Consider the following 144,179-nt stretch of genomic DNA (forward strand, 5'->3'; position numbering starts at 1 on the left):
TGTAATGCTTAGCTAGGGAACGTTTCCTGTAGTGTGTCCCATAACATTTTTTAATGTTCCCTTTCATGCTTCTTTAGTTCCCTTTACAACTTCATTTGAAAGGATATAAGCATCATAGTAGCAATTCCGCTGCTCTCTTGCTCTGTAAAGCCTGATGAATTTCTAGTACTTCTTGCGCCTCCTTGAACTTCAGCTATAAAATGTACTTGGTAGTATTGGCTCTGTATTCAGCTGCAGCCACATACCTCCTGCCCTCTTCCAACAGGGCCTGTGTGCTCTCTCAGTTCCAGTAGGCCTTTTCCCTCAATGCCAGGTTTGTGGGGCACCTGTCCTTTCTTGAGTGTAAAACCCCACTGTTTAGTAAGAGTCCATGCTTTGGTAGCTAAATAATTATTGAATCATGCTTCAGTATAACTGTATCCTGCCTTGGTTCTTTATATGTAAAATGTAAAAAAGAATAGTTCCTATGTCAGAGGATTATGGTAGAAGTGGCAGGATGCATGTAACATACAGAAAGGTGTGAAGAACATTTTAAAGACTTTTATAAATACTGGCTTTTCTTATTAGATACTAGTGCTACTTGTAGGATGACAGACTCTGAAATGAGGTAATGGATTGTAACTGCTCCTAATAAAATGCCCAGTACATTTTAATTACTGAGTAAATGGCTGTCATTTTTACTACTACCAATGATTAAGATTTTTTTTATAGCAGCAGAAGGAATACTAGTAGATATATTCAGTTTGAAAGACCCTAGTTTAGGTTTTGATTTTCTTAGAAAAATAAAGACAACCTTCAAGCTTCAATAATTTATATACTCAATCTACCTACCTTTTTTCCTTCCTTTTTTTTTTCCCCTTTCCCTCCCTCCCTCTCCTTTTTTATAGTATTAGGAATTAAACCCAGGGCCTTACACACTAAGCAAGCACTGATCTATAGCTCCAGCCTCTCCTTGGAGGCATGGTCTGTCTCACTGAGTTACTCAGGCTGACCTTGAAGTTGCAGTCCTCCTACCTTAGTCTCCAAAATAGCTGTGATTATACGCAAGTGCCACTACATCTGGCTGTATAATCTTTCTAAGCTTCAGTTTTCTCATTAAAGTGGAGGTGTTATGATGATCAAATAATAAACAAAATAGGTACTCAGTTACTTTTAGTTCCTCCTATCCCCTCAAGGTTTTTGAGTTGTGAATCCAGTGTTTGCTAGAGAAAAGAATTTTATGAATATAGGCATCTAAAGAAGATTCGAATGGCTCTTAAAAATGAAAATTCATTAGTAACTGTTTTGTAGCACTGGCTGTTTCTTGATTGATTTGTACAGTATGGAGAGGAAGCATTAGGAGATAACAAAGAAGGCTGGGGATACAGCTCAGTTGAGAGAGTACTTGCTTTGCATGCACAAGGCCCTGGGTTTAATCCCCAGCACCACAAAAAAGAAAAAAAAAAAGAACGAAGATACACAAAGCTTTTCCTATCTGTTTGTTTCCTCAGGGAACTCTTGCAGCAGATAAAAATGAGATCTTGTTTTCTGAATTCAAGATCAACTACAATAATGAGCCGCTGATGTACAGGAAAGGGACTGTGTTGATATGGCAGAAGGTAATGCTGTTATGTTCAAGGAAAGTGGCAGTTAGGGAGAAAGAGCCCATGGCCATCCCAGGCTTTGCCCCCCTGCTGCCTGTATACTGATATGACTCCAGTTGCTAAGGTGAACTAGATCCTTCCCAAAAGAACAAGCTGTAGATTATGTATTTGGATGCTCATTTTGTCATCAGTTGTGGTTTGAAATCTCCCTTAATAGAGGTAAGTAGAAGCATGGGATTTTAAAATTTAGTGTACTTACTTAACTGTGTCATAAGCACTTCTCATATCAAACAAAAGAGTACAGTAAAGGTACAAGGATTGTTGTATTCCTTGAACATGTAAAAAATGCTTTTCCCACACTGGATAATACCATTAAATTGTCCATGCTATGACAAATAAATAAACTATAAAATGAAGCACTAAGTTGTATATGAGGATTTTTTCACTTCCAGAAATTTTGATTCTTAATATTCTAAAATGAGTATGCACATTTACTTAAATACTTGATTCTAGCAATATTTTCTCTTATCAGCTCTTGAGCATAATTATTTCTCTAAACTCATTTCCTGCCTTGCTATGTAGTTTTTCCAAAATGAATGTTTTCAAGTATTATTGGGTAGTTAAGAACTAGTCATTCTACTGGCAACATCATCTCTTTTATTAGTATTTTCAAAACACATTTGTTCTTTGGCACAGACTTGGTTACTTTTTAATGCAGGTAAGAGAGGAGAAATTCACCTTTAATTTTATAATCATTGCTATTAAGGAACATGAAATCTCTTTTTTGTTCCTCATCATTTTTCAAAGTATGGTAATATAACCTTTTTTGAGTATTTCTGATTGGTAAAGTGGTTCACATAAAGTATGCAACTATAAGAATAGCAAGTACAAACGTGAACTTCCCCCACATTTTCCCTTTTCTTCCAAACCCTCTTTTGTGTTAACATTGTCACTACTTTGACTTTTACCTGTAGGTGGATGAAGTCACGACAAAAGAAGTTAAGCTGCCAGCAGAAATGGAAGGGAAAAAGATGGCTGTAACCCGGACCAGAACGAAGCCAATACTCTTACACTGTGATATCATTGGGGATGCTTTCTGGAAGGAACATCCAGAGATCCTTTATGAAGACAGCTGACACTCTGCTCTTCAATTCTGCTGTGTTTAACCATGCAAGGCTCCCAGGTCTTCTTGCCTTAGGTGGCCCTAGCATTCCTGCCACCCAGAACTGTACCAGGAGTGACATGACTTGAGTTGGGAGGGAGCAGGGAAGGAAGGAATTGATGGGGGTGGTATATCTTGTTCTCTTAAGCAGAACACCTCTTTTGCAATGTTAGAACATGATTTCTGTGGGGTTTTTTTCCAAAATCGTGGTACTATTTTTATAAAGTAAGAACTATTTAATGCCTTGTGAGATGAGTCATTTTTAGATTGTGGCTTAAGCCTTATAAAAACCTGTCAGCTCTTTTCACCTATGATAGAAAAGAAGCCCAAACTTTACTCTCACCCACGTATTCTTAACTAGAGAACCCAGTGACTTTGAATATCTCACTTCTGTACCCATGTACTTGGATAATCTTGATAGACCTGAAGATAAATATGAGCTAAAACCTGCCTGGTGCCTCTGAATTCCAGATATTCCAGGGAAAACTCAGGGCTTTGTGCAAGTCTCCAAATCAGCAGTTTTGGCTGAATAAATGAGTAGTGGTATTAGATACCCTTGTGTACACCCTCCAAGGACTGATTTTATGGAGTTGCCAGCATGATGATGATCATCATCTTGCCGGAAGCATATGCTAAAGCCACTTACCTTTTTCTAAGTACATGTGAGATATGAAAAAAGAAAATATGTGAGAATGAGTAAAAATGGAAACCATTTTTTACTCCATGTCCTCTAGATAATTCCGTTTTAAAAGCTGTCTTCCAGTTCGGCTGTCTGAAAAAGATTGAAAAGTGGTCTCTACGTAATCAGAAAATGACATTTGAATTCAAGAGCAGAGGGGTCAACATAGCCCTTGGGGCAGCTGTCACATGAGTCCTACTAACTCCACCTCCTAATGGGCCAGTGGAGCTAGGAGAGCTGCAGAGGTGATGGTATGCTGGGAGCTGTTGAAGTGTGAAGGGGGCGGGAAGTCATGGTGGTGGGTGGTGAGTAGCTTACATTCCTCTTGTCCTTACTTTGTATATTAGAGGAAGAAGATTATTTGGCTCAATTAAGATTTAATTAAGAGACAGCCCATGTCCCAGTTGCTGGTCTTGCATTGCAGAATTTACAGCCAAGAAGAAAATGTATTTTTGAAAGTGTGACGGATGGCCTCATCCTTCAGTAATTGACACCCCATCTGTCGATGCCATTTTTTTCCTTCCTGCCCCCCCCCCCCCCCCACTCCACAGGAAAAGAACAAGTATCTCATGTTTGGTAATTGCTAAAATGTCTGAAAAAAAAAAATAAAGACATCAACTTCCTTGGCCTTTTTGTTTCTTACACAAATACAGTAAATGAATCTAACATTTGTTTGTATCTTTGGGTAAGCCAAAGGATGCAAATACCTTTGTCACAGCAGATACTCATGGACTTCTAGATGTAAAAAGAAAGTTTTTAAAATGCCTACTTGAGCCATGCATAGGTGTAATCCCAGCAACTTGAGGGGCTAAGATAGGAGGATCTCAAAATTTTGAGACCAACCTCAGCAAGAAGGAAATGTATTTTTGATTTTTCAAGACCCTGTCTCCCAATAGAAAGGGCTAGGAATGTTGTTTAGAGGTAAAACGATTTTAATCCATAGTACCAAAAAAAAAAAAAAAAGCCTGTTTGAGGATTCCCTTCATAAAACTAGGGGTTTAGCAACCTGATTTTTAACTCCAAAGTCTGCCCTCTGATGTATACGGTTGCTGTTATGTAGGCATTTGGGCAAACAAGGTCCTCAGTATATTAATATGCTACATGAGGGCATAAGAATGTAGCTCTTGGGGCTGGGGATGTGGCTCAAGTGGTAGCACGCTCACCTGGCATGCGTGCGACCCGGGTTCGATCCTCAGCCCCACATACCAACAAAGATGTTGTGTCCGCCGAGAACTAAAAAATAAATATTAAAATTCTCTCTCTCTCTCCCTCTCTCTCTCTCTCTCTCTCTCTCACTAACTTAGTGAGATCTGTCTTGAAATTTAAAAAAAAAAATTTTAAGAATGTAGCTCTTAATTAGCAAACAATGGTAATTTGGTAGCATTTTATGTTAAACATGGATAAGTAGGCATTAAATAATGTACAAATTTTCAAGACAAAAAACACCAGGGAAAATTTGTACTTTCTGAAGGTCTTATGAGACACCATGAAACCTGTCAATTTCTTCAGAATGTGTGGGACAAGTATTCATTAGTTGGACTGCCAGCAATCCCACAGCTTTTTTGAGTTTTTGTTCAGGCTGGAGGTTTTATTTATTTTGGTAATGGGCATTGAACTCAACGGTGATTTACCATTTAGCTATATCCCCGCTCTTTTTTTTTTTTTTTTAATTTGAGACAAGGGTCTCACTAAATTGCCCAGGCTTGCCTCAAACCTTCCATCCTCCTGCCTCACCTTCCACAGTGGCTTGGATTACAGGCATGCACTGCCACACCCACTTCAGGTTACAGAGTTTAAAGTAATAAACTGGGCTTAATACCAGTGCCTTAAGGAAACCAGTAATGCCATTACCTAGAAACTACTGCTTGATGGTCATTCTATCTATCTTTGTTGTGATATGTATTCCTATATATATATATATATATATACACACACACACACACACACTTAAGTTTTAATTTTTATCTTGCTATGGTGCTTTTCTCTATAGCATTCTCTTAGGTTTCCTTTCCAAATTTTAAACTGTACACAACAACAACCAATGTAGAGTTATTAATACTAATTGACAGCAGTCTGGAAGATTCATTCTGGTTAGGGAAGGAATTTGTGTAGGTGACTGGAAACATTTTGGCCCTGCTGCATGAGGTAGACTAGTGTAGTGAGGTAGTGTAGACTGTCATTCTAATATCAAAAATCAAAGTCTGCTGCACTGAGGCTACAAAATAACAAGTTCATTTCTGAAAATTCTTGTTCCAGTTACTAAGAGATGCTAGAATAAGCAGTAAACGGGCAGATGGGGAGAGCACAGCTATAATCCCAGTGGCTGGGGAGGCTAAGGCAGAAAGATCTCAAGATTGAGCCTGGGCAATTTAGTAAGACTGTCTCAAACAAAAGACTGGAAATGTAACTCAGTGGTAAGCTCCTCTAGGTTCAATCCCTAGTATCAAAGAAAGTGATTTTCTTTAATACTTAGTTCTGTCCAGTCTTGATGCAATTTTTTTTATCGTAGGAAAAAGGAATGTGGAGTGGGATGCACCACTCTTCACAGTTCCATTGTACACTACTGTCGGCTTGCACATGCATTTATTGTGTACTCTATATGTAGTATCTTAATCCTCAGGAAATGCCTGAGGATGTTAAAATGCCAATCTTAGGTGGCGCCCCCGGGGGATATGGAGTAATAACAAACACCCTAAGTGATAATGATATTGGGGAAGCACCGCATTACAGCAGATTAAGCATGGGTTGACAGCGTTAACCTGTCAGAAGTGCGTGGAGAAGTGCGAGACCCCACCGCAGGCGGCAGCCTATTGCCACACCCCCTGGCAGGGGCCCAGCGCGGACTGATGCTGCCCCCCGGCGGCCGCGCCGGCGCAATGCGACCCCGCGCCGCGGCTGCGCAGTGCCGCCCTCTGGCGGCCCCGCTCCTTCCTCCCATCGGCCTCGGCTTGCGGGCCTTTCAAACATGGAGGAGCGGGAGCGGGGGGCGAGGCCGGCTCTCGCCGCGAGCCCCGCGGGCCCGCCTAGCCCGCGGCTGGATGTCAGCTCTGACAGCTTCGACCCGATGCTGGCCCTGTACGCACCCCGCCTGCCCCCAATTCCCTACCCCAACGCCCCCTGCTTCAACAACCTGGCCGAGTACGAGAGCTTCCTCAAGACCGGGGTCAGGGGCGGTGGGCGCGGGCGGGCGCGGGGCGCGGCCGCGAGCTCGGGGGGCCCCGCCGCCGCCGGACCCCCGGGCAGGACCCGCCGCCGCCAGGACGCCCCCGCCCCGGACCCCGAGCGCATCCAGCGCCTCCGCCGTCTAATGGTGGCCAAGGAGGAAGAGGACGGGACCACCGGGGCACGCCGGCGGGGTCCGGGTCGCAGCAGGAAGGCGCCGCGCAACGTGCTCACGCGAATGCCCCGTGAGTCGGGCAGGCCGGGCGGGGGCGGGGCTGCGCGCCTTGGGGGAGGGTCTTGGGAGGGTTCGCCGAGGGCGCCGGCCTCGGGGAGGGGCTGCTCCAGAGAAGTGGATAACTGGGGGTGTGGGGCGGGTCGCCTGGAGTCTTGGAGGGTCTTCAGGAGCAGTAGGAGGGGAGTGGTAAAGCTGCGCTGGTAATTAGGAGCCACCGGGAGGGTCTGCAGAGGTAATACGGGTCCCTAGAAGTGTCAACGGGAGTGAGGAACCACAGAAAGGGTCTACACAAGTGATGGGGTACCGAAAGAGATGGTGGGGCCTGGAAATAGTTGATTTTAGGGGAAATCGTAAGCTCTGCAGAGGTGATGAGAGATTTGGGGGACCATAAGGGAGAAGTTGGGGGAAGAGCACACAGCCAATATTAAGGAAAGGAGAGTGTCTATCTGGGCATTGGGGTTTGGGGATCAGCTGAAGTGAGGAGAGGTATGTTTGGATAGCACAGGGATATAATATAATAACTCCTACACAGGAAGTGACAGCTCATTCGGGATGCAAAAAGTAGGAGAAGGACTGCAGGGTCTTGATACACATATGTTCACATTACTAGATCACAAGTGCTGGAATGCAGCAGGCACAAAATGCCACTAAAATTCAAGCTGCTTTACAGCCACTCTGCCTGGCTGGGTGCAGGACTGTGTCTGGCTCCTGTGACCATATGCGCAGGTTATTTTAAGTTCTGAAGGTGTAAATGGCAGGGGGGAATTTCTTGGAGCTTCCTAAGAGATCCTTAGAGTGCAGCTGTAAACAACAGAGGTACTAATGTGTGAGTTAGCTGTTGTATAAGTAGAATAAAAACAGTCCAGGGATGTATCTTTTGTCATCTGGCAAGCAGTTCTGACATCTGCCCTGTGAACACAATGACCTACTTAGCCATTCAAAGCATCTGTATCCTGATAATTAAATTGTTACATTATTAAATATCTTACTTTTGAATGGAGGGGTATGCTATGCAAGAGATTATTTTGCCTCATTCCTAGAAATTGGTTTATTAAGAAACAAGCATCCTGAAAAGCTGTGTGCTGTTGTGGGTGCCTTTGTTGGATGGTTTACTGAGCCAGAACAAAGCATCCCTGCCCAAGCTAGGATTTACCCTAGCTTGCTTACCCAGCAGTAACACAAATGGTAGTGTGCTTGTTCCTAAAATGAGAGCAGTTTGAAGAACCTTATTTTGTCTGTATATGTTGTTCCTATTAGGTTGTTGAAATGAACACCAAGTCCCAGATTGTAACATTTATTTCCATTTTATCAGTTATTGCTTTGCTGCAGAGATTGTAAAGGGAAAGAAATATTTCTATAAGTGATTTTAGCTTTACTATGGTGTTCTTTACTATATTGGTATGTGAAGACCAGATTTATCCTTTTCCCATGGTTAAATATTCACTTGGGATCAAGATCTCAGACAATGTGCCCTACTCATTGAAAATTTTTACATAGCCCTGTAAACATTTGAGTGAGCCATAGATGGGTTAACATCCCAAAGAGTTGATGATCTTCAGAAAGCAAGGAAATGACAGATGCATGGGTAAGGATTAGGTTTATTGACAAAAAAGTTCCTATAAGAGGTAAGCTTTAGGTCTTGAAGAAATGGCATGGTGGAGAAGTTTTATGGGCTTTTTTTGTTGTTGTTGTTGTTTATTTGTTTGATCAGGCTATTTAGTGTAATTTACCTGTAGCAAAATTCAGTCTTTTTAAGTAGATTTTAACAGGTGTCAAAACCTCCTAGGTTTGCACACTGACTCCTCCAATATCTATTTTACTTTAGGTAAGTTACTGAAACTCTTAGGCCTCATTTCCTGATCTGTAGAATAAAAACAGTAATATATAGTTACCATTGTCAAGATTAGATTGGTTGACGCATTTACAATAGTAATGTTTCCTAGTTCACAGGGAAGTTTTCAATAAATGTTAAATGTCAGTATTATTGTTGCAGTTGTTACTTTTAAATTGTCATAATTAAAAGCCTCAAGTCAGAACACGTATAATTTTCTTATATTGAGAGTTGGCTTCCTGTTTTTAGATAAGTGTCCTCAAGCAAATTTCTTAAATGTTTCTGAGCCTTGCTCTTATTCATAAATTGGGGTGAAATAAGAGTACCTATGAGTTAGGATGCTTATGATGATTAAATAACATAGGTAAAATTAAACTTGCCAGAGGGCTTGGCTCATATATAAGGCCTAGTCATGGATAATAATGATGGTGGCAGCAATAAAGATGATGTTGTTGTGGATGTGAATTAGAAGATCAGGAAACTTGTAGTAAACCAATCATCTGATAAGGCTCTGGACTGACCTGTGCTGTAGAATGAGAAAGGACAGGTCTTAATTTTTGAGAATCTGTCATCTGAATTTAGTAATGGCCACAAGTGGAGAAGGAAACATCAACTAAAACTGACCTAAATTTGTAATGATGTAAACCAAGAGTAGTGGCAACAAGGAAGAGGATTTGGAAGAATAACCTTCTTCAAGGATAAGGCTTTTTTTTTTTTTTTTTTGGTATTAAGTTTTAGAAACCTTTCTCATATCTGGCTGAAGTCTGTCACAGAGATGGCTCTAAAGAGAGTGTGCATTCTGATTTGAAATGGGGAGATCATTTTTTCTTATACAGTCTGCTCTCATAGGTGGTGCTAGTGTTGCATTTTTGATCACACAGGAGAGGAATGAATGCTCCCTGGAATTACTCCTTCTTAAATCTTGAAAGAAAAAATTATCAAGAGAGAATTACCAATGTAAGAGCTGAAATACCAAGTTTGCCATTTACGTAATTAGATCAGTTTCTAAGAAATTGAATTGTAGAGAATTATTCCTGAAATAATCTAGAAGTTATTCTAACTTCTAGCTTTACTATGGTGTCAGGAAACTTTAACCCTTAAGGAAAAGGTACTAAAGGTCATACACTAGTTGTAGTGACCTGATTGTTGTTTACAATGCCTGACTTAGCATAGCTGTAACGCACATGTAGATATGTGTAGATATATGTGAGAGCCCATACAAACCCTTATCAGAGTCTCAAAGGACTTCAAAACATTGTTAGAAGAGAGGTAGATGATGAAAGTTAGACCAAGGATTTCCTGTTCCTTTCCATCATTTCTGCCATTTTGCCTATGTTTATGCCAATTTTCATACTGAACTAAACTCCTACTTCTCATCTGTTAAGTAATTTTCTTCCAAGAGTGTTTTCTTTCATTAATCATGGCCGTCATTTATATGCCAACTCGTGAATGAAGGGAAAAGTAGTCAAGAGGAACTAAATTAGTGGCAGTGTAGGACTGCACTCTTATATGCCACTGGAAGCAAAAGAAGTATATTTTTTTTATTTGTTTTCGTATCAAGAACAAATACTATCCAAAGAATTTTGCCTTGCAAATTTAGGAGATCCCGTATATGAATGTGTGTGTTCAGGGAGATAGGTTATATAAACTAGAGCCAGCATATTGTGAGAGATAAATTAACATGAAAAAATTTTTTAATCCATCCTTTTTTCCATGCTCTGAAAAAATAATCCCTCAAAATAAAAACTGAAATTTGGCCAGGCATGATGGGGCATGCCTATAATCCCAGTTACTCCAGAAGCTGAGGCAGGAGATAGTAAATTCATGGCAAGCATGGCAACTTAGAATTTGTCTCAAAATAAAACTTGAAAAAAGGGCTGGAGAAGAAGCTCAGTGGTAGAGTGTTTTCCTGGCATATGTGAAGCCTTGATTTCTATCCCCAGTACCTCAAAAATATAAACAAATGAATAAAAGATGAAATTTGGACTGGGGATATAGCTCAGCAGTGGAACACTTGCCTAGCTGTGCAAGGAACTGGGTGCATCCCCAGTAACCCACAAAGTAAAAAGCTGAAATTTACAGTCCCATTCTTGTTCCTTTGAATTGTCATATTGTTCTTTTCACCTGATGCTTATTAGCAGTCTCATAGGAGCCCTTTATCTACCAAGTACCAGAATACAACCAGACCTTTCCTCTTAGTATAAATAGGCTATACATTGAAACACCAGTGACTCCAGAGCTCATGCATGGAGTAGCTCAGGTTGGTAGGACCATTTTCTTTGAGAGGATGGCATATGTTTGAAGGCATATGTGTTACACAGATCATTTCCTTCAGATCTATGAACAAGGTTTTCAGTTCTTGGGAAATCTCAAACTGTATGTGTGGCATCATAAGATTTATGCTGAATTCTCTAAAAGCACAGAATTGAGGTAGCTGCTGAACTGTACATTTAATGTGGTATTTCATTTTTTGCCTGCAAAAGTTCTTAAATGATGACATAACTTAGAATTAGTGACATCACAGAACGAAGATACATAGGTAGTGGAACATTTAGATGACATCCATACATGTGGTTTATTTGCATTCTGTTGGAATAGGGTCTCATTTCAGTGTGTTGGCTGTACTAGCCATGTTGCTCATTAAACTTTCCAGTTCCAAAAGTGAGGTTGTCACTGTGCATGTTGCCTTGTACTGCTGGACGTGGCCAAGTGATCTTGGCTGTTAATTCTGGAATTAACAAAGGTAGATGTTCTTACTGTACTGACTCTTTTTTCTTGTTTCAGTGCACGAAGGTAGCCCTCTGGGTGAATTGCATCGTTGTATCAGGGAGGGGGTGAAGGTGAATGTTCATATCCGCACTTTCAAGGGACTCCGGGGTGTCTGCACAGGCTTCCTCGTTGCATTTGACAAGTTCTGGAATATGGTAATTAACCTTTTCTTAAGGGGGCTGGAGAACCTACTAAAGAATGAAGTCTTTAAAATGTCTAAAAGATCTGAGAAACCTTATTAAGCAAAATCAAAAAATAACTTCTCAGAAGAATTAAAATCTCTATATACTCTTGGACAAAAGCAACAAGTTATTTTTATTGCTTCCTTTTCCTTAAGACAGTGGGTGCTCAACCAGGGACCTATGTTTTGTTCTTCCCTTCCTTCCAGATACTCGGTAATGTCTGGGGATTTTTTTTTTTCCTGTTACATCTGTAGGAGTGTGCTACTGGCATCTAATGGTCATGGATGCTACTAAACATCCTGCAATACAGAAATCACCCCATTTGCAACAGCCACGTGGTCCAAAATATCATTACTGTCAAGGTTGAGAAACTCAGCCTGAAGGAATAATTATTGTACCTATTTAGTGATTTTAAATTGATTTCTATCAACATTTTTAATTCATTTAAAAATATTTATTGATTTCTCACTTTGGCTGAGCAGAAGTGGTAGTAGATACAGAAGTTTCAGAAATGAATTTCACTCCTCAGTGTTAGGGAAGATGGCTAAGGCTAGGGTGAAGCAGACATTAATAAACTCTGCATGGTGTTTCCTCTGAAGGTGTGTCCCCAGCATTATAGAGCTTACTGTCTCACCGGACATTTGTAGGAGATAAGGGATATGTTACAGTAATATGAGGCAGTCAACCAAGAACCACCAGGGTTTTCCATTGTTTCTTTTCCATTTCCAACTTTCTTTTTCCCTGTGCTTTATCCGAATCTGTGCATGCCCTTGGATAATAACAGTAGTTACTAACATTTATTGAGTACTTGCTGCGTTTCAGATATTGTTCTAAGGCCTTTATTTATTATTTTAATGAATGAATTGTAGGCTTTATTACGGTTCCATTTCACAAATGAAGAATTTGAGTCTAGAGAAATTGCAAGGCTGCTTTCAGGTCACACATTAGTAAATGGAAGTACCAGACTCTATTCTGGGTCTTTCTGACTCCTAAAACAATGCTTTCAACTATTATGGAATTTGAATCCTAGCTTCCACCTAGCTTCACCATGTGGTGGCTGTAGGACTCTGATCCTCTGCTTTCTCTTTTCTAAAATATAGGAGAAAATACTTTATTATAATGTTACCTTTGAGGGGAAAGGACTTAAAAATAAACTTTTTTATGGTAGTAATAATAATTTATAATTTTAATATTACAAATGTAGTTATTAGATTATAGTCATAGGGTGATGTACATTTTTCAGAGTTTCTGTCATATACTCTCACTTGATCCTGACAGTTATCCTTTGAGGTTGATCTCAGTGATGAGATCTCACCAGTAAGGCTGTATATAACCCTGGGTGATCTGTTAATTGCTGTCATGTGACACAGAAACTGAGGCGGGTAAAGAAGCAATAGTATTCCTCAAAGTGTAAAGCTATCCTGCATCAGAATCACCTGGGGTTTCTAGTTTAAATAAAAGGTTCTTGGGCTATTTCCCATACATACTGAATCAGAAACATTAAGAGAATAGATTTGAATTTGTTTTTGTATTTTAATAGGCTTCTGCATACACACACACACACACACACACACACACACACACACACTGAAATTTAAGAACCTCTACCATGTAGTTGTAAAGGCCCTTACCATCCATAGGATAAATTCATCTTCTTACATGGTGATAACAGTGTAGAAATCCTAAGCAGAGGGTGTTAGTAATTACTGTGTTCTTCTGTCCAAGAAGAGCAGAGTCATGTGTTAATTTAGTTCTGTTACAAGTAGATATTATTATAAACTTTCCACTGAAAGCAAAAAAAGTAATATTTTTAATTCTGCCTCTCCCCCTGCCCCTTGAACTGTTCCTTTAGGCACTTACTGATGTGGATGAGACCTACCGAAAACCTGTTCTAGGCAAAGCGTATGAACGGGATTCTTCGTTGACTCTCACTAGGGTAGGCAGTTTCCTCTAACTTCCTGGGTACCCAGCCTGCTTAGGAATTAAGATCACAGAGCACAGTGATCAAAAGCTCTATGGCCTGTACCAGGGTCTTCTTTAGTCTCTCATCATGCTTTCAGCTGATCTCAAATGCATATGTGCTTCTAACCTGCATATTTGAGAAAAACAAGTTGTTTTTTATAAGGCTTAAAAGTCTTCCAGCTGTATACCACAGAAATAAACAGGTTCCTTTTCTCTTGACATACTTAATGATTTATCCAAATTATGGCTGAAAACAGAAAAGTCCTTACTAACTTTTAAAAAATTGCAATGCATGGAGTCTACAGAGCATAATTAAAGAACCTGGCCTTTTTCTGAGTGTTAAAAGAGGGATAGTGAAGGCTAAAGAGAAAGCTAATGTTTGTCATTGCATTCCTTATAGCTATTCGATCGGCTGAAACTTCAAGATTCCTCCAAGAAGGAAGCAGATTCTAAGTCTGCAGTTGAAGATTCCACTCTGTCCAGATACTCCCAGACATCCACTTGGAAGGTGGCTTCAGTGTGGGGAAGAGAAGACACTGACCGGGGCTCACGCAAGCGTTCCCGATCTGTCCCTTCTTCCCTGCAAGCATCTGCAAGAGAGGAGTCCAGATCAGAGCTGTCAGGGAGGACTACACGGACAGAAGGGTCTAGTATGGGAGGTACCTTTTCCAGGGCTACCACCCTTTCCAGGGGCCAATCCCGTAAAAAAAAACGAAAGCCCAAGGTGGATTATCAGCAGGTATTCACCCGACACATAAATCAGATTTTCATTCGAGGTGAGAATGTCCTGCTGGTTCATCTTGCACAGTAACCAGCTCAGCCCCACTTGAGCTTTGGTTTTTAGAAATAAAGTGCATGAATTGCTACTCTGCTGTATCCTAGTATCCCAAGGAAACCCTGAATTGGAATGCTTCCCTCTGGTCCTGCACCTGCAGAGGACAGAGCAGGCTCGACCCTCTGGAAGAGGAGCTCAAGGGGAAGATAGGCCTTTAGGAGAGTGGGCACTTGAGTTACTGTCAAGATAGAAGCTATGCTTAGGTACAAGGCTTCTGATGGGTGTCATGGTCTACTTCATATTCTCAAACCAAATATAAGATCTTCCATTTGACTCAGCATCACAATATAAGCAGAATTCACTCTTCAGAGATTATAGAAAAAAATGTCTCAAAAATTCTCATTTTTAAAAGCTTGTATCCTGACAAGTCATGAATTTGAACCTAAGAGTAGCAATGTAATTGCGCCAGAGGCCTGCACCCACATTTTGTAACTGACCTATGAATTTTGCTCTACACAATTTTCTCTTGATCAAGAAGTGAAATTTATTATCTTTGACTATCTATAAGGCTAGAAAAGTTGCCAACTAACATAGAGGTGAAATTTAGATAGGTTAGGTTACTGTGCTCAAAGCAGGCAGCAGTAAATGCTGTTTTGGTCTCTTCCTTGTTACAGAAAGAATGCAGAACCTCATCAGTCTTCCCCTAACCCAGAGGTAGCCTCTGCAAACAGCATACCAGATGGGACTGTCACATGCTTGTGTGGTGGCTTCTTGTTCTTCTGACTTCTGTGGCATGGTGCTAGTGCATGTACCCTGTGGTATTACCCCGCTGTACATAGTGTGAACTGTCCTGTGAGCTTTGTGGCAGGAGACTGTGACCTTCATATCTGGCTTCAAAGAGTTCTACATGAACTCAGTAACACACACACACACATCAAAGGGGCTGAGAGTCCCCTTTCCAGGCGGGACTGGCCTTGTATAGAAAATCTTTCAGAATGATGTAACCATGAATTAAGGGTGGTAGTTTTATCCCCACGTGTCAGGCCAAAGAGGGTCTTATAAAGTACAGTGGGTAGTGTCTAAAGAGACACCTTACTCACAACTTGGCTTGGGTAACAGGAAGCCACAAGATCTGTGGACGTTCCTACTTGAATCATTATGTGCTTTTTCAATCAACAGTGCAGAATAGGCTGCATCTTGACACAGACTGTTAGGCAATATTGACTTTTTGTTAGTTTATACTTGTTTTAGATAACTTATGTTCAAAGTGAGAATAAGAAATAACCAACCAATTAAAATGTATGAAAAGGAGAATTTTCCCTGCTGTGTTTGTCATGTCACTTGGATAGCCTTCTGAGAAGCAGGGTGAATGAAGTTTAGGGAAGTAGAACACCTGGTTCTTCTGCGAGCTGGACCACCGGCTTACCACACAATGAAAGGTGAGCAGATTTAACCCCTCTGTGCCTCAGTTTCTCCCATCAGACACCTACCTCACAGGGACATCATGACAAAGAATTTTAGGAAGGCCTTTTACAGCCTCTAAACACGTTTAAGTGCCATGAATAACTTTTACGATCTCTATTTCATAGCTCTGTAGAACTCTATATGTCTTATGAGCAAGGCAGGTGCTACATGAACAAGGAATCTTCCTAAGTGACATATTATGGTCTTGTAATTATCTTTGGAAGGCAGAGAAACTTCAGGAACTGTTTTCCATATTCCCTTCCTTCCTCTGGAAGGACAATGAAAGTTCTCAGAAGAATATCATCAGTAAGAGAAAAGTGACCCTTTTTGCTGCTCCCCCCACATCCCAGCCCCCACCTTTTTCTGATAATTATCAAAAAATATTCCCTTGAACTTTGCAAGGTGTTTATATGATAAAACCAAAGGGAAAATGAGCATCTAAAGATGACACATCCCCAAAGGGGAGTTTGTGGAAGTTTTTTTGTTTTATGTTTACTTGTTTTTATTTTTTCAGTGCATATTAAAGTATACTCTAGAGCCAGATCAGATGCACTAAAGTTTAAAGAGATTCCAAGTCACAAACTTAAGTCAATAATTATCTTAGGAATCAGCCAGTTTAAATTCTCTTCTAAATAATGTGTCCAAAACTCTTATTATCCAAATTAATGGTTGTGCTATTTATCATCAGGCCTGCATCTCCTATGTGGCTGTATTCATCTGCCTGCCTGCTTGTCCCTCATCTAGAAACCATAGTACTATTTTCCCCATAATGTATATATTTGGAATCAAAAGGAATATAATCAGTTCCCATTCATTCTAATGCCTAGTTAAATCTAACCAGATTTGTTTAAACATGCCAATTTTCATGTTTATGTATAACTTTTATATAGCCACATAAGGATTGATTTACTATTTTCTCCCACATAACAGTTCTAAGAAGATTAGTTTTAAACTGTAAGATATAACCAGATATGCCATATGAGCCCATTTATTTGTTTAGACAGTGATTCTGGTGTTTCATACAAAGAATGATAATTATTTTTAGAGAAGTCAGTTTTTTTTTAATTATTGCTTTCTCTTTCTCATTGGAGAAATTTTTCAAAAGTAAAGAAAAAATAGGTCCTAACACTGTATTGCTGCTCAAATGATGTTATCATCTAAGGCCAGTATAATAAGTTGCTCTGGAGTATGGGGAGTAGCTCAGTGATAGTATATGTGCTTAGCATGTGTAAGGCCCTGGGTTCTATCGACAGCACCATAAATAAATAAACAAATATGTTTTTTAAAAAGTTGCTATGGAAATAACTGAAGTCTTCCTCAGGAGAAGGAAAGGGCAAAGTAATGGTAGGGTACAGGCACCCTCCTCCCCCAACTCACCTGGGATAGGCCCTACATAGCTGAAATGCAGAACTGGTCTCTGGTATTCTCCAGGGATTCTGGCTTGGGAAGCTCATTAAGAACAGTATATATTTTTGAATATCCAACTTTGATTCTTCACAGTAATCTCTAGGCACACAAATATGTTTCCAAGACAATTCACAGGACATACCTGTGCAATGGGAAAGGCTTCTTAGAATTATTCAGCTTTATTAGGTAGTAATGAGTGATTAAGAAACTCAAGATATGGTTTCACACTTAGAACAATTTTAGGTGCTGTTCTTTGTACACATAAGTGACTCTGTTGCTTCACCCTTAGTAAAACTTGCACTTGGTTGCTTTTTTTTTTTTTTTTTTTCATATTGGGGAACATTTCTGTGTCTTCCAGGGACCATCTTGTGCAGAGGCAGACAGCTTTGGATCAGTTGGCGTCTTACTCTATGTGCATGGCACAGGTCAAGTCAGAAAGCCTGGGGGATATTGACATTAAGGTCTAGGCGCATAGAAACAAACCTGTGCTACCAGTTATTGGTGGATCAGGAGCAGCTTCTGTCCTAGGGTGTAAAGGTGAAGCAGTACCTGCAGAGATGTCAGGTCATGTATGACCTGCCCTCAGTCCCTACAAGCCTCACCTCTGTGTACCTTTCTATCCCTTGAGGGGAAAAAAGAACTAGAAACCTAACTTGATACAGAATGGACATTTGTATTTCTATTTGCACTACTACTTTAGCAGCTCACATGGGTGAAGTCATGAAATAGAATTGATTCTATAAATTGTTTAAATTTCCTCTAAATTTTGCCTTTAGGAAAAAAATTAAAATTCCTTTAAGACAGCTAGCTGTCATTGGTGCTGCCCCAGAACTTTCTTTTATGTGTTTTTTTCTGAATGAAATGATTGCTGTGGGAAGGTCAGGGTTCATATAAAAGAAGAGTATCATGGTACAAATATAATAGTTTTGCAGCTGTTTCAATTTTTCTTTTCCTGTACCAGATACATAGTACAGCCAGCCTCATTTCAGTAACTTATGTTCACCAATCTGTGTTTCTCTTCTCCCAGAAGGCCTTTCTTAATGGTTGTAAAGCAGAAGCATCTTATCTGAGCCCATGTTGCAAAGGTGGGCAGTCTGTCATTACTTTCTGGCAAGTTGAGCTGATGGATTTAAGATAAGCCTTTGGGGTTCCTGTCACCATTTTCTGGCCTCTGAAGAAGGGTTGGGCCTCCTTTACTCTTAGTGTTTTGAGTATTTTTCAAATGTTTATAAGTTCTCTTGCACTCTTCTAATAAAAATGAAAGCTCTCTGTCAAGAAGTGGCTGTGGATGGCTCAGAGATCTAGGAAAAGAAACATAAGTACACCTGAGACTTTCAGTTGGTTTTTTATTTATTTAGAATAAAAAGTAGTTTGATAAGCTACCAGAGTTACTGCTTCTTTAAAAACACTCTCTGAAAAGATAGGAACTGTCCCTTAGGAAAGCTATAAAAGCTATTCCCAATACATTGCAATTGCTTTTGATTTTTAGTCCTTTGGAGCAAATATCTGATGTTATGTCTGATGTTATGTTTTTAGAGCTGTGAAGAAAATGTCTGAAAAAATTTAGGAGTATTATTTAAACTCTGATTATCTGGCTGTATTAGGTGGAGTTAGGTTTTGGGGCAGCTACTCACTTCTTTTCCTGTTGTCCTGACAGTAAAGCAGATAGTAAACCATGTCTTTAAAAGTGATTTTCTTATTTCATCTGACATCTGAAGACATCAGCCTTCTATTGGGCAACCCTGGGGATTCCCCTGTACACCATAACTTATTAATGCTTTTTAGACAAGGCTGAAGCAGGATGACTCTATGTGTTTGTAGTTTCAGTATTCATATACCAGCTGCTGAATGAAAAACCATAAGTGTAGTCTCATCTTTATATTGCTCCTAATTGTTAATTGAAACCCTTCCTGTTTGGGAAGGATTGCTGCTAATAACATCAGTTTGCAATGTTAAGCTTTAGGTATGTGTCATATGGGAGTCTGGAAACTGTAATAAATATGATTGATTTAATGTACTGGCTGCTTTGTCTCTGCTGATTTTGAGGGGCAGTGGGAGGAGTCAGGGAAGTCCATTCCCAAGAGCAGATGCGTATCTGGAAGAGTAAAGCATCTGGAGCCTTCTGCGGTCTCATTATTGTGACTTTGTGCCTTTTCTGTACTATAGCACACACATCTAGATCACCACTCTCAAGGTAGTTTTTTTCCTCCCTCCAAGTTTATTTGAAGTTCATGCTTAGAAAAGAAACTTGGCCCATGTTATGAAATTTCTCTTCCAAGCCCCATGCAAGGGTAACTTCCCTTAGAATATATTGTGCTCATTGGCATTAATCTATTCTCTTCATGATCTGCTGAGACCACCACCAATTTTGCTCCTGAGTATTTTAGCACATTCGCCGAACAGATCCTCTGTTTTACAGAAATATGTAAACTTTCCCCAGCTTTCCTCTGTGCACATACAGGAAGCTAAGCTGCCCAGAGATTTGCCACATTGATTACTTGATCTCTTCTGTGTGCTTCCAGAACTAAATCACCTGGTAAGGTGAGCAAGTAAAAACAACATTGATTGTTAGACAAGAAACCCACCTGAGAGGACAGGCTTGGGCTCAGGTGATCCCCTGACCTTTCCAACCACCACAGTGGAGGAGGGGGAGGCAAGACCCACAGGTTCTAGGTCTGGTCCTTGCTTATTTGTTTTGTATCTTCAAGACTTCTGATAAAAGGACAATGTTCTCATGGATCAAAATAAGGCACAATAGACAGCTGACTTGAAGTTTCAGGTATTCAGTGAGGCTTAAATATTGGCAAGGGAGTGGAGGCCCATGGAATAAGACACATTTCTCTCTCCTGTACTTCCTGGATAGAAGTGGCAAGAAACAAAAACTTTCTTGCCAATCATTTCTCCTTGGATATAATGAGGCATTTTCCAGTCTGCTTAGTAGCCACTAGGTGGCAGTGGGTTAAAGAAAACTGCTTAAATGGAGGTCCTGGAAGGAGCAGCATCTCCGACTGCAGTTTATAGTTAGATGCTCATCAGTAAGCATTGAAATAATCAAGGTCAAAAAACAAAGGAGTGTTCAACCAAGCAACAACGTGGATGCTTCTTACCAATGTTGAATTTACTACTCTGAAGCCTGACTGATGGCATTCTGGTCGTGAATGTGCTTGAAGTACAGGAGTGAAAGAAAGGTGTCCCAGTGCCCTGTTTAGGGAATCTGCCTCTCTTCTCACATCAGAGGGCTTCTCCTTTCCTTGAAAATACTGTCATCCCTACCTGTCCTCTTCCCATCTATTGTCATGGGATTGCCCCCAGAAAAGCTGTCTTGAAGCCCTTGTTTCTCAGCAAATGTGTCCCTTTGAAACAGGCCAGTTCCACCTAGTATTGATGGTTAAAGACCCATTCGTGAATAAGGTCATAGCTCTCTTATATTCAATGACCAGAATGGGGCCTCCACACCAAGGCTATAAGTAGATGTGTTCTTATTATAAACTTGTGATAAACAAGAAAGCATGCCAAGGCCTTCAAAAGACCTCCCCTCCTCACCTCAAGCATAATTTTTCCAGCAGCCTATGGTGAAGAGGAATATAGTATGATCTTCAAAGGAATAATTGAAAATAAGATTATAATTGTGTTAGATTTTCACCACTCTAACAAAATACTCCAATCAACACAGCAAAAGTTTACTTTGTTGCACAGTTTTGGAGGTTCCAGTACTTTAGGCCTGTGGCAGGGCAGCAAATCATGGCAACAGCACATGACAGAGCAAAACCACTCATCCCATGCCTAGGAAGCGAACGAGTAGGGGGAAGGGGGTGGCTTTTCACTAGGACCTATTTGAGGGCATACCCCAGTGACCTAACGACCTCCTGCTAGACCCCACCTCTTCTAGGTTCCACTGCCTCCCAGTAGCACCACCCTAGGGAATAGGCCTTTAACATACAGCCTTTGGGAGACATTCAACACCCAAACTATGGTAGTGATGAGCTGTATCTTTGCCTTTTTGGTCCTTGGTAGCTTGTACCACCTTTCACTCAAACACACTTTGTGAAGGGACAGAAGACAGATCATGCTTTAAGAAATATTGGCACTTTGGGTATGTGAGCCCCATGCTGAGTACATTACCTGCATTTCTCTGTTCACATGCAACTGTCATAAAGATCTCGTCTCCGTTATGTGTGAAGGAACTAAGACTATGCAAGGTTTAGTAACTTGACAACATCTCTCTGCTAATAAATGGTGAATTTGGAAATCTGTCTAGATCTCTCTCTTTATTGTTAGCCACTTTTAAAATAGTAACGTTTTCAGGCATTATTAACCAGGAAACTTGGAGGGTAAGCCAAGTCATTCCTTTAGACAAATCAAAAATCAGAAGGCTGCATTAAACTATGACTTGGTGGTTTGCCTTAGGTATCTAGTCCCTTTAGACTTACACTGCTCTTCAGTGGGGAGTGGACACACACAGATCCATGGCTTATAGAGAAGATCAGGGAGGTGGGCACTCCTGGGGGCAACAGGCCAGCTGCAGCTTTGGGAAGTTGCCAAGTGAGTACCAAGGGTGGTGTATTTTTCTCAATAGTTTGAACCTGGAAGGAGGATCTATCCAATAGTCTTATTAAAAAGAAGAGAGAGTGTAAGTGGCCTTTCCCAGCTCTTCAGTTCACAATGAGAAAGCCTACCATCCTCTTCTTTCCAACACTTGGAAAGAATGCTTTCTCTTGGCCTTGACTATAAATTTATCTAAGGAAAGTCTTCTCAGGCCCTAACTTTGGAGGTCCTAAAGGTACAGGAAAATCAGATTCTTTTAAGGACTGTAGTGTTTCTCCTGAGACATAAAAGGGGACACTAACAGAAAGTTTTGGCAGCTGTCCATCTTGTAAAATTGCCCTTCAATTTGAGGATGTGTTTACTTCCAGAATGTGGCAGTTCTGGGAGAATCGCTGACTCTTCCACTAATTACTTCTGAGTTTCCTGATCTCTACAACAGGGATAATACCACCTGCCATACTGAGTTGGGCCCATACATCAAACACTTCATGCCATTTATGTTTAATGAACTTGCTGTGTGATGTTTAGCTGCTTTCTTAACTTCCCTGTGCTTCTATTCTGTGTCCTGAGACCAGATCCAGCAAGAAAATGGACAGAGCAGGTGGTGTTTTCCGCCTTTGTTCCAGCACGCAGGTGTTTGAAAAATGGCTCCCAGGTTTCCCAAGTTCTCTGTGCTTCCTCAATTAGTTCTGGGTTAAAGCTTCAGAATATCAACTTGGCTGCTGGGAGAGCTGTATGCTCCCCCAGGAACGACATTAGGTTCCATGGGACATTCATTAGTTGGGGTCACAAGAGGGTCACAGGGCACTGGAATGGTAATTTCCTACAAGGGACCCCAGCGACCCAGAGTGAGCAAGCTCAGCTGGTTTGAGCATGTGGCTAATGAGAGAAGGGTCAGGCTTTCACTCCTGTGTGGGCCAATTAGTGTCACGTGGGCAGCACACTCCTGAGGCGTCAGGCTGCAGCCTTACCCATGTGTGGCACTGGCCACCAAGATGGCTACATCACTCTAGCTATTGTCACTATCGAAATTCAACCCCAGGCTGACATCATCTTTCGTATGGTTACATGGCCCATTGTTTCCAAAATTTGGGTTCTTCACAAAGCATCTCCACGATGTTTGCCGCTTCATAAGCAGACCACTGCATTTTTATTTATTCAATATTTTTCTATAAATTGACTCACTTTTTAACTTATACTTTAAAGGAAGCTGCACATCATTATCAGCAATGGACAAGTGGGAAATTGCCCTATGTTGAAAGTCTATGTTAATATATATAATTATGGACATTTAAATGTTTGTCTTCATGCCATCTGCAAACAGCTCCTATACCATAGTGATTGATGTACTGTGTGTCAATTAACATTGCATGTATAGAATCTGCATTTCTTATATAATATACACACTGTGGAGTAATAATAGTATATTGGCAAAAAATGATATTATAAAACATTTGTTTTAGTGGATAAAGGATCAGTGACTGGGGACCTTCACTCTGGAAACAATGAAATTATTATTCTCGTAGGAATTTCAAAACCAAGAGTCCTAAATTGTGTAGTTCTAAAATTTAGACTCTGGTATGGACTCGGGCATAGCTACTCAGGAGGCTGAGGCAGAAGGATGGCAAGTTTGAGGCCAGCCTGGAAGCTAAGTGAGACCCTATCTGAAAATAAAATTTCAAAAAGGGCTGGAAAATGTGTCTCCGTGTTAGAGCATTTGCCCGGCATGCATAAGGCCCTGGGTTCTATCCCAAGTACAAAGAAGAAAAGGAAGGGAAGGGAGAAGGAAGAGAAAGCAGACCTAAATGGAACAAACCCAAGGTTGGACTGACATTTACCTTTTGCACAGGAGTCACAGCGTTTGTTCACACTCTGCTAGTTCCGTCACCGGTGATGTGCCTCTTACACATTCCTATCACATGTTGTATGATGAAGCCCAGACGTGCAAAAAGGACACACTGGCTGTGCGACATTTTGTTCCCAATTTTAGTTGCAGCCTGTTTATGTTAAATTCCCCAGCTGGCCAGTTCCTCATGGAGAACAAGCTATAACCATAGTGGTGTTGGTAATAAAAACGTATTTCCTAACGAACTGAGCATCTCACATCCAATCCAGCTTTGAAAATATGCAGTGGAGGACAAATGCACATGAAAACACACACACACACACACACACACACACACATGCATAAACACATATGGGGCTCCTCAAGGCTGAGGGAGCCCAGTCAGTTCCATTATTTCATGTCCCTAAATACATTTTTCAAATGAAAAAATGTCAAAAAGGAGTTACTTGTACAAGTTTTGGTATAGTTGAAGTGCCCCAGTGGAATGACAGACAGCTGTCAGTCCTCTGTTGTCTGGGACTGTGTGTGCAGCCTCATTTGGAAACCAGCCACAAGTCTGTATGTGAGGTCCTCCCATCCTCAGCCCCCCCACCCCAGGCCCAGAAATGAGTCCCACACAGAGCTCAGACTTGCATATGGTTCTTGGCTCAAATATTCCATAAGGGCAGAATGAACACTTGGCAATGCAGAAACTCATGCCATCTGCAAAACACAACACCTTTTAGCTGGTGGAGGGACCAGAGGCTGAATAGATATACCCATCTTCCCGTGTCTACCTGAGCTTGTGGGTTTCTGCTGCAGCCATTCTTGTTATTTCAGAATTATTTGGTTATAGGCTTCTCATTGTCTTTGGAAAACCTTTCATTGGCAGCAAGAGAGCCGGGTGATTTTATAAGTGCCAGAAGACTTACCTCATCTAGGAAATCCAAATATTAAACAGTAGGATAGTTACTGCCTTCCTTCCGGCACTTGTGAACCGAATGAGTACTTTAACCAGAAGATTTTCTTCTAATGATTGTACATGCGTGCGTGATCATGCACACACACACACACTTACAAACACACACACACACACACACACACACGAGGAAAGAACAGGCAACCCACTCCAATAACATTAACTTCTACAAAGTTTTCATTGCACAAGACTTGCTAGAGCAGGAAGACTGTAATTAGGGAATGTCATGTAGCTTTGTTCTAAGACTGATGTGTACTTGTGATCTTAATCTCTGAGGGCAGAAAGTGATTAGTGAGTTTGATATTCCATGTGAGGAATCTGGGGTCTGGTACTGTGACCTTTTCTCTACATTGCCAGGTCCAATTATGTGTCAGCTGAGTTCTCTCACTCACTCCTCCACTGTCCCCAGGGCCAATCCAAGCACATCTGTTGCTCCTTGCAAAGTATTTTGGCAGAAAAGCTGCCTTCCTCTGTGCTGGGAGTTGCCTGTCCTTACTGGCTTAGTACTGTTTTTAGTTAGAACAATTTTTTAGTTTTATTTAGGTAGGGAATGAGGTGGAGACACACTCATACAAATCTGCATGCTGTAGCAGAGACCAAAGTGAACTCCTGACACCAAACCAAGAATAAAGCAGAGGTTCCAGATTAAAAAAAAAAAAAAAAAAGAAACCACTGGAAGAAACTGGTGCAAATCTCACATGTCAGATGAAGAGTCTGAAGGATTCTGAAGGCTCCCTTTCAGCTCTAACTTCCACTTCAGTTCTCAGATACAGCCCTTGGCCATCAGACCTCACATCTAGCCTCTTACAGAGTGTGTATTCAACATCCAAGATTTGCTCTTCATTTTAAAACCTAGTAGATCTAAGATGAATCTCAACTTACAGAGCTCTGTTTTGGTTTTTCTTTTGAGATATAGTCTCACAATATTGCTCAACCTGGTCTCAAACTCATGGGGTCAAGTGATCTTCCTGCTTCAGCCTTCCCAGGAGCTGGGACCACAGGTGTGTACCATCACACCCAGTCAGAGAGATTTACCAGTAAGTCACATCATTAGGGATGTTCCTGCCACAGGATTGCCAAGGTGAGCCCTGGCAGCCTGACATGTAGAGATGATGCCTCAGCTCTTAGACAAGTGGGAACTTCTGGGTCAGTCACTTCTAGCCACAAGCATCACAGCCTCATTGGCTGAGGTTTGAGCCTCCTTGAGGGTGGGTGAAGGAGAAAGATACAAAAGTGTGGCCTAGGGACCTGTGAACAGAACCCACAGAGCCCGATGACATCCATGTTGTTCTGCTCCACCTCAGTGGGCTGACTGCAGCTGCCAAGAAATTGCTTCACATCTCAGAAGCTGGTGGTAGCTAAGCCACCAGCCATCATAAGCAAGGACAGAAGGTCACTCCTGAAGGAGTTCATGTTTCAGGTCCCCAAGAAGCTGGGGCCAGTGAAAAATGAAAACATTCAGTAATTGCTAACAATTCTTTTTTTCTTTTTTGTAGTACTAAAGATGGAACCCAGGAGCACCCTCTCACTGAACAACACCCCCAGTCTTTTTTTTTTTTTTTTCGAGACAGAGTCTTGCTAACTCACTGAGACTGGCCTAAAACATCCTGCCTCAGCCTCTCGTGTAGCTTATAATACAGGTGTGTACCACCACTCCCAGCAAAAATTATTGATAATTTCAAGATGGCAGCAACAGAGCACTGCACTGTGTGGGGCCCTGTGCAAACGTGCAGTTGCATATTCATGGAGCCCACCCTGCAGGAAGCACAGCACAGGGGAGGGTCGAGCCAGGTGGAGGTTAGACAGTACTGGGTGTTTGTGTGTGGGGGGGTTGTTCATGGCAGGCACAGTGTTGATCTGTCCTCACTGTATATTGGGTTCTCTGCTGTTTGTGACTGTTGTGCCCTTTCCATGGTGTTCAAACCAGCTGTGCTTAGTAACTAACTATGCATGAGTGATCTGCACATTACAGCACTGTCATCACTTTGAAATACTTTGAGGAAGTTCCACTTTGAAAATGTCACAGTTGCAAGCAATTTCAACATTGCAATTGCCAGGGCAAGAAAAGGAAAAACTATTGGTCTCTTTCAATAGGATTCAAATGTCGTAAAATTTCTAATGGCTTCAAAAATATTTAATTTTTCAAAATCATTTACTTGTGGGAATAAAGTGTCTTGTTAGTGATGGCTCTCAAGAACTTGAAGATTATTCAAGAGGCTTGATGGAGCTGAGTATGATGGCACACACCCGTAATCTCAGGGACACCGGAGGCTGAGGCAGGAGGACAGCAAGTGTGAGGCCAGCCTCAGCATCTTAGTGAAACCCTATCTTAAAATAAAAAATAAAAATATCTGGGGTGTCAATCTCCTGTATTAGAAAAAAAAAGACTTTATGGAACTACAAAGTCTGATCAGGAATTGCTACTTCAAGCATAAAGTGATATTAAAAAGTTGTGTCCATAAAAGAAATGCAAATTTCTCATTAAAAATTAAAGAGATAATTTTGGAGGAATTCTATACAAATTCAGCATAAATTCAGTACTTAATGTCTTTTCTACATTTTAAACTTTATTTTCTTATATAATAAGAGTAATGAAAGATTTTGCCAAGTCCCATAGATACTTCAAATTCCCTCCAATTTATCCCTGTGTGTAATGTAAATAGTATCATTTTCTATGTGTGCTATGAAACAAACAAACAAAAAATGTTGGGGGCAATACTTTAGCCAGCAGCTGTGCCCAAGAGTCAGGGCTATGAAGATTCTCACTTATTTCTGCCCATCGGGCATGGGAGAGGCTCTCAGGGGTTGACCTGGGAAATCAAGCCATGACTAAAGCAAAATTCAATCACGGTGACAATGAATAGTACCTCATAGAGCCACTGAGGTGATTCTATGGCACACTGCATGAAAAGCATTCAGAACAATGCCTGGCACAGAAGAAATACTCAGGGCATAGTAGTTGCTATTCCCCAGCACCTTGGATAACTAGAAAGTTGACAAAATCTGTTGATTTTCTGTCACACAGTGCCTCAGCTCTGCTCTTGTCCTTACTTATTATTCCTCCTGTTCCTTGCCACCTTAATTTAGCATTTTATCACTGCTCCCTAGACAATTATATTAGCCTTTTAATTTGTCTCTCAGCCTCTAGTGTCTTTATTTTTTTTACCTATGTGGTTCAATTAAGATGCTTTAGGCTTCAGGTAACTGAGTTTCAAGCACTGTATGAAACTGATTTCATATATTCAGTCATCCAAAGTTTTCATGCTTGGCTCAGAAACCAATATCAGTGCTTAAGTTTAGGGGGCGCGCGCGCGCGTGTGTTTGTGTGTGTGTGTGTGTGTGTGTGTGATTTGTTTGCTTCCCCTCATGGTCTCAATATGGCTGCTATAGCTCTAGTTATCCTCTCTAATCACAATGACATTCAAAGGCATGGAGAAGAGGGTATTATCCTTGCTATCTCTTTTTATCAGTGAGGATGATTCTTCCAGAAAGCTTCCTAGACTTCCTCAGAACACATCTCTCTTAAACCAATCACAGGCAAAGGGGAATGGGATTGTAATAGTTGATTTACAGGCTTCATCTTTTATCCCTACGCCTTGGCCTACATGCCCTGAGCTTAGTACCAGCCCTGAACCCCAACAGAATTTGGGATTCTCACAGCCAGGAAGGCATGCTGTCTTGTCTGAGTAAGCAACCAACACTTTCAGCAGATTCACCATGTTTCCTGCTTAAACAGGACTTCACAGCCCAGCAGCTGAAGTCCCAGCCCCTTCACCCAGAGGGTACTTACTCAGTCCCTATTCAAGAGGACAAGATCACATTTGCCAGCAAAATTCTCTTAGAGCATCTTATACTTTTCCTTCATCACATCTTGTCACCTTTTTGTAATTATACATGAATCTGGTTTCTGTGTAACTTCCATTCATACTGCAGCTGTTTCTCTCACCATTGTACCCAATACCTAGCCCAGTACTTGGACTCAGTAGTTTTCATAAATATTTGTTGAATGGAAAAAAAAAATATATATATATATTATATATATATATATACCTGTCAAAGGCAGCAAGCAGAGATTTCCACAGTTAGATATTTAATTTGGCAAAAGCAAGTTTTTATGTAGCTATCAAAAGAGGTTGAAAGAATTTGGAACCTCAACATCACCCACATTTTGTTAAAGGACTAATTGCCAAGCCCCGTGTGCATGTGGGACCATTAGTAATTCTGTAGCTATGCAAATTAAAACAGTGATGTATGATTTATAGCTTTAATAACATTCTGAAGGCTCTTAAATTTTAATCACTTGCAACATCCTTTTTAATATTCAATTACCTTATTAACTAATTAGGTCACTTGCTGAAAAAGCACATAAGGCTGGTGCTATTTTAATATCAGCTGAGCCTCACAAAATACCTTTGAAATGGTGCAAATGGTTTATTTATTTTAAACAGATCATTAAGATGCTATAATTAATAAACCAATTATGAAAAAAAAGCCCGATAGTGATAGATGCACAAGTACAATAGCAGTGTCCGACGGATTAGTCATTTTTATATACGTACATCAAGGGGTAAGACTTAAATGAAACCCCCCTGTAAAAAGGGCTTTCCTAAATAATTAATTTGTGCAATGACTGATAACCCTATCATGGCAAACCTAACTTGAGGCCTATTCATTACGCAGACCTGGAATGTGTACTTTCGTTTCATCTAATGACAGACTGGATGGAAAACCCACGGCAAGCCAGACTTGGTGTTCCTTGATTACTTACAAGGGCCTTAATTTGCAGACAGAGCCGGGCACTTCGGTACTTATCAGTGCGTTGGAGTGGGCCAGGCCTCCCAGAGGAGAATCAGAAAGAGGCGCGTGTGGGGTCAGCCGCAGCTCTGCTTATTGATTTCTCAGCGCTGTGTGAAGGTCTTCAAAGCAAACAATGTGAACAAAGAAAGCTGAGCCCCGTCCTGCAGGGATTTTTCACCCAGTATTCTCAAAGGAGCTCATGCATGGCAGCGCTAACACACGCAGATGCTCAAGTGTGGCTCTGGGTTGGGCAGGGCAGCTTTCAGGCTTGGAGTATATTTTTATTTCTAGGATCAGGGTGAGGTAAGAGCAACCAAATCCTTTTGCTGGTCTGGGAAAGAGCACTGTCAACTTCTAGTGGCCAGGTCATTTTTGTGGCTAACAGAAATCTAAAAATAAAACCCTAATGGCCACTTCTATAGACTGTTTACTATCTTTTTAGCAGACACTGTCCATGGCCTGTACTACCTCTTTGAATATCCTCACCAGTCTCAGAATCCACTGAATAATTCTCTCTAGAGTTCCTTCCCATCTAAATTCTGTGGTTCTATCTCCTCCCACGCCCCTCCGCCCTTTGTATTGTATATTTGAGGACATTCATACTGTCAACGCTGATTTACCAAGCGCTAGGACCAGGCCCTGTTCTAGACGTTGGAGACACTGGGGTAAAAAGGACCTCCAAGTTCCTTGCTCTCATGGGGAGACAGACAATCCACAAGGCTGAAAAATATAAATGAGACGTTTAGACAATGCAAATGCCATTTTTAAAATGCAGCAGCCAGGTGAGGTGGTGCACACCTGTAAACCCAGCAACAGGTTGAGGCAGGAGGGTCACAAGTTCAAGGCCAGCCGGGGCCTTTTAGGGAGAACCTTTCTCAAAATAAAATATAAAAAGGGCTGGGGATGTAGCTCTGTAGTAGAGCACCCGTGGTCAATCCTCTGGATGGCAATTTTATAATCTAATAATAATAGAATAAGAAGTGAGTGGAGGTGACTGGGGAAGGTGGCTGAGAGAGACACGGGGAGGCTGGGTGGGCTGCGAGTGGAGGTGGCATTGTTATGTTGCCTCTGCTGTCGTTTTGCCAGTGTGAGCACTTGTTTGCAATCAGACTACAAACTTCTATGAATTTTGTTGTTACACGCTATGTCCTGGGAGGTAAAAAACTTGCAGATGAAGCTGTTTTTCATCCCTTTCTTCTTTCCTGCCGCTGTCATGCTCTGGAAATGGTTACAGCTATGTTTTATGTATTTCCAATCTGTTTTAGCACCTTCATGATGTGTTGATGGAACTTTAAAATATTCATAAATTTCCACACTGTCCCATGGATGCTAAGTTCTTTGGAAAGCACAGCCTGATGTGGGTGCTGCTTTAAAACATAGGGGGAAATGTCATGCTGCCTGAGTCCCCAAGAGAAACACCAGAAAGGAACCCCATAATCTCCTAACTGTGATGAAATAGCCTTCCAGAACACTCCCTCCCTGGGCCCTTTTTCTGGACTTTTTTTTTTTTGGTAGTTGTATATGGACACAATGCCTTTATTTTATTTGTTTATCTTTAATGTGATGCTGAGGTTCGAACCCAGTGCCTCATGCATGCTAGACAAGTGCTCTGCCGCTGAGCTACAGCACCAGCCTGGGACTTTTTAATACGCCCTGGATCCAGCAGACAATTTCCAGCACTAGCTGAATTATCTCTCAGAGATGTAAGAAAATTCCTTTCAAATGAGACAAGATATTTGCAAACTCGATGCTCATGAATAACTATATTGGTGAAGGAAATTCCACCAGATTCAAATGTTGTTTCCCTCTCCACCAACCCCAAATGGGTCCTAATTATGAATCTAAGTAAAAAGTATGTACTAGCCATGCTCCAGTATTAAGTCTGAGAAGAGCGGTGAGCTTGGCAGTGACATTGAACAAGCAAAAATTCTATATATTTTTCATGTCCTCAAAGGAGATAAGAAGGCCCTTTCAAAGTCATCACAAACATCTCCATTCTCATTATCACGGCTAACTCTAAGTACCACTGTTCAAAATAGACTATTCTTATCCAGTTTTTGTTTTATTTGATCACTGGCATTGGAATAGCTTTACAATCTGTAAAGTGTCATCATGGACACTGATGTCTGTCACACTGAGTATTAAATAGGTCCCGTCTAAGAGAACAAAGTACTGTAAACCACTTTTATAGAAAAAATTCATTCTAAGTTATAAATGATGACTGAGACAATCTGGGGATACTTCTTTTATGGTTGGGATCTTCTTTTCTCTTTAAATTTGGAACTGAATCAAGATGGTTGAGTTTTGAGATCTTCAAAGGATATGTTTTTTGTTGTTTTTATTTTTGTTAAAAAAAAAGCCTGTGAGCCTTCAGATAAGGGGGTATTATGGTTCTGCAGTGTTCCCCAAAAGCTCATGTGATGGGAAATACAACAATATTCATGAGTGAAACGATTGGCTCATGAGGGCTTTGACCTCATCAGTGGATTAATCCATTTGATGGATTAATAATTTGAATGGACTACTGGGAAGTGGCAACTGTAGGCAAGTAGAGCCTACTGGAGGAGGCAGGTCACTGGGTGTGTGACCTGGAGGACTATATGTGTCCCTGACACCTTCCAGTCTTTCTTTGTCTGTTCCCCTACAAGCTTCCCTCCACCAGGCCCTTCTGCCATGATGTTCTGCCTCACCTCAGGCCTAGAGCAATGGAGTCAGCAATTCAGGGACTGAGAACTTTGAAACCATGAACCAAAATAAACTTTTCCTCCTCTATGTTGTTCCTGTCAGGTATTTTGGTCACACCTGAAAAGCTGACTATCACAGCAGATGACCCCCTAGACACACATTGTATACCAGTTCTTTGGGGTCTTTTGTCCTTCCTCAGGCACAGAGGTGAGAGGGCAAGTGTGCCAGAGCAAACAGCCCCCGCCCCACACACCAATAGTGTCTGTCCTGAGTCTAGCAACTCCTTCCTCACATCCTGTAGTAAACTTGTCTCTTTGGTAGGATTATCTATAAACAAGTTTTTAGTGTATCACTACCTAATATGAAAACAGATTCTTATATTATTGTCAGGCTATATATTAATCAATATTAATCATGAGTCATGGGGCTGGGGATGTGGCTCAAGCGGTATCGTGCTTGCCTGGCATGCGTGTGGCCGGGGTTCGATCCTCAGCACCACATACCAACAAAGATGTTGTGTCCGCCGAGAACTAAAAAATAAATATTAAAAAAAAATTTAAAAAAATCATGAGTCATAAGTTTTCCTATGTTTTGTATAAAATAAATACAAATGAATATTCCATGCTTGGTGTGGCCTTGTGGGTTATCTGGCATTCTCCCCAGGGCGTGCATGAACCTCTCTGGAAGGTCACTGCCCCGAATCATGAAGTTAGGTGAAGAAACATGGACTCCTACAGACATGCGTTCCTGTGGAGGCAGTCCGTGTGCTTCTGGGAGCAACTTGAGAGCACTGGGGACATTTCTTTCTTAAGAATCTGGATGGAAAATGCAGTAAACAAAAAGTTTGGCCTTTCACCAAAGTTTGCACCAGAACTTCTGAGTGGAACACTGGTCTGAGATTACCAAGGGACATGCAGTCCCTTCATACTCCAGGGTTTCCCAAAGGTCTGCCCTTTTCTTTGTGACCATCACAATTTTGCCATGTCAGAGTATCATGCTATTGTTAGTTTAGAAATAATTTTCTCTAAATGTACTCATAGTTATGCAAATGAATACATTTTAAAAGGGTCTTTTCTATCACTATGGTAAATGAAGTGCCAGCTAATTTGCCATAAATAGAAAGCAATCAAATAGTTAAGGGAGTGATTATACATTTAAAAATATTTATTTATGTATTACCAAAGCTCATGCGACAATACCAAAACCAGCAACAGCAAAACCAAAATACTGTTGGGAAATATTGCCTTCAGCTATTGAAAAGCCAAACCCTGTATTTGCCAGATCTTTCTTGGATGGGTTTTACTGGCTGTCGCCGCCTGTAATCAAACAACAGGTTACATCCTTAGCTCCATCACATGTTTTACTTTTCCATTTGGAGGCTGTAAAATCAACAGCTCAGCACTCTGCCAGGGTTTTCAGCTCCAGCCTCACTCTGCCACTGACTGATATTCTGTGTGATAGGGGACCTCAGTTCCCTCACCCATGCACTGATCTGGTCAATTCAAAATCCATGTTATTCTCAGCCCTTCAAACACCTACAGGTCTCATTTCCAATACCATAGATTTGTTTTGTTTTCAGAAAAATTATCTCATTGGGTTTTAGTGGCACTAAATATTCAAGAATTTAATTTTCTATCTCAAGAAATACTTAGTCTAAGTTTGTTTTCCTAGGTCTATCGACCATGTTATAGAGCTTCAGTTTCTCTTCCTGGACATGGGCTAACATGTTTATTATTTAGTCTAGTGTAGCTGAAACTTGGTGGACAGAAGAGAGGTGTTTTGTGAGCGTGTTTATTTTTAAAGGATAAGCATATGCTGTATGGCAGAAGAACAATGTGTGTAATCCCAGAAAGGTGTGAAGTACCCTTCACATAGCAGATATGTACTGAGTACTGTGGCGGTCAAGTACAGACACAGAGTCCACAGGGCCTGAGTACTCCATGATGGCAGGGTCTTGGAGAAAAGATGGGTACACAAACCACACTGCGAAGCAACTCATGGCCATTTCACCACACCTAGAAAGGTCGCACCTTCAGCAGGTGTGCAATAGCGTGAGCTTTGGAGTTGGGCAGATCTGGTATGACTATTGAGGTTGCCAGGGCCTTGGGCTGCCATTTTCTTTAGTACCACTGAGCCCCAATTTGTTCCAGATCTGTCAATGAGACCTATGTGGTGGGTTCATGTATTACTTCAGTAGCAGTTGAATTAGTCAAGGGTCTTCTGCAAACCCTTTTGCTGTGCACAATTGTCCTGGGGGAGATAATGGAAGACCGAAATCTGCTATTTCCTATCTGGATGATTTCCTTTGCTTCTCATAATGGGACTTTTGAGTGTGTCCCCATGTTTACAGACTCAGTGCCATAAAATGACACTCCATTTAGACTCACTTCTTTATATATTGTACATAATTATGTAAGTTTGCATGCATATATGGCTGCCTAGGGCTAGGGACACAAAACCACAGGGATTTTTCAAGGTCAATTTTATCTGCCATATTCTTGCTTCCATAATCAAATCCCCACAGAAGTCGTAATTTGTCTGAAATACCAGCCCACAGGTTATTGTGACAGGTCAATAGGATAACACATGTAAGCTTCTTGGCATGGGCCTGGCACACAGTTGACAACAGAGGTTAACGTAGTCACAGTTGTGATGTTGCTCTAATTGTTTCCCATCCAGACCAGGAGCTATCCGACAGTGCCTGCTGTATAGTTATTATTAACCTAATTGTTCAAGGGAGGGGAAAGAGAGGGCAATTATTCAGTTTTAACAGAGAAGAATGGGTCATTGAGTGCCAAGACCTGAGTCCAGGTGAAGGCTTCTTGGAAGTTGGTGCCAGGATTAGCATGGAACAGCGTGTATGTGTGTATGTGTGTGTGTATGGGGGGGGGGGCGGAATTCAGGCACCAAATGTGCCAAGAGGGAGAAGTGATTTCCTTGGTTGGTGCATGTGAGAGGAGCAGAGAATAAGTCTGGAAAGGCAACCTATGGTGAGATGGTGAGATGACCTTGAGTGTCCAAGCTTGATCCCAGGGGGGGAAAGGGATCACGGATAGTTTTTGAGCTAAGAAGGTGAACAAGACCTTGGGAGTGACGGAGAGGCTAGAAACATGGAAACCAGCAAGGGGGCCCGTGTACCGTGTCTGCGAGAAGTCACTGGGAGCTCAAAGAACGGTGGCGCCAAAAGGCAGGCAGGGACTTTAGCTATTTAACAATATAACATACAACTTTGACAGAGAGCAACACCAAGGTCTCAGATTTTACTCCCAACTGAAACCACTAAATCTATCATCTGCCTCAAAAAGTTGTGGGATGTGGTGAGGACAAGGGAAAAAAATTAATTAAACACTAAAAGGGAGTTGTCTGTGAATACGTTACAAGGGGTGGACAAGGTGACCAAAATTTTGTAGGCAGTCTTTTGTCTTAAAAAAGAACATTTAGCTCACTTGTTCTTCCTTCCTTTCTCCACCTACCTACCTACTTACCTTTATTCCTTCCTTCTTTCTTCCCTCCCTCCCTCCCTCCTTTTTGGTAGCAGGTTGACCCCCGGGGTGCTCTGCCACTGTACTACATCCCCAGCTTTCTTTGAGACAAGGTCTCTCCAAGTTGCTGAGGCTGACCTTGAACTCAAGATCCTCCTGCCTCAGCTTCCTGAGTGTCAGGGATCACAGGGGTGTGTTTCTGCACCCAGCATGGTTTTTAATCACAACTGTATTGAAAATGACAGGAGCTTGAGAATGGCACTGGAATTCCTTCATACAAATGTCTTCCACCTGCTCAGGGCTAGAGAATATTATTGCATACCCAAATACAGGATTTCCTGTTAGATTGTTGTATAGAATATTGTTATGTTTATGTGAATGATACAAACTGTCCTTCTCTACAAAACCCCTTCCCTTTGTCACTGAGCCAAGCCATCATTTTAGGTCTTTTGGAGCTTGCCTTTCATCTGTAACATGACACATAAGGTGGTCATCATGGTGGGGAAACGAATCTTACATCTGCATGGGGAAGGTAATGATTCTGGAGAGGTTCAAGGTGATTTTGTTTAAACAAAAGAGTCACCCACACACCTGGGAGCTCAATGCTTTCACATTTGTATTTGACAACATGGTTTCTTTCAATGGCCACTGTAATTCTCAGATTCTCAGGTTGTGATAGAATCCGTACTGGCTTTTGTGGTGAATGAGTGCGTCTTAACCTCCACTTCCTGCTTTTCTTTGCCGTGCTGGGGTCCAAACCCAGGGAGGGCCCTGTGCATGCTAGGCAAAGTGCTCTATTGCTGAGCCACATCCTACCCTCCCCATTATTGTTATTTATTCTCCTGGTATGAATTTTCAAGCCATGAAATGAGAAAGAAAGAATAAAGGCTAAGGTTTTACTGGACTTGCCCCTGGTAAAGGCTAAGGAGAAAATGGAATCTGATCAAGGGCTCTATGTCAAAATAAGGAGAACAGAAACCCCAAATGAGCCAAATGAGAGTTCTTCAAAGAATGAACATATCAGTTACTTGGAAGGGTGAGGCAGAAGGATCACTTAAGCACAAGAGTTCGAGATCCTATGTAAAAAACCAAAACTTAAATTAAATGCAGAATTATCATATAGTTCAGCTGCACTTTTTTTTTTTTTTCCTTTTTCTGGTACTGGATTACTACCAAACTACATCACCAGACCTTTTTATTTTTTATTTTGAGACAGGATCTATCTAAATTGCTCAGAGTCTAAATTGCTGAGATTGGCCTTGAACTTGGCTTCCTCCTGCCTCAGTCTCCCAAGTCACTGGGAGGTACATAGGTATGCACCATTGCACCAGTCCCAGAAATCCCACTCCTGGGTGTATACTTAAAAGAACTGAAAGCAGGGACTTGAACAGGTATCTTTATACCCTTGTTCATGGCAGCCAAAAGCTGGAAACCACTCAAGGGTCCATCAATGAATGAGTGGATGAATAAAATGTGATATATACATACAATGGAACAGCATGCAGTATTAAAAAGAAATGAAATCATATGAGGTGCATTGGCACAGGCCTGTAATCCCAGCAGCTTGGGAGGCTGAGGCAGGAGGATTTAAGTTCAAAACCAGACTCAGCAACTTAGTGAGATCCTATCTCAAAGTAAAAAATAAAAAAACAGCTGGAGATGTGGCTCTGTGGTTAAGTGCCCCTGGGTTCAATCCCTGGTACCAAAAGGAAAGGAAAAAAAAAAAAAAAGAGAGAGAGAGTAAGACCTAATCCTTTTAAAAAAGAAAGAAAAGAAAAAGTACATTTTAAAAAAGAGTGACATCCTGACGTATGAGATAACATGGATGACACTTGAGGATGTCATACTAAGTGACACAAGCCAGGCACAAAAGGACAAATACTTCATGATTCCACTTATATTAGGTTCTTAGAGCACTTCCACAGAGACAGAAAGCTGAATGAGGTCACCAGTCACTGAGAGGAATGCAGAGGGGCACTTGGGGAGTTAGTGGTTGATGGGTTCAGAGTCTGGGAAGATGAAAGGCTGTGGAGATGGATGGCAGAGAAGCCGCACAACCATGCGAATGTGGGAATGCCGCTCAACTGCACATTTAGAAATGGCCCAGATGGTGAGTTTTATGTTATTTTTATAATATTTATACATATTCCTTACATTCTATTCATAAAATACAACATGTGTATTTTATCATAATTTTAAAAAGATAAGTCAAATGAAATATAGAAGGTAGTTGAAAGAACCCCCAAGACTTAAATTTCTAGTCTTCCTACTTAGCCTGAATATTCTCCCAAAATATATCTGAGAATTTCGATGAGAAGAGTCAGGGGAACCTTTGACTGTGAAAGCGCAGTCTCTTCTAAGTCTCATCTCCCTTCACATAAGATATAAGCACAAACAAGGCGTTTCTGAGTGGGTCCCTCAACTCAGCTCACCCAAGGAACCAGGGCAGCAGGCCATAATTACACCATTGTTGGATGAAATCCACTTACTGTAGATTCCCCGAGTGCCACCTGCATGGGGAGGGAGGGGCTCTCTTAGAAGGACCCAGCAAGTGACATTGCCAAATTACCTGCAAAGGCTGAGGATATAGCTCGGTTGGTAGAGTGCTTTCCTAGCATGCACAAGACCCTGGGTTCAATCCCCAGCACCACCACCCAAAAAAAAAAAAAAAGTTCACTCTCACTTGCAAAGCACAGAAGTTTCATTGTAAAAATGTGGTATTTCACTGGGAGTCCATGTTTCTCTAATCTGACCCTGACATTTCCTTACTCATTTGGAGATAGGTCCTTTGTGTTACAGAGTCAGAGAACACATGGCCTGTGGAAGGGAGTGGAAGACGTTTTTGAAACAACCACTTCGTAAGCCTGGAATCAGGCACTCAAGAAAAACAAAAAGGTGATGCATAGGAACAAGGCCGCCATTTTGGGAAGTGTCAGTGCAAACCATGGAGCTACAAAGATGTGAGTAGCTAACGGTTGACTGTTAACCTCTCAGACTCAATTCAATGTGACAGTGACACTTCACAGCACATTGCATCCAATCTCATTTGAGGCTGACAAAGATTGCTTCTGCTTTACATCTATTGGTTTATTAATGGTCTACAGCCTCTTAAGCAGATGCATATTCATTAGGTAGCCAGCTGTTAGGAGGTTCCCAGATGTCGAATGTAACTCTGTCTTGGAACATATTTTTTTTTTCCTTTTCATGAAACAAAGTAATTGAGGCCTTATTAAAGAACCAGTTAATTACTAAAGCGGTACCTTATGGCACCCTTTTTATCATTCAAATCTGAGAACTCTTGAGACATCTAAAAAATTTGGTGAAGAGACAATATTCAAGAGCCAACCTTGATAATAGAGAGAAAGAGATATACTGTTTGTGTGGAGATACACAGAGTCACACTTCACACGGGAGGAATTAAAGGTATATGAAAAGTTCTTAACTGACAAGTTTTTCAGCTACAATGTCCTTTCATGGTTTATCATAGGAATTAGGTTGAAAGGACAACAATGATAGTCAATTCAAATTAAAATACCTTAGTATTTCTTTTATCTAGTTTTACTACTTTCCTATAAAAGAGGGGATGAAAAATGGCTCTTTGTGTAACTTACGCCTCTAAACTTATATTAATCTTTCATTCAAGATAGCATTTCTGGGCTGAGAATGTAGTTCAGTGATACAGCACCTGCTTACTAGCATGTGCTAATGTCCTGGGTTTGACCCTCAGCGTCAACAAACAAACAAAAACAAGGTGAAAGTATCCTCTGCACCCCCCCCCCCCAAATTAAAACAACTACTGGCAATAAAAGTAGTATTTTCAAATTGCTATGTGTTTCTTTTTTATAGGGGGGAGATACTGGAAATTGAACTCAGGGGCACTCAATCACTGAGACACATTTTCCAGCCCCATTTTGTATTTTATTTAGAGACAGGGTCTCACTGAATTGTTTAGCACCTTGCTTTTATTGAGGCTGGCTTTGAATTTGAGATCTTCCTGCCTCAGCCTCCCCAGTTGCTGGGATTACAGATGTGTAACCCCGTGCCCAGTGCAAATTGCTGTGTATTTCTAAATGCCCTTTAAAGCCCTATAGATGTCAATTCGAATACTTCCTTAAGAACTCCTGAACTCTAGAAATTCCATTTCTAGTTTTATTTGGAAGCTGGGCATCTCAATTCTTTTTCTCAAGTGCAAGAATCATAGGAGCAAATGAAAAATTGCCAAGAGCACCCAATCTTTAGAAAACATTATGTGCACTTTTTGAAATGGGTTCCCTAATCCAGCAATCAGCTCCAGCTTGCTTTCTCTAGACACATCTTTTGGTCCTTGGAGTGCCTTTGTGTTACACTAATCTGAATCTGCTGGATTCTTCTGCTCTGAGATTTGGCTAATAATGTCTCATGCTAAGTTATATCACCACTTCTACAAAACAAACAAAAGGTCTACGCTTCAGAAGAGATCAGTTTTTATTTGCTCTGTGGCTGATCTCCTGCTGTTGACCTTTAGAAAATGCAAATAGATTACATAAACATTTCAGCTCTTAAAAAACATGTTAGTTCACAACCCTTCATTAGCTATCTGCTGGGTATGGAGCATTACATGGAGTTTGGGGACAAAATCGTTGATTTCAGGGATATGCAAGAAAAAATTGAATCTGTATGCTGTTTACAGTCTCTAAATTCAAAGGTCTGGTATTAATAGTGGGTAGTGAGGGATTCTGGAATGAAATTGAATTTGAGTTCCAAGGACCTGTCCTAGGAGGTGAGTTCCCAAACTACCTTGATCTCTTTCAACCTCAGTTTCTTCACCTGTAACAAGGAGATAATAAGTGTCTTTCTTTCTTCTTTTGTAGTTGTCAATGGACCTTTATTTTATTTACTTATACGCGGTGCTAAGAATCAAAGCCAGTGCCTCACACATGCTAGGCAAGCGCTCTGCCGCTGAGCCACAACCCCAGCCGTTACTTTTTAAATTTAGGACTATCGTGCAAATCAGGAAAGAAAGGAGCGTGAATTCACTCTGTAAACTGTAATAGACAGTGCAAACTGTCATTACTGGAAATACTCAACCTACTTATATAAATGGCCCCTTGGACACAAATCAGCCACACTTTCCACATGTAAGCTATGAATGCATTTGGGTTTGACAGCAAACAGCTAAGTAGCCACTGCATTTCTTAAAGTAAGCTGAGTCCCATGACAACCACAGCAAGAAAGGCCCATATGGCATGTGGCCTTCGGAAAGTTCTGTTTTGGGTGGCACCCATCCTAAGGAATTTGAGGTGAAGTGATGACTTAGCACCTTACACACCTGTGGTCAGAGGCCCCTGCCTGTGGCTCCCACTCTACTCACTCCTGCACGTGGAGCTCCACGCACACCTACTAACTGGCAGTCCACCATCCACTTGGCATCTTCCCGGGCGTAGTTCTCACAGCAGGACAAGTCTTACTCTGGCTTAGCACAGATGCCTTCTCTTTCTTTTTTGGATCCCTTCTCAAAGACGCCTTCCCAGTCACCCTTACCCCCCGCCTCCTGTTCTAACAGAACCTTGACTCTGGGCTTTATTTATTTATTTATATTTTTAGAATTTTAATATTTATTTTTTAGTTATCGGCGGACACATCTTTGTTTGTATGTGGTGCTGAGGATCGAACCCGGGCCGCACGCATGCCAGGCGAGCGTGCTAGCGCTTGAGCCATATCCCCAGCCCTCTGGGCTTTATTAACACTGATCACCAGCTCACACTTCCCCGTGCTCCTCTATGGGTCTCCTTCCCAGTCAGCACATGACTGGAGCGAGCGAGTGCAGGCAGTGGACACATCACCACAAACAACACGGAAAGGAAACGTGGGTAATATTTTGATGGCTATTACAATAGTGCAATCTCATTTCCTGATTGGGAAGATCTGGGCTTTCTACATCATGAAATTATGACGATTCTTTTGGTATCGTTTTAATTTGTGAACATCAGAACCTAGTCCACTATGTATATTTTAGTTGCACTTAAAAAATAGTCAAGATGGGGAGGAGTAGCACACACCTGTAAATTCCAGTGGCTGGGGAGGCTGAGGAAGGTGGATTGTGAGTTCAAAGCCAGCCTCATCAACAGTGAGTTGCTAAGCAATTCAGTGACACCCTGTCTCTAAATAAAATATGAAACAGGGCTGGAGATGTGGCTCAGTGGTTAAGTGCCTCGAGTTCAATCCCCAGTACCCCCCACCAGTCCCTGAAAAAGTCAAATTATCAAGATACAAAAGATCACTTCATTCATTCACAATACTTATTTCTGCAGCCACATATCAGTTTCCAATCAAACTTCTGAGATGAGGATTTCTGCCTGAAATTCTCTTCCTTCCATGGTAAAACCCTGCCAAATGTGCTGACTGACCCTTTACCCTGATTCAGTCACTGAAAATCAACAGCCTCCATTTTGAGGACCCTACATGGTCACCTTTTCAGGTTCTTTTGGCTTCTGACTCTCTAGTTCTCTATCACAAGTAGATAACTTCTTCATGTCAGAACAGGGTGTGTGATGTACTCAAAGCGCCCAGAAATCACTTTGTGAACTGGATGGAAGCCTTGCCAGAATATTCCTGTCATGGTGAGGGGATTAAATTTACCTACAAAATAATAAGGAAACTTGTGAACATGGATTTCTCTAGGGGCATTCTGCTGTGAGGTATTGTCTGAGAACACCACATATAAAAGGTTGCCAGGCCCCCCTGTGAACAAGTCAGAGGTCTTCAGGCTGACCCCTGTTACTCTCCTCAAGAATATAAGAAGAGATTCAAAAAGTGTACAACTAATCAAAAATTCAACATCTAGCCTTTCAGTCTATGCTTCTCCAAAAAAATAATTATAAAGACGAGTAGATATGCACTGTGCATCAGAATAAATAATCTCAAAACTGAGCAAGTACTATGGTGTCACAACTGTTTAGTATTCAGTATCCAGTGAATATCCAGTGTCACAATTTCATGTGACAGATATTTTATTGATGGTCAGTGAAAAGCAAAACTTTGCCCTTTAAGCAAACACATTTATTATAAATCAAGCAAATGAGTAATTGTATATTAAGAAATAATCTTGTAATTCTCTAGTAGGACTTTGCAGAGGAATACAGTTGGAGTACCACTGAAGTGCCAAGACATTTAAGGAGCTACAAGGTTCCCCCCACTTCCCAACCATCCCAACCATCGATCCCTAAGATTGGACACTTTTCATACATGATACTTCCACCAAACCAACCTATTACAGTAGGTTGCAGAAACAGATGAGGGCCCAGCTGTATTCCATTAAGCCAGGTACTGAAGAGATCTGCAAAAATGTCAGGCAGTGCTGCTCTTCTCACAAATTAAAAAAAAAAAAAAAAAAAGTTTTGTAGTTGTAGATGGACAGAATGCCCTTGTTTATTTTTATGTGATGCTGAGGATGGAACCCAGTGGTACCTCATGCATGCTATGCAAGCGCTCCCCCACTGAGCTACATCCACAGCCCTCTTACAAATTTTTATTTTGGAAAATATAGTTTATAAAATTGCAGCTTATATTAACATGTAATGAGTTTGTTATAAAACAATTGATATTTTTAAAGTGTCTCATATACAGTAAACAATGATAAATATAACCCATATAAACAAGTTTTTTGAGGTACTTAGTTTTAAAGGGGTGTAAAGGGGAGTCATGAGACCAAATGACTCCAAGTAACAACCCTAGGAATTCCTGTCTCATTATAAAATTGAAAAAAAGTGTGCTTGGGAGTATTTAATGAACACAAACCCAAGATGTACAGTTAAGAAAAATCAAACGTAGAAGTAGGGTTTCAGAAGTTATTTAAAATAAATGAAACCCACTTTTGCCCCAGACTTCAAATCCTTCCCATACCCCTGGGAAGCTAGGCCCAGAAACTGACCACAGGCTGCCTCCTTACCTATTAGAGCAACCAGTGAGAATAGGAGCTATCATCAAGGAACAGTGGGCCAGCAAGCCTGCCATTATTAAAGAATTAAGGTCCTAATGAATTAAAAGTAAACACAAACTCATCTTTCATAATTTTTGTCTTTATATGTGACTGTTTGTATATTAAAAACACTCCACAAAACTGAGAATTCAATCAATAGATTTCTACAGCTTGTAAAAGCTGAGAACATTCTAACTATAGAGTTGTGTGGCCAATCTTAGACAAAGAGCTCATTTTAATAGTTCTCTCCCTCACATCTGCACTAATAAGTAAAAGGGAGTCAAAAACAATTCATTAACAATTTCCTTGACAGTTAAAAAATGTGGAGTTAAATTCCTGCAGACAGCAAAATTCTGGATTAGAAATCAACTGACTAGAACAGCCTCTCAGGCCTTCTGAACTATACTTTTAGGAACAAAAAAGGAATATGAGCTGCATTTGCTGTGCATTGCTGTGTGACATTCTTGTGAAGTGTTATGCACAGTGATTGGCACAAATAAAGTTGTTGACATGAATTCAAAAACATAGGTGGCAGAGAAACATTTATGGATCAAGTGCTGGTGGTTCTCCCTCATTATTTTATTGAATTACTCAACACTTCAAGTCTTACAGTCCATTCTAGGGAAAAAAACCCAAACAAACAAACAAAAAACTATCAGGGTCCAGGGAGATCAGGTAAATTATCAAGCTCACATAGAAAGAAAGTGGTTGAAACTTGTTTGCTTCCAAGTACATGTTCTTTCCACAACATACCCAATCACCCAGGAGTGACCACAAAGCCAATTTCAGAAAATAATTTGACATAGGGTATGCTCTGCGCACAGTAGATTTTACTTTATTTCCTAATATCTTAGCTAGAAAACTATCCCATGATGATTGATATTAACAAGGCAACTTAAAATTCTGAAAGAAGGTTACTTTCCTGCTAATAAAACTTTTACAAATATTTAAACAAGTATTAACTCTTCTCTCCAAATTCAAGTAACTATGAGCCTCAGCTTCTTAGTGACTACCTCCAAATCAACAGTGCTATGAATAATTTAGGCAATTTATGTTAAACAAAAAAGGAAGCATTAAGCCAAAGTACCATGTAAGGACTCTATGCATATTTTCTGGTTCTTGGAAGTTGTCAGAGAAAAACAAATCTCCAGAGGGGAATAAAAATTAATCTGGAGTGGCTGTGTGGACTCACCATATGTACACTGCAAAAACATAACTGTACTCTCACACAATTCAGCAGAGTAGAAAGTCGACAGGAACAGAAAAGGTCCGGCTGAAAAAGAAAGGGATGTAAGGTGGGCAGAAGGGAGACCAACGGGTAATTAAAGAAAGGAATTAAGGGCAGAGTATTTTCCTCCCAACTCCAATTGACTGCTGAGTCTTCATGTGTTAGGAAGCATCACTTAGTAACTCCCCTTCAGAGACAAACTATTAAATTGGACAGACCCTCAATGGGGCAACTCTTATGCATTTCTCTTTTTGAGTGAGCTCTGAAATAAATACTGGTAAAACAGCAAGCTTTTTAAGTTGGGGCTCAATAAAAAAGGAGAGGCATACTCCCCTTGTGTCCTCAGAAATACAACATAGGAAGGCAGGATATGGGAAATGCTTCAGAGATAAATTCATTAAGAAAAAACATTACAAACACAAATGATCAGATAAAAAAATATTTACTTCCCCTAAGAACCATATATACATTAGAGAAGGTGAAGACTTATTGCAGTTTAAAGAAAAAAAATTATTTAAGATTACCAGCTTTAAATGTAAGTGAAGATATTCTACATGCTGCCACCAGAGGTTGGCTTGATTGCTCTGAAGTAACAACACTTGAAAGCTCCTATTCTTTGAAACTAATTTAAACACATTGAATTGTTGAAAGATTAAAAACCGCAGTCAGCTAATTACACTCTCTCTCATCTCTTATTCAGCAAATGAATCACTTTTCATTACCACTTAGCTGAAGTACATGAATTTCTGCCTAATTAGAAATGTTGTAGATGGAACATTAGCAAGAATGGAACAGGTCAGGATATCTTTGCGCTTCATTTTTAATTCCTAACAGTAGAGTCTGATAGGAAAGAATAGAGAAGTCATTAAATAATTCTAAATTATTTATAAAAATTACTTTGCCCAAATTATAATTATTTTTTCCTCAAATGGTCTCAAATGTCTAACAGAATAAAAGAAGCAGCAGTTCAACATTGATTTTAATGAACATTTTAATGTTATGTATAACAGAACATTATGAATACAATGGAAACAAAGTTTTATCAATTTAATAAAAAAATTTTCAACATAAAGTGGGGAGGTAATAATCTGATGCCTATATTATAGTATTTATTTTAAAAAATATTCCCAGCTTGAGGTTGAAACATTTAATTTTGCATTCCAAACTCTAGAATCATGATTTTCATGTGAGCTTAATGCAGAATTACAGCAGGAAAACAAAAACATTTTAATTAATTTCCTTTATTTGTCATTAAATCAATAAAATCTTTGACTGCTACAGGTCTCCTTTAATAATATATATTTCAACTCCTCTCTATTGGAACCGTATTGCTAATGGCATATTATATACACTCAAAACCAAAACAAAACAAATACTGTATAAAATCTAAAAGCAAACATTGTTGAGTTCTAACATTTATATTTAACTTAAGGTTTTAATGGATTTTTACCTTTTCAATCTTTTGAAAAGACACAAAAAAGATAAAAAATAAATATTTTTCTCTTTGACTGTTTCTGACTTAAATGATGGCTACAGGGATAAACACGGAAGAAAGCCTTGCCAAGTTAATCACTGCAAATTGTAAATGATGACTGCTGAAAACAAACAAAAAATACTGAAGGTTTTTTATTTTTTCTCTTAAAAGGAAACCATAGAGCAGTCCTGAAAAAAATATTTTTCCTAGTTCTGCACAGGATAATTATAGCAGAAGACATGAGAAAAGTTCCATAGCTATCACCAATTGCTTAAAGAGATTTTGTTACAATAAAAATTTGGATAGTATAATAGCAGTGTTGCTGGAACATTAGCAAAAGTATATACATTCCAGTTACCTTTGATTTAGCCATAATCACATATGTATGCCTTTTTTTGGACAAAAATATATATTTTTATAAAAAAATGATCATCCAACTTTAATGATTTCATATATGGACTCAAGAGTGGTAGTAAAAGGAACAGACCCAATTATGACAAGGCGATTCAGGGACAGAAAAATCAAGTTCCTCAGGAAAAGAAAAGTATAAAATTAGAGATTCAGCCCTACTCCAGTCTCTCCACAAATTATGTTACTGGGCTTTTCAATTTATAAAGGCTTTCAATGGTCTCATCACCCCATTCGTGGTCTATCCTCACTGGGAAAAATGACTGCCTCAACTGAAGTGCTTTCTGCTTGGCTTTCTGAAATACTAGATATTTCACTTTTATAAAACAGCCTTTTTGGTTCTTTATGTAGGTTTACTTCAATTAATTCATAAAAGAAAGGGGAATTTATTAGCATTTTCCATCCCAACATCACCTATCTGCACAGCTAAAAATTCTTCATTCAATCTGCTTCTTTACAATTTCTTATTTGCTAAAGTTGGCGAAGTTTGCAAAGGCATCTTGCTTAGGTTGCACAGTTCCAGAAGTCATGGCTATGTTGGGCATGCCCATTCCCATAGTGCCTGTTAAGCCCATCCCAGCAGTTGACATCCCTATGTTCATGTTCATGCCCATCATGCTCTGGTTCATCATTGGAGTATTTCCAAGAGGGGCCATTCCCATGGTGCCAGTCATCACGTTGGGCATACTCATAGGCATGGGCCCCCCCATTAAAGGGTTAGTTTGTGGCCGGACAGGAAGCATGTTTGATGGAGAACTGAGATTCACAGCTCCAAAACTTTGAGTCATCACATTAAGAGGCTGTTGCATATCTACCAGAAGAAAAAAGAAGAACTTTACCAAACGAATTCTTAGATTCACAGAAAAATACAATGCTTGAGGCAGTCCTGGCAGCAGGGAAAAAGATTACCAGTACACAGAGAAGTGGAATGTGTTGATGGGACTTAACTTACTCTGCTGCTGAATCATTGTATTGAGCGATGGCTGCTGGGGTTTGGAAGGCTGCATACCAGGTAGTAAGTTGTCCAGGCTGATGTTTACACTGGGGTCAGACCAAGTAGAAGGCAGGGTTTTGCTGACTGACTTCTGGACCATATCTGTATTCTGATTATAGAGAGGATTAGGCTTCTGCAGCACTGTGCTAACATTTTGCAAAGGCTGAAAAATAAAAAAGATGCTCTAAAAATTAAGCATCTGTTCTATAAAGATTATCAGATGGCAATTTAATCACAATAATGAATTTCTAAAACCAAAAGAACCACAAATGTTTTATGTTATTGTCTTCAGTACTCTGAATCATTAGCTTTCTAAACAGGTCCTTCTAATGTCTCAATTAGCTCTGGGTTCAAAAAACCCAACAATATATCTACACTAACAATTATTCTCCCATAACCCAAAGTCTAGAAGCCACCAACAATATATCTACACTAACAATTATTCTCCCATAACCCAAAGTCTAGAAGCCACCATCCCTGGCAAATGCTCAGAGCAACTACCAACTCCAGGTTAGCTTTGAGGAAATACACAAGTGGAAATTTATTCTTAGAAAACATAATTCAGGTTATGATTTCTCAAGTTATAAAAGATAAAACCATTTTAACAGCAAATTATATTTCACATATCCTGGCTGCCATTTCCCTGCTCTGTGAATACTTCTACTAACTGAAGTGCACAACTAGTGGAATTTGATGTACACATGGACCAATTTAGGAGCAAGGAGAAATTCAGGAGAAAGAAGCAGAGATGCCAGGTAGTTACAAAGGATAATTATGAACAGAACAGAAAAAAAAGGAAAGGTCTAGGAACAGGAAGAATAATTTAAAAATGGACCAACATAAAGACATATAACATAGTTACTATTACCACTGCAAATAAAGCAGACTGGCTTTATGCTTAAAACACGTGTTAAGGCTGATTTCTGATATACGCAGCAGTTACCCTTCTGCTTCTTTCTTCTTTTCTTTCATCCTAACACCCAAAAGAGGAAATTCTCACGTATTACAATGAGTAATTAGTATTATAAACAGATATTCTCAATACCTTGAGTCAAAAATAGTAAGTTCCTGGTACAACTGAGAAACTTATTTTACAACCCTGCATTTGTATAAATTCTAAGTTGATAATAAGTAATTTAGATTTAACTATATAAAGTGAATTAAGCTCCCCTTTTAATAATAAAAACCAAAGGAGGAGCCTTATAACATTTATATAATGGAGAGCAGGCTCAGAATAGGGAAAAACTTTCACCATTCGAGAACATGACTTTCTACCTTAGCAACGATTGTTTAAAACAATGATACTTCAAGAACATAACCAGAAATTTAACAAGAGAATGTTTGTCATGGGTGAAGCAACATAACGTATTTTTCTTAAAAACAAATTTTAAACACAACTAAATACCAATTTTTACAATTCAATTAATATTCTGAATTTTCTTCCTCTGGGGAAGACACCATGTTTGGTTTTACAGGGACTATAAGATGAGTGAGAAGGTCTTGCTTTCTCCAACCTGAATGACTATACTAGGCAATAGAGTATAAAGTAAATGCAATGTGTAAAGCCCCCGCCCCCCCCCACAAACACCCCCCCCACACACACACACGTCCATCATATGCTGCTTAATGAGGTAATGATGTTTGGTCAACAATGGACCACATAAAATTATATCATCGGAACCACCTCAGCTTTTGTGAGTGTACTATGATGTTCACACAATGACTAAAATGGCTAATGGCAATTTTCTCAGACTGTACCTATTGTTAAGCAACATGGAAACACACACACACACACACACATGGCTTATCTTTTCTCACACTATCCTATGATTAAAGTATCTCCCAGATTAGAAATCATAATTTCTCAATGAAGCGGACAACTTACCTGTGACCTCGACATGGGCAAACCAAGTCCTACAGCATTAGTGCTCATCAAAGAGAAATTCATACTCTGGGAAGATGTCATGGTTGCTTGGGATGAGCCCATAAGATCAAACAGATCTGAAGAATTTGAGGCAGCTGGAGGTGGGCCTAAAGCTGGTTGTGAGCCACTGACAAGTTCCACTGCTGGCTGAGAGGTACTGCCGAAGAGTTCGCCACTGGAAGGAACAGGCCCTGATGGGGCTTGGTTGAAGGCACTCCAGTCACCAAAGTCTCCATTCCCACTTGTTGCAGTTACTAAGACAAAAAGAACCACAAGGGTAAGAAACTTTCTGAAATGCACAGAACAAACTTATACAACATCTATGAACTGAAACTAATTAGAACTGATCGGAGTCCATCCTGATTAACTTCTGCAGGTACTGTCTCCATCTGGACGTTATTCTTTCTCATGAATATTACACGAGTGTTAACAAGGTGGCAAAGAAAAAAATTAAACTTCACATATAAAGTAAAACCCATCTCCTGCAGGTCTGAAGGTGACACACAGAAATTATCATAAAAACTTCCTTTCAACCAAGTTTGTGTATTAAATCTATTTCCAGCTGAACAGATAAGAACCAGTCTGGGACTTGAAAAAGCAAGAGAAAATTGTAAACTGGTTAAACTTTTTGCTGACAGCTACAAAATGTTCAAGTGAGGAGACACTCTGTAAAATCAGAGAACTCAACTTACTTCACTTACTGTTTGGAAAGGTTCAAGGAGAAATCTTTCATTTGTCATGTTTTAAACCTCAAATTCATAAGATTAAATTTCTTTAAAAAGTATGGAGGGAAGGCTGGGCCGTAGCTCAGTGGTAGAGCACCCACCTTGCACGTGTGAGGCACTGGGTTCGATCCTCAGCACCACATAAAAATAAAAAGATATTGTGTCCAACTACAACTAAAAAAAAATTCAGGAAAAAACAACAGTATGGAGGGAAAAAACTTAAAGGCTAGTGTTAAGAAATTCTCATTTGACTATGCTTCCATTAATACCACAAGGGCCATAGTCATGATATAGCTGCTAGTACATTTCTTGGCTTCAGTTGAAAATGTCCAATGTATTTAAATATAAAGGGCGAAAGGGAAACTCATGCTAACATTAAAACAGAAACAAAATGCTACCACTATATTTCAAAGTATAATTATGAATCTGAAGTTGAATACAATAAAAAATTGACAGGTTAACTGCTAAGACTGTAGTGGTTGAAAGCACAGATTTTATACCTTACTAGCTATGTGACCCCTAGCAAATTACTTATATATCTGTGCTTTCCCTTTTAAACCTACATTGTAAAGATTAAATAATTTAACATACACTAAGTGACACCTAAGATTGTTGTTGTGACTCTGAATTTACTGTCCAAGTCCCGGTGAGAGCCAAGGCACTTCACTCTCTCTTCTTTGGGCATGCCATATGAAAGTGTAAGTCATGCTTCTGTTAAGTCTGCATTTGTAATATTAACTATCTGGAATACAATTATTATAAAGGCAGGTGATACTTTTTAAAAAATTGTTTTAAACTAGGCTATCCTGAATCTAAGTAAATGAATTTTTCTAAGAAAAGAAAAAAATGGATAAATATTAGTAATGAAGTTGAAAAAGCAGAAGAAAAGAATAAGCTACATAAAAACTGTCATCTTAAAGTGAATGGTATGTATTCCAAGTTAATTAACACCATCTCCTTACAGTCTACGTTCATTTACAACTTGGAGATACATTTTGTCTAGCTTATAAGGTAACCAACCACTGCAATACTATGTCTCATTATGCTAAATATCAAAAGAGAACAATAACACAAAGTCTTTAAAAATTATATTCTTCTATTACCATATTAAAATGTAAGCACCCTCAAAAGAGAAAACAATCACTTAAAAACCCCAAGCTCTATCAACAATTTAATACAAGAACTGGGCTAATATTCATTAGTTCAGGGTTCTACTAAAGCTTGTCTTTGATCTTTACAAAACCGAAGACATTTAGAGTTTTACAATTAGTTCTATATATATTAAACAATTTGAGCTCATTTAAGTTAAGCTGCTGGATAAATGTAAACTTTATGCTGATTTTCTATTTGCTTGATCTATAATAAAGCAGCATATGAATAAAAACTGGGGCAAAATATGTTGCCCCATCTGAAAACTCAGTATTTGAGATGATTAATCATGAGAGGAAGTGATTTCTAGTGGGGCATACACTGTTCAGAAATGATTAATCATTGTTGCAACAGTTTCAGCCTCCTGCACAATGGTGATCAGGTTATATTAATCAAATGCATACAGATGAAGAGATGCATCACTTAGGCAACATTAGCATATTCAAATTATTTGCATAGTAGGCAAATTTATATACATAAAAACTTTGAGAATTACACAGGGAGTCTGTAAAATTAGGGCAATGTTTATCTTCTGCTTTGATTTGCCTAAAGTAAGGTATCAAACCTTAGAAGGCTCAATCACACTTCCAAAATAAAGCAGTTAATTACTCAATAATTCTGGTTCCTGGGCAGTACTTGGAATTTATAAAAGTAGGCTATGAAAATAACCCCAAACCACATTAAAAGCTATGCATTTTTCTTCCTACCTCCTTAGGAACCTAAATCAGACATTACTAAATATAAATTTTAACACAGCTTAACAGCAAGACTAATTTACCTGTAATACATAGTAAAACTAACTCAGTTACATTTTTCCTTCCTGTCTCACCTCATGTTTAAAATTTTCATAGGTAAATTATTAAATATTTTCTTGTAGACTGTCCAGTTTTATAAAACAACCCCTTCACAACCTACAGGAAAAAAGACAGTTAATAATGAGCTGAGTCTCTATTCTACATATTTCTATAGACATTACTTTATCCTTTAAAGAACTGTGACAAGTAACATTATTCCTAGTTATATTATTATTAATTTTTTGCAGTAGTGGGGATGGAACATAGGGGTACTCTACTACTGAGTTACACCCCCAGCCCTTTTTCCGATTTTTTATTTTGAGACAGGGTCTCACTAAGCTGCCTGAGCTGTCCTCAAACTTGTGACCTTCTTGCCTCCGCCTGCTGTGCTGCTGGCTAACAGTTTCAGAAAGTTGCCTGACTAGCCCATTTCAGAAAGTTGGTACATTTCATACCTGAAAAATTATATAAACTAAATGTATATCATATTATTTATGTTAAAAACAGATTATTTATACTTATTTGCCCCCCACCCCCCAACTAAAAAAGTTACATATGCATATGGGCATTTTTTTATTTTTATACCTTAGTATCCAGCCAAATGAACTCTTTTGGAACACTAAAGACAATGACCTAATAAAATACCCTGTGAATTAGTTATTTGGGAATTATGAATTTTAAATATGATAAGGATAAAAACAACAAAAAAAGTTGACTGTAGGGAAGAGAGCTTTGTATTGACAACCTTTTTACCCACCCGGACGTCTGGCCAATCAAACCATCTCGTACCTTGGGAGGGAAAACTGCCTGATGCAGCAGCTGAGCCAAAATCAGCAAATCCCCCGAATAAATCAGCTGATCCTCCTAGAGGTTAAGAGTAAGGAAAAAGTTAAACTGGCAGAATCAGAGAACACTGTGTGCAATTCCCGAAAGCTTCCTCAGCACCACACAACAATAATACGATGGTAAAGGCCCCAGGCCCCAGGCCCCAGGCCCCAGGCCAGAAGCTACTGGCTGCCCTAGGCTTTCCTCACACCAGGTTTCCTCTAAACTAGCACTCTCAGGCCTCAGGCCAGTTCCTGGTAAGACAGCACACATTACCTTGTGGTTAAGGTATCCCTCACCCACATTTCACAAGCATTATGAGGACCAGTGGTTTATGCACTCAACTATGCTCTCTGTTAAAATCTTCCCTGGGATGCTTAAAACTGAGTAAGATTATTATTAGGGAATAAGATATCCACACATGGAAGTGAAATGCACAACACCTGAATGGACTTGGAGAGTTTTTAAAAGGTGATCTGAACAGAGAATTGAGACACTGGGGAAATTAACATAAAGTCTGTATATCAAACAGCACTGTTGTTTTAATGCTATAGGTATAATCATATTATTATTATAAAGAAGAATGTCCTTGCAAGGTGAAATAAAGTGAAGTATTTTAGGGGCAAAATGTTACGGTGTTTGCAACTTTCTTTCAAATGGTACAGAACAAGTAGCATTTAATAAACAAAAGAATCAGTAAGAAAACAGTGAAATTTTCCATATGTTCAAAAAGTTTTTACATTAAAAGGGGAAAAGCTCTAAGTTGATTTGTTTAAAAAAATTAACTTAAACAGATACAGGGAGAAAAACCAATGTAATAATCTTAGTAGACTATTTTTCCCCATTGTTTACTCCATAAAAGAGTAAATACTTTTTTTTGGGGGGGGGGTACTAGATTGAATCCAAGGGAACTCAACCAGTGAGCCACATCCCCACCCTGTTCTCTTTTTATTTTGAGACAGAGTCTTGCTGAGTTGCTTAGGGCCCAAGTGTAAATACTTGTATTTTTTAATGTATGGAAAAAATAACCGTTTTTTGCTACTACTTCTAAATTGGTTTTTTTTTTGTTTGTTTGTTTATTCTTAATTTTGGGAGTGCTGGGGATTGAGCCCAGGGTTTTGTACATGTGAGGCAAGCACTCTACCAACTGAGCTATATCCCCAGCCCCTTAAATTAGTATTTTTAGAGTGACAAGATCCCAATCATGTCTGCAAATCAATCTATCTGTACATATCACATTGTTATCCAAGTTTTATTTATAAACACTACATGGATAAAAGTATTTACTTTTATCTACAATTAGAGCAGTATTTCAAGTTTTAATATTTCATTTTCTCCAATTCAATTATCAAGAAAATAGTCAAAAATCTAAAGCCCTAAGTAGCTGTCCTTACTTTTGTCTGTCCTTAAAGATTTCACCTCCTATAGAGTCACAACCTTAGAAGTCTAGTGCAGCAGTTCAATTATGGTGCTTTTAGTGTTATGTGAACATTATATAGGTTACATCACAGCTGCTTAGCCTGCAGTGCTTAGAAACTAGCCAGGTGGGACTGGAACATCTGGGCTGCACTCAAACACCACAAGGGACAGCTTTCAACATCTGGTGCCATTTCTGAATTGTCTTATCGCTGCAAGACATTCTGCCCCATCTGCTACACTCAACTGGGTTAATTAAACTAGAACCATCTCCCTTTCTTAATAAATGGCCAGCAGTAATAAAAGGAACAAATCAGTTTCTGATAGATGTATATGTATTTCTTTTTAGTGCACATTTACTGTAGTCAACCATCAGCAGGCATAACTAATTCCTCATTCCTCATCCACATTACAAGTGCACTTGCTCACGTATACATTCTCACTCACCAGTGAACCACAGGTTCCACACTCCAACTAACACTAGAGCTCATGCCTACAGTTTAAAGAATCTAAAAGATAGTATCAGAGGGATTTAGTTTTCTCTTCCTTAAAGGTACATACATCATGATAAAATGTGATGAGTACAAAAGACCAGTGAGCTAGACGTTAAAAACCAATAAACAAGCACGATATTAATAAGAACTAACAAGGAAATGAATGTTGCAAACAGTTGCTGCTTAATATTCATGTTTGTTTTCTGTAATGTTCCTTCATGTTAAAAACACTGATCAAAGTACACTGTTGGGTAACAAGATGGTAGTTAATCAATTACTGTAACATTAAGGGACTTGAAAATTGGAGATTATTTTAATTTGCTTCATCCAGAAAGACAGTGAAAAAATATTAGTAATTTATTCTATCAAACAAGTAGGGGTTTTCAAATCTTAACTAGTGTAAGCTATAAAGAAAATTCATGTTGCAGATAAAAGTACTGAATATCACTGATCACAACTTAAAAACTGGGTAAGATTTATTTATTTTACTTTCTGGATTTAATAGTTCAGATAAATATCTATCTACATTTTGTTTATTCTGCTGCTCCACCCTCTTCCAACTACATGGAAATAATTTTTTTATTCATAACTTATTTACAGTAAATATAATTCCCCCTCACCCATACTACAGGGAATTTGATTTCAACATTATTAATTTAAGAATATTGGGAGTAAATAATGAAAACATGCACATAGCTATTTTACAAATAGAAGCCACTTTTCTTTGACAGAGATTTGACTTTTATTTCTCCAATCTTTTCAAATACCATGTTATGCTTCAATTAGTACTTTATATAAGGTGATCTTTGAAAATTGTCTCAAAAATTACAGCTCTATTTAGGAAAAGTTTCTCTCCTAGGAGAAACATGATACTCATACTAGTGTTTTAAATTCAACAGAAAACTTTTATGTCCAAGCATTTTCCCCAATAACATCTATGTAAGGAAATGTACATCAAAGATTCTACCAAAACTGCTGCATGTGGAAGACTGCTAATTTTCACAGGAGCCATCCTTCAAGATTCCCACATGAGAGCTGTCATTATAAATGAACCATTTCCATCTGCCTTTTCAGGGCAGCAAGGAGGTTATTTACAATCACCAGCTGGGAACATGTATTTTCCAAAGCAATACTGTGAAGAAGAAAAATATGGCTAGACAGAGCATCAACTAGAAATGGAAATTTTCTCTAACAAAGAATTTAATCTGGATTACATTAAAAAAAACCTTTTGCATGAAGAATTCTTATACAAAAGTAAAATAAACGATGAAATGCAAAAAAATCACATAAATGATAAATTATACATAATCCACAAAAACTTTTAAAAAAAATCACTAAGGATAAATACCTCCAACAGAAAAAAGGAACAAAGGACATGAATAGGCAAGTCACAATTAGTATATAAATATACAAAAAGTGTTTAAATTCAGTTATCAAATAAATCTTACCAAAATGGAAAATTTTAAGAAGTGCTAGAATGTCACTTTGTTCATAACAGCGAAAAATTTGGAAACGAAACCTAATGTCCAGAAAATAAGGAATTGAACATATGATTTAAGATATAAAGCAATGAAAAGTTCTATAAAAGAATGCATCATCATAAGGAAATGGTCATGAGAGCTTGGGTCAGAAACACTTTACAAAAAATAAAAACAAACATTATCCAGAAGGCTGTAAAGACCTGTCACACAATAAATGCTTACAAGAGGTTTTGACTAAAATACAGAAATTGTATTTTAAAAAGAAAGCTCACTAAAGTAAATAGTTTATGAATCTAAATTAGAATGAAGCTCTTGTGTTCTACATTTTTAAAGTGGGCATGCATTACCTTGAATAATCACTGAAAAAGAATGTAACAAAAAATTATTTTTTAAAATTAAACTTGGCTTTAAACTACACATATGCCCCCCACCCAAATTCTAATATAATTTGGGGTACTGAGGATGTAACAACATGATTCAAAGTCACGTAATAGTGATTATGGAGCCAGGTGAGGTGGCACACACCTATAATCCCACCTACTCAGGAGGCTGAGGCAGGAGGATCCCAAGTTTGAGGCCAGTCAGGGCAACTTCATGAGACCCTGTCTCAAAAGAAGAAGAGCTGGGGATATAGCTCAGTGGTAAAGTGTCATGGTTCAATCCTAAGTGTGTGTGGGAATGGTGGGTGTGAAGTGACTACTGAATTCAAAACAAATGGTCCAAATGTAATAAAAATATGGATTAATGTATTTTAATTCTTTAAAAATTTTTAATTAAAAAAATTCAAAACCTATTACAAGGTATGTTCTTCTAGTCGTACCAATTATGGTGTATTATCTCTTCAACCTCATTTATTTTATGAGAACTCTCTTACGTAGCAGCAGTATGTTAACCAAGACTTAAATTCCTTAATTACAAAGGGACAAAGAACACAATTTGGATTTATACTAAAAAAGACACGGAATGATTTTGGCCTTCTATTTCTAATTGGCTTAATTTCTAGTTACTTCATTATTCATTTCTTAAAATGTTTAGAAATGAACTATATTTAAGAGCCACCAAAACATCATTTAAGTACAGATTTTAAAAGAACAAACATCACTACAATGGGACATTTATCAAGATCATCTCGAGTAAATCTTGATGGTTAGGGTTCACATATGTTCTTTTAAATTTAGTAAGATATTCTACAATAATTTTTACCGGATATACTTTTGAAGATACCAACAATAAGGATGAAATAACACATTAAAAAAGAAAAAAAAAATCTGAGCATTTTCTCAAAGGAGATATTTATCTGATGAGTGGTACAGATGCCATATCTGCTTAGCTTTACAGTTTGTGCCCATATTACTTGCATGATGGTACTATTATAAATATGGGCACATCTGGTAAATGACACCCAAATGACATACCAAACAGCAATGTTAATATGGTAGATTTCTTAAACCTTCTCATGTAGGTGCTAAAGATTTAATATCCAATTTCCTTTTACTGCAGAATTCAATTTAAAATATACTATTAAGATATATAAATAGCAATGAGATCACTAAATTTATATACTGAATGAAGGGGATCTGCAAAAACTGGTTACATGTAGTGTTTCAAACAGAAGATAACTTTAAAAAATACTCTGATGTCAGTTCACATATAGTTGCATTTTAGAGATATTAAAGTAAATTAAACTTATAAGGCAAGAAACCTTCCATGGATTTCATTTAAACTTAGTCTCAATTACTGTACGACTAATAATTGTTACTTCTATTTAATTAATCAATCTACTGTTTGCATCAGAGAAAGGTTTCTTGCCAAGCAAAAGAAGCATACTGATATTTAAAAATTCTCTGTTCAAAGAAATCTTGGTACCATGGAGAAAAAAAGTTACATCTACTCACTGGACCGTCCTAGTTAATTCTTCTCTGACTGCCCCATTAAAACTTACCATAGATGCATGAAAGGGGCTCTTTATTATTGCATGCCAGAAAATTAAAAATAATGATATTCTGTGACACTATTTCTATATTATATAACTACATGCCAACTATCAGTTAATAAACAATTCAAATCTTGAACATGTAAAAACATCACAAACTGCTAAAATAAGTAATGCAGTTGTTTGTAATCTTGCATTACAGTCTAATAAAGGTTAAAGAATAATTTTAGAAACAGTTACAGAAAAAAGTGGAAAGGAACTGAAGGATCTCAGAAACCAGGGTGAACCACAAATCCTTTAAGTTCATACTAGTTCAAGTTTTATGACAGCAAGTAGGAAGGAGAAAATAACAGGAAACTTAATTATGTGCACCAATGCATTAATGAAAAACAGTTTCCATCATAAATTTAAAACCAATGCAAAAGTTTTTAAACAATTTGGCTTTGAAAAGTCATTACATACAACTGGGAATGAAAGATTTAGTTTATGTACATTAGATATACTCCAATCTTGTTGGTCTACACTTTAATGTAAAATGAACTTTAAATAGGCTTGGAAAGACTTTCTTTAAAAAGAAATTTTATTTCTTAAGCTGTTTTAACTTGTAACCCAATAGTTTATTAAAATTCCATAAGCATCAAAAGCAATAACATAATACTATCAATTTTCCTGGAAACAATTTATCAGGAATTAAATAAAATGTAGCATATAATGGAAATCAAACTGAAGAAGTCATGAATCTCATCTATAAGGAAATTTTGGTAAACTGTTTTGCCACAGTACTCTTAAAACATTTGGCAGGCAGTTAAACACACATTCACACAATGCCCTTTCCTCCAAAGCACTCAGTCTGTTTACAATGAGGCAACTATCTGTGTCTCCTTGATTAATGATCACTTCCTTCACTTGACCTTTCCAAGAGGGTAAAAACTCTCTTTCATAAGTGCCCAGACTGGTGTCTTGTTCAATAAATATCTACTGAATAAATGAATAAAAAGACTTTAGATAAACTCCAAGCATATCCAAGCTGTTAGTAATTTCTTTTTTCATTTTAAAAAAACAAAAATCAAAGTAGCAGATTTAATATATATTTTTTTCTCCAAGTTAATCTTAAAAGATTAATAATGGGAACTATAAAGCCTCTAAAATCTTTATCTTGGGAAACTGCAAAAAGGATACCAAATCTCAAAATACCATTTACTATTATTTAGGGAGAAAGCATTGTATCAAGTGTATAGAGCCATTAAAATACAAGTATTACAGTGATTTGAGGATACTATTTTACTCACATTTACTAATTACCACAAAGAGGTTCTACTTATGTCTGAGGAGTAGAAAAAGGTATAAAACTGAGTATATTTCTTTTAAGAGCAAACTTCGAGAAATAAATGCATATACAAAAAGATAAACACCAACATGATAGTTCCAAAGAAGAGTAAAGGCCATAGATGCTAAAGAAAAAAGCAGGGGGAGAGAGTTACCAAATATTTAAACACTGTATCTCTTATTTATCCAATTAAACAAGTATCCCCAATTAATGCACAAGGAAAATAAATTCGATTAAAAATTTTATTTTTCAATCCATCTTTTATATAGCATTTAAAAAAAACTAAGGTTACTAAAAAGAAAAAGCTTGTGTGGAAGCTTACCTGTTGACTGGCTGGTGCCATCGAAGAGATCAACAAGGTCACCAGATGACTTGCTGCTAGGCACTGAAATCTGAAAACATACACAGGATTATGTGCTCAGAAAACAAATTTCTACTACTTTTTCCCCTAAAACCACTTCTATCAATTTCTAATTACAATTTTAAATACAAACACCTGTAAAAACCATCCTTAACTAAGTAAAGGCAGATTTCACTTTCTAAAAAAAAAGTATTAACTTGAGTCCTTACGGAGGCAGTAAGCTTTAAGGAATTTTACTGCTAGCCCTGTGGAAGTCCCTGACATCTACACTCATTTCTTTTCTAATTGCATTGCCATCTGGAAATAAACATATTTCAGATTGTATTCAGTTCAGAATCACAAAGAAAGAAGAAAAAAAATGTTCGAGTCCCATCACAATATACTTTTAGTCCCTAGAGGAATGCTAGCCTATAAAGTCTTATAAAGCTTCTTTAGCTAATTCTAAGAATCAATGTCCACCTGGTGAAAGAGCAAATTCTTATCCAGTGCTAAAATTCTAAGAAATTCTAAAAACTGATTATATATCACACAAGTTAGTGTAATTTTAAATTATGTGATATACCTTTCCATTTTACTCTTTCACATTTAGTTCCTGAAATAAAAATATAAAAGCTGGACTTCTAGTACTATTCTTGTCTTCCTCATAGTGCCAAGTGCCCTGATATCTATGTTCCTTATATTCAATACATACATGATTATGTACATGTTACATTAGAAGTGAATTGTGAGAAAACAGGGAAACACTGTAAATTTCCAGTCATATTAATTTGAGCTTTAAGGATTAAAATTACTACACTGTGGTTCAAAATAGTGTTTAAACTTACATAAAAGATCCAAATTGAAATAACTTCAAGAACTTCAGCTTTCTGTATTTTTTTAATTGTTAAAAAAAAACCCCAAAAGTTTATACTACAAACATAAAATATTCATGGCAAGGGTTGGAGATGTAGTTCAGAGGACAGAGAAGCAAGCATAAGGTTCTGGGTTCAATCCTCAGTACTGAGCCAAAAAAAAAAAAAAAAAAAAAAAATTCAGGCTATACTACAAACTGGTATTTAAAATACTTTAAGACCCCAAAACTAGACATTAATGGGATTCAGGCTGGGGTCCACTAAAGAGGCTACTTTATACCAGAGTCTAGAGCAACAGTCAAAGTAAAAATCAAAGGAACATTTTAAAATGGTAAGTAGATCTAAGTTAAAAAACAAAAAACAAACTCAAGATAAAATCTTGATTTTTTGTTAAATAATGATTTTCCTCATGCAACCTTAGATGGGTTTTCCATGACAGTCATCATGTATTTGGGTTTTAACTATGATAAACACCTACCAGATCCTATATAGTTAACAACAATAACTTATCTACAGAAGGGGAAATCTAAGATCATAAAAAAAAATAACAGAGCCATTTCCTTTTTAACTACAACCAAAGTTAACTTATAATTTTGAGGTTTTTATCAAAAGTTAAAAAAACAAAACCACCACATGGGTGAAAATTATACATCAGTTCAGAAGATACCTGGCAAAAACTGTCAGAGTTCTTGTTCTTGCCATTACACATGCCTAGCTTTTTGTTTGTTTGTTTGGGTTTTTTTTTTTTTTTTGAGTCATGTACAATTTGCAGAAAACATTAGAAAAATGTTTTCCTCAGCTTTTAGCTACACCTAGTTCGAAGACACAAATGGAAAAACTGTAATGGGGGAAGAGTGACAAAAACAATAATTTAATTGTCCAGGGCAAATCTCCCCCTTTGGCTGATTTTTGTATGAAAGACTACCTTGTGGCCAGCTATCCAGTAGGTGGATTTTATTTCTGTGGTGAATAAAAACAAAAGAAGGTACAAGAAACAGTGCTTCTTACAGCACTGATGGCAGTGAGGTAAATAAGCTTCCCTTTATAGTTACCATCTCAAGGCTAAATGAGACTTTCTCCTATGTATTCATCTTCTTATTCATCCATCTTTTGTCACTTCTTAATTCTGCCATGTTTTAGTTCAAGGCTTGGTAACCAGTGGTGGTAATAGATGAAAACAAATACACTATATATTCTGATTTACAACCTCCCCCAAATGAATCAAGAGTGTCATTTCTACTTTCACATGAAGTACATAATCATTCTACAATTGGACAGGTTTCTTCCCCAAAGAATTTCTTATTATTAATGACTCTGAGTAATACATGCCAGATGATCTATAATTAATATGATTACCTAGAAATGCCCAAGCCTACTAACGTCGAAATTGTAAAAGTAGTTTATTAGAATAAACCATGTGTAATGTGTAAGCTCCTGCCATTCCCACCTTAGCTGAAGACTGAGGTGGATGGGTTGAAGCATTCTGATCCGGACTTGCTTTGTCTCCTGTGTAATGTGCTGCTGCTCCAAGATCAATGGTTTTGGAAGGATTTGCTGTGCGCTTGTGTCTAGTTGTGGTGGTCTCTGTGGCCTGTGTGATATGGATATGCTTTGTCGTCACAGTTTCCTCTTCATCTTTGAATTCACCTTTGGGAGATCTGCCTCTTCTTGCTTTCTTTTCCTCATCGCTGTCACTAAAAGATATTAAAAATGAAGCAAAATAATAAGACTTGGGATTATTTTTAAATGGAATCCTTAGTGACTTGAGTTAGAGAGAATTTCAAACACGATAACTCCAAAATCCTATACTTTGACTATTTGACAGGGATCAACAGAATGTTATCTAAGCTTCCTGAATAATGATATGTATGTATTGGGGAGGGGAAGTGGGAATCTGCAGAATTCCCTAGGTAAGTCTAAAACATTGCTATGAAAAAGTCTTTACAAAAATGTGTACAAATAAAAAAATACCTAAAATAACTCAGGTTTTTGTTTATTATATATTTAAAACTTAATTAAAAGATTAAATAGTAGGATTATCAGAATCAATTGGTAATATTCTAGTATTTAAAACATCTGCACTCGATGATCTTTTTTTGAAATGTACTGTGAACATAGCTACAGTTCCATTTTTATAACATAATTCAGTCACCAACTCTCATATACCAAGGCATATAACATAGTAAAATTTTACAATTTCAAAGGATACTTTAAAAATATTACCCTATTTCAATTCAAGTGATTAAATGCTATCTGCAAATGCAGAAAAATATGAGGTAATGCACTTTACAGCTGTACTGTATTTTACTATATTTGGAGCTTAAACTTTTACATAACTATGTAAACTGCTTCAAAGAAACTTACCTATATTGAAAATGTTTCTGAAATGATTTCATTTTGCTCACATTAAAAATCTTATATTTTTAACAACGTAAAAAAAAACAGAGGAAAACCTGGATTTTTGTATGTTGGGAATGAAAACATTTTTTTAAAAAAGATTCTTTTTTCTTTCTTTTTTTTTTTTTTTAAGAATTTAACCTTTTATTTTATTTATTTTTATGTGGTGCTGAGATTAAACACAGGGCCTCATCCATGCTAAGCAAGTGCTTTATCACTGAGCTACAACCCCAGCCTAAGATGAAAACATTTTTAAAGAAAACCTATAATTCTGGTAAGTGGCCAAGAGCTCTTACTAATCTCTCACCAACAAAAAATGACCCAAAGCTTCCGGCAATCAGGCCTATAAGTAGAACTGTATTTCTTACCTTTTTGATATTCAGTTTTGTCAGTGCAGGATAATTTCTTTATAAATTGAGAATATAAATCTGACTGGCACACAACTAAATGAAAGCTTCACGTGTGATCAAGTTCAAGAATCCCTGACTAATAATGAACTGAAGTCTGAAATTCTGGTAAAGTCTGAGATAACATGCAATTTTTGTCTAAAACTCTACTACTCCCTCAGAGTACAAGATGAAAAGTCTTTGACGTACCTGTTAGAGTGATATATCATATTTGCTTATCTCTAGCAACTGAACATTCTATATAAAAGACTTAGAAAATCTAGTAGATTCTTTCTTAGAGGGAACACATGGGGAAAACTACAATAAGGGAAAATCTGAGTGGGCAGAGAGGGGAAACAAAGAAGGAACATAGACACTGAAACTCGAAGAGCAAAGGAAAAAAGTTAACAATATTAGAATGTAGGACGGGGGGTGTAGCTCAGCAATAGAGGGCTTACCTACCATGTATGAGTTTTATCCCCAGTATTGGGAAAAACAACATACCTTATTTCTAACCAGCCTACCCTTCCTTGAGTCCCACTTCATGAGGAAATCTCAACAGATTACATGGCTACTGTTTTCCAAATGAAGCCAAAAATACACAGGCCAAGAGAACATTAATGAACAAAAATAGCATGGAATATCTGAAGCAGGCGCTCTTTTTTCCCCAAATTTAGTTATTTATGATTATCAGTTTATCATATGCATACTCCTTTATAAAGGAAATAGAAATGCAGTTGTAAAATAGATCTCTGGCCATTCAAAGATCATATTCCAGAAATGGCCTTCAAAAAGATGCTTTTCAGCCAGGTGTGGTGGCGCACACCTATAATCCCAGTGGCTCAGAAAGCTAAGGCAGGAGGATTGAGAGTTCAAAGCCAGCCTCAGCGAAAGCTAGTAACAAACTCAGTGAGACCCTGTCTCTAAATAAAAATACAAAATAGGACTGGGAATGTGGCTCAGAGGTCGAGTGCCCCTGAGTTCAATCCCTGGCACTTACATAAATAGAGATATTTCATTGATTTAAATAAATATGGAAACATACTGAAAATACACTAAACAAATTTACACTAAACAAATTTCAGAACCTATTTCAAAAGTAGATTACATTTTTGTTTTTTACGTCTTAATGAACCTCTAAATCTGAACCATTAAGATACTTGGGTAGGAAAAAGAAAGACAGTAATTGGTTACAAGAATGCACTTGAACGCTCAGCATTCAGTTATATTCCATTATTGTGTAATTTTAGATGGGTCCACACAATCTAAATGGGCCTTGGTTTTACTTCTAAAAAATAAAGTCCTTACTCCACCTTATTTAATAGAGATATTGTAAGGCATACATAATACAAGTCTTCTAAAATCTGCCTTGCAACTTAAGCACTATACACAATACCTTTTAATTTGGAAGAAAAACTAGCTTACACCTATACTGGTAGGTAAGAATAAAAACTAAATGTTCCAAAGCTCCAGTATGTTCTATGTAAAACTAAATACAAATGCCCCACCACAGAAAATAAAGTTTATAAAATATAAGTCTATATTAGAAAAGTTTTGGTTCAAACTTCACTTGGATTTGATTTTTGGTACATACTTTATAAAATCATAATAAAATGTAATGGGAAAAGTTAAATTTCAAATCCTTTACCTTTATTTTAAACTTACTACATGGACTTCATTATTCCTCAACAGTATCTAGATCCCTGGATCATTTGATGTCAAAATGCAAAATAATCTGTAAATGTTTTTACTGGGGGCAAGAAAGTCCAAGGGAAGACCAAGTAGTCTGAATAAAAATATAGAGGACAGATAATCAACTTTAGAAACAAATGGGCACAGACAAAACAAAAGGAATATCAATACTAACAGCAATAATGTTTGGCCTAGCATCTTTAAAACAAATGAATGCTGCTTGCTTCAGTAGCACATATACTAAAACTGCAATGTTGTAAGAAAACTAGTACAGCCTTTATGCAAGGATGACTAGTAAATTCACAAACCATTCCACATTTTTGCACAGGGCACTTTTAGGGTGGTGAAACTATTCTACATGGTGCTTTGTGAGTATTATGCATCTGTCAAAACTCAACAGGACTGCACAACATGGTGAACTCCAAAGCAAGCTATAGACTTTAGTTAAAACATATTAATATAGGTTTATTGTTAGCAAATGTACCATAGTAAAGTAAGATGCTAAGCAGGAAAATCGGTGGGGAAGGAAAGAGGGGACATATGAGAACCCTCTGTATTTTATACACAAATTTTCTAAGAACCTAAGATTTCTCTAAATGTCTAATTTTTTAAAAAGCTGAACTTCAAATAATGTCAATATCACAAACAAAAATCTAGCTGCATAAATTTAGCACTCTTTTTAAGAGACCCGGAGACAAAATGTTAATACCTGCATCTTTCTGGAGAGTCTTCTCTATCTTTCCTCCGGAACTTGCTGATGGTGTCATCAATTGTGCTTCCAATTTTATCACTCAGTTCACCTAATTTATCACTGAATGGAAAAGCACTCTTGTTTTTATCCCACTCCTCATCCCATTTTGATTTGGGTTCAGGATCATATCTTTCGCCTATATAACACATTAAAAAAAGAAACAACTCTAAGAACATTAAATTCAAAAGGTGTCTACACTTCTTATTTCTGAAGCTTTTCCTCATAATAAAATCATTTTCAAAGGAAAACAGAAAGCTCTGACAGTGCTGAATCAACAGAATTATAGCAAGGCGCAGCATGTAATGCCAATCATTAAGTAGGAGAAATGCAGATTCAAAAGCTTGTTTATGAAAACTTTCACAACCTTAATGTGCAGCATTCAGGAAGTTCCTAAAGGCTGTTGAAAGTAGTAGTAGAAAACACAAAAAAATCAACACAAGTTCTACAAGCAAAAGAAAAATAGAAATCTTTTTGTTTTTCAAATATTACTTAATAATTGTGTTTCACTCCTATTTTCAATTTAAAAATTTTTAGAAAAGTATTAGACATCAACAGTGTCTTAAAAAAACAGAAAGTAAGGCAGGCATGCTAGTAATGTGCCTGCAGTCCCAGCTATACGGGAGGGGAGGCTGAAGCAGGACTGCTTAAGACAATGAGTTCAAGGCCAGCTTGGGCAACACAGAGACAGTCATTTCAAATATCAATCAAATCAAATCAGTCAATCTAAAGGAACTCCACCATGAATGCTACATGTTCCAATATGCTGGCATCAAACTAGAAAAACAATGGATTTTAAAGCATGGGAAAGTATTTTATAATTACTGTGAAAAGAATATTCCAGCTACTAAAAACTGTACACACTAGAGTCATATAGTATGATGATATTATACAGTCAAAGACCAAGTGGAAATATATTCTCAAACTGGTGAAGCCTATAGAACTTCTGTGTGAATCAGGGAATGAAGAGAAAAGATGATGGTAGTGAAAAAAAGATTCAAAATGTTAAGATTTGTATTATTCCTTACTCTTTAGAACCCAATGAAGACACAAAATGGAATCTTTCCATTTCCATGTTCTAACTGAATTTAGGAAGCAAGAGTGGGAGTAGAGAAAGCAATCAAATTTAATAAAAAAAAAAATATATCAAAAAAGTAGCTAACAGACCATTGTTTCCAACCTTTGTTAAACCAGTTTTTATGGCATACATGCCCTCTGGAGACTGTACAAATACAATTTGCTGAATTGTGGGCTAAAACTTCAAGGCTAAAATTTTCTGTAGTAAAAACATTGTACTAGGGCCTGGGGATACAGCACAATTAGAGTGCTTGCCTAGTGTGTACAAGGCCCTGGGTTGAATCATCAAAAAAATATAAAAATCTATTTCTGGGTGTGTGTAACAAATGTAGAAATGGTCACCAACTTAAGAAAATATGATAACAAAACTTCAACCAGGAAAGGTTTTCAGAAGTAATTTTCTAATAATGTATGTGCACATTTCAGTAGCAATGTGATGAACTAGACTTTGAAAAGAAACAAATATACAAGAAAGATGAAAACCAAAATGATTACTATTGGTAAAGATCATACTAAATTAGTGCTTAACATAATAGGTTTTGGTAAGACACTATCTAAAGTAAGAATGATAAAACACACAAAAAAGTTAAAATAATCAAAAAGGTTGCTAACAGACCATTGTTTCCAACATTTGTTTTTCGTTAGTTAAGTCTGAAAAACAATAATAATTTAGCAAAGAATGAGAAAGTTGTTTAACTCTTCTGTCAATACAGATGCTGCAATCAGTTTGCTGTGACTAAGTCTGAAAACTCTCAATTTTCTAAATTTATCTGATATTGTAATAGTCCAAAAAAGGGATATCCAAGTAGAATGAGTAAATGAGTTGCATTTAGCAATTTTTGTTCAAGATATATTAAATTTCTTTAGCTATACTGAAAAAGCTAAAGAAAAATTACTTGAGCAAATAATATAAAAAGTTTTTTACTCTCCTCCAGAAACAAATCCAAAACATATACTGTAGAAAAATATTCTTGTCAAATTCATGAAACAATTTTTATGTGGTGCTTTGTCACTTAAGGGAAATTTTTCTGATAGAAATAAGCTGAGAGAGCAGTACTTTTTCTTTGAGAGTAATAAAAGGAACATAGAGATAATATTCTATGGGTAATGCCAAAGTAATAAACCTCAATATAATCCAAATAAAAATGAACTCAATTTTAGGTAGTGGGAACTAGAGTGTCCCCAAAAGCAACTGTGAAGATCCATAGTGCATAAACTGTCAAAGTTCACACAAGACAGGGTGAATTCAAATGAACATGCTGTGAAAGAAAATTCTTAATTTTGTGTATGCTTCAAGAACCAAGCATCCTATTTTTAAACTACTACATTAAAAACAAGCATTAAATATACTAGTTGCTCCTAAATGTGTTGGAAACAACAAACAAAGCAACAGATCCAGATGAAAAAGTGATAGTATAGCCAGTAATCTTTTTCTCAAGTTATATATTGCTTCACTAAGGGAACAGAAACTGAAGCTGCATTGACTTGAAGGACGCTATGTGTTTGTGGACAAAAATGTGAGCTAAACCAGTTTTGAAATAAAACAATAAATCTCTTGATCGAACTTGGTATTTTTATGCTCTACAATATGAGTGAGAGAAACTACTTTTCTGAAGAAGTGTATACATCTGTTTTATTTTCTATACATTAATACAAAGTTTGCAGTTAGCTAATTAGTTAAAATCACATTCTTGAACCTGTAATAAAAACAAGACAGGAAGATTTCCACGATCCATGTGATTGCAGCCAAAATGAGTATCATGTGTATTTAGTAATCTGTATCTTCCTAGAAAAAAATAGCATTTTGGTATTTAGTATTTCAATGATTCTTAAAATACATCTGAGAAACTAAACTGATGCTTAGATGCCATCCTATCTTTAATACTCACTGTATCTGAATCCTCCAACACTGTCTGAGGAAACCCCAACATATTTGTCTTTGTTCTTCTTTGCTTTCTTTCGCTCTTCACGAAGCCTGTCGTCATCCTGGGCAAATTCAACCAATTCCTTCACCTTCTGGCGAATATTTATACCTTGATCCTTGCCATGCTCATCTTCAGAATGGTAAGGAAGAAAAGAAGCGAATGAATTCAATTAATACACACCAAACTCTAAGACAAAAAAAATAGTAAATCTACAAAATAAGAAACTAACTTCAATATTTTGAAAAATAAAAACAAGAGGTAGATTGTGGTATTACACTGTGTCATTTCCTTTTTAGCAAATCCTAAGTTCTAAAATGCAATTCTGCTTTACAGATCACAGATAATAGTACTGTGTAAGGTCAATTAAAGACCCACTAAAAATTAGGGTTAGTGAAGATGACCACATGAAATGAATATATCCATAAATGTTTTCTATTATATTTTAACAGAACAAATCAAAACAAGAACCGCCTGAATATTTTAATGACTGAAAAGCACCCCAAATGTCTTGGTTTCCCTATACAAGTTTGGGAACACTAATTATGAGGACTTAGTGTAGCTGAAAAACTGAATTTTTTAAAGTACTAGGGCATGCTACAAAATGAAGTGTGCTTCATTCTCTAGCCTCTTTCACATTCAAAACACACTCTGGCCTTGCTGCCTTTGCACAGTAAATATTATTTGGTGGGAGGGGGGAAAACCCAGCTTCAAACAGATGTGTGTGTTTTGGAGCTCTAACCTTTTCTTCCCATATGATTAAAGCTATTCCTTTATGGACACCACAGGGGACCAGTCTCCAGTGCATATTTTAATATAAACCCGAACACTCATGTTGTGTTGGTTCTGTTGTTATTAGCCAGTCTTTTCTGCAAGTTCTTGTCTTCACTAATTAATACTCTAGGGCCCCACGTCTTGGATTCTGCACTCGTCACACAACCAGCAACAGTCACATTCTAATTAGAGCAGAGAAGCTTCTAAGCTGGTTCAGGTGACTGACAACTCCAACTACTGTTTTAATTTGCTTATAAGGTTTTTCTATTGCTCACCTACAAAGTGGTAATTTTCCAGGGATCGCAAATCATAAATGTGTTCTCTGGCACTTGTAACAACACGCTCTGATCCATTTCTTATGAGGTAAGCTAGAAGCAGCAAGGACTGTAAAAATATAAAGCACCAAATGATTTAACGAAATAAATTCTGGTAAAGCTTTGGTAAATGGTTAAAAAAATTTTCAACATTAGCAAATAAATAATCATGGTGGTGATGAAGAGGGTTTCTTTACTCTGTATTAGACTTTAAATACACATATTATCAATTTGAAGTTCCTCTGATATAGAGTACAATAAATATAAATTATCCAATAAGTCCTATATGTCAAAATTAAAAAAAAAAGAATCAATAATTCTGATGTTTAACAACACTGCATGATACAAATGAACAATGAGGCTTTAAAAAGAGGGCTCAGTTTTTACTTCTTCTGTAGGTATTATAGAACTCTGAATTAATAGAACTATCAAAATTATCTGGCATTTATATAAACCTATAGTATTTTTCCAAGGTAAAATTTAATTATTGATATAGCATTTGCACCAAAAAGTTAATGCCAACTAATGAAAGAAAAAACTTAAGTTTTCAGAAGGTTTAGCTAAAATGCAAGAATGGCTACCAATGAATATAGAGTAGTGTAATTATTCTGAAATAACATAGTAGTGACTCTTGAACAACTTTGTGAGTTACATGAAAAAATGGTTAGGTTGTTGAAATTAAGGAACACAAAACCTCTTCCTATCAGTGATTTATTTATTTATTTATTTTTAAATAATTTACCCAAGAATTAAAAAAACAAAAACAAAAACAAGCACCAACCACAACTTCAATTTCTAAAAGCATACTTACTTAATTTATAGAAATTTCACTACTTCATCATAAATACAAGCAGAAGTAAAGACAGTGAATGTTTCCAGAAACAAACATAAGAAAAAGAACTATAATATCATTAGTGATTAGGAAAATGCAAATCAAAATTACATTGAGATTTATTCTCACACTAGTCAGAATGGCAATCATCAAGAATACATATAATAAGCTGGGTGTGGTGGCACAGCCTGTAATCCTAGCAACTTGGGAGGACTGAGGCAGGAGGACCTTGAGTTCAAAGTTAGACTCAGCAATTTAGTGAGGGACTAAGCAACTCAGCAAGATGGTGTCTCTAAATAAAATATAAAAAAAAGGGCTAGGGATGTGGTTCAGTGGTTAAGTGCCCTAGTGTCCTGGGTTCAATTCCCAGTACCAAAAAAAAAGAATACGCATAATAATAAATGCCGGAGAGAATGTGGAGAAAATAAACATTTCTAACATTTTTACACTGTTAGTGGGACAGTAAATTAGTATAATAACTAAGGAAATCAGTATGGAGATTCCTCAAAAGACTAGGCATTGATCCAGATATACTGCTCCTCGGTATTTACCTTAAAGAATTAAAGTCCTCACTCATAACTACAGTGATATGTGCATACCCATGTTTATAGCAGCACAATTCACAATAGCTGAACTATGGAATAAGTCTAGATATCCATCAAAAGATAAATGAATAAAGAAAGTGTTGGATATATACACAATAGAGTTTTATTTAACTAGAAAGAAAAATGAAATTAATACCATTTGCAGGAAAATGAATGAAACTAGAGACCATCATGTTAAGAGAAATAAGTCAAAATCAGAAGACTAAGGGTCATATTTTCTCTTATATAAAAAAGCCAGAGGATCTCCTAAAAAAAAAAAAAAAAAAAAATCAAAGGGAGATCAACAGAGGAAAGGGAAGAGAAAAGGGACAAGGGGTGGAATGTGGAGAGGGAGGGAGGAAGTTCTGGGGAGTGATACTGGTCAAATTATGTTGTTATATTGTGTGAACACATAACAACAAATCCCATCAATTTTAATACACCAATAAAAAATGTAGGAAAAAACACAACAATAAAAAAGAAACAGATAACTAAAAGAGATTTTTAATCCTGAAAATCAGAACTTTCAAAGGTTCAAATATGAATGTCATGTCATTTTGTTATGTATTTTGAGTAGTAAAAAAAAAAATGTGGTAGTGTTGTAAGAACAAATGACACCTAGTTTTAGAATTGTGCATTACATGTTATCAGGAAAGGAATCTGATAAAGAGTGCATATATGTTCAAAATTTTAAAAATATTAGAATTTGAATCTATATAATGCCAGTGACTCAGGAGGCTGAGGCAAGAGGATTGCCAAAGCTAGCCTCAACAACTTATGGGCCCTTGGCCATTTAGTGAGACCCTGTCTCAACATTTAAAAAGGGTTGGGAATGTGGCTAAGTGGTTAAGCACTGCTGGGTTCAATTCCCTGTACCCCCTGCCCCACAAAAAATTAAGTCTGTGTATTTAGGATTAAAAATCCAATTATTTTCTGAACTAATATTTTTTGGGTGCTGAATACTGTTAGAATCCTATTATTATAAATTAGGCAAATTTTTATGAAGCGACGACAAACTACATAGGACTTGATTTCATCTTAACTGCTCATAGACTAAACATGTATTATTAGAGATGAATTATTTTGATAAGTGCAAACATTTTTTATAGGAAAAAATTTCTTAAATATTTAACATTTAAAAGCTGAATTAGTTTTAAACATTTTACATTAACAACTGTTCTTTACAATGACTGATAAATAGAACACAAATAACAAATATGCTTCTTTTATGTGTTTTCGACTATTCTATTAAAGGATTTAATGTGCTTCCAAATCACTTCTGTATGTGTGCTTTAAATTCTAAGCATTTGTTTTCAAGATGTTAGATTATAAAATAGGCTTATGTTCATACCTTATAAACTCTTCTCCAATTCTTTTTGTTGTCTTTTAACATTCGAGACCAAAGCATATTCATAAGTTCTGGAAACTGTTCATACATAAAGGTAGCCCTGAAAAAAAACAATGATTTTTCTCAAGAATTTGCAATATGTTAATTTTGACAGTAGATGGCAGGCTTGCTCTAAATTGTTATATTTCCCCCAAAGAGCTTAAAAAAGAATAAGCTTAATTCAAAAAATGTGGCTGATACATTCCTTGAAAATGTTCTTCCTATATTTTAAACAATACTTATAATATCTGTAGGCACCACTAATTAATATCATACTTTGCAAGTTCTTTATTCACTGACACAGTGGCCCCGATATTCATCACAAAAAATTCTTTAGAACTTTACTTCCAAGTATTTTGTACTCATACTTCAAAATTTACATGGTAAGCTACAGTAAGTCTTGAAACTTCACCGAGAAAGAAAAATTGTGGTTTTTTTTTTTTCTGAGCTAATTTTTTAAGGGAATAGACCCTGTATAAAACTTTGTACATCATTATCTGAATAATTATGCAAAATTTATATTTGGCAGCTAGTTTAAAACTGAAAGAAAATTTCACATTTTTATGTAAAGATGCTTTGATTCTTTCTGCATTGCTGAGTCAAATTATCACTTACTTGGCAATCTCTCCCATGAGTTGCCCAGAAGGTCCCCAAGGATCATCATTCGTTGCTTCTCGAACCTTAGACTCAATCTCTGAATAATTCATAACCACATTGGTGCTGCAGAGAAAAAAATGCACGCACATACGCACAAAGATTAGCATCAAAACTGAGAAACACATGAAAACTTAATAATGACACTACTGGGTGTCCTAATGAGCTACCTCTACAGGGTGGGAAAGAAAACATCTTTTGTGCACAAACTACCCCAAGGACACTATATAACACATTTAAGCTATCTTTAAGAAGATTTTACTATTCTACTATCCTTCAAGAATACAGATGAGACTGCATTAGAGCTGGCCTAAATTCCATAAAAAAATGGACTTGGTTAAATTAAAAAGAAAACTGAACATGCTAGAGTCTATTATGAAACTAAGTTGTCAGTTTCTTGATCAGACTTGGTTTACATGCAGGTTTAGGTTTCCTGATTACAAAAAATTCTGTAGATTAAGCAAAATTACACTGCAGCTGAACACTACATCATATTTTCAAAAAAGAATGATGAATCAAAGATAATCGAAGTTATTTAGGAGTACTTTGAACATTTACTTGTAATTCCAGGCTTTTTTCATCTATTATATATATTTTCCATCATCATATAGTAGTTATCCCTACTTTTATTGGCTACATAATATTCCATCAGGTATATTTAATTTAACTTTCCCTTAAGATTTCTGCAATAGTCAATAACATGGACCCCAAGAATCAGAAAACTCTGATACCAATCACACTTTGTGACCTCTAGCAAAATAAATTATCGTAATCTCAAATTCTTCAAATGTAAAATGGGAACAAATAAAAACAACACCTTAAAGGGCAGCATATTAAATAATGTTTAGCACAGTGACTGACATATAGGAAATGCTCAAAAAAATTTAGTTACCATAATTGAACATAATAACCACTAGAATTTTAAAAAATAAACAATACTTTAATAAAGAATTAACTATGAGAAAAATACATTTGAAAACTTAAGACATGTGATGGCAAAATGTTTGGTTGTTAAAATGCAATTTGGCATCCTTATATGAATATAAGAATTCAAAGACATTCTGAGAAGGAATAAAGAAATACTATGAAAATGTGACATATGATAGTAGTATTAATTTGCCATCTAAAGCTCCAATTATTACTGAGCAATCATTATATAACAGATACTGTGAATATGGTAATTCAAATCTTCCATTTAAAATTAAATCTTAGAAACAATTTTTTAAAATAGCAGAATTTGGTAGCTATTACTTACATTATACCCCCGTTTTGCTATCTAATTTTTCAGTCATCAAAAAGTACTGTTGTTTAAATAAGGAAGGCTTGGTTGAAACTGGCACTCAGAATCTCTTCAAATTTATTTTAATCCTTTCAATTTCTTTAACTTTAGGGAAGAAACTAACATATAGGTTTGGGTCAAATACTTGCCAAATCATTGAATAACTTTAGCTTCTAGATTTACATTCAGAACACTGTTCTATTAAGGAAGAAAAGTGAAATCCTGGTATTTTATTTTGAATGCTGGAGAAAACATCCTTCTAAAATATCAACTAATTTGATAAAATAAATGCAAATTACTTCCTTGAGACTAAATAAATCCATAATCTCTACAGTCCCTCCAAAATTTAAACCTCTTAATGAATTTTCATAAAAATCCAATAATGATTACATTGAAGGTAATTTTATGTACAAATGCAGAAGAGTAATTTTATTCCTAATTTTTTTCAGCAATGGGATCAAAATAAAACCCAGGCAGCCAATAACAGATATGCAATTTACGATGCCACAAAATGATAGATTTCAGAATGCTTTTGTTTATCCTGGTGGCTGAAGAATGCATAGCTTAGGCAGTTAAAAGTGCCAAAATGCAGCTGTGAAAATGAACAATAGCAATTAGGATTATAATTCACCCAAGCATTTCATTACCAAGAATTCACTTGAAATCTCTCTCCATTGTTTAATTTGTTGGAGAACAAGATGAAAGGAGTTAATCTCCAGTCCATGTACATGAAATATTTTTACCAGAGCCTTCATAAATGCTTTAGTTTTCTGAACACTACTTTCCTTGTTCAAGCTACAAAGGCCCATGGGTCAAATGAGAAAGGCACTCTTTCCGTAACCCCTTCACAAGATTCTTTGCTTAAGGCCTGTGTGTCTGAGTGGTGTGTGTTTAGAGAGGTGGCAAAAAGCCAGTAATTTAAGAATCTCCTTATTTCCTTTGTTGAAAAACAATGGGAGCCTTAGAATATACAATATAAAGTATAACCACAGAAGGATATGGCAACTATAACAACAAAAAATTAGTCTACTTCCAGGAAGTGAATTGGGCTCTATTTTAAAGCTATTTTCCAGTGAAACTGTTGCTTTCAGAAAAGGGAAAGAATTCTTTCCAGATCAGATCTGATAGTACAGAGAATTCCAAAACAAAGTGTTTTTGAGCTTTACTTGATTCAGAAACAACTGTAAACTAAACCAAAATAAAACAACACTGTAGAGTTTGGCTTTATTCCAGGTTGTTTAAAAATAATGGTTTTTAAAAAGTCAGAAATGGTATTTTGATCCTTCCTTTCCCATGTTTTCTATTGCCCTCCATCCGTGTACTATTCATAATTCCAGTAACCCCACTCTCAAAAAAAAATAAAAAAGAAAGAAAAAATTTTCAGATGTTTGAAAGAAAAAACAGTTTAATTTTTTAAACTTCCTATGATTGACAGAAATGTCTGAAGAATGGCTATTTCAGACACTAGAGGGAGCTCTCTAATCAGTTTTTTTAAGAGATGCAAAATTCAGACAAAGGTCTAAGATATATTGTTAGCAGAATTATAGAAAATACCAACCAGTAAGTTTTATAGCATTTAGACTAATAACACAAACGAGTGACTTCAGAACTTGTACCAATCCTAAACTGAAATTCCTAACTTGAAAACTTAAAAAAAATATATCTCTTTACATTGTATTACCACACCATATAGTGACCTTTTGTTAAGACTCAAAATCCTTGGATACTGTGTGTGTGTGTGTGTATACACACACACACACACACACACACATTTTAACCTGTACTTCCTTTCATTATAACACTTAAGAACATAACTAAAAATTCTCTGAAACACCAAAACAATTTCCCATATACTACTTTAAACCAGCTTGGCAGTGATATCAAAAGAGAATTCAACCTATAAAAATGTCTAATGAGTTTTAATGCTTCTGATGATCACCAATCTTTTCTCTCCAGGTTTTTAACCTGTTTTTAATTTCTACAGACATGAAAATGTAAAATGGAGGGGAAAAAAAGAAGAAAAAATTTAAATGTTGCTATATTTTTAATTATTCTATTGCTAGCATTAAATGTTATCTAGATTGAATTATCTGAAATGTTATTTAATTAGACTGAAAACAATCTAATAATCATTATAAAGCACAAATGCGTCCTCCTCAAATTGCTCTAGGTTTACTCAGTATTTTTAGCTTTGTCTTTGCTTAGTCATGAAAATGAGTGACAAGACGAGGTAGGTTTTCTTCTGACCTGAAGATCAATGATGATTAATATCACTCTGAAAATGTAACAGTACCTACTGCTGAGTAGTTTAGTGATACAAACAGTTAATAATAACAAAACTTAAAGGTCTCTGATGACAGGCCAAAAAGAAAAAGCAAAGGGAAAGAGGAAATAACCAAAGCAAAAAATACAGGAAGCTGCTCATGTTGTGAAGATTTTACTGAAAAGCAATTCTGAGTCACTGCTTTTTATGTGGATAAAATTCAAAATCATGTGTGTGCAACTTTTCACTGTTTCTACTCGCACTTCCCTGTTTGTTCCTCAAGCACCCTAACAATTAGTAGGACACAACTAAGATTTCCCAAGGAAAGGATAACCAATACCAACCAATAGCTCACCAACTGCTGAAAGGTACCATTCTCAAGCTCTGCACCAGCTTCTAAAACTGTGAGTACAGCCACATTCAATCAGTCAAGGGCTGAGTATCTTGTTTTCATTTGGCCTTCCCCATCCTCTTTTTATTTGACCACTTGATATTGATAAAATATTGAGCTATTTTACTTGATAAATTTGGATCCAGGTTTTAGAGGCAGAACTAGTGGAAAGCAAAAGCATTTAAAATGGGGCTTTTATAGTCAATGCTTCTTCTGATCTGCATTAAGAAAAATCAGTAAAATGATTAATGAAAAAAAACTGTAAGTCCTTATTACTGTTATTTTCTTTGTCTTACAAATTCAGGTATATGCTTTCTAAAACAAAACTATATACCAAAAGAAAAAGTGGAGCATAAATGTAATCTGATGTTATTAACAGATGAATAAGGAAATAAATAGGATAATGCAGCAATATTTTTCCAAGTTTGTCTCTTATTTTTTGAAAAATGGCGTCAAATGGGTCTACATATTTCATTTGGTTTCTTCTTTTTGTTTTAAGCTTATTATAAAGACTTTACTCACTGTAAAGTCAGGAAATATTTTGAGAGCTTTAAATGTGTTTTGTCATATGAAGACTCAGCCACTCAGAGAAAGATACAAATAACTTAGTTCCAAGCAAGGGTTTCAAATAATGGTATTTTGTTTCCCTAAAACTTTCCCATATTTTCCAAATTTCTTCCCATGAGCAACACACTGTAACCAAAAGAAAACTATTATATGTTAATTAAAAACAAATCCAATACTGTATCTCAGTAAGCTATAACTATTTGTAGGGAAGTAAAAAATGTTGGTAAGATGATATGAATATTATTTGTATTTCAAATAACTTTTATCAGGCTTTTTAAAGTGCAGCAAAGTAGTGACTCAAATATCTCTACATGTATTAAAATATGTATATCAACTGGTACATGTGTAAAAGCCACAAGGAATAATTTAAGTATTTACCTTTGGAATTAACAAGATTTTAAAAACACTATTAGGAAATAATAATTCTTGCATCAAAATCTATGTATCTAAAAGTCAACTGTTAACTTTTATTTCCAAAAAAGTCCATTTTTTTTCTTATTTGGTACTGGGGATTGAACCCAGGGATTTTACCACTGAATTACATCCCCAGACCCTGGGACCTTTTTTATTTTGAGACAGGGTCTTGCTAAGTTGTTGAGGATGGCCTCAAATTTGAGATCCTCCTGCCTCAGACTCCAAGTTGCTGGGATTACAGGAGTGTACCAACCATGCCCAGCTTAAAAAAACATTTTAATAATGAAGATACATAAAACAATTACACTCCCTGTTAAGTATCAATCTTTAAAAAAAAATTTAAATCATAAAACACCCATGAAATGAACACTGAAGGTTTTTTCAGGTAACAAGTCATTTATGCTGGGAATTTTTGTTTGTTTTTTAGTGTTTTTAGCCATAGTACTAGGGAAATAGTAAGAAGAATTCTAAAAACTTGATAATGGATCTGGTGTCTTATGACCTTTTTTTTTGTTTTTGTTTACATCAGGGGATGGCCTTCACCACATTATCCTTATTTATAAACAACACTTTATAGGTTCAATATTCATATTTTAAAATATGTTCAATCTCATTACAGCTCTGTGAACAATAACAAATTTACTGTCAACAACCAAGAAGTCTACTCTTAAATACAACAATTATGTAACTTTCACCATTGGAAAATTTGCAGTGCTACATAAATGACATGGCAAGGTAGAAAAACTATTAATTCACTTAGCTGGATATTTGCCAACCATTTATTTATTTATATCTCTTTCCACATTTTTATTGGTGTATTACAGTTGTACATAATGAGGGAATTTGTTGTTATATATTTGCACATGCACACAATATAATTTGGCCAGTATCTCTACCTAGCACTTCCCCTTGGCCCCCATTCCCTGGTGCCTTTCTTCTACTGATCTCCCGGCCTCTGCATCTGCACCTGTTTTCCTCTCTAACTTTCACATATGAGAGAAAACATTCGGCTCTTGATCTTCTGAGTTTAACTTACTTCACTTAACATAATGTTCTCAAGTTCCATCATTTTCCTGCAAATGACATAATTTCATTTTTCTTTCTGGCTAAATAAAACTCCATTATGTATATATCCCACACTTTCTTTATTCATTCATATGTTGATTGAACCAAGGCTGATTCCATACTTTGGCTATTGTGGAACTGTGATGCTATAAACATGGGTATACATGTATCACTGCAGTATGAGATGACTTTAATTCTTCAAGATTGGGGAGCAGTGCAGCTGGATCACAGGGTGATTCCATGCCTAGTCTTTTGAGAAATCTCCATACTGATTTCCATAGTAATTATATTAATTTACTTCTCACCAACAGTGAAAAAGTGTTCGTTTTTCCCCACATCTTCTCCAGCATTTATTATTATGGGTGTTCTTTTCTTCTTCTTCTTTTTAGTTGTAGATAGCACAATACTTTGTTTATTTTTATGTGGTGCTGAGATCAAACCCAGTGCCTCTCAAGTGCTAGGCAAGTGCCCTACCACTGAGCTACAACCGTAGCCCCTATTGTGTATATTCTTGATGACTGCCATTCTGTCGGGTGTGAGATGAAACCTCAGTGTAGTTATTTCTACTTCCCTGTTAATGACATTGAATATTTTTCATATATTTTTTCATCATTTGTATCTTTCTTTTGAAAATTGTCAGTTTAATTCATTTGCCCATTTATTAACTAGGTTATTTGATTTTTTGATGTTAAATCTTTTGAGTTCTTTCTATATTCTGGATATTAACCTGCTGTCAGAAGAGTAGGCAGCAAAGAATTTCTCCCATTTTGTAGGTTTTCTCTTCACATTCCTAATTGTTTCCTTTGCTATACAAAAGCTTTTTGATTTGTTGCTATCCCATTTATTAACTCTTGACATAATTTTGTAAGTTTTAGAGTTCCTACTGAGAAAGTTGTTGCCTGTGCAACATGTAATGACTCTATATTTTCATCTAGGAGTCGCATAGTTTCTGTTTAACACTCATTGAAAAAATCATTTCTTGGTTTGAAAATAAAACACAAAGCAATGAATAATGTCTTCACAAAAGCAACAACACAGTTCAACAGAAGAATTAATTTTACTACAGCGAATATTATCATATTTGATTATATAGTACCATATTTATAAAATAGCTAAAGTGCTAAACAAGAAATCTGCTACTGTTCTGTGTATAGCACTGGAAGAAAACAAATAGTGAAAGTACAGAAAGAAATGCAACAATTCGACAGAATGAATCAGACATAACTTTCCTATGTTTAAATATGAATATACAACCAGTATAACCCCACATCATGTTCAACCACAAGAATGGGACATTATATTCCATTTATGTATAATATATCAAAAAACATTCTACTGTCATGTATAACTAAAAAGAACAAATAAAAATTTTTAAAGAAAAAAAAAAAAAAGAAATGCAACAAATCTAACTCTGGCAGCTTTCTCTATAATACTGCCCCTATCCTAATTAAGAAAAAGTGAGGAGAGGGAAAATATATTTAATAGCAGTTTTTTAGTGGAGAAGTTAAATCAACTCATTCAGAATTCCACAACTAGTAAGCAACAGTAGAAGTTAGAACTTTGTTAGTTATTTGTAAAGCTCATTTGTTATTATGCCATAACACCTGAAAAATCTGAATATTACTGGAAATAATTAGTAGGCTTTTATAGTCTACTAATTTATATACAAGACAACAACATCAAATGCAACATCATGAACTGTGGTACTAAAAGAACTAAATGTTGAATAAAAGTTCAAAAAAATACATTGTCAGTCATAGAAATTACATTTTCTTTGGTTTTTAGAGAATATCAAATACAAACCATACAACTGAAAGAAAAAATCCTTATTCTTCACTCCTATGCATGCACTCCAGAAAGCATGGTAAATATCAGTTTGAGAAGGAAAAACTGAAATCAGAGACATAAGAAAACTGAGGATCTCTTAGCAATTCTTCCGCAATAACTAGATTTCAGAGAGAGTAATCTGCTTATTTAAAAACAAAAAATGTACTTCAATCCAATGGTATCATATCTTTTTGGGTGTTCATGTGCATATTATTTACGATTTCAATTACTTACACAAAAGACCATGCTAGATTATATACACCTTCTGTTTTCCTCTTTCCAAGAGCAAAACTACAATTCTAAATAATGAAATATGAAACCTTTTGTTTTTAAAAATAGCCATCGAGAATTGGCTCTGAAATATACTTCATCCTTCAGAGATCTCAGTTAAAAAAAGAATAGAACAAATAAATAAAAAAGCAACTTCCTGCCAGGTTTTGAGGAAGAAGTCCTTTAAAAAAATCTTCTACTTTCAGAATAATTCTGGATATTCAAAGAAAGATCAAGTAAAAACTGTTTTCCAACTGAATTACCAATAGTTTGTTTTGTTCTGACCCAGGGTGGCCTTTAATTTCAGTGTTTATCATGGAGGCAGGAAACAGAACTACAGATTGTTTTTGGAAGAGAGGAGGTACTGGGGATTGAACCAAAGGTGCTTTACCTTTTATTTTTTATTTTGAGATGGGGGTCTCACTAAATTGCCAGGCTGTCTTTGAATGTTCAATCCTCTTGTCTCAGCCTCCCACATTACTGGGATTAGAGGTGTGCACCTCCAAACTCAACACAGCATACCGATTTTTAATCACTCTTGACACTTTCCTACTACTGAACACAGTTAACTAATATGGTTTAATATTCTTGTAATCTTAATTCAAAGTTTTAGACTATATTTGTACTACTTACAGATAAACCAGAAATACAAATTCTACAAAAGTATTTTATATGAAAGTATTTTCTTACTTTTCAGTTTCATGGGAGGATGGAAGGAAGAGTAAATAAAACTGAATAATATTCTGCAAGCAGAAAAAAAAATAAAGTTATATGAACCCCTAACATTCTTGAAAGATTAACTGAATATCCTGTGTTTCTCCAAAATTATGAGAATGGAAATGTTTACACAAACTCCAGATACTCCCAGAATCAATAAAATGTTAACGTATCCCATGTATATTATATATTTCCTCCCTACAAGTAACTGATTATTTAGAGTCAGCAAAGTTTAATTTCTCAGGCAAAAACTTGCATGGCAAGATACTTTTTAAAAATTGATTGATTTATAGATTTGATTGCATCATCATTCCAAACTACTGCCACACTTGTTGGGTTCCTCTTTTAATAGATTAAAGCATTTGTTTTCTGTGTATTGTTATTAAAATGACTCTGCTACCACATTTAGAACTAGAGGTTGGCTTTCTCTGAGCTCTTCCCTCACCCCAAACAGAAGTAAGTCACCATGCTCCAGAACTAAAAACAAAGCTGAGAGGAGGATGCCAGTGACTGGCTTGGCTAAATGACTTGTTTGAACATCAGATTTGGGTCATAACAAAATAATGAATTATTTTTTGTTGAAAATCTCCTAGATTTTTTTTTTTTTTTTTTGGTGGTGGTACTGGGGATTTAACCTCATGCATGCTAGGAAAATGCTCTACCACTGAGCTACATCCTCAGTCCTTTTAACGTTTTATTATGACACAGGGTCTCACTAAGTTGCCCAGGCTGATATTGAACATAGAATCCTCCTGCCTCAGTCTCCTGAGTTAGCCGGGATTAAGGGTATGTACTACGATGACTGGCCAGACTTGTTTTACAGAGTTAAAACTTTAAACAAAAAAGTCTAACCAAGGACCTATTACATTTAGAAAGAATCATTACATAGTAAAAAATGTAATACAAATGAAATTTAATCTGAAGACTCTTATTATTAGCTGACATTAACTGATTGATACCACAGAGTACTTTATCTTTTAATCTCTAAAATATCCATTATAGATTATAAGTATTACAAATAGTCTTTATCTAAATATTTCAAGCTTAAAAAGAAAATCAGCATTCTAAGGTTTGGGGATATAGCTCAGTGGGTAGAGTGCACAAGGCCTTGGGTTCAATCCCAGCACCACCAAAAAATAAAAATTAAAAAAAATCAGCATTCTAAAATTTGACTTCAATCCCAATTCCAATCTGTGCAGTAAAGAAGTAATTGTTTCTTTACTCATTTAAGAGTTTACTTAACATCCTAGGGAAAACTTCCAGTATGGATTCATTATCAGTTTGGATAGGTCAAAACTAACCAACTCACATTTAAAATTTCTAGATTCATAATACCTGATATATTCATTACTGAGCATAAAGCTGTCAATGTTTTTTTTTAAAAAAATCAGAAAATTATTATTTTATGGCTTATATAAAATCCAAGGTTAGAAAAGATTAAATGAATAAGTGTTGAAGAAGTCAACATTCCAAATTTTGTTTCAAATGGTAAGCAGTACCAGACTAATGAGAATGTATATATAAATTGATCACTCACTGAAAAAATATAAAGTATAGAAGTAGAAACTAATTCATTTTGTAGAAAGGTCATTAAATGTTTACAGTCCAATATAAAGTCTTGGGAAACACTAAAAACCACATACAATTGTTTCAATACCTCAAAAAAAAACCAGGAATTGATCCAAAACAAAAATACATAAACCAGGATAGTAGTGGAATTTCTTATCTTTATAGTCTATTTCAACTTTCCAAAAGGTACCAACTTCTTGATAACCATTAAGGGCAACTTGAATCAACAAATTTTCAAGAAAATAGTTTAGTAAGTTATTTAACAGATGTACAAGGAAAACTACATGAATGAGATTAGCCAAGAAAAACATCCTGATGTCCACAACTAAATTATGACCTATGGGAGGAAGAAACTATAAAACTATTTCCCTTTTCTTACAACTTTGGTGGTTAGCAATCCCAAATAAAACAACCCATTTGATAGCAGCTCATTTTCAGACTATTCCAACATGAATATTTCAGGAACTATTCTGACGTACAAGGCCACAATAAAGGAAGATATTGAACATTTAAGCATTTTTAAAAATTGCTTCATGTTTTAAGGCTATATTGTGCACAAGCAAAATAATACTTATATTAATGGATCAATAAGTTTCTGAGATTATTAGGGCCTGAGTCTTTGTCTTCAGCATACACTAATTCTTGTTTGATTCATGTGGATAAATCAACAACTATGTGCCTTGGTTTCTTCATCTGAAAGTTCCTTATATATTACTGTTATGGAGATTAAGCATGTGTAAAGAATTCAGAATAGTTTTCTGATATAATTTTTTGATTGAGTAACTTCAACCTAAATATGGCCCCCTATGATTAGATTGGCATAATACATATTAGTTACCCATATCTCAATCACCATGCAGAACTTGTCATGGTAACTAGCCATTTATTTGACACAGTACAGATTAATGAAATCAAGATTTCTGGGACAGAATTATACCATAAAGACGGAAAAAACTTTCTTGATTAAGAAATAGCCTAAGAGCTGACAATGAGTATCACTAAAGGTAGACAAGAATTTATTCACACAAGTCCTGCCACTGAACAATTGCTATCTCACTGACACCAGAAGTTCATACTACTTAATAATTTGGTGAACCACCAACCATGAGCCAGGGTATTATTTTATATTAAGCAACAATTTCTTAAATTACTAAAACATGAAGGTCAATTATCTAATATGAAATGTATATTTAGCAAGGCACACATGCCTGAAATCCCAGCAACTTGAGAGGCTGAGGCAAAAGAATAAGTATAAAGCCCTCGACAATTGGCAAGACCCTATATCAAAATTAAAAAATAAAAAGATCTGGGGATATACCTTTATCATCATATTTGCATGTGTGTGTTTATTTTTATTTTGGGAATATCAAAAGCAGCTGAGGGCCTGAGAGTGTAGCCTAGTGATAGAGCATGTGCTTAGCATTCATGAGACCCTGGGTTTAATTCCCAGCACAGAGGGAAAAAAAATAGTAGTAGAAATTCTGAGCTTTCAAAGGACTAAAAATGCAATCACAGGACTTAATCCATGAGGTTTCTAGCTGAATAAAGGGTTTTAGAAGGACCATGACATTTAGTTTCTGTACCATTTTTCCTCTTCAAAAACACAAAACTTTATACTAGGAAACATATCTGGACATTTATGTTTATGTGGAAGCCCTTTTACTCTCCTTGAGGCTGCTGCTATTGTGACTTGGGCAGGCTAACTAACAAAAAAGCTGCCTCATAGCACTAAGGAGTTACTGTTTTCCAGAGAAGCACTTTGACAACAAATGGGAGATGGTTTGCCTTATGGCTGGCAAAAGGAAAAATTTTTTAAGGTTAAGGGAAGTAGGATGAAAAGTAGCTTCCCAAAAAGTGGCAACAATGGTACTTGGAACAAAGTAGCAACAGAACAGGCAGAAAAGACAACACTAAAAAGTTCCTTTCTACTGCCACAGAAAAAGCTTAGGGCTGGGGTTGTGGCTCACTGATAGAGTGCTTGCCTTGCATGTGTGAGGTACTGAGTTTGATCCTCAGCAGCACATACACAGTCAATCAATCAATCAATCAATCAATCAATCAAGATTTTGTGTCCATCTACAATTAACAATTTTTTTTAAAAAAAGAGCTCTTAAAAGCAAAATCATAAATACTTATAAATATGAAAACAGCTGGATTAGGATGGTAATAATTAAAGTACATTTGTTTACATTTTTAATTTATTATGATTTATTTAATTGTGCTGGAGATCAACCCAGGGGTACTTATATGTATAGATATAAATTTTATTTTTTTAGTTATAGGTGGACACAATAGCTTTATTTTATTTTTACATGGTGCTGAGGATTGAACCGAGGGCCTCACATGTGCCAGGCAAGCACTCCACCACTGAGCCACAGCCACAGCCTCCCAAGGGTACTTTTATTACTGAGCATGTTACATCCTCAGCCCTTTAAAAAATTTTTTAAGTTGCCCAGGATTAACATCAACTCTATCCTCCTGCCTCAGTCTCCCAAATAGTTGGGTTTACAGGTAAGTGCCACCAAACCTGGCCTACAATATTTTTTATTTATACAATGAAAAAATTTGGCCATAGCTGGGGTGATTTAATTCTGGGGATTGCCTCTAACACCTCCTAGCTCAGCAGTCTGGGTTCTCTTGGTTCCCTGCCTCCATATGTAAGGTTTTAAAGTTGCTCTTTTCTCACTGGGTACGTGCAGAACACTACTGCTTCAACAGGAATTCCAGTCAGCAACCAAAACAATTTTTCTCTTTTCAACTCTTTTTCCTTCAACATGTTTCTCAGTAACTTTCAAGATTTTCATTTTTATTTTCCTTTAGAGCAGTAGTCTAACTGGTGTTTTCTGAAAAATATTAGGTAGGGAGTGATAACAGATGCAAGGAAAGGGTTCCATGGGGGAGGTTTGGGCAATGCTATTTAAACAAGGACAACTTTACTACTGCAGCACCACCCCTCAGAGACTTTCCTACTTTTAACGGTGTGTCATGAGTCTCCAAGAGGAGACTGTATCATACATTTCCAAAAGTTCTGAGACAACATAATGTTTTTCCTAGAACACCCTGCTAAGTGTCCCAAGAAACCCACTTTGGCATACAGTATTCTTAAAAAGTGATATTTTCTTTAAATTATCAAATATATTGTTAATTTATACTTTTGATCTTACCATTCATGTTTTAGTATCTGTTCTTATTTTCTACCTCATAGTTGCTATTCCTTTGGTCTTTTATTTTTATATTTCTAAACTTTTCTTAGGCAGCTGTCAGACTTTTAATGTGCTTTAAATCTTACGTATTTAGCATATTTTAAAAATCTCTTGATACCTCTTCATTGCTGATCTTAGGTTTCCTGCCTTGCTTATTTTACGTATTGATCTTGTTTTTAATTGATATGTGTATATATTGGGTAATAAGTCATAGTATTTAGCATATCCATCACTGGCATACAATTATTATTTCTTTGTGGTGAGAATATTTAAACCCTCTCTTCTAACTACTTTGAAATATTCAAATACTGTTAACTAACCATTGCTACCCTACCATATATATAATTATTTCTTCTAACTATAATTTTGCTACCATTGACCAACATATGAGTAAGATAACATGGCATATGTCTTTCTGTGCCTGATTCAGCTCCAAGTTCATCTGTGTTGCCATAAATGACAGGATTTTGTTCCGACAGTTTATATGTACCACATTTTTGTTATTCATCTACTGAAGAACACTTGTAAAGGCCGATTCCTTATTTTGGATACAGTGAACAATGCTGCAATAAACATGAGAGGGCAGATATTGCTCTGATATACTGATTTCATTTTCTTTGGATATGCACTTAGAAGTTTAATTGCCGATCATATAATAGTTCTACTTTTATTTTTTGAGGAATCTCTTATATTATTGTCTATAACAGCTGGACTAATTTACTTTCTTATGTGTGAAAGTTCACCCTTTTCCATATCCACACCAGCATCTGTTATTTGTCTTTTGGGTAACAACCATTCTAGCTGGGGCATATTTATATCCATCAGTCTTGCCTGTTTTGAATCTCATCTGTTTTACTATTTTTGTACCTTGTTTTTACATTGAATTCCAAAAAATGCATTTAAATTTTACTCTAATCCCTTCAAAATTTTCATCTATTTTTACCTTTTGTTTTCCTACTCCTTATCTGATAATCTCATGCCATGTTTTCTTTTGCTAAGCTTTCTTTTTTCCTTCATATTTTGCTGATTTTATATTTTATACTTCATAGTTGAACAAACAGGACAAAGAGCTCAAGCAAAGAGGTAGAGTTTACTCTCAGACCAACAGCTCCTTCTTTGGAACACCACATGAAGAAGTTACCATTTTCACACGGGACAATTTCACAACTACATATTATGTATGCAAGATATGCAAAAGAATTGGCTTTATTGAGTCCCAAGAGTAAAAATATAATTATTCTTAAAATCTGAGCTGTTTTTTACAATAAAATTTATTTTCTATGTATTACTTGAGAAGGAACAACAAGATGGTAGTTTTACTACTTTTCATCCTGAAAAATGATCTCAGGGGCTAGGCAGGCTGATGTTTGGAGTTATCTTTGGAGGCCTTTTCCCTCAGTGTCTACTGCCCATTAGTACCCCAATCATGTTAATTCCGTATTAAAAATAGAGGTGCTAACCACTAATCTGATTCTTAGAAAAGCCACGTTAACAATCTATTTCTGATGTGTGTCTGTTCCTTCTCCAACTCATCACCATATTCATCTTTAAGGTAGTTATTGCTGGGTGGGTTAGCACACCACAGACTCATTAGTACCTTTCTTCAAACATCTTCCTTCTCTTCTATCAGTGGATAGTGCTGATTACTTCTCTCCCTTTTTCCCCATCCAGGATTCAGTCTTTAAGATCTTTTCAATTCTATTTCCCAAGTAACTCTCAAATACATCTGTCCACTTTGCCCTACCCACACTGACACTACCTTAGTCTAGGGCCACACCATTTTTCATGTGGGCCAAGAGTCTTGGCCCAGTCTAACTATAACTAGTCTTTATGCTTCTATTTATAATTTCCTCTAAGGCTAGAGCTAAAGAGAACTCTTGCTTAATTACAAATCCTATCCCCCCCCCTTTTTTTTTTTTAATTTTGGTTGTAGATGGACACAATATCTTCAGGCCAAGTTCCCTAACATGACATAAAAGGTTCTTTATGTGATACCAGTTTACTTCTTCAGTCCCATCACTGTGTCATTCTCACTGATAGGCCTTTGGTACAGGCTATTTTTTCTAAGTCCTCTGCCCACCAATAATTGCTGCCCAGCTAAATCATCTTTATCAGCAGGTTTTAGCCTAAGCATCACTACTGCCAAGCAACCTTCTTTTAACTCCCCAAATTCCCGGGGGGTTCTGTCTATATGTTCTTTGTTTACTTTCCTGTCCCCAACCCCCTCTCAGACTGAAAATACTTAAAAGGACACAAAATCCAGTATCTTCCTCAAAGATCCTCAATACCTGAAACAGGCTTGGTTATAGTAAATGTTCAAAAAATCTTTATCAGCTGAACGAAAAGAACTAGAATTCTTAAAAAGCTCTATGCAAAGGTCCTAAGTGAACTGGTGATCTGGCCTCAAGCTCTCTAGCCTTTTCTCTCGTTTCTCCTGTTTCATTTCCTTTATGAGAGTTACACCGAATACAAATTACTAGCTGATTAACATGACTACATTACCAACATGCCCTTTCTTTTTACCTCAGTGACTGTGTACTCCTGAAATCCCCATCAATGCTTTCAGTTAAAATCAAAATTTGTTTTTAAAAAAGATGCAAAAATGAAGCCTTTTGAGATTTTTGCCAAGTCATAATCTCCCCTTCCTATGGTCAAATAGCTCTTGTGTATTACAGTCAGTTATGTATAATGGCTATTTATGAATTTGTCTTAATTCCTTTAATATATTGTAAGCTTTACAAAGCAGGTAAAAGGAGGGGTATGAAATAGCAAAAGAGATTATAGAGTTAGTAAGCTGAAACTTGCTGAACTTAAATAAGAATTTCACTCCTTTCTTGGTCATGTTATGAAGATCAAGGGAATGAAGCAGGTTCACTTCAAGAGGCTCCAGGCATGTCCTAAAGAACATTTAAATGGGAAGGTAAATGAAGTCACACTGGGAGATGAAACAGGAAGAACCAAAGCCCAAAGAACTGCCTGTCAAAGAGGAAGAATCCCCTAAAACAACTGTTGAGGTGACAGCAGAGAAGGTGGTGATAAAATTACAGTGAAATACCATAGATGGTGAAAATGCAGAAAAGGACTGAACAATTCAATGCACCCATGAGCTAAGAAAGTAAGAAAGCTTTTTCTTTTTTTTTTAAATTATAATTTTACTAGTTCTAATCAGTTATACATGACAGCAGAAAGCTCTTTGCTTCATTGTAAACAAATGGAGCACATTTTTTCACTTCTCTGGTTGTACATAAAGTAGTCACACCATTTGTGCAAAAAAACAAAAAGAAAAGAAAGAAAAAGTAAGAAATCTGCTCAGACAGCTAAGTTTGAGATTTGTTTGTTTTCAACCAAAGATCTGTCATCTGACTCCAAATCTATGGTTAGCTTAGATAAGCTGAAGGAAAGAGGAGAAAAGACTTGGTTTGAGTGTCTCTTCAATTTCTAGGTCTGAAGATGATGAGGAACTGAAAAAAGAGTAAAAAGTAGTTTGGGATTATCAAAACTTCAACTGCAACTGGAACCATGGAGGGATACAGAGATGAAGAAGAGGAAAACAGTAGAGTACTTTGGGACTGCCTTAAATTCTTGATGCTTTCTGTTCTCTCATGGTTTACACTTCTGATTCTTCTTCAAATGTATAACCATGTGTCTATATCCTGCCTTGCAAAGAGGAAGCATCTATCCCAGGTATATTACGAACTTCAGCAGCAATTTGACTGTTGCTGTTTCAACTTTAAAGTTGTTGTGTTTTTTATTTTTAATTGTTTTTCTTCTTATTTATTTATTTAAAATGAGGAGAGTTAGTCCTTATTATTTGTGGTCTCCATACTTGCAAACTTGCCTGTACACTGAATTGTATTTGTAATCCCCAAATTAATATTCACAGTAATTTCCTGATCATTCATGGACATGTACAGAACAGCAAAATTTCTGAGTCATCCATCACACATTCCTAGCTGAGGTCAAATAAGGTGACACTCGCCCTGTTTTAGTTCTCATTCTATAAACATGTATTCTTTCTATGGTCTAGTTAGTGACACATTTTTCATATTTTTGGGCTTCTCAGTGATTTTGCTATTTAAAACAGTCCACAAATTGGGCACAGTGGTATACAACTATAATCCCAGCTATTCAGGAGGCTTAGGCAGGACTGCAATCTTGGGCTGGACTGGGCAACTTAGATGCTATCTCAAAATAAAAAAAAAAATTTTTAAGGGTTAAGATATAGCTCAGTGATAGAGTGCCACTGGAGACCACAGTACTGTGCAAGGGAGATCAGCCTGCAAGTGTAGTACTGAAGTGCTAGTTAGTATTCCTAAATTCATGAAGGTTATGATGTGCCTTATAGAGAAAGTATGTGCATTGGATAGCTTTTTTTTTTTTTAAGGTACAAATTATAGTGCTAATGGCAGTGAGTTCAACAATAAATCATAAAATATATAATAAATAAGGTATCTTTAAATAAAAACACACAAAAAAAGTAGTGTACTGATCGGAATAAAGGTGATGCTGTGTCAAAAAGGTTATAAAACCTGACCCTATATTTTCTCCTAAGAACAATGGTTCAGCCTGTATTCAGTATAGACTTTACAAAAACTCTCTCTCTCTCTCAAATAATAAGAATTGACTGTACTGTATTATATAGAGTACTGCTTCCTTCTCAGTGTCTAACTAGGAATGCCTCACATAAAAGAAGTACTTAAGGTTCAATCGCCAGAAACATAAAGAGAAGGTAAAAAATGACTTAAAAGTGAATATACAGGGCTGGGGTTGTGGCCCAGTGGTAGAGCACTTGCCTAGAATGTATGAGGCACTGGGTTTGATCCTCTGCACCACATAAAAATAAATAAGAAAAATTATGTCCGACCACAACTAAAAAAAAAAAAATTTAAGTGAGTGTACAAGGCAGGCGTGGTAGAGCCCGCCTGTAATCCCAGCAGCAAGGGAGGCCAAGGCAGGAAGATGGCAAGTTCAAAGCCAACCTCAGCTAAGCAACTCAGTGAGACCCTGTCTCTAAATAAAATACAAAATAGGGCTGAGGATGTGGCTCCCCATGGTTTTGTGCTCCCAAGTTCAATCCCTAGTACCAAAAAAAGAAAGAAAGAAAGAGAGACAGTATACAAATAAAATATCTAGTATCTTGGAATAGGGGGAATGGAAGGAAGGAAGCTGAGACCAAGAGGGGACTAAAATAAATACTGTTTACCCATCAAGTACATATAGAGAATTAATAAATTATCATCTTCAGGGGGGAAAATTTAAAAGGCTATCATGGAAAAATGCTTCAATTTCAGGTCATCTGGGTGCAAGGCTGTAAAGATTTCTTAATCTGCTCTGTCATGTGATATCTCACGAACCTTTAGAAGAGATTTTAAAAAGTTAAAATCTTTGGCATAAGACTTCTATGTCCCACAGAAACATTTGAAGACCTAAATATAAACTCTAAAGATATATATATGTGTGTGTGTATTTCAAAAACATTAACATTAAAACTACTTCTACTCATGCTCAGCATCAAACAGAGAGTTGACAGCGATCACTGATTTCATTTTTTTTGGGGGGGTGGGGGGTACTGGGGATTGAACCCATGGAAGCTTTTACCACTGAACTGTATAATTTTGAGACAGTGTCTCACTAAATTGCCAGGTTGGCCTTGAACTGGCAATCCTCTTGCCTCATCCTCCTTAGTTGTGCCACCTTCCAGCAAGGATTTCACTTCTACAGATGCAGGAATTATTCTTTTATGAAAGCAACTCTCACTTTGCAAAGAACCTTGTGAACTGAAACTCATATATACTGGAAGCATGTCCATCCTTTATACAATCTATTACCATCAAAAAGCTTTACAAAGCCAAGATCACCTGTGTAGTAGTAACTCTTAGGTGTTCCCTTCCAAATGAGTAAAATACACAGCAGTCTACTTTATAACATAGTTGTATATGTTGTTATTGGCTTTTAACACATAAAGCTTGGGCTAGGCATTATCCTAAACCACTTCAAGTAATTCAGATAATCCTTTGACAACTCTTAAGAGGCAGGTACTGCTTTTATTCCCATTTTACAGATGAGCAAAGTGAAGCACAAGGAGGTTAAATATCTTAAGATTACACAACCATTAAATGATATGCTCATGACTTGACCTCAGAGATGATGTTTCTAATTATTATTTTATTCTCATGATTTCATTTCTCCTTCTACTCTTATTCTCTATCCTGACCCATTATCCAATTCAGCACCAAGGAAAAGCTACATTAAGTGGGATCATTTCACTCCTTTGCTTATCAAAATTCCTGACCAGCTTCTTATGAAAAAATCCCTGTCAACGGCTTACAAATCCCTGAAACTACCTTTGCTCATCCCCTGGAAAACTTTACACTTTACTTTTCATTCTTAATGTAGATGCTACAAGCTCAGGAGGGGGCCTCTGGCCACTCTACTTAATAGCAAGTTCACCATTTCCTACTTTAGCCTCTTTTCTTCACAATACTTACAGAATGTATCATTACTTTATTACTTATTCTATTTATCTCTCTTCATCAAATCTTACTTACAGTTGTATTTCAAGAACCTACAATAGTTCTGGATGACCAATAAATAGTCATTAAATTAACAAGTGAAGCTATACTGTGGCTTCCCTTATTCCTAGTTACAACATTCTGATTTCTTGGAAAATATGGGCATCTGACCTGAGAGCAGAGTTTTAATCAGAGTTTTCTTATCAGAGACTATACAAGCCTTAAGAATATAATTTAAAGCCAAGAGATGTGTCTCTGTCATACAGTGCTTGCCTACCACACGTGAGTCCTTGAGTTTGATCCCCAGCATCACATACACACACACACACACACACACACACACACACGTACACACAAAAGAATATACTTTCAACTCATTCATTACATGGACTAGTATCATAATCATCATATATTCTAAAAACTCATATTTGAGAAATGTTCTCAGTCTAAAACAAATGTCATTGATGGCCAGGTACAGTGGCACCTGCCTGTAATCCCAGGTACTTGGGATGCTGAGGCATCAGGAGAATGAAAAATTTGAGGCCAGCCTGAGGAACTTAGTGAGACCTTGTCTCAAAATAAAAACAAAAAGGGCTGGGAGCTGTCTCATTGAAGAGGGCCCCTGCATTCAATTCCCAGTACCACAAAAATAACCACACACACACACACACACACAAAAAAAAAAAAAAAAAAAAAAAAAGAAAGAAAGAAAGAAAGAAAAGAAAAAGAAAAAACAGAAAGAAATGTCAACTATGTATTTATTTTCAAATTACCCTTTTTAAGCCTCAAGATGGGTAATGGGATATTACCTATATTAAATTCATAACCAATACTGTAATCAACAGCAAGTTTCTCAAACTTTTCTTAATGTTCAAATTAAGGCAGTGCATTTATTTAAAACTGTATAGTTTTTTTGGGGGGGGGCTTTTTTGGTTTGTTTTAATTACTACAAAAATGCTACTCTCAACATATGACCATTTTTTTTCCCAACTGAAGTCAAAAGACTTCATATTCCAAATGAATTATATATTTGGTTTGGAGGTAAAGCCCATGTCATATATTATAAGATTATGTACAGATAAATTAGTCCTTAATACTACTTTACAAAATTTCACAAACACAAATATCTTATACTTCTGTTTGCTAAATAAAGTGCCAACATCCAGTATTCTAATTAGAATAGTGCTGCCATGGTTAAGATTCTTAAATTACTCAGTAATTAGCTGCTAGTATAAACAATTCAAAAGCCAAACGAACTTTCAATGCAAGAGACAAATCTGAACTGCAGGTGTAATACTGTAACAGGAAATACTATTAGGAAGAACACACTCTCTAACAGCATTTTATTGACTTAATCAAAATAAGTATGCTTTGATTCTTGTCTGTTCATACTTAATTGACTTAAGGAAAGCAAATTACATTGCTAAAGTAGAAAAAACAGGGAGATAACATATGAGTAGCCTTCTAAAATTATGTTCTCTTAAAACTTAAAAATAACAAAACCTTACACTTTTAATTATCCAAAAGAAAAATACCACCAAGCCACTTCTAAAAGAGCTCTGTCTTTGAATTATGAGGTAATTTTGCATATTAAGGAACTCTAGCAATGAATTATGACAAAAATATCTCTCTATACATAATCAACTATATAATCTCTATGTAAAAATATCTGCCTCACCACTAAAAGGAACTAAATCCAGGAGTCCTTTGAAATAGGGCTTACTTAAGGCTGAAACAGCAAACGTATAGTATAATCCAAAAATATCTTGTATCAGAAACTGAAAAAACACTAAAAAGAAAAAAGGCCATGTTAAAAGGAGATAGATTAGCAACATCTGAGGCAATTTCACTATCAAAATAAATATGAGCAGCAGGTTGCAGTGGTACACTCCTATAATTCAAGTTATTCAGGAGGCTGAGTCAGGAGGACCATAAGTTTGAGGTCAGCCTTAGCAACTTAGTGACACCCTGTATCAAAACAAAAAGGGATAGGGATGTAGCTCAGTGGTAGTACCCCTGGTATCAATCCCCAGTACTGGTGCAAACAAATAAAAAGAACAGTAATGAATTACAGCCTACTGAATGAAATATCACTGGAGTGATAAATGAAAGAATAAAAAGGAGGAGGCAGGAAAACAATGAGGATTTTTATTTACAGTAAATTGATAAATATGGAGAATTTGATTGGAGTTGGGCTAATTATAATATTGCAATCATTGTAGTAAAGACTGGCTCAAGCAAGAAGCATCCACTGATGCTAAATCTAGGGGTGAAAGTTTGATGAGAGGTCTCAAAGTGTTTCCTCCTAGATTTCTTATTAGCTACAATGAGAAAAACAGTAGGATAGAGGAACCAAACAAGAACTTGACTAAGTGATCAAAATTAACATCACCAATGAGGAGCATATAAACACATCTTCCTCCTGGAAAGGGCACAGCATCACTTAATGTGGTACTCCAGTTTGAATGGCTCAAAATATAACCTGAGAAAATGTCAGCTCAACCTAAATTGGAAGACTGTTACATAAACTAAATGGTTTATAGTTTTTAAAATATTCGCTGTATGTGGTGGCACATGCTTGTAATCCCAGCAACTTGGGAGGCTGAGGCAGGAAGATTGTAAATTCAAGGTGGGCAATTTAAAGACTCTGTCTCAAGAATAAATAAATAAAAAGGTTGAGGGTGTAGCCCAGTACTAGAATGGCCTTGGGGTCAATCCCCAAGTACTGTACAAAAAACAAAACAGCAATAAAATGACCTATGCTATGAAAGACAAACACGCACATAATCCCAGCTACCTCGATGGCTAAGGCAGGAGGATCACAAGTCTGAGATGAGATTCATGAGTTAAGGAAATTGAAAAGATTATGAAAACTAAATACACTACATATTTAATTTCAAAATAAGGTTTTGCAAAAATCTGCTTCATTGCACAACACTGTGAATGTACTAAATACCACTGAATTGAACACAGTAAAAGGGTTAACTTCATGTAATATGATCTATGCCTATGGTTATTTGCTTTTTATATGACTGATTTTGTTTTAAAAGATAAAGAACAGTGTGAGATTTTTTCATGACAAGGGGTATCATGTGTAAAACTGGTTCCACCTGGTCAAATATCCAAGATATTCAAATAAGAATAGCTTAAGAATTTTACTTGCACTATACATCCCAATTCTAGTTTTTACAGGTATGATAAAATGGTCACTACAAAAAAAAAAAAAAAAAAACCAGTAAAAATTTCACAGTTAAAAGAGCTTAAAGCCAGGCGTGAGGAAGCATATCTGTAATCCCAGTGGCTCAGGAGGCTGAGATAAGAGAATCATGAGTTCAAAGCCAGCCTCAGCAAAAAAGCGAGGCACTAAGCAACTCAGTGAGACCCTGTTTCTAAATAAAACATTCAAAATAGGGCTGGGAATGTGGATCAGTTGTTGAGTGTCCCTGAGCTCAATCCCCAGTACCAAAAAAAAGGGCTTGAAATTTATGAAAATATACATTAAATTTTAAATTTCTATTAATTACAATTAACTTGAAAAATAATTTTTATTCATCTACAATTTTTAACTTTTGGGTTATTGCTCTTGAAATTTTCTCACAATGACAAAACAGAAGAAACAAAATAACAAAACTTTCGGAATTTGATTATTTACTATGACTATTTGTTAACAGAATGTTCACAATTATTAGCTCATTTAATTTTTTTAACAGTCCTAGAAAGTAGATTTTGTACAGTAGAATTATCTTAACTCATGTCTCTCCACCAATGATCCCTATCATTCTTTATTTAAAAATAAAATTGAAATCCAAAGAAATTTGATCAAGTTTAGCACACTCATGACCAGTTTTATCTTTAAAATTTTAAAAACAGGTGATGAACTATTTAGAACACTCTGTTAAACTGGGCATAGCAGCTCATGCCCATAATCCCAGCTACCTAGATGGCTGAGGCAGGAGGATCATAAGTCTGAAGTTAGATTATTGAGAATCTAGCTCAAAAGATAAAAAGGTCAGGAGAAGCAGCAGCCCAGTGGTAGGGTGCCCCTGCACTCAATCCTTAGTTACAACATAAAACAAAACATTCTGTTAAGGTGGTTTTATCAAATGCTTTGTCCTACCTTCAGAAGAAAAATATGAAACAATGTACTGGAAATCAGTAATTCTTAAAAAGAAAAAAAAACACACAATCTGAACTCATAATTTTAAAAACAAGATAAAACAAGACATCCTACAGTTGCAAAATATGTGAAAATCACATCTTTGTAGATGCAAATGCTTCATATTGTAATTTAATCATATCACTTTTAGATTTTTCACTTCTACCTGATAAAACTGATGTACTGCCAAATATCCAACACTAAGTCAATGTATACAATTCTAAAAAAATCCTAACAGAATGAGAAATCCTATACCTCAATAGTGTCAAGTTTGTGACACCGCCTTTGTCAAATCAAATACTTGATATTTTGTTTAAATTAAGCTATAGATTTTTCTTTTTTTCACCAGTGATTAAACTTATATACATTGCTAAATCCCAGGAACTACACTAACCATAAGCTGACATTGATGGAAATTTTCCATAACCTAACCACTAAAATTTTGAAAAACTTATAATTTATTTCCCCCCTCAAGCTGAAGGAGGAGGAGGAGGAGGAGGAGAAAGAGGAGGAATGCATATACTTCAAATTATTTAATTTGTACTATATGGGGTAGAAAGGACCTTTCTTTTCTAGTAGGACAGATTCTCACTGATATCATCCTCTGCTTAAAACCATTTGTGAGTGTGTTCTTATCAGTGAGCCAACATCATTTGACCTGATTCAGATTTTTCATTTTTTGTGAAACTTCAATTAGCCTAGCCTTCTCTCTCTCAATACATACACATTTTTAAAATACCAGGAACATCTCCTTCATGATGCTTTAACTCAGCTTCATTTTGCCCATTCTCTTAATTTCTAAAGTATTTAGACTCCTCAAATTTGAGTATCATACCATCCTATATCATTCTCTATTTCTTTTTTATAGGAATCTCCTTTATAGAATCACAATCTGCCCAGTGGAACCCTAAGGTGCTGCCTGTCTTACAGTATTGTACTGGGCTTGTGTTAAGCATTTAATAAGCACTCACTGAAGGATTCTTTAAGGGCCACAATTAATAAGGACATCAGTAATGCATTTTGAATCATTGACAACATTTAAGTATTTATAATATATGCCAAAAATTCAGCACTTTGATAGACACACAAAGGTCTAAGGAAAATTATTCCTAAATGATCCACTTTGAACATAGGAAAAAATGGAAAACACTATGCATAAATCGTATTAATATAGTACTACAGGCATATTGAACTGACCATATCATAAATATCACAGGATTATGAGGACTACTGATTCTGAAGCACATGACAGAACTCATGGATGCCACAACATATTTCAGGGATGATTACGGAGATCGCCTTCATACAATAGGGAAGACTTTTCACCCACAGAAACATCTGTCTGCTACCCTGACATTAAGGGTCACCTAACTTATAGACATTATCGTACTGTAATAGGTCAGTAAAATTCTCTTCTATGGTAGGTACATATGGGAAAGAAAAATAATACTCTCATCAAACTTGGTTCTGAATATTAAGTGCTATAAATTTTTCTAAGCATACTCGATAATTCATTTTTATGACAATAACATATGACAATTTTTTGTTTATATATGTTATAAAAGATTAGCAAAGACTCATATATATTATGTTCTGAAAGTAGATCATCTTGATTTAAATCTATTTTCCAGAGGTGTTACTAGTAGCAAGTTCCTGAACTACTTTGTATTCAGTTTTCTCATCAAAAATGGAGGGTAAGGACTGGGATTATGGCTCAGTAGTGGAGCACTTGCTTAGCACATGTGAGGCACTGGGTTCAATCCTCCAGCACCACATTAAAAATAAATAAGTAAATAAAGTTGTGTCCATGTACAACTAAAAATATATTTTTAAAAAATGGAGGGTAATTAACATTGCACTTGATACATAACAAATTCTCAGTAACTACTGGCTTTTATTATTAGAAATATCTGGACTTAAAGAATATTCTCTCCAATAAATATTAATTTACCAAACTTAACATATTCATTAAAAAATATATTTACCAAGGGCTGACCATGTATCATATACTATTCTAGTTGTTAGAAATAAATACAGCAGTAAACAAAACAAAGTCTCTGGCCTTCAGGTAGCTTATACATCTGAGGTAACAAATACATGTAAACAGATGTGTGTCAGTACACACTAGGTAACACAGGAGGCACACTGATCAGATCACTGAGAGGGCTCAGAGCGGTAGAAATGAGGGCAGAGGGGCAGCAAAGGGTCAGGAAGACATGAAATGAGAAGCTGGGGGGGGGGAGCGGTTCTGGCAGATCTCACTTAGTATTTTTAAAGAATCACACTTGCCCATTGTATGTACAGTGGAGATAAGAGACTTAAAATTTTAACTGGCTTCATGAGAAATGGAGCCGCATTTCAAAAGCTCACATAATACCAATAGTATAACTAAAAGCCAAACACATCAAACCAAGGTCATTATTTAAGCAATGTGGATTAACCGTAAATAAAAACACACTTTTATCCATACTACAGTAAGTCATTTTAAAAAATGACTGATAATGAATGAGAAAAATAGCAAAAAATCCAAGTATATCTATTTGCATTATTCTTTAATGATAAGCTTATCATTAAAGAATAATCAACCTTATGAAAACAAAACAAACAAACAAACAAAAAAACAAGAAACTGAATTTTCAATGCTTACCACTTTCCTACTACAAAAACATAAGGCTATCTGGATGAGAAGTGCAACATTACAAAACTGTGTATGCACATTTACTACATAATGGTGAGTTTGTGTAAAAGTTACAAAATATTACTTATTAGAATTTAAATACTCTCCTAAAATTAAGAAACTAAACAAAATTCATGTCAAAAATAACTCATTCTGACTTTTCTTATGTGAAGTACAAAGCACCCATGTCCATTGTTACGCATTAACAAATTCATTAACATTTAATACACATTCATTAGCTTAATCCATCCAGAAATCAAAACTAACTACATATTGGCTCCAATATGGGATTATATTATGGTCCTTTCTTAATTCTGATGTTAAAGGGCCCTGGTAAACTAAAAGATGCTCTTGCCATGTAGGCAAGTGGATCGAATGATTGGAAATCCTTTCTGCAATGTGTTTTCTTAGCATATACTGCTCATTTTTTGTCAGAGATCATGTACCACATATTCTGGAGGACTCTTATTCTTAATATTGCTCAGTTTCCTAAAGATAAATTGTCAGTTTCAATTTGCATTCATAAAATAAATTTTTGATGTTTTAGAAAAAAAATGTTTTACATTAGCAGTGTCTTTAAAATCTTGAGAAAATAGAAAACAAGCTGAACAAAATATAAGAATTGGCAGATGGAAATTGCAATATGTCTGTCCAAAGACTTTATTCCCCAACATGGTTTCGTAAGCGTATTTCTGCAATATGCTTTACAATGTTAAAGTACAAGCATTTATGATTTGGTAAAAATAACACAAGGCACACAAAACAGAGGTATTTAAATGAGTTTTCTTCTCTGTAGGTTAGGCTATCTATTCAGCAGAAGAATTTTAGGAGATAATACCCACTGAAGTTGTTGACTTCATGGATTAAGACACAATCCTTATGTATGTGTAAATAACTTAATTTGACAGCAACAATAATTCTCTCAAACACTATGTGATATTTCTAAATGTTACAGATTATTTTGTGCACAACACAGTTATAATAATAGATTTTTCAAAGTTTATTTTATATAAAGTACTAGTCTAAGGGCTTTAGATTAATCCTCACTAGCATGTAAAATAAGCACCATCATTTCTATTTTAGAAGTACCACTCTAATACCCAAGATCACTGTTTTCTCAGTACTGGACCTAAAATTTGACTCCATTTTTCATCTATGAACCACTAATGGCTTCTCAAATCTATTAAATACTGCCTGGAGGTGCCTAAGGATGGTATAGAAGTGCAAGTGGTTAGCAAATTACTGTAAAATACACAGAAGGGCAAACATATATAATTTGGCTAAACAAGGGAAGTTCATATAAAATGATACCTTAAAAAAATAATAAAGTTAAGGGGATGAGGTTGTGGCTCAGCGTAGAGCACTCGCCTACACATTCAATCCTCAGCACCACATAAAAATAAATAAAATAAAGGTGTTGTGTCCAACCAACTACAACTAAAAAATAAGTATTTAAATTTAAAAAAGGTTAAATGTGTTGTCTCAGAAAGTAATGGGTATCTGAGACTGAAAGGAGTTAACTTTTTGTATACAAGAAACATTAGAGTAAGAACTGAAAATGCATTTTGAATTTAAGTAGTCTTGCTCCCCCAAATTGGAACTTTTTTGATTAAATGACTAGATATAATTATCAACTTACAAGAATTACAGAAGACAGAGAACATTTAAATACCACCATGGGGACATAATTAGCAAAATTTAACAGAGAAACACCCAGTTTCTTTAACAAAGAAATAGCAAGAGGAAAGAAACATGAGTAGAGGCTGAACTTATACATTAAGAAAATCAAGAGAAGGCTGGTGATGATATGGTCAGTAATAAGAGTGCTTGCCTATTGTAAAGGAGGCCCTGAGTTTAATTCTCAGCACGGCAAGGGGCAAAAGAGGGAAGGGAGAGCATTGATAGTTATATTGACTATATATATTATACATATACCAGAAAACACTAAGCAGGAATTATGAGGCAATTAAGAAATGAATACTGACTAGACATTTTGTATTAAGGAATTACGGTTTAAGGCATAATAATGGTATTGTGTTTATGGTTCTAAAAAGACGATCCCAGTGGTGCAAGTCTGTAATCTAAGTGGTTTGGGAAGCTGAGGCAGGAGGATCACGAGTTCTAAGCCAGTCTCAGCAAAAGCAAGGTGCAAAGCAACTCAGTGAGACCTTGTCTCTAAATAAAATACAAAATGGGGCTGGGGATGTGGCTCAGTGGTCAAGTGCCCCGGAGTTCAATCCTTGGTACCCCAGCAAAATGATCCCTACCTTTGAGGATTGATAGAATTGATATATTCATAGATGAAATGATATGGTATCTGGGAGTGAGAGCTAAGAGTACAGCTCATGCAAGATTAGCTAAATTGTTGAAACCAGGTCGTGTGTCCATAAAAATTTATTACAATGTTCCCTATTTTTTTTACACATTTCAAATTTTACATAATAAAAGTTAAAAATAAACTAAAGCTTAGCAAGCCAGAAGATCTAAATATGAAAGATAAAACAATAAAGCTTCTAGATTAAAAGGTATTTAAGTTGCCTATGTTTTCTTTTCTTTTTTTCCACATAGTACCAGAAATTAAATCCAGGGGCACTCTATCATTGAGTTATATCCTCAATCCTTTAAATTTTTTTTTTTTTAATTCTGAGATGAGGTCTTGCTAAGTTGCTGAGACTAGCCTCAAACTTGCAATCCTCCTGCCTCAGCCTCCTGAATCACTGGAACTATAGACAGATACCGCTACAACCAGCATGTTTTCTTTTCACCTAAAAGAATTATTAAACATTTAAATAAGTAGAAAAACAATACAATAGTATAGAAAAGATTCAACTCTGGAGCAATAATGTAAAAGCTAGGAGTACTAGATGCTGTCAGATGATAAATTAAGCCAAGTGTGGTAGAGCACACCTGTAATCCCAAATACTTAGAAGGCAAAGGTAGGACGACTGCAAGATTGTGGCTAGTGGGCAACTAGGACGCTATCTCAAAAATAAAAAGGGCTGGAATGCAACTCAATGGTAAAGCATTTGTGGATCCAATCCCAAATACAGGGTGTAGGGTGGCAAATTAAGCTCATCTTTCTTTGGAATTAAGTTCTTAATATCCACTTGTACTCAATTACCAAAAGAAAAGAAAGATAATTAATTCCTTGTTTCAGCAATAAGAATTACCTATAATTGGTTCAGAGAAAAGTTGTTCTAGGAAAACTAAAAAGCTGACAATCATCTTGCCATCTTTGTTTTCAAGTTCTCAGAAGCTAACTGAATGGAGATTTACTGGTAAGATAGGGCAAATAAGGGTAGGGGTGGGAGGAGAATACCAGTAATACATTTGTGTTGTAGCATATTTGTAGTGGTAAGCTTTTTAAAGGCAGGGATTGTACTTTTCAAGTTCAGAAAATATAGTGCTGACCTAAGAATTAATAAATGTATTATCTGTTGAAGTAAGAAAAGAAACTATTCTCTTTGAAGGCAAGAGTTTCTCCCTCAGCGCTCAGAAAGACTGTGAGAGTAGTTTCTATAGCTGTTGCATTAAACATTTAAGAACTAAAAACAAGCAAATATACACCAATGAAAATAACTAATGGGGGAAAAATGCAAGTTATGATGAAAAGAATAATTTAAAATAAACTATTTATTGCAGTTGCTGTAAGGCTTTAGTCAGAGCTGTTTAATCTCTATCAAAAACAGAGTTGCTGATCAAATAGATTTACCATTAACATATTACTTACTCCTTGTAAGGAAAGAGAAGAGTTAGTGGGGCTTGAACCCTAAGTCTTGATCTACTACAACCATGTCATCTTCATTACATTCCCCAAATTACAAGAGAAAATATTACGGAACTACAACGATTTTCAATTTATACCATGTGTGGGATGACAAATATAAATGTAACTAATTTTATTCAAATAAAGAAAGGCAGGTCATAGGATGACAATGGTCAAGCCAGTCCTCGTTAGTGGGAATGGTGCCTCTTAATCTTTTCCTGCAACAGTTCCCTTTTATGCAACTTGATTACAAGTGGGAGGAAACTGGCACTACAGGCTCTGGTTGGCCTATGGCTTTATCTGCTTTCCCTCAGTTCCATAATATGTTCTACAAAATAGATCCATTTCATACCACCAGGAGGTGCAACAATTGTGGAAAATATCCCCCTACCTTCCAGAAAGTTTTCAGTCTCAAAAGTCATTATACTTAAGAACTGCTAACATACTGAATGTAAGAGGTAACTCCAAGGGAACACAATATGAAAGAGTATATTTTCTTTTTCAAGTAAATTCACTGAATAGGAATATATATTAAAAGTCTTAGTTTTCCTGAGTTATGAACTATATTTATTGCCTAAAAAATTTAAATGTAACATGTACCAATGACCTGTTTCTTTGTTTTTGTGGTACTAAGGACTGAAACCCTGAATCTCAGCCTTGCACACACTAAGGAAGCACTCTACCATATAGCTATACTCCCATCATATTATCATTCAAAAAAAAAAAAAATCCCTTTTCAGCCTCAATGTCTCTAAAGGATAGTGTCTTCTCAAAATTTATTTGTTACTGTGAAATAATAGTTCCACTTAGCTGTCTCTAATGGAAACTCATTTCTTCAAATACGAATTGAAACAATTCTTACTCTAGCTCAATCCCTCATTTTATAGACAAGGAACACAATGTCTGGAGATTCATGTCATTCTGCCTCAAATAGTACAAATGGATAGTTAAAAATGGTACTGCCAGACACTCATGTCTCCAAACTTTCTAACTAACAGTCTTTCTGCATATCAATCTATTAATCCAGCTATCACAGTAGTCCTTAATTCATGATTCTCTCATGTGCTTGTTCCTCCATGGGTTTATCTCTTTAAAAATCAGAGTAACCATTCTATGGCTCAGTTTTATTTCCATGATGGCATTTGAAGGTGCAGTCTAACTGGATATAGTGCCACAATACATGGTTTTATAAAATGCTTTTACTTTTAGAAGGAAGAATTTCTTCTTGCCAATGAAAGATGAAAATTAAACAAGTACTCATCAGTATAATAACCATATATACAGCCCAAAATAAATATATTAGGGCTCAATGGTCAAATGAATAGTTGTAAAGGAAAATTATTAAAGTGAGTCACTTTTCAAACTTGGAGCTTCACTCTACTGAGTTTTATCTTACTTTAAATGCAGAACACTGCTACGGTTCAAATGTATACTGATCTAAACATATTCCTTGAGGGCTACATATGCAATCTAAGTCCTTGGCCCTTAACAATCTTCACAACCTTTGAAAGTATGCGTAGTTATTTTCATTCTGCACCAGAAAAAAATGGAGTACTGGGAGGGTAAGTTACTTGCCTAGGGCCACAAAGCTTGAATCCAGTTTTGCAGGCAGTCTACTGCCTTCTTGGCAGCAAAGAAAACTGCAAAGTATGGTCAAATTCTAGTTCTATCTGATGCATTATCCAAGCCACTGCAAATTATTTTGTTTTCTAGTGTCAAGAAAAGTTTGCCATCCACACTTCCTGAGTTTAGGTTAGGTGGGTGGCACAAAGAACTGTTTTTCTAATCCTGCTTACTACTGCATAATCACTAAAACCCAAAAGGAAGAGGACTGGTTAAATTCTTAAACTTTATTTCCTCCTGGCCTAGAAGAACTTACTGTTATATCCGATATACTAACATTCAAGTGCTAAGGTTTTCCCAGCGTACTAGGACACTAAAGCTATTTCAGTCTTAAAGGAGTCAACTATGCATTGGCCATTTTACCAGTCAGGAAAGTTAAAAACAGGTCAACACAGGACTAGGGATGTGGCTCAGTGGTTCAATCCCCAGTATCCCCTCCCCCCAAAATAGGTCAACAGGAAACAAACATGGGTTCTTTTCTTCTTTAAGGGAAATTTCTTAATGACACCTTAAAATGGAACAAGCAGCCTACCAAAAAAAGAAGTTCAGTGGAAAAGTTAGGGGAAAAGAACCACAAGAAGCTATACGGTGATCTATCTTCGCTAGTGTTAGAAACGCGAAGGTGAGTCTCATGGAATAACTTCAGCCTGGCCACTTGTTACACCTACCACCCACTCTAATACTTCAGGTTCATCAAGAATTAAGAGAGAGCCCAGCAAGGCAAGAGGTAGCCCGACCAGGCCCAAGATCTCTCTGTACTATGCCCGAGGGGCCTAGAGGGCCAGTGCGCTGCGTCCCCCACCCGCAAGCCTTCCCTGCTGCTCAGGAGGCAAAGCTCACAGCCTGGAGCCAGGACACTCGTCCTGCCAGGGCAGTGACCCAGCTCCTGACAACCCGCCCCCTCCTCCGACCAAAGCGTCCGCACCAAGGCTTGGGGTCAGGGCAAAGAGACCCCAACCTGGACAGGAGGTGGCTGAGAAGATAAGCTGAAACGGGAGAGGGTCCCTCCGTCTCCAGCCCCGCTGGTGGGACGAGGGCCCAGGCCGGAGAGGCGGCCGGCCGCCGCCATGATGGGGCCGGCCGAGCCGGGGGGCGTGACGCCGGCGACCCCGCGCGCAGGGCCGGCTCCCTTTCCCCCTCCTCCCCTCCCCCGCGAGGGCCTCGGCCACAACTGCCCCCCGATACTCACGCTTTGTCCACCAGCTCCCGCACCTTCCACATGTTCAACATAGTGTCCCACGCGGGCCGGGCCGCCGCCTCCCTCTGCTGTTCCCACGGACCCCGGAATACTTCCGTGCCGGGCAGGTCCAGGCCGGGGTCGCCGCCGCCGCTGCCCGCCGCCTCGAACTCCCCAAGTCAGCTCCTTCCCTTGCTATAGCCGCGGCGCCGCCGGTGACACGTCGAGACGCGGCGGCAGAGGCGCTGCGTGGAGCGGAAGCGTCCGACTTTCCGCCCTTTGCGCGCGCAGCACGCCGGGACTTGTAGTTTTTCCAGCTTCCGAGAACCTCCGGATGCTGAGGTTGCTGCCCCAGACTCTCTGAACCCGAAACTGCGTGGGGGCGAGCCGTTTGTGCTCCAGCAGATCCTGATCACTCCCACGTTTCAGAACCAGTGGTGTAAGATGTAGTCACACTCATTCTTTTAAAATGTGAAACATTGCTGTTATTAATAATAATCACACAGAAGCGAGATCAGCGTTTGTATTCTTCATTGACAGACAAGTGGCCGTATTTATTTCGAATGTTCAAGTATATTTACATCTCTGAGCCGTAGTTTCCATCTCTGTAAATTAAAGAAGTATTCTAAATTCTTTTTCACTCTGGTTCTGTGATACAATAGTTTTATATTTACACAGCTATCACAGATACTTTGTTACAAAAGTCAGAAACTCAGTTCACACTCCATGGAAAACTAGAAAGACATCTCTAATCATACTCATATATATGTATGTTATATGCAATGCACCAAAGAACTTGGCAGTTTCACCTTCTGAAAGTCTAAATATACACACTGCTGTCAGGGGGTTGTTGCAGTGGTTGTCATTGCTTCGTTTTCATTTATTCATTTCTGTCAATCCTCAAAATAAAGCAAGTAAATTTTATTTGGTCAAATGGCTTAAATTGTAGTTACAACTGGTTAATGAGTGTCACCTATGTGCCAGAAGTGGAGAATACAGCTGGGGCCCCAGTTTTCTTGGAGCTTTAAATGTCATTGGAAGAAACAGATCATAACTAAGAACACATTTAATTGTACATAGCAAATGCCTGAGTAAACAATAAGATAATGTTATAGCAATGATGCAAGAGGAAAATAACATTAGGGAATATTTACCGCCTCTCTGAGGACATTGTGTTTAAGTTGAAACCAGAATGATAAAAGGAACTGGCCATAAGAAAAGAGCTACAAGAAAAGAATTATCAGTGAAAGGAATAGATGAAGATTGGTTCACAAAGAAGTGAAAAGGTTATTAGTCATGAAGCTAGAAAACAAGGACCCCAGAACCTCTGAACCCTGACCTGTCAAGCCCTCTCTTCAAGTTGCACTCAGTTACTGGAAGCAGCTTTAATAAAAGGGTTTTCAGTAAGGCTGAAGTAAGCTCAGAGAAGCAAGGCCCAGAGAGAGGCTAGTTGAAGGAATCCCTAGGAGGAGAAGTACAAAGAGCAGAAATCAAGACAGAGCTGGCTCAGATTTACTGAGATAGGCTTGGGATCACAGAAAGTGAGTTGGAGTGGTGTGTGGGGAAGACAGGTAAAAGATGAGCAGAGATAGGCAAAGCAATGGGGCTTTCAAATGAAAAGTTTACCTTTCCAGTTGAAAGGATGTCCAGCCCAAGGTTCAAAGGATGAAATGTGGCCAGAGGAGATAAGAAAGAGTGATCACTTTGCATAAATAAGAACAGGACAAGTTAACTTTCAAACCAAGCAAGTCCAGAGTACACCTACTGAATGGGCTCCGCACAAAATAACCACCTTCCCCTGCCCTGGGCCTGTTAGCTTCTTCACTGCAGTGCAATTAGCCTCACCAGAGTTATCCAGAAAGTACAACATCATTATCTAATTTTCTCATTCCAACACCAAGCTGGAGTATATCTAAACTTACTCCAGAGTTGTCACCTGTGGCATTTTCAAAGTTAGCTGGGACTATCTACAAAGTGACTCTAAAAACCTGCCTGTCCACCTTTTCTTCCCGAGAGCCCCAGAAGGGCTCAGAAAAACCAGGCTTGAAGAGTTTGTTCAAAAGTGGTCTCCAGAGGCTAACCATTTTCATGTCAACAAAATGCTTCATTTGTACCTTTTATCTTGCAAGTTTGGGAGCAGTTTCCATAGTAACTTCTTTGTGGCGATTTCAATATGTCCGTGCTAAAAAAATAAATGAGAAAATGCCCCACCCACCCCTCTTCAGGAAAACATTTTTCAGTAAATGAGCTGACACTTTTTGTAAGGTCAAACCAATATATTTTGAAAGAAAACATACTAAGCTGTGTTAATTACGTGTGAGGAATAGTGGTAGACAGTGGATGCTGACTGTTGGTCTCATATGGTTAGCTTATCTCATGTGGTAGGCTCCTTGGTGTTTATTTCCTTCCCAAGAAATCAAACTCATGGCACACACAGGTGTGGCAGGCACAGTTGGGGCAGCACCATCCGGACAGGTGTTTAATAGGAGTTCTGAGGAAAGTGGTTGTGTGATACCTCCTAACAGCCTCTCTTTCTAGGAATCATTTTTGCCAAGATGATGTTCAAGGTCTGCTGGAGCTGGGCTATTTCTGGACTATGCTGGACTTCTCCTGGACAGTCCTTGCCCAGGGTTGTCCAATTTCTTTGGAGCATTGTGGGAATTGGACACTCTTCCTACCCAATCTTCTTTCCCTTTCTTCTCTCCATTGACGGGTGTCAGAACTATCTTGTGATTTGAATCTCTCATACCCTATTCTTGCTCCCTCTTCCTCTTTTCTACTGATAAATCTCAACTCATCTAATTCCATCGTGGCTTCTGCTTCCTGAAGTACCCAACGTGACCCAGCAGAGAAACATGTGCATCTTGCTTGCAGAATTTGGGCCATGAGTCTTGGTTGTTTTTTTTTTTTCCTTTTTGCCTTTTTAATATTTTCAGTTGTAGATGGACACAATACCTTTATTTTGTTTATTTAGGTTTTTTGTTTGCTTGTGTGTTTGTTTTAATATGGTGCCAGGGATCGAATCCAGTGCCTCATGCATGCTTGGCAAGTGCCCTACCACTGAGCCACAACCCCGGCCCAAGTCTTGTTTTTGATCATACCTCCCTGCTCCTCCTTTTTAGAAGTGAGGATGTTTTGTTTCTAATCATATTATGATAGATAATAGAAACCTACCTTCTCAGACAAATAATTAAGGAAATATTTAAAAAGAACTCAGAATAGTATGTAGCACAAAATTAACATTCAGTAAATGTTAGCAACACTATTACTACTATTCTACTACTAATAATAGTAATAACATAATTACTAGTAATAATAGTAATTATCTATGTGAAGTTTGCTTAATATTCAAATATTTTAGTTGGTTCCTATGTTCCAGGCACTGTGCTTGGTGGTGGATACACAATTGTTCATAAGACAATTGTTCATAAGACAACAGTAGCAAGTAAACAGATGTTTAATAGGTAAGCATAGTAAACTCAGTGATGTGCTCAAGATAAAATGAAATAATATATATAATTATCTTTAAAATGAGTACTACGGTAGTATTCCCTAAGTTTTACCTCATTACTATTATCAAACCCCTTATGTGGATTTCATTTTTGTCCTTATAAACTGAGGATTTCATCTGTCAAAGTACCCTAAACCTAACCCTACATCAGAAATTCATGGACATATTTTAAAATGTTAGATTTTTTGTGCCCTACCTCTTGAATTTCTGATTCAGTTTATTCTCTACATTTGGTTGCAAGTGACCGAAACTCCATTAAAGCTAGTTTAAGCAGAGTAAGAGGAACTGGGAATAGTGCCCAGTGGTGAACAGCTTCCCTTGCGTGTGCCAGGTGCAGCTCCAGGCTCCATCACTAGAACAGCAAAACAAACAAAAAAAAAAATGGAAAGAAACAAAGAAAGGAGGGAGGGAGGGAGAGAAGGAAGGAAGGAAGAAAAGAAAGAAGAGCAGAGCAAGGAAATCTTTTCACACAGGAATCAGGAGTTTGCCTTGGTAATTTAAGTTTTGTCATAACTCTCTGATGCTAATTTTACCTAACTGCAATTCATGATAAATAGGTTCCTACCTTATAGGGAACAGGAGTCATTTGCATACAATTAGGCATCCAAGGGAGAAGAGATAGGTTTGTCTTTTATGCACATGAGGCTAATACCACAGAGATAACTCTGATTGGCCCACTTTGTGTGTGTGTGTGTGTGTGTGTGTGTGTAGTTTCACACTTATTTTTAAATTAATTAATTAATTTTAATTAGGTATATATGATAACAGAATGCATTTTGATTCATGGTACACAATTGCAGTACAACTTTTCATTTCTCTGGTTGTACACCATGTAGCATCATACCATATGTGCAGTCATACATGTACCTGGGGTGATAATGTCCAATTCCACCATCTTTCTTGCCCCCATACCCTCTTTCCACACCTTCCCTCCTTTGTCCAATCAAAGTTCCTCCATTTTACCCATCCCCCCCCCAATTATGGATCAGCATCCACTTATCAGAGAGAACATTTGGCCTTTGTTTTTTTGGGATTGGCTTACTTTGCTTAGCATAATATTCTCTAACTCCATCCATTTACCTGCAAATTCCATAATTTTATTCTCTTTTAATTCTGTGTAATATTCCATTGTGTATATATACCACAGTTTCCTTATCCATTCATCAATTGAAGGGCATCTAGGTTGGTTCCACAGTTTAGCTATTGTAAATTGAGCTGCTATAAACATTGATGTGGCTGCATTTCTATAGTATGCTGATTTTAAGTCCTTTGGATATAGACCAAGGAGTGTGATAGCTGGGTCAAATGGTTGGTTCCATGATTGGCCCACTTTTGACACCTCTCTATCTCAGGGCAAATCACCTGCAGGAAGGCTGACAAAACAGAATTGGTAGCCCTAATAGAACCACACAAAGTGGGGAAAGAGTTCTCTAAAGAGACTCTGAAGATAAGCCATGCCCTGGCGGACAAAAGCAATAGTTGTTCACAACTGTAAATCTAAGCTGAAGTCTAAAGATCTGTATTTTGAAAACAACAACAACAACAACAACAACAACAACAAAAAACCCTGAAGTAAGTTTTGCCAGACTTTGGGATTCCTGGGCTGTATGATACATGGCCCTTCCCAGTGCTCTAAATTCCACAAATCTTGGTAGGTTAGACAGTTCAAGACAGAAAAGAATGCCATGGAAATCATAAATGAAAAAGAAGCAAGGGAGAGGCAGAAGTTGAGAGTCCCGAGGCTGCCATGGAGGGGCCAGCATTGGGCAGCAGGTAATGTGATAGTGGGCACACCCTGGCTAACTCTCTGTTCTGCCAACAGTTGGGCTTTTCTTCAGTGAAATTCAGTCCCCTTTCAGAGCTGTCAGCAGGGACCAGGTGAGCCTGTTCAGAACCCTGGAAGGTGCTTTAAAGGGCCAGTGTGTTTGCAGCCTTCCATGAGAGTAGGAAGGTGCTGGCAGGAGGAGAGATGGAGATAGAAGTGCTCTTGCATGTCTCTGCCTCCCAGGATGCTGTCTGACACCCGGAACAGAAGATCCCAGAGTGGATGCTGCTCCTAGTGTCTATGCCTCGGAAAACTCTTCTCACAGGAAGCCAAGATGCCTCAGTGAAACAACCTGGCAGCATATGACTGTGGGAGCATCCTGCATGGTTAAGTTGGGTTCAGGTGTTCCTGGGATGGATGTCAGAAAGACTGAGCTGTCTGGTTTCTGAGGCAAGCCTTTCTGGATGAGGCCAAGTATCCTGAGAAAACTCCATGTGTGCTGATTTTGCACTTAGGCTCCTCCAAAGAATCGTATTTTAGAAAACTTGCAATAGATCTGCCATTTGACCCAGCTATCCCACTCCTTGGTTTATACCATGAGGACTTAAAATCAGCATACTACAGTGACACAGCCATATCAATGTTTATAGCAGCTCTATTCACAATAGCTAAACTATGGAACCAACCTAGGTGCCCATCAACACATAAATGGATAAAAAAAATGTGGTACATATACACAATGAAATATTGCTCAGCTTTAAAGAAGAATGCAATTATGGCATTTGCAGGTAAAATGGATGAAACTAGTGAATATCATGCTAAGTGAAATAAGCCAATCCCCCAAACCCAAAAGCCGAATGTTTTCTCTGATAAGTGGATGCTGATCCATAGTGGGCGCGCGGGGGGTGGGGGGCCGTAGGGGATAGGGAAAAATGAATGAACTTTGGTTTATGTAGAGAGGAGTAAGGGGAGTGCTGGGGCTGTGGGGATGGGAAGGATGGTAGAATGAGATATACATTATCACCTTACATACATGTATGATTACTCTACTGGAGCGACTCTGCACCATGTATAGCCAGAGGAATGAGAAATTGTGCTTTAGTTTTGTATAATATGTCAAAATGCATTCTACTATAAAATGAATTAATTAAAAAAGAAAAAAAGGTTACTAACCCAGCATGTTAACTTAAAGATGACATAATAACTGATATTATTTTAGTTTTTAAAAGAAATACATCTATAGACAGGCAATATGTTATATAAATAAATTTATTTATTATATATGCCCACACTGAAGAGAAAGAAAGAGAACAAAATTTAAAAATCCATGAAGAGTTGCAAAAGAAAAAAAAAGCCAAAAGAATTGTGTTCTATAGGGAAAGCTTACTGCAATGGAGTTCCAAAGAGTAATGGAGAGACCTCTTTAATAAATAGAATATATCTGGCTGATGACTTGGGATTAGGAGCAATTAGCATTAAGTGTGCTTTCTTGCTGGGAAAGAATCAACATTTAACATTGATTGGGCACCTGTAATGTTCACTGGGGATAGATAAATACAACTTGTTATCCCAAAAACATTAGAACATGTATGGGTGGTGGTGGTAGTGGTGGTGGTGGTGGTGGTGGTGGTGTGTGTGTGTGTGTAGGGGGCAACTTTTCCTCTACCCTTTTAAGTCTGTGCCCAGGGGCCTTCAAATTAAACAGACAAAGGACACATTGGCAAGGAATAGTTTATCCATGCAATGTGCGTGCGTGCAAACAGGTATGTTGTGATGAATAACTTAGAGGGATGGTTACCTAACTTACCAGGGGAAGAAGAGCAGGGAAAAAAGGCTCTCATGGAAATAAACAGGTTTCTTTAGGAAAGACAAGTGGGGTTTGGAGGGGAACTGATGGAGATAACAAAGGTGGTGGAAATGTTTTTCTGTACATCTGTGAATGTTCTTTCTGTTATCTTCAGGGGCATAACCCTCACCAAGTGGTAGGTGTCTCCATGTCTGTCTTGAGACTAGAGGGGATTCATGGTGGTCTTCATTTCTTACATGTTCCTGCCTTGAGTCAGACAAAGGAGTCTCTGAGCTTCTTTCTACATCTGTTGGATATCAAATGTCTTCAATTTAAAATAATCTTGATATCAACTCTGGGGTTCTGGTGTGTCACCCCAGAGTTTAATAAGCAAGATATGTGTATAAACACACAAACCCCACAGGGAGAGACATAAGGAAGTAGTGCCATGTGTGCGAGGGGTTCCATCACAGCTGTGGTGTCTACAGGACCTTGGTTCATACCCAGGCTTCACTCCACAGCTATGTGACCTGGCTATGTGACCAGGCCTCTCAAATCTTAGCTCCCTCATTGGAAAAATGGAGCTGATAAGAGATTTGGTCTCCTTGGATCATTGTGAGGGGGGCGGGGATAAGATGACATGTTAAATTTCTTGCATAGACCTGCCATGTCAAATGGTTTCATTATTTATAAGCTCTATTATTGCCAAACTGTAGCCAGAGATCAGCGGTGATGTGGAAGAGGGTGTTAGAGCAGGTTCATGGTGTCTTTCAGTAAATTTTTGTTTGGGCACTTGCCTCATGGCCAAGATTTGTTTTGTGAAAAATAGTCCTGATTCCTGTTCTCATGGAGTTCACAGTCTGATGGAGGATATAGGTATTAAACAATGGCACAATAAATCTGCTGTTATAAACTATGACGGGTGTCATAGAAGAGAAGAACAAATGCAGTGAGAGAATGTAACAGTGGTGGTTCATCTTGATTGGGTAAGAGCAAGGGACAGGTAATGTTTCTCTGGGAAAGTGACATTTAAGGAAAGGGTGTGTGTGGGGAGGGATAATTTTGAGTGAATGCAGTGAAGAGAGGAGAAGAATGTCCTCCATGGAGGGATCAGCCTGTGCCAAGGCCCGAGATAGGGATCCAGCTGGCATATTCTGGGACTTGCAAGAAGGCTCTGTGAGGCTGGAGGGAGATGGGCAGAATTGACAAAGATGAACCTGGGAGGTGAGCAAGGGTGTGCTGGGTTCTGGGCCTGCTCAATGTATTCTCTGTTTTCATGCCCTTCCAATCTCCAAGGCCTACATTCTCATGATTTTCAGAGGGTTCGGCCAATGTGGGGAGAGGGGATCAGAAGATGAAAGAGGTGGTGGTCTTTCTGCCCCCTCTTCCCTGCTTGGGTACCATGCTTCTGTCTGGAGTATTCCCTAGTCCATTCTGGTATCAGGTGGACCTCTTTCCATGGCTCCAGTTCTGAGTGTCCTTCCTTTGCCTCTTCAGGATGACGCTAACCCCTGGGTGTGTCCAAGATGCTGGTTCCTCACCCTGCCTGCCCGCTGTGAATTGTCCCTTCCTTATGCTGTACTTAGCTATGCTCCCTGAGTATGCCAGTGTTTGCTAGTGGGACCATGATGGAAGACAGGGTCACAACATGGAAGGACTTGTATTTCAAGTTAATGACTTGCCTTTGGGTTTTCTATTTTATTATTATTATTATTTAAATTTTTATGGTGCTGGGGATCAAACTCAGGGCCTCATGCATGCTGGGCAAGCCCTCCACTCCTGAGCAACAGCCCCAGCCCCATCTTGGATTTTTAAAATAGTTACCTTCAAGTGCAACAAGAAGCTACACCCATGCCATAGTCTCTTCCTTGTCACTTTATTTTCTTCCACCTTCAGCTCTGTTTCTCTGCTCCTTTTAACCAAAGGCTGTCTTCTTCACAAACAGGCTCTTCATTATTACTTTTTAGGCCATAGGTGATCCCCTTTTCCTTCTCAGAGTTCCTCCCTCAGCTTTCATCACTCCATAGTCATCTGGTTCTTCCCATATTTCAGGTTCCTCGGGAAACTTCTGTTCCTTCCCTGTTTCTAGATGTTGGAGAGGTCTCTGTGGATTTTCCCCTTCTCCCTGCCTGTCAATCAGAATCCTATCTCTAGATATCTGAACCATTGCAGAAGCCTCTGAATTTGTTCCACTAAAACCTTTTGGAATCATAAATTGAGCCATGCTACTGTATTCACAAAAAAGTTCAATAGTTTCCCATAGCCCTTAGAGTCCGAACTTGAATGAGCAGGTGTGCAGCCCTGGTCCAAACAGCTGTAGTTGGGAGGAAAGAGTGATTCTCTCACCTTCCTGTAAGTTAGGATTCAAGGCCAGTTCTCAGGACAAGAGGTAGACCAGGGCCACCAGCTCAGCAACACCATTAAAATCTGTCATTGACAGCATGGAAGTCTATTTTTTTTCTTCTACATCCATTTTCTTTCACATTCCTTTACGTCATGTTCAAATTACAATCAGTTCTTCCAGAGAATAAGTCTTTGTGATATTGTTGGGAGTTGTGTACAGCACCAAACTCTGAGTCTGGATTTGGAAGTTACTAAGGTCTGGTTCATAGTTTGTTTACAAACTCTCCTGAAGGTGAGGCTGCTGCTACTCTCGTTTTTGATGTGTTCATTTGACTAGTTTCAGAACCTGCTCTTTCTTCTTCTTTTCAATGCTGAGTATCTATTCTGGTGACACCCTGTTATTGTAGAATGTAGGTGTCATGAGTTTGGTTTTGTTTGCAGGTGGTATCTGCTGGTGGAAGCTTTTTCTGTGTGCTAGCAGTTTTTTGAATTATAACTTGAGTCTCTTGGCTTCGGGTGGTGATATGAAATCTAGTTTCTCTTAGGTAGGTGTAGCATTAAAATTTCCCCATCTCTGATGATTCACCCTGGAAAGTGGTAGGTCACTGACCTGGCTTGGGAGTTACAATGTGACAAACCCAAACATCTAGTGGGGGTGGGGAGAAAGCAAATATTACTATTACTAATACAAACTTAGTCTTCAATTTTTTTTTCTTTAAAATGTTTATTTTTTTTAATTACAAAAGTTGTGTTTCATATGTCCTCATCCAGCTATGCTTTGACCTAGAAATTCAACTCCTGGGTGTTTTTCCAAGAGAAATGAAAAGCTATACCAAAATTATTATGCAGGACTGTTCTTAGCTCTATTTATCACAGTAGTCCCAAACTAGAAATAGCCCAAATATTCGTCAACAGGGTATGGATGGACAAGTTGTGGTACAATATTTGAATTGAATATGACTTGGAAATAGAAAATGAGTCACTAATATATTCAACAATCTGGATGAATCTTAATAGTGAGCCAAAGAAGCTGGACAGAAAAAATTATGACTCCAGTTATATAAAATTCAAGGACAAGAAAAACTAAGGTTAAAGAAATTAGAAGCATGATTTCCTGACATAGAAAGAGTGAGTTTTAGGAATAAGGGAATTCAAAGTAAATATACATGTTTAACAAATTAAACAATCCAAAAATGTGTCTAGAAAAAAGTTAACATTTCTATGCTCTATGGTAATTGTGTTAAAAGCTCAATGTGTATTTTTCCAGACTCTATCCTTGCTCACATGAACATAAACAAATATTCATGTGCATAAGTAGGTTTTAGGATCATGTTGTGCATAATGCTTCCTTTTAAAAATACTGCATGATATGCCAGGTGTAGTGGCAAGTGTCTAGAGTCCCAGCCTCTCAGGAAGCTGAGACAGGAAGGTTGCAAGTTTGAGACCAGCCTAGGCAACTTAGTGAGACCCTGTCTCAAAACATAAAAAAGATTGGGGATAATGGTCAGTGGTAGAGGGCTCTTGGGTTCAATCCCCAGTGCTCCAAAACAATAAAAATAAAAGAATAAAAATATTCCATAACATTTCAGATAGCTCCCAGTTCTATATATTCAGGTCTTGCACATTCTTAATAATAATTGCACAATTCCTTAATAGGAATGTACTATTGGACTTGGGGTATAACTCAGTGGCAGAGTGCTTACCTAGCATGCATAAGAGACCTGGGTTCAATCTCTAGTACCATCCCCCCCCAAAAAAATTATTGAACTATTTTCTTATTAATGGATAGCCAGTTTATTTCTATTTACCAGTACAGATAGGGTTGCAATAAAATAGATCTTTCTGTATATATCTTTATATTTGATATTTAGAATTGCTTCTAAAAAATGAGTACAGAAGAGGATACATGTTTCTTTTTAATTGTATGTGGTTCTCCCTCAGATCTGGGGGGTTGATTTCAGGACTACAAACATGTCACAATCCACGGATGCTCAAGTGTCTTGTATGAATGGTGTAGCATTTACATATATCCTACATGTCTTCCCACAGGCTTAGAATACCTAATACAATGGAAATGCTAGGTGAATCGTTGTCATACTGCATTGTTTAGGAAATAATTATGACAAGGGAGAAAGTTTGTAAATATTTAGTACAGATGCAATTTTTCCCAAGTATTTTTGGCCTGCAATTGGTTGAATCTTATTTAGATTTGGAGGCCACAGGTAACGAGGGCCAGCTGTCTTGGCTGAACATAGACCAAGGAGGTTGTAGCAGTTTTTACTCTTGCCAAGCAGCATGATGAAGAGCCATTTATCACATCCTCATCAGCGCTCAATACCATATCTCTTGAATTTTTGTTCATTAGATTGATAAAAAAATATTGCCTTAATTACAAGGTATTTGTAACAAAGGTAAATCTGTGCTTTCATATTTGATTTAAAAGTCCCTTTTAATATCTCCCTTGTTTTTCAGTCTTGTTTCTGTTTGGTCAGTAGGGTTCAGATCCTTCAAAATTGCACCTGATGTGTAGTGGAAGCAGATGTGCCAGGGAAGGAATCATTCCTATTGTTTTTCTTCTGCTTCAACTATTCAGCCTAACAAAAGAGAGATGTCTCAGGGATCCAAAAAGCATTAAGAGACTCCCAAACAGTGAATTGCCCCTGACATAGCTCCTCCACTGAGTTGGCTCCCACCTCGCTTCCTCCAGCGTCCTCTTCCCATCAGCCTCTTTGCTGCAGGTATCAACTAGCTTAGGCAGAGTCAGGAAGGCAATCCTTATCTCCTGTGTCTGACCTTGATTCTCTCTGACATCCTGTATCCCTGCAGCCTGTTTATTTTCATCCAGATACCAACAAAAATCTGTGGTTGTTTTATTTGTTTTATTAAGTGGGGTTGCAGCAGGAAGCAGAACTCAACAGGGCTTCATTAAAGTGAGTGAAGTGAAGAGACCATTGATGGAGGCAGGGTGAGGGTCTCTCCAGGCATCTATAACTAGCAGTGTGAAAAACCATTACGACCTGTTTTAGTCATCTATTATTGCATAAACACTCCAAAATTTAATGACTTAAGTGATGGTGGTGTTGGTGGGTTTTTAATTTTCCCACAGTTCTACAATTTGATCAGGTTTGGTGAAAATGGCCCATCTGGACTCTGCACCTTGTGGAGTGAGCTGGGGCAGTCAGGTTAGAGCTGGAAGACCCAAGACATGTTCATTCAGATGTCTAGAGGTTCTACTGGGGGAGCTGGAAAGCAAGGGGTGGACTAGTATTGTCTCTCCTTTTCTCCATGTGGTTCTTATTTAATCATTTAGTCCAAGTTCCTCATAGATAGCTGAATCTCAAGAGAGTCAAACTGCAAGATGCTAGACCCTTAAAGGCTTGTCCTTGAACTGTCAGCATCACATTTGCCACATTCTATCATCCAAAGCAAGTCACAAGACCAAGTCCAGATTCAAGGGAAGGTGAAATAGATACTACCTTTTAAGAGAATGAGAAGCATATTCATATAGGGTTGAAATCAATCATGAAGGGCTGTCTTTGCAGACATGACTTTGTCTTTTCTACACACATACCTAGGTAGGAAAAGAAAAAGGAAGAAAATAAAATTGCCAATGAAAGTTGGAGCTGTGCAGGAGGGTCTTTCTTGCAGATGAAGAGGTTGAAGACTGCTCCCAGAAATGTCTCTCGGAAGCAGGGAGGGAATGGCAGAAGGAATACCTTGACCTCCTACTTCCTATTATCTGAACTTCTACCAGTACAAGGGCATCTGAGTGATGCAGTTCTCAGTGGTCAAGTCCACTACTCCAGGATGGAGTGGCTCCAAAGGGGGCATAGAATACATTGAGGGGATCAGGCAATTAGAGAAAAGTAACTTTTTCAATGACCTAGCTCTCATTTTAGAGTATAAGCTCCCTGAAGGCTCATAGTTGACTTTTCTAGTCAGTGCCTGGCACTTCTCAGCTGCACAGTAAAATGTGTTGAATTAGTTCAATTGTCTTAGAACAAATCAAAAACCTGACCTCCTTTTTGATTCTGCAGAGGAAATGCCTGAAACAGGTTAGGATGAAGATTACTGAAAAAGAGACCAGCTTGATCCTAAAGCTGTGTTTTAGTCATCATTTCACTTTGGGGTTGGTCATTGTCTAAAACTTGAATGTACACTCCCTAGAGGTGGGCATGGGAGTAGCTGGAATACTTTTGAGTCTTAGCCACCACTCTGGTCCTTCTACTTATTTTCAGAGCAAATCTGGTGATGAGCTTAGGTATCTGAAGTTGATGATTTGTTTTCCATAGTGTAGCAGGTCTGAGAAGCCAGAATTATTTTATTGAGATGCAATTCACATACCATAATTTTTTTTTTCCAGTACTAGGGATTGAACCCAGTGGAACTCTACCACTGAGTTACATCTTCAGCCCTTTTTATTTTTATTTATTTATTTATTTATTTACTTACTTTAAATCTTGCTAATTTGCCAGCCCTCTTTCAAACTTGCCATCCTCCTTCCTTGTCCTCTTGAGAAATTGGAATTACAGGGATGTGGTACTGCACCTGGAAAAATTCACTCTTTCAAAGTCTGAATTCAGTAAATTGTTTAGTGTATCCACAGGTATGCAACCACTTCACTATCTAATTCCAGAACATTATTGTGACTCCCCCTGCCCCACCAAAAATAAGAAAACCCTCTTATCAATTAGTAGTCACTTCTCTTTCCCATTTGCGCTTAACGATCACTAATGTGCTTTATGTATCTATGGATTGCCTATTCTACACATTTTATATAAGTGGAATTGTACAATTTGTGGCCTTTTGTGACTGGCTTCTTCACTAAATGTGATGTTTTCAAGGTCCATCTCTGTCGTAGCAGATATCATTGCTTCATTCCTCTTTATAGCTTGATTTTATTCCATTGTATGGATATACCACATTTTGTTCATGTTTATTCGTCCCTTAATGTACACACGGGCTCTTTCTACTCAGTGACTGCAGTAAATAATGCTGCTACAGGCATCTGAGTACAAATTTTTGTGTGGATACATTTTCAATTCTCTCTATGCCTATGAATGGAATTGTTGGGTCATATGATAACTCTGTTTAACTTTTTAAGAAGCTGCCAGACTGTCTTGTAAAATGACTACACCATTTTCCATTCTTGCCCGCACTATGAAGGTTCCAATTTGTATCTTCATTAGTACTTGATATTGTCTATCTTTTAAAATTATATCCATCTGAGCAGGTGGCATCTCATTGTGGTTTTGATTTGTTTCCCTGATGGTTAATGATGTTGAACATCTTTTTATGTGCTTGCCATTTATGTATCTTCTTCAGAAAAGTGTGCAAGTTCTTTGCCTATGTTTTAATAAGATTATTTGTCGTCCAATCATTTATTTGTAAGAGTTTTTTTAATATAAAATCTGAATTTAAGTCCTTTATCAGATATATGGTTTGCAAATATTTTCTCATTCTGTTTTTCATCTTTCACTTTCTTTTTTTTTTAATATTTATTTTTCAGTTCTTGGCGGACACAACATCTTTGTTGGTATGTGGTGCTGAGGATCGAACCCGGGTCGCACGCATACCAGGCGAGCGCGCTACCACTTGAGCCACATCCCCAGCCCTTTCACTTTCTTGATAGTGTTCTTTGAAGCACAACAGTTTTTCATTTTGATTAAATCCAATTTACCCATTTTCCCCTCTTTTGTTATTTGTACGTGTGGTGTCATACCTAAAATCCATTGCCTAATCCAAGGTCTTGAGGCTACAACCCTACATGTTCTTCTAAGAGTTTTATAGTTTAAACTCATATATTCAGTTTAGTCCCTTTTGAATTAATTTTTGTATATGTTGTGAAGTAGGAGAATGACTTTCTTTCTTTGGCATGCAGATATCCAGTTGTCCTTGCACTATTTGTTGAATAGACTACTCTTTTCTCAGTGAATGATTTTAGTACCTTGTTGAAATCAGTTTATTTTCAGAAATTATTCGTAATGTCAATGGTAATGGTTAGAATTATTGCTGGCTCTTGATTTATCTCGAAAACCTTTGCCCTTTCAACTCAGAGGCCTTTCCCCCCCCCCCCAGATTATTTTAGGATCTCAAATTTGTATTATTGATTAACAAAGGACTTAAAGGTACTAGGAGGGTACTCCAAGTATGATTGTATATTGATGCATTAATAAAAATTTTGTGAGCCTTCCCCATCTATAAAATGGGGATCATAAGAAAACTCACATATAGACTAGTTATAGGGATTTTAATGAGTTTTTAAAGATGCCTGTGGAACTCTGCACTAGGGGGAATAATTGTAAAATGCTTTCCTGATGTAAGGAAGGCAAACTTCAGTGCTTTGGCAAGAGATGGGACTAATATGTCAGAAGATAAACTTTGTTCTGTGATTAATTAGCTTGCCGGATCACTCTCTCTGAGTCTCAATTTCCTGGTCTATTGAATGTAGGCAATGAAGCCAAGTCTAACGACTTCTCTGGGTTATTATGAGATTGAAACAATGTAGTATGTGAAAAGTACTTTGGAAAAGTTGTTATCCTGGGCATTGTGAGCAATTCATAGAGAACTACTTGTTTTCATTCAAAACAGTCTTTGAACTGTTTAAAGTGCCTGATTTATCCCTGTTTGGGGCCAACCACTAGCAAAGCTTACCACAATAACACATTAACAGGAGATTTCTTGCCACTTTCTCTGGGGCAGCGCCAGGGCCTGGGACTTGGCTCAAAGAAAGTAGTTATACATTGTTGAATAACAACAAGGTCCTCAGGGAACTCTCAATAAATACTTTTGATGTTGGGAAAGAATGTGACCAAAGAATATCAACCACAGTCTTTTACTGATGACTTAGAATGTAGAGGAAGTTTATTTAAAAAAAAATTTAAAAATAAAACCTCAGATGACCTTATTTGCATTGTGGTGGAGCAGGAAGACCAAAGCCATTACCCACCCCATGTAGTTATGGGAATAATGATGGTTTGCCCAAGGGAAGCCAATTTGAGGGGAAGGAAATAGGAGAATAAACCAATCATCATAATCTGAATTGCTAGCTGTGTTGTAAAGGAAGGTACATTTGCAAATCATGAAACTTCTCTAGACATTTCTTTACACCTTTAGGGATTGGTTTAGACTTAACTGTGTCTGACAATCAGTTGGGAAATACTAGTATGATTCGGTATTTATTGATGGGCCATGATAGAATAAAGGTCTTTAATTGTCACTCTTTCAGAGAGACACCAGGTACCTGAGATGCTGACATCCTCCACCCCATGTTCTGAGTGTTATGTTAGACCAGGTAACTCAGACTGAGATTTTTCTACTACAAGGAACACATTTCACCTGGCAGAGGAAGAGGGGTGACCTTGGGGCAAGAACAGCCCTGCTGAAGAAAGATGGAATTTTCTAGAGAGTGGTAAAGAAGAAATCAGCACTCTCATATGAGAAAATGAGGATTAAGAAACAGGATAAGAATTTGGAGGCTTCTAAAAGGGAAATTTCATTATGGAGAGTTTTGTCTCTCAGTAGCTTTTTCCTTTAACTGTGAGGCTTTACAGTTTGTATTTAGTTTTAGATGATTTCTCTCATACTTCGAATTTCTTTAGCTGCCTATAACAGCTCATCAGCAAATGTGAAACACAACTCCTTAGCAGTTTCCTTACCTGTGAAGTGGAGATAATACTAGCCTTGCAGGATCATCATGAGGATTAAGTGAATTGGTACATACTAGTTTAGTTAGAATCCCCTCCAGTGCCTGGCACCAAGAAGTGCTTTGGGTATGTTAATTGTTGTGACTGTTAAAACCATAAGGCTTTGTCTTCCTCTTTAAGAAAGACTTTCAGATATTGAGGATCTGAAAAGCCTTTCAGATATCCAGAGAGGCCAGGGTCACTTCCATTTTTTTAAGCATATTAAAAATAAGGAAATTACAAAATAAGATTGCAAAATAGTGTGGTCTGCTTTACACAATTACATGTAACAAATTAATACTTTGCTACATGAAGAAATACATGCTGTAAAACTGCTATTTACAGGGTAATCACGCAGTACATAAATTGCACACTGTACTCACTGTAGCTCAGGGATTGGATGTGAGTTTTAAAATGAAAGGTGAACATCAGCATCTTGTAGGTCTGCCAGCCTATTTTCTAACTTTTTATATAACTTGATTTAAAAATAACTTGAAATTTTATTATTCTCATGAATGAGAGAACCCACCAAAATGTCCTCATTTATGCCCAATCCTTTGGACTTGATGCAAATTCACAAAGCGAAGCTTCATATCACTCTGCAGAGAGACAAATGGCCAGAGACCAAACAACTTGGAGGAACAAGGTCAAGAGGATGATCTGGAGGAGATACACTCTTTCCTTAATATTTATTAGGGAGGTAAAAATCTGGAGCAGGAAAAACCGATGTTCTAGTAGCTTGAGTAACACCTGGTTCAAAAGCATCAGAGGAGCATCCAGCTTCAGTTTTGTGGGCTGACACTTTCATTTTTTTTTTGTCTGTTTTGATGGAAATCTTCCTGAAATGGAGTCTAATTTCCCATGTTATTAAAAAGAGCATTGTGAAAACAAACAAACAAAAAAAACAGAACCAAAACATACTCTACAAATGAAAAAGATCAATGTATTTGAGATAATGTGTGCGTGTGAATCGTCTCCAAGGAGTCCTGTTCTGCCTTGGAAGGGGCATCTGGAAACTCAGAGCTGGAGATGCAACAAGCACGTGTATTTCCCCACACTCTGTTTCTTTCACGTTGTCCTGTCCGTGTCCTAACTTAAGACACAACATCACGGGGATAAAGAGCACGTTTGGAATTCATTGCCATAACAGTGAATTGGCAGAAGAAATGTGACTCCAAGCACTTCTGTTGGATGAAGATCTTTTTAACTGCTTTTTTTTTTTTTCCTTTCAAAGGAAAAAGCACTAATAGAAGACAAGGCAAGTTAAACTCTCATAATAAATTTCCTTACACACAGTAAACCAAAAGGTTTATTTCCAAATTGAAGCCATACTGTCTTGGCCTTGACTTCATTCCCTTTTGGGCCCCAGAGCTAGGGTGGAGTGAGAGAAGGGCAGACTAGTTGTAGGCCAAGGTTCTGGGCATGATCTGTGTCAGGTGCTTCCCAACTGTGGTTTTAGGCATCAGAATTTTGGACTCCCTGTTAGTAAAATGTGGATGGCCCAATTTCCTATCTGCTCCAGCAATGTAATAAAGATGAAATGCAGTAGAGATTTTGTAACTATAAATACAGATGGATAATGTTGCCTGGTGTCTGCCTTGGTATCTGGCTGGTGCTCTACAAACAGGGCTGCTAGCGTTTGTTAACCACATTTTAGTTCCAGTTGTCTCCTTTGGATCAGTATTTTTCCTTTGCTTTTCAGTGTTTTTTCTTGTGCTTGTAGGGATGCATGACCCAACCACCCATTCATTCATGGACTCATTTATAAATGTTTACTATGGCAAACTCAGACATAAAAGTAGAGTGAATACTATAATAAATGTTTATTTACTTTGTATATTAAATACAAAACATGTATTTACTATAGTAAATCCCAATGTACCCATCTCCCAGATTAGGCCATGAACACATTGCCACCTCTGGTTTCATCTGCATTCCTCAATAGGAGTACTTTGAAACAAATCCTTAGCATCTTATCATTTGTAGGTACATATTTCAATATGCATCTCAAAAAAGGAGTGCTTTAAAAAACATAATCATTACATCTAAAAGTAACAATGATTTCTTAGCACTGCAACAATTCTTAGTCAAGGTTCAGTTTTCCGAATTGTCTCTTGTTATTTTAAAAGAAGAAGAAGAAGAATGAATGAATGAATGAATGAATGAATGAATGGATGAATATTTTGATTGGAATACCTACAAAGCCCTCTTTTGGAGTGGGAGGGCGGTCCTTGCAATTTATTTTTTATAGTTACAGGTCAATGGTCTGAAAGAATTTTCCAAATCCTGAATTTTACTAATGGCATTCTTATTGTGTTGTTTAACATGTTTTCTTCCCACATCAGCCCTATATTTCCTGTAAATGGGTATTTAGTTCTAGGGCTTGATCTGATCTATATTTTATTTGACAAGAATATTTCAGGGTGGGGTAATGGGCTGAACGGTGTCCTTCCAATATCCACATGTGAAGTTCTAACCCTCTGTACCTCACACTGGGACTGTGTTTGAAGGTGGAGTTTTTAAAGAAGTAATTTAGTTAAATGAAGTGGTTCCTATTCTAAAATGACTGGTGTCTTTTTAAAGAAAAGACTGTTTAGGCTGGGCTTGGCTGGGGATGTCGCTTTGTGGTAGAATGCTTGCCTAGCATGTGAAAGGCCCTGGGTTGGATCCCCAGCACTGCAAGGAGGGGAAGAAAAAAGGAGACATTCTGACAGTTAAACTGGAATGAACACCTGAAAACACAGAGAAAAGATTACATCCACAAGCCAAAAAGAGAAACCTCTGAAGAAACCAACCCTTTCAACACCTTATTAGTTTTGTGTAGAAATAAATTTCTGTGGCTTGATCCACCCAATCGGAATCTGTGGTACTTCATGAAGGCAGCCCTGGCAAACTAATATGGGTGATTGGTGATAGGAATTTTCTTCAGGAGACTCATGGTATGGATCGTCTCTTTCTATTATAACATTTGCTGCCAGTAATGCTTATTGCCTTACTCATTTCATTTGGAGTTTGTAAAAATAGTCATGTTCCAGGGTGGCCTTATGATATAGTAAGAAACATAGCTGCCTTCCAATAATAATCTTATTCCAATTCTATCATCATTTGTTCTTCATTTCCGTTTTTCCCAATTTTTATTGGTGTATTATAGTTATACACAATAGTGGAATTCGTTGGTACATCGTTGTTCATGCATACCGTATAACAATATTATTTGGCCAACAATACTCCCCAGAACTCCCTGCTCCTTTACTGTATTCTCTGGGTCTACCTTTGCTTTTCATGAGATGCCCCCACCTTTCTTCTTCCTCTCTAGCTTCCACATGTGAGAGAAAACATGACCCTTGACTTTTTGAGTTTTGGTTTATTTTGCCTACCATAATGGTCATAAGTTCTATCCTTTTTCCTGCAAATAATATAATTTCATTTTTTATGGGTGAATAAAACTCCATTGTGTATATAGACACAATGTTGATGGACACCTAGGTTGGTTCCATAGTTTGATTACTGTGAATTGTGCTGTTATACACACGGACATGCATGTACCACTGTAGGATGGTGACTTTAATTCTTTAGGAGAAATACACAGAAGTGCTATAGCTGGGTTACATGGTGGTTTCATGCCTCGTCTTTTGAGGAACCTCCAGACTGACTTCTGTAGTGCATGAACTAATTTACAATCCCACCCATATTGTAAAAGTGTTTGTTATTTTCCATATCCTCTCCAGAATTTATTATTATTGGTAGTCTTCAGTGTTACCGGGATGACTGGTGTGAGATGAGGTCTCAGTGCAGTCTTGATTTGCATTTCCCTAATTGCTAATGATGTTGAACATTTTTCATACATTTATTGGCCATTTGTATTTTTTCTTTTGCAAAATGTCTATTTAATTAATTTAACCACTTATTAATTAGATTTATTTTTTGATTTTTTATTATTCTTTTTTTTAATTACATATTTTTAAAATTATTTATTTATTTATTCTAATTTGTTATATATGATGGCAAAATTCAATTCATTTCATATTATACATATAGAGCACAATTTTTCAAGTCACTGATTGTATACAGAATCCGTATAGTGCTTTTGGTAGTATGGTCATTTTGATATTATTAATTCTGCCTAGCCAAGAACAGATAGATCTTTCCATCTTCTAAGGTCTTCTTTAACTTCTTTCTTTGGTGTGCTGTAGTTTTCATTGCAGAGGACTTTCACCTCTTTTGTTAGGTTTATTCCCAAGTATTTTATTTTTTTGAGACTATGGTAAATGGGGTGGTTTTCCTAGTTTCTCTTTAAGAGGATTTGTTACTGATGTACAGAAATGCCTTTGATTTATGGGTGTTGATTTTATATCCAACTACTTTGCTGAGTTAATTTATTAGTTCTAGGAGATTTCTGGTAGAATGTTTTGGGTCTTCTAGGTATAGAATCATATTGTCTGCAAATAGTGATAATTTGAGTTCTTCTTTTCCTATCCATATCCCTTTTTAAAATATTTTTTTTAGTTGTAGATGGACACAATATCTTTATTTGTTTATTTATTTTTATATGGTGCTGAGGATTTAATCCAGAGCCTCACACCTGCAAGGCAAGCACTCTACCACTGAGCTACAGCCCCAGCCCCTAATGTATTTTTAATATTCTCTTTCAGAAAAGTTCCTAGAATTTTCTCCCATTCTGTGTGTTCTCTTCACATTCCTGTTTCCTTTGCAGTGCAGAAGCTTTTTAATTTGATGCCATCTCATTTATTAACTCTTGGCATTATTTTCTAAAGAAGGCCTTTTGGGAAAGTTGTTGCCTGTGCTTATACGCTGGAGTGTGGCCCTAAGTTTCCTTCTAGGAGTTGCATACCTTCTAGTCTAATTCCTAGATCTTTGATCCATTTTGAGCTGACTTTTGTGCAGGGTGAGAGATAAGGGTCTAGTCTCATTCTTTTAGATATGGATACCCTATTTTCCCAGCACTGTTTGTTCAAGAGGCTGTCTTTTCTCCAATGTATCTTTCTGACACCTTTGTCAAGGATCAGATGATTCTATCTCTGTGGGTTTGTCTCTGTGTCTTCTATTCTGTATCATTGGTCCATGTGTCTGTTTTTATGCTAGTACCATGCAGTTTTTGTTACTATAGCTCTGTAGTATAATTTAAAGTCAGGTATTGTGATGCCTCTAGCATTGCTTTTTTGGCTTAGAATTACTTTAGTCATTCTTCAAGTCTTTTAATTGAAATTGTTGACTTGGTTTTGATTTGTTTTAGTGCTGGGGGTTAAACCCAGGGCCTTTTCCATAATATGTAAGTGCTCTACCTCTGAAATAGGCTGTCTTTTTCAGTCTCTGAACTACACTCCCAGCTCTTTTTTATTTTTATTTTTAAACAGGGTCTCACTTAGTTCTTCACTGAGTTGCTGAGGCTGGCCTCTAAGTTGTGATCCTCCTGCCTCAGCCTCCCAAGTAGCTAAGATTGCAAGTGTTCACCAGCTGAGAATCTTTTTTTTTTTTTGAGAATTTTAATATTTATTTTTTTAGTTTTCGGTGGACACAACATCTTTGTTTGTATATGGTGCTGAGGATCGAACCCAGGTCACACGCGTGCCAGGCGAGCACACTACCGCTTGAGCCACATCCCTAGCCCGAGAATCTTGATTCTTAGCAACATTTAACAATGACTTATTTCATTTATCCTACAGTGAGTATTAACAGTTTTGAAATAATAATAGTATTACTAACAATGTGATTTCTGAAAATAGTTTAATTGTTTTTTGCAGTTCTTTGTCTCCTTAGAGAATTTTTTACTCCTTACAGTGTATTCCACTAGGGATACGTACTCAAATTACTAAAACCAGATAATTCCTTTCATTGTATTTTACTTTTGTGTTTCACTTTATTTTTGTCTCTTAGAGAGTGTTTCTATTTTTATTTTTGTCTGTTATTTAACCATTTGGGTGGCTGAAAGTCAAATCTATAAAACAAGTTATATTTGGAAACCTCTCTTCTCACTATAACCCTCCACTGTGTTCCCTCCCGTCCAACAGGTAGAATTCTATTTTAAATTTACATATAAGCATATTATCTATATACACATGTATATACACACACATAGGTGCATATAACACACATATAGGTACATGTGTATTTAAATGATAGTTTACTCAAATAACTTTGCCTTGCTTTCTTGCTCATTGTTATCCTTTGTGTATCACTTGATAGCATTTGACACTGGAGATCTCTAAGCTTTTATTTATTCAGCCAACTGCCCACTGATGAACATTTAGTCTGTTTCTAGTCTTTTGCTATTTCCAATGATTCCAGTTTATACTTGGAAGAGTATACACGCAACTTTTCATGTTCCTGTTAGCATATTTTGGGGATAGGTACTTGGAGGTGGGATTTACAGGTCACGGAAAAATACAAATGCAGATTCCATAGAGAGTGCCGGTGCCCTAGAGGGGTTGAACATTTGACCTTCTTCCTGTGAATGAATGGAAAGATCTTTTGCTTAGAGTATTATCACAGAATATGTTGTCAGTCTTTTTTTTTTTTTTTTTTTTTTGGCCAATCTGATATTTGAAAAATGGTATCTTGACATGGCTTTAATTCACATTTCTCTCACTGTGAGCAAGACTGATTTCTTAGTGTTTAAAAATCATTTACATCTTTAAATGACCTGTTTATATCTCTCATCCACTTTTCTGTAGGGTTGGTCTATTTCTCTCTATTTATCTCTTTATGTGTGATGACCAACTAGGGTCTGTCATAGACAACTGGGTGGGGTAACTTCCCTGCTCCTCCTTCCTGTCTCTCTAGTCATTTAGGGCCCTGGTGCTTCCCTGTTAGGTTCTTGGAACTTTAGGAACAGCACTTAGCTGTGTACTTCCTGCAACTGTGCCTTCTTTGCATAAGTGGTGCAAAGAAATAAAATCAGCAGGTGTTCTTACCTTCTTGGAACCACAGTCCCCTTTCCTACCCCCCAGCCAGAGAGAGTCAGTCCCTTCCCCAGAATGTTGGGCCCTGTGGGTGCCATTGCTGTGACCATCCAATCACTCTCACTGTTGGGGCCATTAAATTGCTCTGGGCTGTCATAAGAGAGAACAGAGAAAAAGAAAAACCCAGGATTTAAATCCTACTTAGCATTAGGAGCTCCATTCCCCTCTCCTGAGCCAGAGCTGGAAAGCTGTCCCTGATCTCTTTCTCCTCTGTGCCCAGTGCCCAGCTCCAGGGATCTGATGTCTTGCAGCCAGGCTGGGAATACCAGAAAAAAGACACAGAGTAGACTGAGCTAGTTTTCACAGATGACGCAGTGATACTTCAAATTTTATTCTTCAATTTGCCTTTTGGTGTTTAAATTAAAATGCCTTTATGTGCTTTCTACCCAGGTTTTATAGCTACTGCTGAAAGAGAAAGGATAGATTGTGCTTAGCTGGAGATGGAACTGGGTTTTATATTTGTTTTTTTTTCCCCCTGAGTGAAACCTTGTTGTTCATCTAGATTGACTGATTTATTTATAATCTGTTTATTTAGCAGGATGGGGGATCAAACCCAGCCCTTGTGCATGCGAGGCAAGGGTTTTTCCACTGAGCCACATCCCAGCCTCACCTCAATCTGGGATTATTTACTACCTTCTTGCACATCAGGTTTTACCTGGAATGTCACTTGTCCTCAGAGAAGCCTTTCCTGGCCACCCTCCCTGAAGTGGCCCTTCTCAAATTTAGACACCCTTTGCTATATCATACTATTCTACCACCTTCACAGTATTTATCACAACTTGCAATTATCTTGTTCATGTGCTTACATCTTGTCTGCTTCCCCATCTCCCCTCCGTGCCTGCAAGCTCCTGTCTTGCTAATTGTTTCTTTACCGCAACTAGAAACATTGATAAGTCAAAAGTGCTTGATACACAGGAATTCAGTAAAGGGTTGAAAAAGGATGAAGCAGCATTTGAGTAAAATGTTCAGTGGATGATGGTGTAAGGGAGGCTACAGACAAGGGACTGTGGACGGCAGTCCCATTCACCAGGACAGGGACAGTGAGAGGAGTGGTCTTGTGGTGCAGAAGTGGGAATCAAGACTGTGACTCTGCTCCTGGCTCTGCCACAAACTTACTCTGCTGTTCTGGAAAAGCCACCTCATCTTTTGGGGACTTAATTTCCTTGACTGAGAAATACTAGAGTGGGATTTGTCGACTAGTAAACGCTTTCCAGCTTCAGCCTTTCAGGACTCTTAATATTTGAGTCAACTGTTGGCACACCTTTAGGTTTAATGACGTGATCCAAAGGCTTGGTGATGCCAGCAGAACCTGTCTCTCCACAATACCAAATCATCCTTTGGCAAAAAGTGAATGAGATAATTATGGGAAAAGAGGTCTCCTTAGGTTTCTGATGCTGAAATAAATAAACTGCTCGCTATGGCCCAAATCCATTTTCTTCTCCAATTTCACGTTTAATATCTGCTTAGAATAGGAGGCCCCACTTCCACACTACACTGTCTTTTTGACTTGGCAAAGTGTTGGGTGTTTGAATTTTCCAGATTTCCCCACACAGCACACAGTGAAAGAAGGAGTTGACTAAAACATTTGACAATACCAACCTGTCTCCCCTCTAAAAGAATCTTCCCCAGTGTTGACCCTCTTGCTAGGCCTGAATTAGTAGTCACACTTCCCCTTCTTGACGTAATACGTGTGGGCACAGACCTGCTATTATTTTTAACTTATAGCAGATACCTCAGGCCCTTTCCAATTTGGCTTAAATATTTTGGTTTCCCTCAGGTTTCTTGGGAAATGTATTTGGGAGACCTCCAGGCCAAATCCACACAGGCTGTGGCCCTAGAAGGTGGTAGTATGCAAACCCATCACTTTGCTAAATATTCCCCTCTAGAGTTAGAATGTGAATCATATTCAAGTTATTTACCACACAGGAATGAATAGGGAAGAAGACCTTATTTTCCCCCTTCCTCTGGGTTTTCCTCATTTTTTTTTTAACTGTTTACTGGGCCTTAGTATTTGCTCACCAAACATTTGCTGTTCTAAACCTTGCCTATCCCCTGGGATGAGTCCACATTCAGGGAGAGCTTTTGTTTTTCTTAATAAATATTTCCAACTATTATTGCCACTCATTTATTCCATTACTCCATTTCTGAATCACTGATGATACAGTATCAGTGGTTCTCTTAACATAAAACTAATAAAATTATCACTCAAAGTATTTTTAAATGACCTGTGTAATTATCAGGCAGCATTGCTGCAGGGCAGCAGGGTATAATTTGGTTTCACTGTCATGAAGCATTAAAGTGAGAAAGTTTATAGACTGTATGTACTGTTTGGAGAGAATTAGTTTTCATTAGTAGGTGGGCTTATATTGTTGATACAGAGATTTTTAAAATGAAGATTATAATCACCATGTGTTACATTCAGAGATGTTCGTTATAGTGTTATTTACCATGTGAAACATTGGTTATGATCTGATTGTGCAACAACAAAATTGATTAGATGAATTAGAATTCAGTGTAGCCATTACAATTATTTTAGAATTGTAATAACATTGGAATGTGCTTTTGATATTTTATAAAGTTAAAGAACTAGGTTACAGCAGCATTTGGCCCAATATTCTCTTTTAAAATTTTTATTTGTTTATTCTAATTTGTTATATATGACAGCAGAATGCATTTCAATTCATAGTACACATATAGACAACACTTTTTCCATGTCTCTGGTTGTGCACAAAGTAGAGTCACTACCATTCATGTCCTCAAACATGCACTTGGGTTAATGATGTCCATCTCATTCCACTGTATCCCACCTCATATCCCATCCCACTAAAGTTCCTCCTATCTAAAGTTCCTCCATTCCACCCATGCTTCCCTCCCATCCCGACTATGGATCAGCATCCTCATATCAGAGAAAACATTCATCATTTAGTATTTTGGGATTGGCTTACTTCACTCAGCATAATATTCTCCAACTCCATCCATTTGCCTGCAAATTCCATAATTTTATTTTCTTTTAGTGCTAAGTAATATTCCAGTAATACTCCAATATATATATATATATATATATATCACAGTTTCTTTATCCATTCATCTTCGGAGGGCATCTAGGTTGGTTCCCCAATTTAGCTGTTTTGAATTGAGCTGTTATAAACATTGATGTGGTTAGGTTACTATAGTATGCTGTTTTTAAGTCCTTTGGGTATAAACTGAGGAGTGGGATAGCTGGGTCAAATGGTGGTTCCATTCCATGTTTCCAAAGGAATCTCCATACTGCTTACCATATTGGTTGCAACAATTTGCAGTCCCACCAGAAATGTATGGGTGTGCCTTTCTCCCCACATTCTCACCAATACTTCCTGTTGTTTGTATTCTTAATAGCTGCCACTCTGACTGGAGTGAGATGAAATCTTAGAGTAGTTTTGATTTGCATTTCTCTAATTGCTAGGGATGTTGAACATTTGTTCATATATTTGTTGATTGTATGTTATCTTCTGAGACTTCTTCTGTTCAGTTCCTTGGTCCATTTATTAATTGGGTTATTTGTTTATTTGGTGTTAAGATTTTTGAGTTCTTTGTATATCCTAGAGATTAGGGTTCTATCGGATGTGTGAGAGGTCAAGATTTGGTCCCATTCTGCAGACTCTCTATTCACCTCACTGACTGTTTCTTTTCCTGAGAAGAATTTTTTTTTTTTTTTTTTTTTTTTTTAGTTTGAATCCATCCCATTTGTTGATTCTTGATTTTATTTCTGGCACTATAGGAGTCTTATTCAGGAAGTTGGGGCCTAATCCAACATGATGAAGATTTGGGCCCACTTTTTTTTTTTTAATTAAGTGTAGGGTCTCTGGCTTAATTCCTAGGTCCTTGATCCATATGAGTTGAGTTTTATGCATGTGAGAAATAGGAGCTTAATTTCATTTTGTTGCATAGAGATTTCCAGTTTTCCCAGCAGTGTTTGTTGAAGAGGCTATTCTTTCTCAATATGTTTTTTTGGCACCTTTGTCTAGTATGAGATATAGAAATAAATACAGAAATAAAAACTGTATTTATGTGGGTTTGTGGCCCAATATGTGGGAGGCTACCCTGCCCATGGGCCAAGTCTTCTCTCTCAGCCTTGATAAGGGGGGTGTTTGGTCTGGCATTCCACACCATGCCCTGTGTGAAGCAAGTGGCCTCCACCTTTGCATGGCAAAGAATTTTGCTCTAGCCCTGGACTTGGGCATTACCCAAAGAGATTGGACAATCCCCCTTTGAAACATTATCCCCTGCCTTATTTGGTGAAGAACATTCTTTTGAAAAAAGTCTATTCTGTGTGCATGCTGTCTTGCCTTTCTGCATGGAAGAAGACCCTTAAGATCACACAGCAGTTCCACCCTCGATCTGAAAAACTCATTTCCAAGTGTTGTGTAGTTTCTTCACCGTTTTCTTAGTTTGATGTTACAGCCAGCTCTTTTGAACCCAGCTCATCTCGTCAGTGCAGGTCGCTGGCGAGACCAATATTTTTTCAAAATTATAACATTTGTTTAAAAAAAAATTTAAAGAGTCAAATGCAGAGAATCATGCCTGTGACTTGGGAAGCTAAGGCAGGAGGATTGAAAGTCTGAGGCCAGACTGGGCAACTTGGGGAGTCCCCATCTCAAAATAAAAAGAGCTGAGGGGTAAAGCACCCCTTGTTTCTATCCAGTACCAAAAAAAGTTTCCATGAGATTAAAAAACATATAAAATTATTTGCATGGAAGGAAATAAATTGTAAATAATTGCATTTATCAATATATTTTCACATGCATGCTTGTATAAGTACATATTTATTTACCAATCTGAAGGAAAATACTAAATTACCTGTAAATATTAATAGTTATTATCTCTAAGTTGTAGGTCTGTAGACAGCATGGTGATGATTCACACAGATTCTGTGAATCTAAATCCTGGTCTTACCATTTGCTGGCTCTGTGACCTTTTCTGAATTATATAAACCTCTATATGCCTCAATTTCCTCTGCAAAATGGGCATAACAAAATTGTACTCACCTCATGAAATTTTTTTCAAATAAGATAGAGAAAGTGCTTAGAGTAGTCCCTGGCATGCAATATATACCATGTAACTGTTAACGATCATTTTTCAGATTGTCCATGCTATTAGCAAAGAACACATAGTCATTTCTCCTTTAAAAAAATTCAGTAAATGTTATTTTCACTCAAAATAGCATTTTAGCTTTATTTTTAACTGACAAATAATTCTATATGTTTATAGAGTACAAAGCGATATTTCAATACATTTATACATTGTAGAATAATCAAATCAGTAATCAGCATAACTATTGCCTGAAATATTTCTTTCTGTAAGAACATTTAAAACTTTCTCTTTTAGCTATTTTTAAATATGTCATTATTAAGTATTATGTTATTGACACATTCTTTACAGAAATGTATCTCCTTTGTATCAAAAATGTTTTGAAATAACAGGAAATGAGTGTGGTATTTAGGTTGCTATTATTAATAAGTTCACTCCCCCCACCCCCGTTCATTTAATATCAAATATACGCAGCAAATGAAGAGTTTCTCCTCCAGCAATGTTATCAAACTTTGAGGTCCCTCAGAATTATCTGAGGTCTTCTTAGAATACAGGTTGCTGGACTCCACCCCAGGGATTCTGACTCAGCAGATCTGGGGTGGAGCTTGAGAACCTGCATCTCTCATGTTTCCAAAGACTACTGCTGTTGCTGGCTGATGACCTGACTCTGAGAACCATTGACCTGTTCAGCACCTAATGCCAGGATCATAGAACAGATCTATGACCAGGAACTTGGCATCCCTGGGGTTTTAGTTATTCCTAACTTATGATATTCCTTCTTCCTCCTTCTCTTTCTTCCTTCCACAGATGTTCATGGAGAACCTATCCAGGGATAGGCACTGTGTTCAGTGCCTGAGATAAAAAAAAAAAAAAAAAAAAAAAAAAAAACAAAAAAAAAAACCAAAAAACAAAAAACTTGATTCTTAAGGGACTTAAGGTCCAGAAGGAATCTTAGGCAAATAAATTAGTCTGTTAATAGCTCAATAATAGGAAATAAAAAATTTAATTGTTAATTTATTTTAATAGCAATTGTACATTTACTGTTTTACAGGCTCTGTGAAAAGCAATAACAAGACAAAAGCTTTTTATTATATGTTTTCAGTTTGCCAGATCTTTTCATAAACATTATCACATTTGAACCTCACATCAACCATTTGTAGTTGATTAGATACAATTAATCCTATTCAAAAGATGAACCAACCAAAGCACAGAGAGGTCAAGAAGTTTGCCTGAGCTGGAAAGTTGATAAGAGAAACTTGTACTCAGTTGCATATTCTATTACCCATCCTGTCATCTTTATATACCCTACTGAACTAAATTTTGAGATAATCAATTTTTCTCAGATTCCTTCTTTTAGTGATTTTGAGATAGATATTGGTTGGATTAAATGATGATTGTTTTTATCTGTTGTTCCAAATTTGCAGGTAAGACGTTTAGATAAGCATTGTAAACTCATTTAATATCATCAGTAGTGCAAGTCAGAAACTATTTATTATCTAATGAGTAATACTGATGTACTAAGGGCTGGAGATTAAAAATAGGTGATGCAGCCAGGCATGGTAGCGCATGCCTGTAATTCCAGTGTCTCGGGAGGCCGAGGCAGGAGGATTGTGAGTTCAAAGCCAGCCTTGGCAAAAAGCAAGGTGCTAAGCAACTCAGTGAGACTCTGTCTCTAAATAAAATACAAAATAGGGCTGGAGATGTGGCTCAGTGTTTGAATGCCCCTGAGTTCAATCTCTGATACTCTCCCAAAATGATGCAGATGTGCGTGCGTGTGTGTGTGTGTGTGTGTGTGTGTGTGTGTGTGTACTGGAAATTGAACTCAGGAGCACTCTATGTCTCTATGTGCATATATATGAATGCATTATGGTGTGTGGATATATATATATATATAGATAGATAGATAGATAGATAGATAGATATGGATACATAGGTAGATATATAGATATGTGTGTATATCCCCAAAATATGGGTGATATTACACACACACACACACACACACACACACACACACGCATATTTATCTCCCATATTTTTAAAGGAGTTCAAGTTCTAGTAGAACAAATAAATTAGCAGAAAATACAGTACTCCACTAAAATGTGGTAAAGACAGTGATTGCAGAATGCCTGGTGTACTAGGGGACTATAGAGTGAGGACAAAAACCCAACCTGGGGAAAAGATTGAAGTTTCCCAAAGGTGCTCCTGTTTCTGGGATGAATGATTTGCATAGCAGGTGACCCTGGCAGAGAGACAATAAGGTATAAAACTGCAGGGTGGGTTCAGGCAAGTTGTAAGCAAGTTCTTTGATATACCTGAAATGTGATATGCAGCCTTACAGAAGTCTTGAGAGGTAGGAGTGGCTAGATGTACTGATGTCAGCCAGGCACCTTAAAATATCACCTGCTGGTGGTGGAAAGGCTGTGGATCATGGAAAAGTTAAGGCTGAGGCTTAGGATTCAGGCTATGTGTTCCCAAATTCAGTTCTTGTACATACTAGGTGGTAATCTTGGATAATTTAATATCTCTAAATTTGATTTCTACATTTGGAAAATGGGGATAATAATGCATACTTCAAAAGATTATAATGAATAAAATAAGATAATACATGTACAGATCTTAATACCATGCTGATCTTGGGGCTCAGAAAACAATACTGCACAAGAAGTCCTCAGACATAGAATTTCTCTCTTTCCTTCTTCTGCCTTCCTGTCTCACCCTCCATCCTTGTCTCCCAAGGTAAGCTGTTGAAATTGGAATTCCACTTCCCAAGGCAGCTCATAGAATCTGGAAAATTCCTTTTCTGCTAGCCATAAAACCTAAAAATATTTCTCCGTATAAAAGCTGGTCCTAAAGAAATGTTTTGATCTACTTAGTTTGACAGTAGGTCACATGATCCCCAATCCACAGAAAGTTACAACTGAGAGGCCAAGAAGAATCTTCATTTTTTTTTCATACTGGGAATTGAACTCTGGAGCACCTTACCCTGCAATTGAACTATGTCTCTAGCCCATTTTATTTTTTGAGATATGATCTCACTAGGTTACTAAGGTCGAGGTTGGCCTTGAATTTGCTATCCTCCTGCTTCAGCTTCCAGAGTAGCTGGGATTGCAGATAGCCAGGAGGCATCACATCCAACTTGAGGGGCCAAGAAGAATCTGAACGGAATCTGAACCCTTGCAGGGTTTCCCCACTCAGTCTACTTCCTTTAACGTTTATTGTGTCAATCACCCTCTTATCTTGCCCAATTACATTTCTAACACTGCTGCTCTTGCTTCATCAAACCTAAACTTAAAATCCAGTAGAACGCCCTGGGTCTTTAAGTCTTCCATCTGAAGGTTCCTGCATCACGTAAAACTGTTCAAATAGCTTGCATGCTTCTCTCTTGCTAACCTGTCTTATGCTACAGGGGTATCAGCTGTGACCCTTTATGCCCCAATACTCGCCACATATAAGCTCACAATAAATGGTAATATAAAATTATATTGCTAATGGCAATCAGTAGAGGGATTATCACAGATAGTAACCTAACTGTGCCTCCTATTGTAATGATATTGAAAAGTGAACATGTGGTGAGGACTCTCTGGGAGTTTAATGTCCACATTGTTGTGGGAAAGAAAGTGTGAACAATTTTACTGCTATTCACCAAAGGTGGGAGGAGGGAGAACAGCCTCTGTATCTGGCAGGCTGTTGTTAATAATTATCTAGCCTATGCTTTGCTTCACTGTGGTAGAATCAGTGCCAAAGAATGAACAGGTAAATTTTCCATTCATATCTGGGAAAGGGCAGGCAATCTTGAGTTTTGGGTTCTCCTGCTCTCTAGGTGCATTGCCAGTTCTCTTCATTTTCCAGGTAAGAGAAGGAGGGCTGTGTCTTCCTTCCTGGAGATTGTGAAGGGGTAGGGATTGTAGACTTCTGTGTAGAGTGCCCAAAATAGAGGCCACCTCTTGTAAAGCACTTCAAATATGGCAGGCTGTTGGCCAGAGGGTAATTGTATGGATGCTGGGCTCTTGGAAAGAGCATCTCAATTCCTGTGGCCTAGGAACCACAGACAAGAAGGCAAGAGAACCCAGAGCACCCAGTGCCAACAAGTGGAGGGAACAGCTTTCCACCCCAGCATGTCCTAGAAGAAGGAGTGATAATGGCTACGCCATCGACGGCCACCCAGAGTCTCTCTTCCAAGTTACCAGGATAGCATCAGCACTCTCCTTCTGAGAGCAAGAAACGAAAACCAAACAAAAACAAAAATGACAGCTACTAGATTTCTCCCTGACCTTGGTGTGTGAGGCCGGAAGGTGGGTTCAGAAAACTAAAAATGTGGTATTGCTCAAACTTGGAGTGTTGAGTCACCATTTTTCCTCATTAAAGTCACTAGAACACAGGTTTCCATTCATGGGGTATGTTGTCCAGTTCCAGCTCCTAGGTGGAAGGATATTGGCACAGGAGAAGTTTCCCCACCCCAGCGCCCCAGCAGAAAACATCTGACTGTTGGTGTTGTTGACTTCTCAGTGTCCTTCCTTGTTTTCTCTCAGTCCCCACAGTGCCTTTGTGCTAGCACAGTCTCAGAGAATGGAAGGGCCTGCCTCAGGGTCTTGAAAGCAGGCCTTTGAAAGTCTACCAACCCTGAATGATCGTATTTCCTGATGTGACCAGGGTGTGGTAGCAGGCCCTCTTTCTATTAATGGCTATCCAGATTTTGAACTTAACTGTGGTACTGCTGTCACACGCACAGTCTTGGCAAGAGAACGTCATACCATCCTTTCTGCCACCCCTGTCCACCTACAGTACCTTTTCTCCTTGTGAACCTCAGAGGGCTCCAAGAAGGGAGCAAGTTGCCACCTGCTGTAGTGCCTGCCAGTAGTTAGACTGGTTTTTCCTGCTAAAGCAGCCCCATCCCTGTACATCTGAGGCCCTGGTGACCCATGGAGACCTATGTGGTTAGCCACCATAGGACCAAAAAAAAAAAAAAAAAAAAAACCACTCAAGTTTGGCAGGCAAACAGTAAAATAGCTCTTTTCAAGCAATTCTGAAAACCTGTAAAGTGACTTTGTTGTAAAACCTGTGATTTTCCTTTCTCCTTTCCAATGAGTTAGATTTTTGAACTATACTTAGTATTCAGAACTCAAAGTACTCTCTGTTCTCAGGGCTTGCAAATGCATTACAAAGTGAGCCCTTTCTCCCAGTGAGGGGCAGGGGTTTTTGAAGAACCCCCGCTGCTGTCCTTCAGATGGTAATCATACTTGACACACTTGAACTGGCCATCAGCACGCTGGGTTCTAAATACATTTCTGAGCAAGGAAAAAGGGAAAAGCTGTTCTCTTAAAAAAATAATAATAATTCCAGTCTTCCCCAGATAGAAACTACCATAGAAAGTGAGGCAAGAAAGTAACATGTACTATAACACCTACTATGTGCCAGGGATGCTGTCATTGAATCTTGCTGATCAGCACGCATGCTGTCATTGAATCTTGCAGCAGGCTAGTTCAGACAAGCTTCCATTGGTATCTGGCAGGTTCTTGTTAATTAACACCACAGGAGCTCCAGGAAGGTCACACCAGAAATCACAAGGCCCATTGAGTTGCCCTATGTCACTTATGCCCTATTCTATTGCTTTAAGGAAATGATGCGGTTGAATTATATTCAAGAGGTGGGGAGACAGGTTCCATCTATGTGCATAGGAGGACTGGATGGAATTACTGAGACCTTCTTTGCAGATCAACTATCACGCCACACCTGAATAAACAGAAATGATGAGAGTTGGCTGCTACCCAGCCCCCAAGGAGGGACACTAAATGAAACAATGTTCACAAGCTGTTACGAGCCACTTGGCAGAAAAGTGCAGTGCGTGGTCAAGATAGAGGTGCAAACTTCTGCCATAAACAGAAGTAGTTTGTCACCATGATGTACAAGATCAATTATTAGATATAATCAGATTTGGAGGGTGTGGTTGCAGTGATCAGATAGAATGATCAGACAAAATGTAGGCAATATTTACTTTGCATACATGTAATTCACTGTAGGGTGCTCTGAAGAAGTCATTCACTAGAGCAGCTGAGATTGAACTGCTGGCTGGGAGGATGTGCCAAAGGATTAAGAGAGAACAAACTGGTTTTCAAATGTGAGCCCCAGACGGAAAGGCAAAAGGGTGGGTGCTTCTATTGGAAGGTGTTGATTTACAATCGAGGTGCCTCTCACATAAATCCCTGAGAAACTAGCTCCTGGGCAGCCAACAGTCACGATTTATTTATCTAGCAGTGGTTAATGATTGTCCAGGCCATACCAGGCAGACTTGCTAGTTATCAGGGTCTATCGTCATTTCCCTGTCTCTGAAAGCTTCCCATCTCTGGCCGTTAGTGTGATAAGCTGGGCTTTTTATCGGCATGAGGTTTACTACTTGCAGTGACCTTGGTGTTCCTGTTTCCTGGTGGTGGGTTCAGACAGAAGCCAAGGAGACATAGTACCTGGTAGTAAAGGGATAGAAAAATCCCAGACTGAACATATCCATAAGGGGAGGCAGTGGTGTCAGAGTGTGATGAAGGAAACCTTGTTTCAATCTGTTCGCTGTTGGTCAGTGATGTACCTTTAAGTGCTCCCCTCTTTCTCCCCATAGCAGGTGAACTCTTCTAAATTATTATTATTATTATTATTTTTTGAAACTAACCACTGCATCCCATCCCTCCTGACATTATCTAGGTCTTCATCAACTCTTTCAAGTTAAAGCAACACTTTTCTGGAGTGTGTATCTGATCATGTTCCTTCCACAGCTTTCCATTGCCTCCCTGAGTTTGTCCAACAAAGCTTTTCTGATTTGGGCCTGCCTGTCTCCAGATTTCCTTCTTGCTACTGATCTCTCTCTGGTACATGCACTGTTAGAGTGCAAATGCACAAATAATTCTCCCTTTTTGTATTCATGTGCTTTGCAAAAAGGTGATGTGGCTTCAAGGAGTTGAGCCTATTTCCCTGCCCTCTGACTCTGGGCTGGTTTTGTAACTTGCTTTGGCTCATTAAGTACATGGGGTGTGGCATTGTATCACTTTTGAGCTGAGGGTATTTCTGCTCACTCTTAGAACCCTGCCACTGTTAAATGGACGCAGCCAGGCTTACCTGCTAGAATATGTGAGTCTATTTGGAAGAGAGGACAGTCGTCCCAGCCAAGGCTTTCCTAGACCAATCCACACCTAATTGATGCCCCAACATATAAGAGAGATGTCTGCCCAACCCTCTGCTGACTGCCAATACATGAATTAGTTCAACTGACTCCTTAACTCATGGGCAATAATAATGCTGTCATTACTTTAAGCCACTGAGTTTTGGAACTGGCTGTTACACAGCAGTAGCTAATTGATACACCATGTCTCTACACTGAGGGATCAAGTCAGGCTGAATTTCTTGCTCTTTTCTGTAGGTGACATCTTCATTCACCTTTTGGTCTTTCCCCAGGTTGCTTCCTCTGCTTGAAATGCTCTTATCTTCCAGCTTCACCCTTTGCTTGACTAAAGTCTATTCATTCTTTAAAAGCATAGATGTATGGGTCTTCCCCCTGAAAGTTTTGTCTAACTTTCATCATGACTATGTTAACTGTCACTATTAACAAAGACTCTCCTTGATCTAATGTTGTTCAGGCTTCTCTAGGTCTTGATCTTCAGGTTCATCTTTTTCAGATCTTCCAGGCCCAAATTTAGCAAAAATCATATTAACTCAGCTTAGAAAGAACTCACCACCCTTGATATCCAGTCATCCTGACCTGCATTTAGCAAGAATCCAATTATGTCAGTTTGGAAAGAATTATCCTAGTCTTTTAGGAATTTCCCATATACTGACACCTCAATTCTGCTTCTTGGCTATAAATTCCCACTCTTCCTTGTATTTCGATTTGTGCCCAATCTCTCTCCCCTCATGCAAAACTCCATTACTGTAGTCCTAGAGTAAAGTCTTTC

General features: G+C 37.6%; 3 protein-coding genes and 1 pseudogene across 8 annotated transcripts in view; 3 read left to right on the forward strand and 1 right to left on the reverse strand.

Moving 5' to 3' along the window:
- Positions 1-3,978, forward strand: part of Thg1l (tRNA-histidine guanylyltransferase 1 like) — a 6,957-nt gene extending 2,979 nt beyond the window's left edge. For 2 of the 3 annotated variants that reach the window (XM_026388288.2, XM_026388289.2), the window contains 2 exons: positions 1,491-1,598; positions 2,558-3,978. In XM_026388288.2, the coding sequence (XP_026244073.2) occupies positions 1,491-1,598; positions 2,558-2,719 (270 nt within the window). In that variant the 3' untranslated portion in view covers positions 2,720-3,978. The remainder of the gene's footprint in view (positions 1-1,490; positions 1,599-2,557) is intronic. The other variant, XM_077797587.1, reaches the window with a different exon arrangement.
- Positions 3,979-6,389: 2,411 nt separating this feature from the next.
- Positions 6,390-16,018, forward strand: Lsm11 (LSM11, U7 small nuclear RNA associated). The gene is made up of 4 exons (XM_026388312.2): positions 6,390-6,831; positions 11,437-11,576; positions 13,456-13,539; positions 13,966-16,018. The coding sequence occupies exons 1-4, from the start codon at positions 6,390-6,392 to the stop codon at positions 14,374-14,376; spliced, it is 1,077 nt and encodes a 358-aa protein (XP_026244097.1). The 3' UTR covers positions 14,377-16,018.
- Positions 16,019-45,682: 29,664 nt separating this feature from the next.
- Clint1 (clathrin interactor 1) lies at positions 45,683-107,357 on the reverse strand. Of its 4 annotated transcripts, none has more exons than XM_026388291.2 (12): positions 107,121-107,356; positions 73,594-73,698; positions 72,943-73,039; positions 70,137-70,245; positions 69,055-69,219; positions 66,050-66,227; positions 62,313-62,559; positions 59,976-60,045; positions 52,967-53,041; positions 49,471-49,763; positions 47,544-47,694; positions 45,683-47,402 (listed from the first exon to the last, which is right to left on the reverse strand). In XM_026388291.2, the coding sequence occupies exons 1-12, from the start codon at positions 107,159-107,161 to the stop codon at positions 47,056-47,058; spliced, it is 1,878 nt and encodes a 625-aa protein (XP_026244076.1). In that variant the 5' UTR covers positions 107,162-107,356; the 3' UTR covers positions 45,683-47,055. The 4 variants fall into 4 exon arrangements, with proteins under 4 accessions (XP_026244076.1, XP_026244075.1, XP_026244078.1 ...); XM_026388290.2 differs by having other exon boundaries at positions 47,544-47,748; XM_026388293.2 differs by lacking the exon at positions 52,967-53,041 and having other exon boundaries at positions 107,121-107,357.
- Positions 90,140-90,783, forward strand: LOC113182392 (SAP domain-containing ribonucleoprotein pseudogene; annotated as a pseudogene).
- Positions 107,358-144,179: the final 36,822 nt, after the last annotated feature.

The sequence above is a fragment of the Urocitellus parryii genome, chromosome 1 (assembly GCF_045843805.1).
Source record: "Urocitellus parryii isolate mUroPar1 chromosome 1, mUroPar1.hap1, whole genome shotgun sequence".
Taxonomy (NCBI): Eukaryota; Metazoa; Chordata; class Mammalia; order Rodentia; family Sciuridae; genus Urocitellus; species Urocitellus parryii.

Coding starts and splice junctions, on each gene's coding strand:
- Lsm11 (XM_026388312.2), top strand. CDS start 6,390: ATGGAGGAGCGGGAGCGGGGGGCGAGGCCGGCTCTCGCCGCGAGCCCC. Junction 6,832..11,436: donor CGTGCTCACGCGAATGCCCC/GTGAGTCGGGCA, acceptor TTCTTGTTTCAG/TGCACGAAGGTAGCCCTCTG. Junction 13,540..13,965: donor CTTCGTTGACTCTCACTAGG/GTAGGCAGTTTC, acceptor CATTCCTTATAG/CTATTCGATCGGCTGAAACT.
- Clint1 (XM_026388290.2), bottom strand. CDS start 107,161: ATGTTGAACATGTGGAAGGTGCGGGAGCTGGTGGACAAAGC. Junction 73,040..73,593: donor CTCATGGGAGAGATTGCCAA/GTAAGTGATAAT, acceptor GTTTTTTTTCAG/GGCTACCTTTATGTATGAAC. Junction 62,560..66,049: donor GACTCTCCAGAAAGATGCAG/GTATTAACATTT, acceptor AATATCTTTTAG/TGACAGCGATGAGGAAAAGA.